This window comes from Trichoplusia ni, chromosome 15, assembly GCF_003590095.1.
Source record: "Trichoplusia ni isolate ovarian cell line Hi5 chromosome 15, tn1, whole genome shotgun sequence".
Lineage (NCBI taxonomy): Eukaryota > Metazoa > Arthropoda > Insecta > Lepidoptera > Noctuidae > Trichoplusia > Trichoplusia ni.
In genome coordinates this window covers 4,744,773-4,888,951 of record NC_039492.1, presented here as the reverse complement: position 1 = coordinate 4,888,951, position 144,179 = coordinate 4,744,773, and the positions used below count along the sequence as shown (strand labels likewise).

At 37.5% G+C, this 144,179-nt stretch overlaps 1 protein-coding gene and 2 long non-coding RNA genes across 3 annotated transcripts; 1 reads left to right on the top strand and 2 right to left on the bottom strand.

Moving 5' to 3' along the window:
• The first annotated feature begins 53,424 nt into the window (after nucleotides 1–53,424).
• LOC113501497 (LIM domain transcription factor LMO4) lies at nucleotides 53,425–139,465 on the top strand. The gene is made up of 5 exons (XM_026882671.1): nucleotides 53,425–54,024; nucleotides 84,234–84,598; nucleotides 108,113–108,271; nucleotides 108,574–108,754; nucleotides 137,316–139,465. Exons 2-4 carry the CDS (start codon nucleotides 84,306–84,308, stop codon nucleotides 108,707–108,709), a joined length of 588 nt encoding a protein of 195 aa, XP_026738472.1. The 5' UTR covers nucleotides 53,425–54,024; nucleotides 84,234–84,305; the 3' UTR covers nucleotides 108,710–108,754; nucleotides 137,316–139,465.
• On the bottom strand, nucleotides 68,763–71,194 carry LOC113501499. Its single transcript, XR_003401291.1, has 3 exons — nucleotides 71,057–71,194; nucleotides 70,718–70,819; nucleotides 68,763–69,143 (listed from the first exon to the last, which is right to left on the bottom strand). It is a non-coding gene; the product is annotated as an uncharacterized LOC113501499 (long non-coding RNA).
• Nucleotides 138,477–142,074, bottom strand: LOC113501501. The gene is made up of 2 exons (XR_003401292.1): nucleotides 141,837–142,074; nucleotides 138,477–138,659 (listed from the first exon to the last, which is right to left on the bottom strand). It is a non-coding gene; the product is annotated as an uncharacterized LOC113501501 (long non-coding RNA).
• Nucleotides 142,075–144,179: the final 2,105 nt, after the last annotated feature.

Here is a 144,179-nt window from a genome sequence, read left to right as displayed (position 1 = left end):
CCCTCGATTAGTCACCTTCTAACAATTTTATGTTCGTGTAACAACGGTTGCCTAACCGCCATCTTTGTTTTGTCAATATTGTTATAGTAGGAATGTGATTTGTGACAATTTAAACTGCCTAGCTATCACAGCCTGAGAGCAGACGGGCAAAACATTTTTTCCTTCGGGTGCGGAAGCCTAAAAAGGTATTTAAAGGTTAGGATAAAATATGCATATCTATGTTGTATGCACATGTATGGGAAAATGCTATTTTGCTTATTCCGTATATTACCTACTTAGTCAAGGACTGAAACTACAAAAGTCAATCATTTTTGTTTTGCTGTTAAGCCTTACACTATCCTTGCCAATTTAGCTTTTAATATGGACGGTTACGCGTCTAAGATCTCTTGCAGTCAAGATGTTTTTGTTCGCAAGCTTGTCAATTGTGAAAAGAGACAGTTTTTCTAAGTTGTTGAATGTTTTACGAGGCAAAATATAATTATATGAAGATGATGCCGAATTATATACGGCAAATTATATGTTGCCCGCGACTTCGTCCGCGTGGTAAGAAGATATAAGTGAGGAATTTTTGAACGGAAGCCGAAAGTGTCACTAATAAATGATTAAGAACATATCAAGATAGTGTTTGTCTGTCATCGTTGTTAAATAAATTGAAAAAAGTCGGTTTTGAACATGTGGTCGTGACATAAATATTGGACGTGATTGGCACGCGTAAAGCGAGGTTATAATATGTATGTGGGTAGCCCGATCAGACTGGTCGGATTATCCCGAGCGGTTTAGTTTGAATGCGGGACAATAGTTTGGGCTATCATCGGCAGTTTTGTATGAGGTTTCGCTAATCGCTCATGCAGCGGCCAATTTCGGCGTGAATGATCCGCCGGCGGGAGCTTTTGTGCCTTGTCCTCGATTCTAATTGAAACTATTTTGGACGCAGGACAATGCGGCATTGTCCGCGTGTCCGGCGGTGTTTGCCGCCTTTATTAATTCAGGTGGGCGTGGCGGGTTGTGGGCGGGGCCGAGGCGGGGCGTGGCGGCGGCCCGCCCAGCGCGCGCGGCTCGCCCGCTCGTGCCCGCTCGCGGCTCAGTCGGTCTGTCGACGCGACGTCTGACGCTCATCTTCGCGCGGTCGCCGGCATAACTTTTGAACGCTTACGAGCTTACGTCTTACGACAACACATGCTCCTTGCTGTTAACTTGTAAGTCTAGCATTGTCGTCGGTGTCGGTGTGGGTGTCGTCACCGGCGGAGTCCGGCGTCAGCTTCAAGACACAAGTGTCGTTGACAGGCGCCGCACGGCCCCACACGCACGCCAAGTAAGTTTCATGTAAAAACTAACTTGTGTAAAGTAATGGAACTTTTCTGTTCATGAATATTTATTCTTCGTTATACTCTGATACTTTTTTTGCCAATAATACCATAGACGAGGACTTTAAAAGCTAGTGAGATGTTTATTATGAAAGTTTTTAAAAGTGCGAAAACTGGCCAAACTTTTGTGAAAAACTTTTTTTTCGGACAAGTAGACGGTAGGTTAATGCATAATTTTATATGTTAAATGACTGAATAAATTATTCGTTTAATGCTGGGTTCATATCCTGGTATATGCCATATTCCTTCAGTGGCACGAAAATATATTTTATACCTACATAGAAATATTACCTGTTATTTAAATTAACAAATAAGAATTTAATAACGGCTTAGTGATCTCGTTTTTGCTCAAGGAAGTTTTTTGCAATATAATATGTATTTATTAATTTCTATTCAGTTGACGTCATTTAATTAATGCGACGAGTTTTAACGTTGTATTATAATTTCAAAAGCACATTAAACAATATAAAAAATAATTTACGAAGAAAATATAAAAGGGAAAAATGTTGGCAAAAACTTTTGAGATCCAAATATATAAATAAAAAATGTCCAAGCAATCCTGCATAATCATATTTTCAATACGTATCAGAGGCAATAAAACAAAATAAAAAAATAACAGTTCACTTCTTAACAATGTATTGTCTTATATAAAATATAAAAATATAAAAAGTTTATTATGATACTGGATCATAATAAACTTTTTGATAACGAATGAATTGATGAAGTTGCAGTTTCTAAATTTGATATTTATATCTAGTTTTAGGGTCGAACTTTCCTTTTTTATAACTAAAATATGCACCATTTTTTTAAAATCTAAAATAGTGATCTATTTAATTGATAGAAAATATATGTAACTTCTTCTGTCATTCGTAGTTAACGAATGACAAGAAATTAGCTCAATAAAATAACACTCCTTATCCGAAACTTATCCGATATAAAGGTTATTTTATTTTATTTAAAGAAATAACATTAACAAACAAAAAGTTTCAACTCAAAGAAGGCAAGATGAACCCAGCAATATACCAGAACCAGCATCCAACAACCCACAGAACATTAAATACGTTCACAAGTCAATCAGAAAAAGTCTCGTCACCAGAATAATCTGGTAACCAATTGAAATGGGAACGCATCAGTCGTCAGGCTAAAGCAGATACGACTCGCGAGTTTTTCCTGTCGCCGTATAAAAATTCCCGCCCGCCCAAACCGTGTTCCGTTTCCCCCGCCCCGCGATCCCGGGATCCCGGACTCCCGGAGTCCCGTAGTCCCGTGCCCGGCTCAAATCATCGCTGACAATGTCGATTCCGTTTTATTGGGCGGACGATCTTTTTATGGCTATTGGCATGAATCGTTTTTCCATTTCGATTGGGGTGCTTTGTCGTCCTTGCGGTTTCTTTGCGTTTTTCCGACTTTTTTTCCCGTATTCCGAACTGAGAAAGTGATTTTTTATGTGCTATTTGTTTTGGGATAGTGTCGGTTCGGAGTTTGGCTTTTAGCAGTATTAGAATAAACGGTTTCCGATAAATTGTGCGTTACGGTATGTACATCTTTGCTACTGTATTTGATTTGGTCTAAAGGTTAATTTCAAGTCTAAGGTATTTTTTTTGTTGAGACTACCAACGATTATGCTGGCTAAAAGTTTAATTACGAGAATCAGATTAATATAAATAAATAAATCAGTCTTAATAAACATTTAAATTGACGCTTGCAAGTCATTCCATCTCATACTGGATAATCGCATAAAAAAATTCACTCCCTTCTAAAATCAGTTTTGATAAAGACATAAGATTTAAATAATTATAGAGCATCTCGGATTGTTTAGATAGTAAAACACGTCATTTTTACAAGAGGCGACAAAAGGAAATCAATTATAACCAAAACACAAACTATTACAAAAATCTGTCTTTGAAACACGAAAAGAGCGCATTTTAAAAGCCGATTTTTAATACTTTAGATCTACATTTTCATCTATTCATTAATCAAAATATTGTCAAGCCTTAACATCTAAACTTTCTTGATTATTCATTTCTAGTAGTTTTTTTAACACCGGAACGTGAAAACCGCGAGAGACATAACATTTACCGATTCTTAAATAACAAAAAAAACCTTGAACGATTTAGGATGAAAAACAGTAAAATAAAAGAAAAATAAATGCTTGTTTAGTGACAAATTATAAAGCAAAAAAGTACTAACTTAAAGCCCACCTTTTAAGTATAGAATTACCTGTGCTAGCACGACTCGATTATAATAGACATATGAAAGTTGTGCACTGAATAATCATTTAAAGTAAATAAAAAGAAAACAATTAGACTTAAAAGTATTTTTAAAACATTGAACTTGAAATCAATTTATGTGTGCGTGTGTATAACTCTACATTTTTAAATATCATTAAGCTATCCGATTAGCCGACAACAGTTTCTCCAGACAATATATACATACATTAAAACATGTCTGTCTAGTTGTACATATAAATTTGGTTCGCCTTGTAAGTGAGCCCACGCGTTAAGCCAAGCACTTAGTCATTGTGGTAATAAGCTGAATAAGATATATATCGCTGTCTCTTTCTGGTCTTTGATCATTTTGAAATGCACTTTCGATGTCAGTGTATCAAAGTTGTCATAAATTATAATTAACTGATGTTTGGTAAAGTTATATTTCTAGGTACATAATATTTACTAGCATTCGTTATACATATTAAAGTAAGGGAACTTAATAAAAGAGTCAAATTGTTTTTAGGTAATACTAATAAAACGTATCCAATATAATTTTATGTGTTTTATAATATTAATAGATACATTCTGAATTCTTAGTTAATTATGTGTTCAATGTTTTATTTTAAGATGTATGCATATAAAACTGTAACAAAAGAGGACTTCAACGAGAAGATCAATTAAATACCTATTATTGAAAAAACTCAAAGGACACACTACTTTTCAGATAACCTCTGTGAATTTGATAATATTTCTAAGTCTAAACAACAAAGGAACTGAAAGTTCTTTTCTTTTCAAAAAAGCTCTTCATAGATTGTAGAAATAATTTTGCTTTTTTTGTAAATCTGTGTTTTTTACAGACATTTAACATGTACAAATAAACACAAATGTAGATAATATATCCACAAATCAATTAAATTTGATGATCAATCGACAATATTAAATACCACGCCTGCACAAACCTGACCAAAATGAAGCTCAAAAAATCCCCCTCAATATTCCAAAAAAACACAAACTCTAACAGACACTAAACATAGATGAATATCACAAAACGCGGATATTCGAAAACCAATAGCGTGTAATAAAAATGCATGTATTACAAATAAATTAAGATAACTAGCGGTTAGAACGATATCGCGATATAATGAGGCGACCGCGGCGACGCGATAACGACCCCGCACAAAACCGGCACGGATTAGGACGGCACGGTTTTACTGCGATCATACGTTGCGTTTAGTCGGCATGAACGTCAATGTATTGTAATTAATTCGTGTTTTGGTGATAGTGATAATAGTGATCGAGTGTTGTCATTATTGTGTCACCAATACACGCACAAAAAAGAGTAGGAGCTTCTACTGTTTTATTTTTCTGTATGTGTTTGAATTACTGATCAGAATATTTTTGAGTTTTTTTTTTGGATTTTTTTATAAATTAGATTTGTACAAAACTACAAAAATATCCTTTGAATTTTGTCAGAGACACAAGTCTTTTCTTTTTCCCACGGTATCCACATTGAATTTCTGAATTAAATGTCAAAATAACCTCAATCTTTCACAAAAACTTGTGTTAAAATCAACGTTCGACGTATCCTAACTGCATATTAGATATAAAGTTTCTATTAAGTATATGTTTACCAATTTAGTGGAGGAAGTGTCATGATCTCGCGACATCTATGCGAGGCAATAACTTTACTAAATTAGAGCTTAAAATGTCGCACTTATGACACGACTCGAACACGGAGCAAATGGAGTGCTTTAGTAAGACTGGAGACTTAAAAAGTTTCTAATACGGTGTCATATTTAAATTTATTTCGAATGATCTTTATGCAAAAGAAGCGCTAGGAACATTAACTTATTTTTGTTTTAATAAATAAATGTTCCTTTTCATAATTCATATCTTCTTGTGATTATAAAATGAGCTTGAACATAGTCTAGACTGAAAACAGTATTCAAAATATCATTTCAATACTAAATGATCAGTCAGTAATAATAAGATATTTACAGAAAATTAAGTTTAATTTAAAACTCTAGTCTTTTAAAGTAAAGTCAATTGTAACAATGCGTAATAACAGTTGCATTATTGTGTTACTCCAATAACTACATACTCCGTGTCCCGCGCCGCGGCCGGGTCGAGAATGTTACGAGATAAATATTTATGTGTTTACATGCAGTTAGCGCTGGATCGCTAGCGCTGATGGCTTCATAAATGATATTTCATTCGCTGGATAATCAAGTTAATCAGACTTGTTGATTTTTGTTTTTATTTGTAAATTTTAGAATGTGTTGGGCGCCATTACAATAGTGATGCGATTCTTAGCAGCGACATAAAAAAACCTGTATGTCAAATAAATTAATTTTAAAGATCCACTGCCATATATAATTAAAATGATCGAGGGTCATATTAAAATGTATGACAATCTAAATAACTGCTAAAAGCTAAATATATTTGGTAGTTAAAATAGTAAGATAAGACAAAGTTTTAAAATAACTTCACAAACTCCACTATACTGAACCTTGGACATCCAATTACAATCAGCATCAAACAACTATAGTTATAATGGATACAGTGTCAAAGGTATCAAATCTTCAGAGAGAACTCAATTTTAAGTAGAGATCGGATACCAGGTATCAGCACAATATCTCAGAGCAGTATAGTATCCGAATAACAAGCAAACGGAAAGGATTCCTCTCGCATTAAAAACAGATGAGGTTGAAAAAGCAGCCCGCAAATGATGCTAAATGGTCGTCGCAAATAAGCGGGTGGAACGCGCGGCCGAAACGCGCTTGAAACGCCCGACTGCACACACGAACTTTTGAATATTGTAGGCTTGAAGCCTGATGTAGGTAACTTTTGTGTTAGTATTTACTATATTACGGAAAATTATTACATTAAAAGTAAAAATGCGTTTATAAATCGAAAAACTTTTATTCCTGTTTGTATTTTTCATCCTAACTTAGCATTCAATTATTACCTACTTTACAAGCACTTCAGCCGCCAAATTCCAAATTATAAGCACGCAAAGAATACAAAACTGCTTAAACAACCCCATCACTATTAAGCCCACCACACATACAACTAAAGATTTAAAATTTAAATATCGCGCGAGGTAGCGTGTTAGCCGCGCGTCTGTGTCGCCCGCACGGCCGATTGGTTTAGTTAGCAGTGAGCGACGCGCCTCATTTACTTGCCGCGCCGCGCCGCGCCGTACCGCCCGACGACTTTGTTACCACTCTTTTCATTCCAACACCGTTCTAACTATCCGCTGAAGTGATAAATCGGTGTCATAAAACTTTATGAATGTTTTATGCACTTGATTTTATATTTTATGACTGATCTCGTCTCGATTTGCGTGTTTTTGTGATGTGTAATGAGGTTTTTGTTAATTTGTATGTACCTACTTGCTGTTGTTAGTGTCTTCTTAGGTTTAGATGTCGGTTATTTAGCCATATACAAACACACTCACATACTTTTGCAATTATAATATAATAATAGGATTTGAATGAAAAGAGTGGTGTCAAAGGCAGTGATTTAGGTCTTTAAATGAAGTTACAGCACGATTATGTTCTAACAACTGGAGAGAAAGAAAAAGAGAAGAAAATAATATGTTTATTAGACTATTCATCTAGATACTATCTTTGTTAATTAGTAACCTAATTAATTCTACAATATTCTACAAGATCTTGAGGTCTTTTAAAAAAGAAGAGAGGTTTGGTTTAAAAAAATGTTAGAAAGACAATCAACATCACTTTAGTTGAATTTATTTACTATTTAATGCTTCTTAGTTTAGTGTTTACCGGAAGAAAGAGCTCTTTTAAAACATTCTTGCCTAGGCAATGTTAAAGCTATGCCTTAACATTTTTTTAAAACTTTTCAAGCATTGAATCAATTGTATTTGTCTACCACAAATCATCTTCAAATAAAAACACAAACACACAAATACTAAGTCTAAAACTTAAATAATAACGCAAAAATTATGAATATCTAAACCCTTTGAAAACGGAGAAATGAAGGAAGAGAGAAAGGGCATCGGTTGAGCGGCCAACAGGTTGACGGCGGACTTTTAATGATCCCTTAATGATTGAGCCCCGGGCTACACGATGCGTGCCACCCTGATAACGTACACAGCCTTATAGAGTTATACTACGGTGTGTATACTGCCTTATGTGGCTTTATACCGCTTTACACTAAGTCATTTTACCTTTAGACAAGTTGGCTGAATGACACATGATATTATAGACATGTGACATGTCTCCAAGCGGTGACGGTTAATTGAATAGCTGAAAAGCATTGAACTGACAATAAAAATATGTATACGAAACATGATAAGCTGCAGCGCTTGTATGAAAGTCATTTTGGAAGTTCATTTTCGCTGGTAAAATAAAATATATGTATAAAAAATGGTTTTTCCCTGAAAATTTTGATGAGTTACTACAGATTATTAATGTTCCGTAGGTGACCAATTTGTAAAAACGGACCTATAATTATTTTTGACGTGTCCATAAGCGACAAACCTTAAAAAAATATTTTTTCATGCTCAATTTAGGTAGTGTATTGAGTGTAAGTGTGTTTTTCACACTTAGTATATTACAGTGTGTGACCAACTTTACACTATCAACTCAGTTTAATAGTCGAGATAGTTCAACTGTTATTGCTGTTTTAAGTAGCAAATTGATTTAAACTAAGTAGGGATTAGTCTTTGAGATAAATTACTTTGTAGGCGTTATATAAAGATAGTCCAGCTGAAGATTATATTCAAGAGTGTGTATTTTAAAACCTGTCTGATTAATTATGGGTTTGTAGTACCTAATTGTGATTGATGATAAAATAATAGTGACTAGTTATTAAAATAAAGTCTGATCGATTTAATGAATTTTAGATAGTATCGTTCATATTTCCTATGGCAGATTTGAAAACTGATAAGTCAGAAAAACTAGGGAACTAATTAAAATTGGGTTATTTTAGTATAGGGAAGTTTAAAAAAAATCTGGCAATACTTATAATAATATGTCGTTGACAATGCACTGCATTAACTTTCGTTTAAATACATATTTTTTGTGAAACGCACTGGCTTCACAAAAAAAAACTTAACAATACAAAACTATCATTTTCATCGTTTCATTCGTTTAGAAGGATATACACACAAAACTTTTGATCGTTGATAGTTTATTTCCTGAAGCAAATTAAACACGGTTGTGCACACTCACAACTAGCTATCAACAAACATGCAAGCTCTTCATAATTTAATTTACTTAATACTAGAATGTTCAGTATTGTCAATTGTAATGGTTTCAGAAGAAAAAAAAATTGAGAAAAACAAAAGAATCAGTCAGTTACTTAATTTTTTATAAATAAACATTAACTAGAATATTAAACCTTTATAGGATCATTGTTTTCTCCAATAAAGTGTTTGGTAACTTTCGCAGATATCTGAGAATATTCAAAACTTGTTTGTGTGACTAGAGATCATTATCTCAGTACCCGATGCATAAACTTTAAAAGATAAAGAGCAAAACCTCTTGCAATGTGTATTTTAATGTATACAACTTTATTATTGTTTATTTCAAGGTATCTAATATTGATAGTACCTATTTAATAAACCTTAGCAAAATATTCTTGTAAAATTGATACCTTTCGTTTTAGATGCAGAATTTATGAATCATATTTCTTTACAAAAATAACAATTTTTGGCTATGAATGCAGCAAAAGTATTAATATATCAGAAAAAAATAAATTTAAAAATTCTCCATGCAAAAATCCCGTTCCATTTTTAATAATGAGTTCGTTCAAAAATCTTTTTATTTAATTACGATCAATATTCAAAAATAGAACAAGAAGTCGGGTTCTCAAGTCTCAAGCGTGCTCAGTTATTTAAGCGTGTGCACTGAGTGCGGGTGTCAAAACAACGGTCGTTAAGCGCCATTAATGATTTCTTAATGATTGAGCCCACGGACCAGCCCAATAGTGTTCAGCCTGCTCTTTGCTTAGCTATAAAAGGAGGAACGTGGCTATTCTCCCGCATTCTTAAAGGAGATGTATTGATAGTCAGTTACTGTCAGTTTTTTTTTGAAAAAAAATGTGTCATTTTTGTTTCCAGTGTAAGTACACTGAAAATCTTTTACTTAAGTACATGTTTTCTATTTAAATTTGACGTTTGTCTTGATAATTCGTTAATAACATCGAGGAACTTTTGTAACATAGGGGTGGTAAAATACAGAGATTTATTTTGTTGCGTGTCCAAAATCGCGTAAATACTTAATTATTAAAATTGCGTTTTAAAATTTGAAAAAAAATATTCGTGCGATTCTTACATCTGTTGGAGTGCGGATGTACTATCGAATTACTTGGTGGGCGCTAGTACGTGCGGCGTGGCTGAGCCGGCGGCGGCCCATTAAAAATAATCGATGCTTGCGAAAATATCGAGAGCTTTCCACTAATGACATCGCGCGGGAAAACAAAGCGAACCGGGTCGACACAGCTGAGCGACTGGCGCGCCATCTAGCTCAGCTCGAGTCAAACGCGGCCTAAGGACGTGTGACGCCTCGACGAGTCATGGGAGTCTTGAGCCCGAGGTCTCGACTTACCCTCATGAGTGTGGACTCCTAAATTCTTAACACCCACTTGAAGACGTAAACAGCGAACGCGAGTGCTCGACATTTTTATTTGCCTTCCTAAGCAGACTGTTGATATACGAATATAAACACAAATAAGGCAAGATGTTTTGACAAACAACTGAAATAAATGGGTGAGTTTTACAATTTTAATGTGTTCAAAAATATGGGGCGATTTTACGAGTAGAATAATGTCTGTAACCGAAGTTTATTTCCCGAATTTGGTGTTTAATAGGTTAATTCACGTGGAAGATGTTTGTGGAGAGGCAGCGCGCGGCGGTGCTCGCGCGCGCTCCTCCCGCTCTTGTTTTTCTTACAAATGAAATTATTGCGAGTAAAATATTTTACTGTCTGTCAATTTGGCTGGTTCAGTTCGTCGAAATGTTCCACCAGATATTAAACAGAGGTTAAAATTTTATTTGCACGGAGTTATTGCTCGAATGGCGGGCGTCTCGCGCCGTGATGTTGTTGAATTCTCCTCGGTACATCGGTCTCGTTCGTGGGCCATTATTGCTTGATGTAAGACAATGCCTACAAATAAAATAAAATACTCACTCTTATTTATTGCTTCGCGGAATATCGAGAGGACTTTGTTCGCTAGAAGTGTCTTGATGTAATGGATACCTTGGTCATAAGAAAACAACAACAATATCACATATCACCGTGCCTTGAATAATATCTCTATTTACTTTCAACTATGGCTTTGTTGTGTCCACGATTGTTGTTGCAGTTTCCTTTGTTTTTCAAACTTACGTTCGTAAATATCTATCGATGGCTGATCTTAAATTAGTACGTCATTTTCGTCAGTTATTAGAAAGACACTTATTTTGTTTTTGATTAAATAAATAAGTACTTACAGAAGAAGAATCTACTAAATTAAAAACAAAAACATAAAACTTTTTTAACATACACATATATTACTTAACAACAATCACATAATAAATGTACCTTAGAATTGACGAAAGCCACTTGCAGGTGGCGCGCGCGCTTCATATCTCTCCTAGCTCTCGGTACATCACGGCGCGTATTGAATGAGTCTGTGATACGATACAAATGCAGTTTGGCCGCCACAAAGCCGTTGTAATTGGTGCATTGTAGGGCCGCGGCCGCGGGCTACCATCGTTAGCCTTTCTTTCGTTCACTCGGTTTTGTCCGGGCCCCGCGCTTGCTAATTAACTATGAAATTAATTGACGCGGCAAAGTTTCCGAGTGAAACTTGAATTAATTGGCACGTCCGACTTCAGCCTAATTAGGAGCCTGAGGCTTTTCAGTATCGTGCTCGTTGATGCCGTGAAAAACACACAAAAGTGTTGTGTAGTTTGGATGTGCGCGAGTTCCCCGCTCGAATCAAAATTTGCTCTCCGCGATGTTAATTGCGTGTGGTGAATGTGTGCGATTTTTTATTTTCTGCTTAGTTTTATATCTACTTATAGTAGATTGAAAGCGAACTTTAATGAGTACATCTTTTATGGTTTCAAGTGTGCTTGTTAAATTATTCCTGATACTAGGTATAGTCTTTCGATTCAAAAATCGCGAATTTATGAGTTCTTTTCTTTTAGCCAATAAATATAGAATTGGCTGTGCTATCTCGGCAACTACACGCTTGAAAGTGATGCTGCACACACTTCTTAGTATTCTAATAAAAACTTTGTAAACCAGCACTGTGTCAGGAATAAACAATCACACACACAAACCGCACAACATAGACGAATATCTGCCGGCCACACTGCCTATTTGACCCGAGCGGAAATCAAACCCGCATCCCTTGGCGTCGCGCCAATCAATCCGTCTCCTATTGCACATTGATTTAAAAAAAGTTCCGTTATAACACTGAGTCTACATTACAAACACATCTCACAACAAAGCATTTGTTTTGGTTCCCTTAAATCAAATACTAACAATAGCTATAATTTACTACGCTTATTTCGAATTCCCACTGTTGTCTATCATTATTTATTTGTAAGTGCACAATATAAACACAGGTCGTTCGCAAGGGCCGGCCGGCGGAGGAAAGCCTGTCCCGGGGCTAAGGTACCACCATAATTAACATACATTATGAATTATCGAAAATGACCGAGTCGATAGCCCTAATTACACGTTGCCGCGCGGCGTTGTACCCAACCCGACAAGTAATGAATAGCTTTGTATTTTATTAATACGTGCCGACCTTTATTAGATATCTTTGTTGGATGAATCATATTTTATAGGCCCTATTACGTGTTAATTGGGTTTATGTGGATACGTTTTGTTTTTGTGCCTCTCATTTTCAAATTTAAATTAGGATTTGTAATATAAATGGGCGTTGAGAATTAATTAGTGTTTTTTTTTTGGTATAATTGTGTCTATTAGAAAGATAATTAAATCTTTTTTTACGTTTTTTTTTATTAATTAATTCGTTATTATAAACACGTTAAGAGCCTTTGGATTCGATTTATAAAAGCCGTTTTCAATTATGTAAACCTTTTTATTAATGACACAAATTAAAGAGCTTTCCAATTTCAAATGCATTCAAATATTAAATATACTATAATAAAACATACCTAATCGTGTTAATTTCAATTGAGCGAATAAATATTTCAAAAAGCGAATACTTCGAACGGATGGTTCGAGACGTTTCGATCTTTTTAAATTTGCAAGTATTTTTCACAGATGTTATCAATACGAATTTATATTTCCGCTCCGTTTTACCGAAGTGTGAGGGACTAAGCCCGTTCGCGTTGGCGCGATTCGCTTCAAGCCGGTCGCACAAACTGAATGATACGATACATTCAGCCTTCATGCGACAGGTACGAGGTAAGCCTCGATTTCCCAAATGTACTGTGAATCTGTGATACGAGATACAAACCATCGGTATGTCTTGACGTTACGATATCGTTGCGTAATCTCTGTGAGGTGTGAATGTGAACTTACGCTCACTAATGTGGGGTCGGTTTTTAGCATGTTCGTTGGGTTTCAAGCTTTCGATATCAAGCTGTTATACGAAAAGAAAGTTTAGAAATTATTACGAATCCAGTATACTGTTTACGTTATAAGTCGTAATTCAATTAAAGTTACAAAAGTAGAGCTTTTAATAATACATCTGAGCTTTTGTTTAGCACTGCGTTTCAAAAGATGTTTCAAGCTACCAAATAAGCTTCTTCTAAAAAAACTCTTTTCTTGTAGTAGGTAACATACACTAAGGTAAACATAAATCATGTTTAAGAAACATAACAGAACTTAAATAAGAAAAATTGAGGCGACAATTAAAATAACTCAGACAAAACAAAACTAAGCAAAACGACTCAGCCGTCCTCAACAATATTTTAACGAATGTAAAAAAATACATATTTTCCACCAATCTAAGTAACGGTCATTACCACAAGTGGTCGCGAGACTTACCGAGTGACCGCTAATGACCGACCGAAGCGATTGCGGAATCGCCTCGTTACCGACGCCATTGTCGCCTCCGTCGGTAAAACAGTTGTTTTCTTCTTCATTCGAATTCATCGCGTCTTACGTGACCGTGACGTCACCGGCTCTAAGCGATTAACGAACGAATGAATGAACGAACGTTTACAGAGAGTGTGTAATCGAAATTTTAAGGCACTTCCCGTACAATGTTTGTTTGTTTTACGAGTTCTGATTGGAAATAAGGAAGTTGTTAATAAACTGTTCTTTAGTGCTAAATGTTAGGTAATTCATCACATCCTTTCCGCTTTATTTCATAAGCTAGAATAATAAGAAATTGTGTAATTCCGTTTACTGATCGTTTTTCGTAAGGAAGTCTAATTTAATGGTTAAAGCCGAGTAATTTCTTAAGGCTTTCTCATAACAGCAACATGGTCAGCACGGCGTACCTACTTCTTTACTCTATCCTTCACTTTCCCACTGTTGGAGAACCTGGCAGACCTCTTCCAATGCGAATGCCATACACTACTACACTAATACCTACCTACGATTTTTCATAACCTCATTACTTATTTCCAGCCTAAAACAAAAAAAAACTCAATTAAAACTCCTACCTCAACTGAGCAACAACAAAACGCAACGGTAAACATTCATACCATTAATTTAAAAGCCAGCAACTAAAACGAATCACAAATTAATATCAAAACATTAGCACTTAATTCACGTCCGCTCTATTCTTTAACAAGCGAATTAATTAATAATTAATATTATTCATGATGTGTTTGCACGTACGCCCGCGACTATGCTTATAAACTAATTTATGCACTATGATCGAGCCGGCAAGCTGATTGCTTTTCTTTCCAACTTGTTAACTTTGCTTCATATACAGTTTTACTGGCGTTTATTTTGATACTGTGTAAGTAACTTGGTTTACAGTTCATAGTTATACACAATAAAGTATAGCTTGATCATCTTCGATAGTAGATGAAATGATGATCTTATGAAAAAGATTTGGAACGGATAAATTGAATAACTTAAAATTATAATATGAACTCTTTAGTCCAGACCCAGATCGGTTATCTATACCGTCCTGCTAAGTACAAAAATCCGCTTATAGTGGTATCTCTTCGTCTTTGCTAACAAACCTATCGGTTCAACTCGGTACAAATCATTTGCCCTTTACCGCGTTACGACAAGTCCTAAAAGTTACTGAATGTTGTCGTTATAAATATTGAAAGTGCATTGTGGAGTTGATGAAGTTCAAATTGTTTTTCTTGTGTAGCAAGAACCTATTGATTACGAATAAGAGTGTAGGGTTTTTATAGACGAAAACTGTATATTTAGTCTCAAGTCTTCAATCAAAGAAAGTAGTTCGTTATAAATCGCAGAAGTGAGATTCTGTCGAATATCGAAGTCTGATCGAGAATCGAGAAAGGTATTCGAAAAGTCTTTCTGTTATAGCTTTGTTACTCACTTACCTTATACAAGACGTTTGTAAAAAAAGAAGTTCTGTTGACATTCTACTCACCCATGAAAGTTTAAGAGTGTGTAGAACGGTAGTGGTATTCGAACCACAATCCAAGTTGTCATCAAGCCGTGCACGTGTACTTGTGAAGTTTGAGTCTCCGTTATCTAGTTCAGCCGTAAGCACCTAGTAAATATTGATGGGCAAACTTGAGCGTACAAGTTTAACCCGTACTTGACCGATTTCCATTATTTATTTATTCATTGTACGCTAAATGAAGTATAATGCTTAAACACACCGACGCGCGCCCCATTTGAATTCCTCAACGTGTTTTAACATTTCATAAAGCTCGGACATTTCTCCGCATAAGTGCTCACTAAATAACGCTTAAAACACATTGACAACACGGCAATTTGTTAGCCGTAACAACAATAACACAACAATCGTATAACAATAAGCCATTAGACAAGTTGTGGAAATTTTCCGGTTATTTCCGATTCACACCGATTGTTACGGCCGAGTCGGCCATTCGAAGGGCCATAACTCGGCCCGAGACCGCTTCGAGTGGGGTCTATGGCCAACGACCACGGAATCGTATATTTATGGTATATTTGTGGTATATTTACGGCCTATATAATGCAAGAGATTTATTGGGTGCGGCGTAATTAGCACGCGTTTAGATTTATAATCTGAATGTGTAGAGCCCGTTGAGGCCACTTTTTAATGGCACGCTTGCGCTAATGAGCCATTCTGACTTGCTGTAGCTTTAATGATACGGATAGCGTTTACTATGAATGCACGGGAACTGGTCTGTTCGGTTGCTTTGTTAGTATGAATTCTTTGGAAGATAATAGATGTGCATCGTGGACCTTTGTCTTGGTTGCTAAGTAAAATCGATGTTTATCTGTCATAAATTAGTATAAATAAGTCGGTGCGGGCGAGTGCGCCGGCGCCGCGAGCGCGCGTAAATCACGCACAACCGCTTATTAAGTTGTTAGGGGCGGCCAGGCCGGGCCCACGCGTGCCCGCTCTCGCGCACTCAGTACACGCCCTTATGTTTGCGCTAGCCCACAACCTTGTATCTCCGGTTTTTTGCTATCAACCTGTTTCTACCATATACATGCTGGTGAATATACAAAAAAGTAAATTGTTGGTAATTATCTGGACAGTTATTTATTCGACCTACATAATAATATGTTCATAGCTTGATGTCCAATGCGCCATCGAGACACAAGAATTCCCATTCAGACTTGGTATTGTTGATACCAACCGTTCAAGTACCCTTGCCGGAAGAAAAGTTAGTACTTACCGCAGCTTCTGTTTTACATACAGTCGATCTACAATCAATATACACGCTCACAAGAAACACGACAGCTAAATCAAACACCAGTGCATTCTAAGCCTTAAAAACACAAACAACGCCACAACATTGTTTACAAACATTTAAAACTAAAACTACGCTTCCCATACATTGTCACCGCTCTCGACAGCCCTAGACATTAAGTTTGGCCTTAAGTGTCCACAGTATTGTGCAAGAGCAATATCTGTGAAAGTTGTGTGCCTTTGTAGATGCAGACAACAATGAGCCATTTCGAATTAGCCATCGATTTATCTGCCAATGGTTTTCACGACCATGAGTACGCCCACCGTAACGGGATGTGGTTGTCAAACTTTTTGCAAAAGAGATTTTATTTTTGTTTACTCTGCACAGGTAAGTTTAACGTTACTCAGAAGTAAGTTTCGTTCTTTTCTCTCATTTTGAGGATGTAGGCACTATTTCAAAATTATATACAGCTTTAAAAGAAAAATATATGCAAATTATACGCGTGTCTACATGTTTAATTATGAAAGCATTTTGTATCTATATAATTCTCTAAATATTTTGTAATATAAATATCAAAAACATAAAATTAATATTTGGAAAAGTATGTTGTTTTTCTGTATTAATTCTCTACTTGAAAAAATGCTTTCATTATTACAACAATATAACAACAAATAAATAAATATGAATCTGAATCTTTATTTCAATCTATTGTAATGCTACGGAAATCTAGATATCTAGAATACCGCTATAGTTTGAGAATCACTGGCATAGGATATCAATAGGCTTCGCAAAAAGGCTATGACGAATTCTGTTATTAATACTCACCTCTTGTTTTATATTCCTGGAACCTTTGAAGTTCAGATTGAAGACATGATGGCAAATTAATTAAAATTGTTTATGAGTGATTGAAACGATGCAAAAGTTGTTCGCGATTAAGTTGTATAGAAATTGTGGAGCTTATAAATACATAAGTACCTAATACCGATGCCAAATTATTTTTGGTTATAAGTCCCTTTTTTATTTTCTTAATTCTGTAGGGATGTTGCTAGGAAGAAATATCAATTGGATTGACAAAGTTTAAATAAATACATATTACAGATAACTTACTTTTAACCGACACAGAACAAATTATAGTGCTCAGCACACAAACATTTGTCCTGGATGGGAATAGAACCCACTACCTCCATCCACTACGTAAAGCAGGAAGGGCCACTAACCACCAAAACAACTGGCCAGACCATTGAAGGCTCTCTGTGGACAGCCATTCACAATGTTTAAAGCTTTCATTCATTAAACATTCTTTACAGATCTATTGATAAGTAACAAATGACATTAATTTTCAACACAGAAACACGTTCATTATATAATTAATAATTATACTTAATGATTGATGGATGGATCACGATAATTTTATCAACACTTACGTTGACATTGATAAAAATCTTAAGACGGCTAGCATTTTCTTGATAAAACTTTAGAAGTAATTTCGTACAATATACATGCTGTTAACATTTTTACTGTAATGTAACATAAAATGGATGGCTTCAATTAATACAGTTAATTATCTTATTAGGGTTCCTTACCTCTACAGGGAATAATAAACCCTCTGAAAGTAACTACGTCTGTTTAAGTTTGACAGTTTATAAAAAAAAAAACAGTCAAGATTAAGAGAATTGATTTCTGCATCCTGCTGATTTATTGAAGCTGATTTGAGTTTAATGCCCAAAAGTAAAAAAATACCCTTAACAAATTAAATTTATCTTTTTAAATAAAACTTATAGGTAAAATTTACACTGGTTTTTTTGTAGCGAAAATTGAGAACTTTACATAAACTACGGTGGGCCTAATAAAACGAAAAATCTGATTTTCACACTACCCCGTATTAGTAATTTAGGGTTAAAACAACCTACAATTCACCATCTATACACGTAAGGGGTAAGTACAAGCAGGTCACGTCGAATTGGCATGTCTTAACAACTTAATGATTGCACAGTGATTTACCGAGTCAAACAGCCTTCATTACGGCATATTCCCGATATCTTCAAAGATAAACTTCATTCTATAAATAAGAGTGCGTCGATACACTGGTTACTGTCAGCAGATGCCACGGTAATGATGAAGAATAAATTTAACGTGTACTGATAACATCTAAAGAAGTTGATTTCAAAACGTTGGGTATTAAAATTACTAGTGTCTTGGTACAGGGGCCTATCGCTAATTGTTCAAGGAGATTGCAGTTGTTGAAATGAGATGCCGCTCCACTTAAAGTGATGGGCCTTCTTATTTTAAAGTATTTTTTTTATATTAGAGGCTATTTTTTACTGGTCTTTGACGGCTATGTTTGTTTTAGTCGCATTCATCCTCTTTTTGTGAAGTTTATGGAGTAAAGTAGAGAGACCGACATTTTAGAAGGTCTTAATAAAACAACATTTAAGTATTAGAGGCCAATTATGAGCCGACAACTCGAAAAATCGCAATCGATAAACAAAATTAAAAAATTGGCTGTAAAACGAATTTCACCTGCTGTGTAACTTCAAAAAACATATTTTTAATAACATCAAAACGTATGTAAAAGTAATTTCAAGCAATCGTAACCGCTAATAAAATAGTAATAAAACTTACGAACAACTTCCTGCCCCAATTACATATCTTTACCGGGCCGTGGGTAGAAAAACATGTTAAAACATAATTTACTGCATGTTAGATCATATATTTCAGTTATCAGTGTTTCGGAGATAATGTTTGATAGGGCGTGTGCACACTGGGCGCGAGTTCGCCGCGACCGCGAGCGATACGCCAGATAATACTTGTTACGACTTACGAATGCGTGAGAATCGCTCCAGCCTCATTTCTCAGGGTGAGATGAAAAAACGTACATGTTTGTTATAAGTAAGGCATCATTTTCGTTGTACCCTGACTTTACATGCTTTTTTTTTATGATTGTGGAAGCTTTTATTGCATACATATTTTTTTAAAATTCATGTGACCTTGCCTTTGTAATAAAGGCTGAATACACACTGAACGTACACCGTAAGCTGTAAAAAAATCTTTCCCATTTTTCCTTAAATGGCGTCACGCAAACATTTCTCAACTCTTTTATAATTATAACAAAATATCCAATTAAACAAAATCACAAAGTGTCACATTAAAATTAATGACAGTTAACACGACACGTTTCTTTACACGCATTCGTACTCAAACAGACGTCGTTTAAAAGACACGGCATATGACGTCATTAGAATAATAAGCGTCATTACTTGATTACACAGCCGCGTCATTACCTTCAGACTGTGACGTCATTAACCGGTTTTTTTGCAATTTGTCGGGAAACATTAATTAAAACACTCCCTCGGTGTTTGAGACAGTCCCGTGCGCTTAATACACAGCGCATGCGGTACATAGTGATATGAAATAATACTTTTTGAATGTAACACGTTCTTTTTTAGGGTCCCTTAAAACGAAACTCAATGGCTCTTATGTGGGTCCGTTTATCACCATGCTGCATATCATGAATAATCATCGGTAGATCACAGGTGTTAAGCTATTTTGTAGGGAACCATCAGAGTCGCGAATCCGACTCGTATTTGTAATTTCGGTCATTGTTTTCGCCATGTCATGTCTTTTCAAAATGAGATACTTCATAGTTCCTAATTTAATTTAATTACATTCATTTACTCTATTACCAAAACTAATACTATTAATAAGCAAATCCCTAAGTAAGCCCTTCGCCAATAGAGCTCAGAAATCACGAAGGAAAGTTATCAAAACGTGTAGTCGCTAAACAAAACGTTAGGTTATGTCATAATAACTCCACGTTGGTGAATTTTAATAAGGCAAAAAGTTTGTTTGTAGTAATATTTGTTTGTCGGCTCATTTCGGCGCTCACGTCGCGGGGAGGGCAGCCCGCGATGTGCCGCCTGCTTTGCACGTCGTCATTTCCTCGAAAGTAATTCAAATGGAATCGTGTGCGCCGTTATTAAATATTTCATAACTTACCTCGCCCCCCGGGCCCGACTGTGTCTCACAACCCCCCCTTAACCCCTCCCCGGCGACCGCATATTAAAGTCATAAAAAAGGGTTGTTTGATCTATCCCCTAAAACAATTTACATATCTCGGCTCAGGCCGCCGCTAAATTATTTAATTAAGAGAGGCATAAGTTTTTATTATTTTAATATGTCGGGTATAAAATTGTGTTAATGGAACAATGCCGCCATTGTGGACTGAATTTTAACCCTCGAAAGCGGGGAGATTACGAGCATCGACGTAAATATACGAAATACTGAAAGTGTTCTAATTTAGTTTCTCAAATAAATTAATGGTTTGTGTAATTAAATGGTTTAATGGTAATCTCTCTTGATCTTGAGTTGTCTCTTTTAGAGCTGTAATTTGAAATTAGAAGCGGTACGACTGGTGTCCAATTTCCTCTGGCCTTATTAAGACGAGATAAAATTCTACTAAACATATCGAACGAGGTGGTCGAGTGGAGGTGCTTACAAAATAAAACCGCTGTTTATTTACGTAGAGCAGCGAACAACAGTAAATGCGGGGTATTACGAGCGTACTTCGCTAGGGCATTGCTAAACGAAGGCATGCGAAATTAGTGTCGCATTACTTGACCGGTGAGCAATAAACATTAGGCAGAATAAAAAGACGCGGTATGCGGGCACGCGACGCGGGCGCAACCCCGCCCCGCGACCCCCGCGCCCCCGCCGCCCTCTGTCGCCCGGTATGTTAAGCAGTGGTAATGAAAACTGCGTTGGATACACGATTACTCGCGTCCTCCGATCTTGCTGGGAATTCTACACCCTGTGTGCAGTACGTGCTAATGAAACAGGTGCAACCGTTGGTTGGCTTTGAAATCGGTTGGTATTGTTCTTTTCTATTGAATTTTTCTTTTTGATTATTTTATTATTGCAGTAATAGATAACAACTAGTTTATCATTCACAAAATTGTTTTTTCGTAAATTAGAAAATAACTTTTTTTTTTAACCCTAGATCACTAACCATTCGTCAAAATTACGACGCTCACTTCACGCATTCAATGTTTCAATAAGTTCCCGCCCCTTCCCGCTGCTGCCGTTCTTTTTACCTTCCTAAGTCGCATCGCCAGTATCCCGCAATCATTCATTGCGGATGATTTTTTTATAGATTTGGAGATATTGCGGAATCGTCGTAAAAATTACGAAAGGTTAGTGGCAGCGTAGTGCTTTTTTTCAAGTCATATTTCTTTTTTCTGTTGATAATTTTAATCTTTTATTATAGATATATAATTATTTACGTATTTTATGAACTATATTGTAGTATTTTATCATTTACACCTATCGGTGTCAATATATTGATCTTATTATAAGAACTGATACTGTAGATCAGAATATGTGCTCGGTTATGAGTGTACCAGTCGTAAGACCAACTAATGGTCATTATTCTCGTTTTCTGATAGTCTTAACTTGTCTATTGTGAATATTTATGTTGTCCACGTGTCTAATTCGATCAGAAATGGGAAAACCTTTTAAAAAAAGAAGATCTTTTGCATCAGAAATGGCAGACGAACCAATGAAGCCTGGTTGCATAAAAGATCAGATCAAACCGTAACTTTACCCCGTATTTTGAAGCAAATTATAGCGGAGATCCTAACGATTGATACTGATACAAAGCCAGGTCTTAGTCTGGAGCCTAAATAAATAAAAACTTATAGCAACTTCCCTGCAAAAAAACGCCGGATGGCCATCAACTTCTGTAACAGCTGCAAAAAAGCGATTTGTAGGGAACATTTTGTTTCAATGTGTAACGATTGCACTAATTAATATATTCTAATTACAGTTCATGTTATTTAATTGAAATAGCGCTAAAAATGGTCAATAAGGTCATTTTAGGTTATTACTAAAGTTCTTTCTTATAAATATTTATGTTTTAATTTGTCGTAAAATTTACGAATGGTTAGTGACTACGTTACTCTAAATTAAGGTTAGTGAGCTAGGGTTAAGTATTCATTCTTTAAAGTTGGATGATAAACAAATAGTTATTGTATTTTATAAAACATTCGCAATCTATAACAGCTTTACGCCATAAAAATCCTACCAACATCATTACCACCGTAACTAGTTTTCCCAAACAAATTAAATTGATCATAATGCTTTGACAAAGCTTCAATAACCACAAAATCAAAATGAGTGACATTCGATTAATTTATTTATGATACCGTCATGATCACGTCTTTACCGCGACATCCAATTAAACGTTTGACGTAACTGTGGTAAAATACCGAAACGCGTCGCGTTTTACCCTGGTCCACTCGATTTTACCGCACGTTACCGCAGCGAGCGGTCTGTACCGAGGTAGCACGGGGAGAACTGACCACCCCAGGTTAATGAGAGCATTTTTACGTTCTCTCGCAATGAGGAATGCAAATTTGGTGGCGGTTACTCGCCATTGTTTTAACACCGTCGCTTAACGCCACCCTTGGACTTTTATACCTTAAATACGTTAACCCCCAAATGACGGAGACTTTACTGCTAATCCTTTGTTTTTGTTTACCGGACGATGTGTAGTAAATGTAGTAATATAAATATGTGGGTTTACGGCAGTGTTGGGTAGCTAGGTTCGTTCTAACACATCTTTAAAATTTTAAGACTATAAATTATTTTGTTTTCAGCTCATACATTTCATAGGTTTAACTTTCTTTCTGTCCACAAGAAACGCAAGAAAGTCGAATAAAACATCAGTTACGAGACGTATTAAGACACATAATATAAGCTTCTTGAAGATCAACTTACGAATACGACCTTAGCACAGAAGGTATGATAATCGTTGTGAAAAAGAGATGCCTTCCTACACTATAAAGTGCACCATCTCACTTCTACCCCAGTCTTGTCTTAAGATTTGCTAAGATAGGCTCCAGATTGCAAAAAAGGTTCCTACTCAGTAACGAACCTTATTCCATAAATTATTTAGCCTACTTACTAGTACTGATTTTTACTCTTGTATTGATAAATAAGCATTAAATTACTGAACATTGCTTTAAAAAGCCCGCATTAAATTGGAAATTAATTAGTGATTCGATGTGATTGATTTGATTTGCTGAATGGAGTTTTATATCCCGGTTAATCGGGCCAATGTGGATTGAATAAATATTTTTATTCAATCGTTAATAATTTTTAAATGGCTTAATTACTGCTTATGCAACGCTGTGCACTTATCATCATGAAAAACTGAGTATTAATTAAGTGGTTGTTTACTTTTATGATCATAAGCCTCATTTTTTTCATTACCTTATAATATTTTAATTTAAAGGCAAAACTGATGAAGTGTCGAAAGAGTAAGCGCAATAATGACCGAAAACCGAAATGTCACTTTATTTTAAGAGCCATTTAATACTTAAACTTGTGTTATAAAAGGCTAAAATATATATATTTTTAGCAATATTGACAGTTAAGTTGCATTCCACGAGTGTGGAGCCCCTGGTTATTGTTGAGATACCCGTTCGATCCAAGTATGACAAAACAAGACAACAACAAGATCCAAAAATATTTTTTTTTCAGTTCGTACTCTTGCTCAAAGGATGCAAATAATTAAGTTATAAAATTTAATGATTCCAAAAAAGAAATTCTGACTGACTGAAACTACTACTATACTGACCATGAATTTCCAGTAGCGCCCCTAAATGTATAGTTACTGCTGTATATATATTCTGATATCTATTAAATAAATAGACTTCTGATATTCCCATTTTCAAATATACATAGGTACATACATGAGAGAGTTCTGTAAGCTCAGGTCCTAATTAACTAAAACCAAGAGTTACCGCCAGTTACAATCACTAGTTCAATTTAATAGATTAATCTACAACAGCGCCGGTAACTAACATTCGAGCGCCATTATTGTTCGTGTTCACGTTTCAAATTTAAAAGTCCAGTAATGAAAATCGAAATATTTTTTGCCCAACAAATAACTGTGATCGAAACGTGAAAAATGAGAGGGAACACAAAGGTGACGAGGTTTGCGCTTTCACGCAAATTATTTTATTGTAATCAATCAGTGTATTGCGATGGTCGCCCGTCGCCGCTCCCGGCCGGCAGTCACCAGTCGGCAGGCGCGATGGCACAAACCGACCAAATTGCGAAGCTGCCAACGAACCATGTTTTCATTTGGATTTTTCTCAACAACGAATATTGTAAATGGGAACGTGCAATTTATTTCATTCACTCGCTAGTGATTGCTTATGATGTGATTGTTAACTGCATTTTGCTCTCAATATTTTTCAATTCATATTTATATGCGTAACTGGCAACGGTGTGGGACCGGAAACGTACAATTTTTTTTTATATTTACAATTCAAAATAAACGGTAAGACGATTAACGTAAATATTCACCTCTGTTTGCGCTCGCGTCCACTTTTAGTGGCAGTTTTTACTGTACTTTTTGTCGCAAAGAGAGATTTGACTTTGGAATGACATCTAATAGAGTTGTATGGTAGTGACGTAAATGTAGAATGATTATTTGTTTGGGTGACGAAACACTAATCAACACTTCTCTATTAAGCATTTAAAACCTTCACCTCATCTTATTACGAAGATATTTACTTACCTTCCTACTAATGTCATTAATCTTCAATTAACAAGTTCAGAAATCAACCCAACAGTCCCTAACTGGTTTAGTTCTAACATTCTTCAAAACACGCAGTTAGGCTAACTTTTTTGGTTCGACTAGTAGAGTTGGGAACTGCCTGGAGGCAGGTTCAATTACGGGGCGCGCTGCGCAGCCAATAATTGGCAGCAGGGCCCGCGACAAAGCGCCCACAATGGGCCCTGATTAATTTCCGAACTACACCCGAATTCTAACAAGCAAACACGCGACGAAGCCTCCGTGGAACCGGTACGGGAAAATTACTTCGCCGCTGTTGTGCCATGCACTAGACCAGACTACTCTCATTGTCTCCGCTCTGCATCAAAGGGTTTTGTTGGAGCACTCTGATTGTTATTGGCGTCTGATGTTTTGTTATTTCTTGATTAGAGATATATGTATTAATACACATGCAGTATGTATACTAAATCCATTAAGTTCATACATAATGGCATCCTTACAAGTCAGTACTAAGAATTACCTCCAAACTGCAGCGTATAACTTAAGCCTTAGGCAAAACAAGTATTTCATCGCTATTAATATTTACTAAAAAGGTTTTGTACTGGACAATAGGCCCTTTGAACCTAGGTAAGCTCAATTCATTGATTGAAAATGTTTTTCCCGTCTAAGAAACTGGAAATATGCAACACAACTGTAAAACTGTACACATTCCTTTACAAATGGAAAGTGTAAGCAACCCTATCAACGTTTTTGTTTCTAAACTCAAAAAAACTGTTAAGTGAAGGACACTCAGTTTTCTTAGCAGCCTCATTATCTAGATCCCAAGCGATGCTAAGCTGAGGAGATAACAGACAAAGCATCAGTTTCTCTTAGTACTGTTAATTGAATCTCTATCAGATGGTGTCCGAGTGAAAGCGGCTCTGGTCAGGAAATTAAACGTCATATGGTGACTTTCTTCCCGGGACAATGCGCTGCTAATAACGATACTTGTCTTATCCCGGGTGTAGTTGTCAGCTTTAATGAATCTTTAATTAGGTCGAGTTTTATATAGGCTGTTACTTCTATATCTTCATAAGTAAGGAGTTTCAGTTTGAAAATATTTTTAAGGATTTCCTGTAAGGTAAAAATGTATGGTGTATGTGTCCGTCCATCTGACACCGGTCTGTTTGTGTGTTTGTGTCACATGAACCGCGACTGTTGAATTTTCACCAATGATGAAAATATTCCTGCTAAAACCACACGTAATAAAAACAATGGTTGACTCAATATGGTATGACTTTAGCAGTCATAAATTAAATGGGTTATATCTCTTTCTGTACTCAACCCTCCTGGTCGCACATTCGATATTTTATCTACCGTTGAGGTATCGCGGAGTAGTTAGGTTATTTTAGGTAGGTAATTAAAAAAACATATCAGCGCGTAGTTTCTTCCTGAAAATTGTCCATTTTCGTTATGAAGAATTTTCCCAAAACTCTAATAAGAAATTCCCTTTTCCCATTGACGCTTTTGGCCACTTTTTCTTATTCCTTTATTTAATCACCAACTCTAGATTCTAATTATGCATCTACCAATTGAAGTCTGAAATGCAATCCCCAACAGGATCACTTTACCAAACTAATTATTAATTAAATTAAACGCTAAACAGTTCCCAAAAAGCCAGGCAGACTCCACACTGTAGCTAAAGCTAGCAACTAATCTAGGCTTCGACGCACGCAGGGAATCTGAGTTCCAGGAAATTAAACGACGACATACTGTGGACGAGTTGTCTATGGCTGCTCAATTACCTTGCTTACTCTATGCCCCACTACTTGATTTACCTTCTAGTAATAACGGCCTTTGAAACTTGAACACCGCCTTGTATATGGATAAATTTAATTTCATCGTACAGGTAGAACTACCTAAAAATCTATTCCATGTTTTTCATTGAAATTAATACCTTCCTAGGTGACCGTTATTCGTAAAATATAGACCAGAACGCACAAAAACAAGAGCTTAACTCATACCACGTAAAAACAGAACTGTTACCATAATAATGTGCACAAACAGCTTAAATCACCACCTATTAGCCAGTATAACAGTCAATTCCTGCGTCTTAATTATTCCTTAATTAAGGCTCCATTTACTTCAAAAGGATTGAAACAGAGAACAGAGGTGCTCACTCAAAATCCGCCAGTAAATAGAGGCGTCGTATTTTGAATGACGTGAGGACGGCTGCGTCGCAGGGCCGCACTGTCCAACCGTTTAATTTCCTGCTGACGCCGCCAACTGATTGTGCAAGTCGGGCCGTTGTCGAGAAGAACTGCTGCAACTGTAAGCTAATGTTTTTGAAGTTAGTTTACAGGAGCTGCGAACAAAACGCATTCGCGTCGCAATTAGGTCAGCGGATTTATACTTAACAACTTTTGCTTTGTTTTACCAATTTAATGGTAACAGCAAGTACATGTGTAGGGCTGGAGGAAATAGGCAATTAAGCATCCGAAAATAGTGCAGTTAGCGTGCGTGGTATCTGCGCGCATCTAGCGCGTGCTGGCGCGGCGTGGCGCGGCGGCGTGCGCTGCGCGACGTGCCGGCGTGCCCGCGCGCCAATTAGACGCCCGTCGCACCACCGGCTAATGGCCCATTAACACTCGCTTTACACCGCGCGGCCATCGCTCACCTCCATCTATTCGCCTGTTAGTGCACCGCCAATCCTGCGCGCACCTACCCCGCCTCCCACGCCATTATCTGTGTACGGCGACAGAGGGGAAGCTCGCTTAATTGACAGGAGTCTGCTGTCATAAATAAACGTTCAAATGTTCCACTTTATAGGTAGTGCGGTGTAGTGCAGCTAATGTGCAATCGAATTTATTTATGGCACGAATTCCTCAAATTTATGGCGCTTTTGTGACGGTGGTGGTCAGTGCGGCGGCGCGGGCGGCGGCGATTAGTATAACATCACGATCTCTGACTACATCAAACAAAGGTTCCACAGTCGCGGCCCTGGCGGCGGCGGTCGCGGCCCTGTTTAATTATGTTGAACTTTGGGTTGACATTAGCGCGGTACATCGCGGGCCGTGTGATGACTGCCACTAACGAGAGATCGTTTCGAATTAAACGAGTAATAGAAACTCGGTAGCGTTAGGTCGGGCGTGTTCCAGCACGCGAGGTGCGATGCCCCGTGATCGGGCGAACGTTTCGCGTTAATTAATTGGGTATTTTCACACGTCAGCGGCTAGATCTCTCCAAATAGATCGGCGCGCGCGGCCCTTAATTAGCTATATCTGCGCGACCGATCGGCTGCGCCCGCGCACTCCGCCACGCCAATTTGGCGCTAGTCTCTGCTTCGGAATAGCTAGAGATAAGGCAACTAGAATGCTCAGTAATAACCTCATTATGAAATATACGACCCTCTGCTGTTTGTTAGATAACGCGACGAGTTTGTGTATCTTACGTGGCGGTGCGGCGGCGGCGGTGCTGTGCCGACGTTATTTATGACCAAGCGGTTTGTGCAATTACTAAAATAAACAATACAACCCGCGACCATTAAATGGATTTAATTATATATTGTTAAGTTAATCTATATTTCTGATGACTTGTATACAAGCACAGATAAAACATGGGTCGTTAGACCTTGTCTCGACTTTACCTGTTTTGATTGCAATTTATCATGCGGATATTCCTTATTTAATTTTAAACCATGATTTCAAAAAACTATGGTAAGTGTTTCTTTCAACTCCTATATCGACAATAGAGCTTTACCAATAGATTCATGACATCTTCCGTTACTTGACACACTTAAGATTCAACTTGTACTAGTTAATTGTAAAGAAAACACTATTCTTCACAATAGCGATATGACACGCATTTAGAATAATTACTGTCGCTATTAATCAGTCCGGTATTCTTAGCTACAATATCGCGTACAATGCCTCGCAATAGAGCCGATCATAGTCCGCTCACCGCAGCGCGTCTGTCTGTCTGTACGTTCGCACGTGTCGAACCTATTCTTCCCTACTGATTGACGGCCGCCAGGAAACAATTACCTTTTTGTCGGCCAAGCGATACACGGCTAATTACAATAAGTGATCATTGATTTTTTTAATTACGCCGCCCATTCAGGCGTCTATCATCGCGGCTAATGTTGCCAGTCAGTGCATTTAATAACGCTCGCCGCCACTACGGAATGCTCGTAGTTTCGCTCTCGCGGAATTTCTATTATAAACTCCTTCTACTTTAATCTATTTTTTAAATTAAACCCTCCAGGAACCCGCGACTCGCAGCCGATTTTATTTAATCATCCGCGCAAATTGCAATATGAACATTGTTAACAGATGGCTCGGAAGGTAGCTACTATTAAGCTCGAATTTTAAAGTCTCGTGTAAAGAAAATCATTATACAATGCGAAGACGGCGTGTAACCTGTTTGGTACGCATTGCATTCCGTTCATAACCGCGAGATGTGTGCTGCCCGGCCCGGCCCGGCCCGGCCCGGTACCGCACGCGGCGCTTGCATCGCCCGCTCCGTGAGAAACGAATGTTCCCGGCCTCTAATTACGTTTTATGCGATATCGCCATTTAATTAGCAACATGTTTCCCATTCCGAAACATTAATTAATATTTTCATCAGAGTTCTTCGCATTTAACTGTGCTTTTATTAGTCTCTCGAGATTTTAATAAAGATTCCCGACCACCCTCGTTCGAGTGTTATTGTTTAAAAAGTCTTATTATGAAATTTTTATTGCTGTGTCGTCGAGAGCGATTATTTATTTCATTGTCGACGGCTTTTCGATCGAATGCCTTAAATGAGTTCTTTTAAGTAAAAGGAGCCATCGAATAAGAAAGTTTTTGCGTCGTCTTGAAACGGCGACAAGTGGTTGACATTATAACAACGCTGCTCACATTGGTCATTTTTTGCAACAATAAAAATATCACCACGAACGTTTCTTGACAGCTACACAAGAAGTTAACATCTCGATAAGTTGGCGTCCGCGAGTGAATTCGCCCGATAAGGGGTACAATTAATTCAATGGTTGGCGAGTAATTGTAGCAACAGATTAATAACCGATCCACGTAGCAGGGGACAAATTGCGGCAGCTGACCGCCCGGCCGAGCGCCGCGGCCCGCTCCTAATGACACGGCGGTGTGGCTCGAGCCCTGTGACGTCTCTCTCCGGCCGACATGACACCGCGACACTCCGCTCCACACCGCTCCACTCCGCATCATTCCCGACTTCATATTAATGACAACTAATTTATTCAACGTCTCGCTATTCAACTATATTTGCATTATTATTTGCATAATTGTAATCGATGAAATTCCTATTATTTCACGATGTTTAAGGTCCGAGAGCGTGAGAACAGCCCTCGGAGGGAACTAATTACACCGAATGTGGCTTGGGTCTTCGGTTAATTAGAGACGGAGTGGTTCAACCCTCTTAATTAATACTTGTGCCTAGAAGGCCCTCATGCTTACCTCGACTGTTTTGTTTGAATTGTTAATTCGTGATAAAACATCAGTGGGTATTGTGTTAACATTATAATTAAATGTTGAAAAAGCACTACATAGTAGAACTCTCCTTTCTACCCTTACACCCTTTTACAAAGGAAATTGGAGTTAATTGTACAATTGGATTAAATACACATTTACATACTTATAGAAATATAATCGAAATGAAAACAGGTTAAGAATTGTTTTTTGGAAATTATCCGGTAGTTATTCGGGCAAGTTCATTAAATACAAGGCATTGTTACATTGAACGAAATGGACGAGAATATATTGCTGAAATTTCAATAATATTATAACATGAAAATAAATCTTAAAAAATTAACTACTGATTGAGATATGAAGTTCGCTTTGTTTTGATGAAGTTACTTTTACGTTAAATCTAAAGTATAAAAAAGATATCACGAAGTGAAACGCATCATATGTGACTTTATTTATAAGAAGCCTATAAACAATGCCTACTCTAACGACCAAAAAGGTGTATGATTTATGGTAACAATAAAATCTGTCAATAAAAAACTATAAACATTTACCTTAAAGCTATTATTTAGGAAACAACAATAAAACTGATGAAATGATTTATTAGAATTATCCAAATAGTTGAATATCATATATCTGATCGGATAGTAAAACAGATAAAAAAAGGAATTTATAAGAACGAAAACTTGGCTCTTATTCTAACGCCTCGTATAGACGATACTTAGTATCTGAACTGGTCAAGTACGAGACGGACACGCGACACTAACGGTTCCGTACAAACCGTATGTAAGCTTACAAAATCAAAAAGTTAGTCACCCATAAATTAGGACCATAGGAACATTTCTGAAACCGGTTTAAAACGAAAAAAAAAACAATATTCCTGTGCCTTTTTTTCAAGCAGCTCGTTTAGTGACATACCTACACCCTGTAGACAGACGGACGGACAAACTGCAGAGCTTTAGCAATAGACTTTCGTCTTCACCATTTAGTTACAGGACCCTAAAAACCTCCTAGTCTCAATTTATTAGTACGGAAGTGCATTAAAGCGTTTAAAATCATGAATATCTTGAGCCTTAAGCCACTTGAGCTAGTAACACCTGACAGAATAGGTGTCTGCGTAGGAGTGCCTCGGTATCGAGGCTTTTTTGTAACAAAACACACTTTTATTTATGTAACGTCTTTATTTGTCGAATGAATTGAGACATCCTTCGGTCTTATTTAAATTGTGGATAAAATGTATTGAATGTATGCGTTTTATGTATTACTGCGTGAGGTAGGTTTATTTTTAAAGTACAGGTATTTATTTATGTAGAGTTTTGTGTTACTTTAAGTTTACGTCAAAGATGTCTTTTGATTTTTTTTCTATTCTAGTTCTTTTTTTAACATTGCACATTGGTTGAGATGATGAGGTTGCGTGACTGATTGTAGTTAAAGTTTGTTCAAATATTACTTAAATATACGGAAATAACATGCTTTATATTAAAAAAAAAATAGTTAATTTGGTGTGAAACACAAGGAAATATGTAATATGTTGTTATAGATTCCTGGGTTTGTTAGTGCCATGGGGTAAAATTATTTTAATTTTTTTGGTGCTTTAGCCAGAAATGCAATAAAAATATCAAAGATTATTACAAAAAGCTCACAATAATTAATGATCAAAAATATAAGCTGAAAATAACACAGAACTACAGTTTCCTAGCTTCTCAAATACTTTTTTATAATTACACTTTTGAATTACTATACCGATTCGAATACAATTTCACAACGATTATAAGTTTACGATAGCGTAGAAAAATGCGGAGTGCTATAATGAATATTACATTAAACAGCTAATTTATGGACAACTACAAATGAATAAAGAGCACGCTGTTGTTGTACACGACTCGGGATTCCAGCGCATACAGTTTATTAATAACATATTATCATTAAACAGGTGTAAGTGTAGTTTTTCTCACTTTTAAACTATTTTTTAAGAAATGTAGAGTCCTAAAATGCCACCTACTTTTGTCGGCTGTTAATATTCCCATTTGAGTTGTTAAAGACAAATAATAGCCGCAGTGTACGGTGCAGTATGTCCTGCATTCGAGCTGGTTTCCAATCACCTCACGTGCAAATAAGGCTGCAATAGAAACTATATAAACTCAATTTACGACGTGTCAGTGTAAAGTCGTAAATGTGAAATTGTTCTCGGCTGTGGATAATGGTGTATTTAATGTATTTGTGACTGGATGTGCCGTATTACCTAACCGTTGTCGCTTATGTATACGTCGCCCGACGACACGGCTCTTCGATTAACATAAAATTGAGTGGAACAGTCGCGACCCCGCGTGGGCGCGTGCTCTAGCGCATCTACCATACCTTATACTGGGATCTCGCCCCCTCTAAACCTCCAACAAGCCGTTTATACAAAACAAACTAACACAGCAAACAATCCTATTACCACACCACGGTAATCACTAAAATATTTCGTGACCACTAAACCGCATTTAGTCAGTTAGTCATCATAAACCAGCTGATGTTGCAACTACGTTGGTCGAAAAATAATTAGCAGTTAGTCGACCTCGCGGGCCAACTGCGAAGGAAAACCGCACGCGCTGACATTGACCCGGCGTGCGGCAGGCGCGGCCCGGTCCGACGCCGCGCCGGCAGCCCGGCCCGGCCCGCGCACCTCACCGACACTGCTTTTTTGCGTTTATGAAATATTATCTATATTTACGGGACGTAATTGAGTTGAACAAAAAATTCAAGATGTTGAACACGCCACCTTAGTACGACTTTCATCCGGTCGGCCACACAAACCGATCATTACCACTTACGGGATCAATAATTCATATCCAATTAGCTGATTACCGCAGGATGTACACGTAATATGTACATATTTATTATATCGTGCACGTTACATGATTGCGTTTTCAATTAATTTATCTACTCATTTAAATAGTGGTTTACAATGTAGTACGATACCGGCTGACATGTTTGATGCCGAGTGCCGATGCGACGCACTGATAACATTCCGGTTCAGGTATCGAACACGAAATTCTTGGCGTGGTCAAAGCCGAGCCATGCTTGAGGTACACAACGATTCGATCTAGACGTATGTTTGAATGCGAGGAATTTATGGAGCATTGATTGAAGCTCACCATCCATCGCTCTCTATGTGCAAATCTAGTGTTTAAGGGCGGGCGAGGACGCGCAATGTTCTGCATACCGGGCGATGAGAGGTCTCGTCATCTGCCGATAGGATCGTGACAGAGAATTCGTCGGTCGGCTGGCGGCGGAATGCGAGCGGTAATTGATTTGTCCTGTGTAATCGACGACGCCCGGGATTGACAGGAGTCGAGACGTCACGCTAGCCGGAGGGCGGAGGTAGAGCCGCAGTCGCACGCTACATTCTAACCGAAGACCTTTACCGAAACCGTGGATACTGTCACCTGCTTCTACCTTCTTGATTTAGTAACAACTTCAAGTGTTTGAATATATTCATATTCAAAATGATTATTGTACACACATTTTTGCTAAATCTGTGATCAAAGGTTGAACACGTTTTTGGTATTTCCCGCTCAAGTAACAAAGGCAACGCTAAAATAGAAAGTTAATAGCACGTGGCCACAATGCGTTGCTATTGTGAATCCAAACTGAACAAGTATAACTAAAAATTTATAGTATATTCATGGAGTTTACGGCTTCCACTAAATATGTTTAAAATTCTTTAAGATTTCGCCAAGACATTGAATGGTCTACTGTAAAACGTAGAAACAGTCGCGCGCAATTCGTCGCACGCGATCCTCAAACTGGTCCGTTCAGTAACAGCGCGAAGCCAAATAAAATTAATATTCATAGCCGTTGTATTTATTGGCTTTCAATTAGTATAATCTTAATGGAGCATTAACATACGCGCGGGCGACGCGTCGGAGCATTACCATAGCCGTCGGCGGGTTGCCACACTCCACTCGTACCTGTGATTTTTGGACACCTTCGGTTTTTACCATTTTTATTGACAATAATTATGTCATTAATTATTTTGAGATGGTTTGGACACAAATTCGACCAAGACCTTGTTGTAAACAACGGAAAAAGATAAAAACTTTTGCATAATGTAGAGACGCTTATTCACAGATCATTACTTCTAATGTATCCTGTCCGTAGCTGCCGCGTGCAAGACTAATAGATGACTTAAAAAGGCAACAAATGTTACGGGTTGTCCCAGTTAACCTCAGCCGTTTCGAAAAACTACATAAATGGGCAACCGAGTCTGCTAAGCTGGCAACACCGGTCGCGGAAGGCTCGCTGCCGATGACCTCCGGCGACCGGTTCCCGCGCTCCCTCCGCGCCGCCCGCGCACCCCCACCCCTCGCGCGAGACGTTTCATTACGTTATTATTATATTAAATGCTATAATACACATTGTAGGCATTAGTCCGGCGAGACGTCGTCCTAAGAAAGGGTAATGTATGGCCGCGGAGCCGCGGTCCGGTCCATTCGGTTTTATTTGAAACGCTCACGGATTAGCGCGGTGATCTTTATGACCGTTCTCAATGGCGAATTGTTCTATAGCAAGAAATTTCAAAGTCATTATACTTGTTTCTTAGTATTTCGTACTGTTGCTAAGTTTAGTGTTGTATTCATCACGTTTTGACCGTAAAAACTACTTGTGGACGTAAAGTACAGATATTCATTGAACAAACTTGGGGGGTAGACATACTGAAAAGATTTTCAATTTATTTTTTTACCTAAAATTACACTTTAAAATACAACTCAACAACTCTTTCCTTTTTTTCCTACAAAAGTAAACAATTAAAAAAGTCATGCTTAACACATCTATGCATAGATTAATAAGTTAAAACATGAAACTATTGACACAGACAAACCGTTGCATTTCCTGACCACTTAAAAGACAAGTGAAAGTGCGTCTAATATAATAATCATTCCGGTACATTCGTAGTTTCGGAAGCCACCTGTGCACACACTCAAGGTTAATTATATTGAATTAGTCAACACATGTACATACATACATATAATTGTTATGTGTAAACCACTCCAAGGCATCGCGGTTCTTACACCGCGCCATCGCAACTCGATTTGGCATTAAACCGATTCTTTCGCACTCTTCAACCATGTTTCGTTTTTCGGCAATTAAGATTATAATGTAATATAAGATGCGTTTCATTGTTAAGGTTATCCGCTGTAGTTATAAGTACCGTGATTAAATTTTTAATTAAATTTTCGGTTTTGTTGTTTTTATTTCACTGTAAATAAAAACTGAAATATAATGTCTTTAAAAACATATTCAAATGATTATTTCTAAGAAATTTTGTCTAAAACTTATGTTGTAAGATGTTTTTTCTAACTAATCAGTCCGTTGCGTGAAGAATTCCACTTCGACACAGTTCCCCACAATTTCTTTGACGAACTCTACAATTCGTCAACAACGTCGAGTGGTTGTTACGTTTTATTGAGCCCGACTTACCGAGACACAAGCCGGGACTTATCTCTGATCTAAATTAATCTTATTATTAAAATACAAATGATTTCCACGTAGTATATGTGACAGAGGAGCGATCTAATTATAGAGTTGACCAGTTCTGTGGGAGGAGAGCGGACCTCGGCGGAATAAGGCACGCTACAAAGTATCGCGTTACATCGCGCGGTGCACTTGATCATGCCGTTGTCCGCACTCTTTTATTTATATGCTTTATGTTCATCCTTTATTTTTATTGGGACCGCTTTGAGCGGCGACCGCACCGGCCGCGCCGACCGCACCGCTTAGCGCTCGCCGCGGGTCCCACACCACCGAATTAGTCTTACTAGAATGCACCACATCCACGACAAACCACATATAAAATCAATATTTACTAACTACAACCGTCTCGTGTGGTGGACTTTAAAATTGTTTTAGTAGTCTCCAGACCGCCATTAGACGTTTCAACCGCATAACTTTCATTAACGTCTCCTAAAGCCGATAGGTTATGACGCATCCTTTTAAGCCAGGTCTAAGTCGATGTTTAAAACTTATTAGAGCAGTCGTTAAAGTGAGTGCCGTGGAGGAGCATAAATCGAGTTGGCACGTCAAAATATCAGTGGTAATAGAGCGGGTGGAGTGCGTGCGCCGCGCCGAGGCCGTGCCCCGGCCGACCAATTTATTCGTCGGGACGTCAGATTTCGAGGGCCTCGTTACGACTAAGCCTCCAATTAGACTTATCCCTAATTAAGAGATGCCAATAAATTACCCTCCATCACGGGCTAACGAAGACGCGCCGCACTAATAACGCTAATTGATTTTGAGTAATGAGCTCGAGTTTTGATGGAGCTGATTGGGGGGCGCGAGGGGCGCCATCGATCGCTCCGCTCCGCTGATATGCGATGCCTGAGACTGCGCTTCTCAAACACTTTACTTGTACTTTCTTACTCTTGTAATTGAAGCTTACATAATTAACATACTATTTCATTAGAATTTTCAGAATGTTTAGTCTTCGAAAGTTAATTTAATTAATTGTTATCAGCGGAAGTGTACGCTAGTAAGTCTGTATCAACGGCTGAATAAACTGCGTTTTAGTTTTAATTGAATTCCATTGCTGTTGTGAAAGCTCACGTTTAATTACCGAGGGAGGCTAAGCAAGACCATGTTCTGATAAATTGCATTTTAAACGTAAATACCGCAATTGTTTTTTTTCTGCCGGAAAACATTACCTTTTCAAATATTCGTGAATTAAAATAGTTTTTCTTGTTTCCAGGAAGTTTCACTTGAATAACAATCTTGTTGTATTTACATTTGTTTTTGGCTGTGAATTGTAAAGACCTCGTCGGTCTATCTGTAATCCTAATTAGTTGTTGCTTTTTTGTTCATTTCATATGGCATTGCTATTAGTACCGGCATAGTTTAATAGTAGGAATAACCTTTGATAGAGCCAATGATAACAATATCCTTAAATTCTTTGATATTAATTAATAACATTTACATAGGTAGGTATTTAGTACCACTTTAGGATAAAGAAAATTGACATAGTACTTTTGCTTAAAAAAAAACAACACCCGCCAATTAGTTTAATCCTTGTCGCGGAGTTTTCACAAATATTTAAAAAGCCACTTGCAAAAGACACTAAGACTCAGATCTAGCATGGTTCACAGATACTTGTCTTACGCGGGGCTCGAACCCGCGACACATCGCGGACAATAGGTTTCGCGTGACCTTTACATCTCTGCTATCCATGCAAAAATATAAAACAATAATAAATATTTTTAATTTTTGTCTTTATCAAAACAATAAAAATTGTATCGGTAAAGTAAACTCCTCAAAAGTCATATTATTCCTGTTACTTTTTTACGTTAAGTAAAAATACGTGTTCGATACTTTTTTATTAATCATTCTGAGATATTGACAATACAGTCAACTGCTCTATAAAGCCTTCGTATTAAACATAGTGCTTTAAGTCCTAAGAATTAAATGTGTGTTGGACACCTGTTGGTAACTTCTTATTTTTTCCAACTCACTTTTCTTCTTTGTTTGTTTGTTTGTCGTTCCGGTTAGATTTTTACAACTCAGTTTTGAGGCACTTCCCGATAAGGTAGCAGGCTGAAATTTTCAGGGTAGCTTGCAACCCGATGACAATGTAATTTACAACTACAAAAAAGGCTGTACTGATTTTGATAAAATTTGATTGACTCTTTTTTATATACACTTTTCTTATTTATTTAATGGTACGGAACCTCGACTCAAAAAGAGTACTCACACTTGCCCAGTTTTTTCAACGGTATAATATCAACAAAGTAAAGTCTATTTTGAATTGACAGCTGTATTGGAGTTCCATTTATCTTTACATGACACTTACCTAGTTGTTTCAGAAAGGTGCGCACGCGTCGCTTTGACAAATTAATCGCTTACTGCAAACAAAAGTGGTTGAATAAATTCCTCTTAGCTGTGAAAAAATTACAAAATAATGATTCTTCTAGTCTTACTATTTTAAAAAAAGTCAGAACTAAACGTGTCCTTAATTTATCTGTATAGTGATAAGATGATTAATATCGCTACCAAAGAATTTAGCATAAAACAAATATTAATTAGTTCCCATCATCTATATAAGGCCCCGTACGCAAATGAATAATTCAACGACTTCTAGACACCTTTAGAATCACTTTCAAAAAACAACATAGAACTAATTTGACACGACTTTAATTATGGTCTAATGAAACAAATGTCGAAACGATTGAATATACATAAAAGTTTTAGCGGTAACTAAAATATTATGTGTGTGACTGCGTCTGTATGTTTGTCACTCCATTACGTTCAAACGGTCTGACCAATTTCGATAAAACTTAGTATAGAGGTAACTCAAACCTTAAATTAACATATTATAAGCTACTATTTTCCGATGACTCAGAAATCACGCTCAATAATACTAGTTTCAGTCTAAGTTACTTATAATTCCTTAGTTTAATAACATACTTTTTTACCTTATTAAACGCAAGTATAACACACACAGCCATAGCATAATTATGACTTGCCGACAGTAAATAATTGTTTCGAGCTTTACCTTATATAGCTGGTTGATGAAGTTGTAAAGCGTGCGCCTGCGCAACGTGACTCGCGACTATCTGCAGATGCTATCTGGAAACATCGGACGGTATCACAATCTCATTATTCCACACAATCCGATTAGCCGTGTCTTGTGTTGCGTTAAACTCGTAATTTCGTTTAATAAAGCTTTGAATACTTTCTGATTTCGTCTGTTATCTGTTTCATCCGGTTGTTTGTGTGATTTGAACGATTTTGTTCCTGTTATAAAATCACTAGCTGTTGCCCGCGACTTCGTCCCCGTGGGTAGAAGATATAAGTTATGATTTATACCTGCCCTGTTCTTTCACATTTTCCATTGTATCTTCGCTCCTATTAGTCGCAGCGTGATGGTTTATAGCCTAAAGCCTTCCTCGATGAATGGTCTATTCAACACAAAAAGAATTTTTCAATTTGAACCAGTAGATTCTGAGATTAGCGCGTTCAAACAAACAAACAAACAAACTCTTCAGCTTTATATATTAGTACTAGCTGTTGCCCGCGACTTCGTCCACGTGGTTAGAATTTTTTCCACATTTTCCATTGTATCTTCGCTCCTATGAGTCGCAACGTGATGTTATATAGCCTATAGCCTTCCTTGATATATGGTCTATTTAACACAAAAAGAATTTTTCAAATCGAACCAGTAGTTCCTGAGATTAGCGCGTTCAAACAAACAAACAAACAAACTCTTCAGCTTTATATATTAGTATAGATAGATATATGTATATAGATATCGTTCAACTGGATCCTATATTATGTTTTTGAAAGGACCTGGAGTATATTTCTCGGAATAACAACAGACTTACTGATATTTAGTTAAATTTACAAATAAAAGAAGCTCTTTGTCCGACAATAGTAGATTAATATAAATTGCAACTTATTCAGTATAAAGAAGAAATTTAATAAAATAAGAATTTAAAGGAACCGACAAATTTGCGACTTTTAAAAAACTAAATAAATTCTTACTTTAAAATTCTTAGCAGACTGCCCGTTGCAAGTCTAGAAAAGCGGTTTAAAATAAAACTTACAATTTGAAAGACAAATTCAAAATTCCCAACCCCAGTCTTTCAAGAAATAAAGGGAAATATATTTTGAATTCTTAACTTAATATTTAAGAATTGCTTAATACCGTATTGTCGGGAAACAGTTTGTTTTCCAAGCGACCAATTTTCTGCACCTGTACTTACTACGTATCAAGCAATAGCGATCTGACAGCAAAAATTGCATAATTATTGCGATCAAATATCTAACTTTGCATGTCTTCTTTTTGCTTTAGGTACCTATGTATCAGTTGTTATAGCAACAATTTTGTACTTTTTGTTATTGCTTGGTCCTTGCCACATACATGATACTAAAGCCCCCAGTTCAAATAAAAGACAGTAGGCTTTTTACACTTCACCACAGCTTAACTTAGTTTTTGTTCAAGTGAGTGTGTACTTAGGTTTTTACTGTGTGTTGTTAAGTATAGTAAAACATCAGGCTTTCGCGATGCTCTTGCTATTTGCGAACCATTGTTGACGAGAGAATCGTGTTGCTCTTTCTCTTTTTCAACTGGAAGCTCTCGATTTATTTACAAACAAAGGATAGTATAAAAGTGTTTATGTTATGTAGCTTTATGTTAACAATAAGTGAATTTGCCAAAATTCCAAGAACTCCATTCATAATTTTTCTAGAGTGCGTGAATTTTGAGTGACAGTCAAGAACTGGTACTCTTTTCGATTGTGTTAGAATATATTATGTTTATCGAATTCTAGAAAAAAAAAATTGTAGCAAGAATATGAGAACTGTTACGCATATCATCATGATTATGGGGCATTGACTATTATCAATTTAATGAGTAGCGGTGATTTTCCGTATCATGTATACAATGTAAGTCACTTGCACAATAAGCTTAGAACCCATAGAAATCTAAATAATTTAGAACCACATACAGCTATTTCCTTCACTTTTATTCATCCTAAATTCACAACTAACTAACATAAATACTACAAAGACTATGAAGGCAATATCTAAAAACAAATAACTAGCCCAGAGCTTCAACTTAAAAATTCCATTGAAATTGCTCGCAACTCTATCTTACATTTTAAGTAAGTATTAAAACGGCTTCAAGGGATCAGAATGCAGTTCATTAGTTCACAAACTGACAAGCAATGAGGTTTTATAGCTAGCCCTGGGGCGATAGGCATTAGGTGAGGCAACAACGTCTTTTGATGCTAACGTGGGCTGCTGAGCATTGACCAGATGGTGTAGGCCTCTCTCGTCGAACTGTTTAGTGATTAGTTTTTTACTTGTTATAAAATATATTATTAAGTGTGCCTGCATACAAGCAAAGGCTTTTTCTCTATATTCGTATATTTTATATTAGTTTGTGTATTGTCTTCTCTCATAGTTAACTTATAAAGAGTCTCCCGCATCCAGGTGTTTAATTCTTGTGTCGCAGGAGTTTTCGAAAACTTTCAAATCATACACAAACGCTGGTCCTGCGCGAGAATCGAACCCGGAACCAGTTGCGCACGTTACCACTCGGGCTATCCGTTCAGTCAATTTCAGTAAAGTCAGATTCTTATCAGAGCTGCCAATTATTCGAAAGTTCATTTTGGTATTTTCTATTGTCAGTTTTGATATTAACCTCTTTGGAATTTGGATTTCATGATTCATTATCCTGTAATTTCATTCCTGATGTCTCAGGTCTAAGTACCAAAAGCATTCCAGTTTACATTTACCTTGAGCCTACAATTACCATTAGACAAACTCGGCTATTATATTTATTCTATTCATATTCCTTTTTCAGTAAAATAATGAACATGTCACTGCCGTCCCTGACAAATATCGGTGTCATATCATCTGCTACGTTCCAATAAATCTCTTTTCGAGGTATTTAAAATCTTACAAGTCATAAGTTAGCTGTGACAGGTGGCCCATTGGATGAATACGGCGTAAAATTCATACAAGTACTTGGCTATAACTGTTAGAAGCTCGAGTATTTTGGTGTCAACTAAACTGCACTACTCGCTAATGGAATTTCGAAGCTAAGTAAAAGTGTTAAAGATTATTTTCGAGTGAAGCGAAGCCAGAGTCTGAGTGTACCGGGTGATGAGCGAGCAAAGCTTCAATCTTTGACATTAAGTAATGAAGTTTTACTCACGCCACTTAGAAGACCATTACTTGTTATAATGAGCTGTGTTAGATAAGAGTAATGTTTTTAATTGGTACTGGTTAGCGGTCACTTCGGATGCACCGAGCTGGGCCAACCACGTAAAGGAAAGATTACATCAAAAATGTTCATTTTTATTGACTCGATCAAGAGATTTGAAGTGAAGTGTGTTGCTTTAAAATTATTAACGAATTTAAGCAGTTTGGTTTTGAGATATTCTTAATGGATCCATTAAATTGCATGTTTTAGTTTATGATTATTAAGTTCGTGTAAGATTTATTTAACTTGATATTAATTCATAATCGTACATTCTTTAATTGACTAAATTGCGTATAGCAACAAGAACTTCCTACGCGAATGTTACGAACGAGACTGAAAATAAAACACTTTTTCATCGAAGAAAATCTACATAAAAATCGAAATACCATAACAAAACAAGCTCTATCTAATAATAATATAATTATTTAAGGGTAAACAAGAACACGTAGAATGAACTTTCGCGCACAAGGTGAACTCGTTGTGATTAATTAGCTAGGTGGCTAATTAGCGAGCACAAGTCAACTCATTAGCAACCGTAATTGAAACAAGCAAGCCTTGGATTTTTCCGAGAAAAATCTCCGGTTAATTTTGTCTATACATTATGTGGCCATGTTTTAGTTCAAAGAGAGACATTTGATATTGTTTGTTAATTATTTTTTTCTGAGTTTTCACTTTCGGTAATTTGTTTTCGACCAGTTTATTTTTTTATTTTAGATAATTATCTCAGTAATAACTTAGCTTGTTTTTCAAGCCAAACTTGAAGGTTATAAATTAAGTTTTAGTTTTAGCTATACATGGTCTTGCTTTATACAAGATTATTAATGTTTTTTTTTTGTTTTATCAAAATTCGAATGAACCGTGTAAATTAAAAAGAAATGAGATAAAGGTCTTATCAGAATAGGACTTTATGACTTAAACTATGCCTTGCATATCTTTTTTTATTGTGTGACAAGCGTTTGCGTTCTGTTTTATTTTAGTACTTATTTAGTTCTCCCCTAAGCACTGCTTATTATGAATCAATACCCGATAGACACACCTATAAGCAAAAGTCTCCCAGTAACAAAACTAACAGAAAATGATACTCATTAAAACATAGGCAAATAAAAAATCTCATTGAAAATATAAAAGTATGGTCAGCCCATCTTAACATTAACTATTCCGTAGCTAATTTAATGAACCTGCATTTTTGCACACTTTTTACTTCAATTCCCATTTCGCCCGTTGTTTAATTAAAAAGGTAATAATTAAAACTATATTAACTTGGTATTTATTTCATTTCGAGTTTATTTACCGGTGTTTTTATGAAAGATTGTTGAAGTGTGAACGAATGAACGTTATTCATGGAGTTTATATGATTACTGCCGATAAATATGATCATAAAATCGTCTGTGATCATAACCTCTTACTTTAGAACCCTATCATGTTTCTATTTTATTATTTTCCTCATAATAGATCTAAAACCACTGACAATCTGTAAAGGAAAATAGTGAGGAAATTGTTTACGCAATGGAATCTGTAATGTCCAATGTGGAAATGAGTCAGCGCGGTGTTGAATTCTGTTCCTTCTCTTTTTGGGCCTTACCCAGCAGTCAGTAGGACAATCAATAGGTAATTATTATTACTATTTTTACCCATAATTAAAAACGCTGAAATTAGAAAAATGTAGTACACAATCAGTCTGAGTGTCCAAACGCCGTTTACAATTGTCTAGTAAAAGTTGTACTACTAGTAAATATGGGTGTCAAATATAATGTAAAAACAACAGCAGTGGCACCGTAAATACAAAGGTTACTCAACGCAACGCCTGATCATACACGAGAAAGAAAATCATGCAAAACAAATAAAGAATTATTTATATTTTACCTCTTTTTGGCTAGGTGGTTGAATCGTCATGGACACCCACCTCCTTGGGGGAAGCAGACTCTTACTGACTAAACCTTAACCACCAGTCCACCATGCAACGTCTCCCGATTCTAGTCGGTGCGTAGCAATTTAATCCATCACACACTAGTCCACTGTCAATGAATGCAGATTTTCAAAACTATTGTTTAAAATTTTAAATCACTATACATGATATTTGTTTGCATTCTCACCATATTTCATATTTGCGCTGCCTAAACTTTATTCAGCCTTGAATTATCCGAACTAACATTTTAGTTCACAAATAATGCGGTAGGTGGCGCTTCCTGCCACGTGTTATTTTTACGGAGGCCCAAATATCTTTAACCTATCCTTAAAGCGAAATACGTGAAGACATTTTATAATCATTTAAGAAACTAAATGATTAAATTATGTTTATTAATAAAATAATTGTCAGCTCTACAAACTCTACACTTTTCCTGAACCTACTAAGTTCCGATGTAATTTATTTTTCTATCAAAAGCTTGTCATATGTATCACTATGTGAGTCTTACTTTTCATAGTATTACACAAATCGTTTGTATAACAGCTAAACCTGTTGAGCAAAAAAATATCGCAGATCTAAAAAGTGGCAGAACGTCAAAACATCGTTGTTAAAAAATTACTATTATCATAAGCCCTAAAAAATGCTTGTGTTTTTAGAGAATTATAAGCTATTTCTCGATTTCATACATATTTATTGACTATAATATCATCCACATTACAACCTTGCTCCATAACAGTAAGTGATGCTTCCATAATAAATCATTCACGAATAACTGTACCCTAAGCATAAACAAACAGAATTATTACGGTGCCAGAAAAGGACAAAATAATTACGTTATATCACTCACTCACACAGCGCCACGCTCTAATACCCTAAGCAGATAGTGTTTCAAGTAAATTATATCAAGAAAACATAAATAAATGAAACGGATAACTAAGTTACTGGTTTTAAATCACATTATTCTCCACACTGAACTCAATTTGAAAGATTGGCCCGAGCACCAAAGTGCAATAGGGTGATGGTATAAAGGCGAGATTGCATACCTGTGCCGCGACCTAGGGGTGGCACACACCGCGCCGCGACTATCGATACTTTAAAACGTATCATTATTATTTAATAGCGCAGTCATTTTGCCGTGCGTCATTTATTTTATTCGCTATCTTTACGATCTTTCTTTATTAGCTACTTCATTGCATATTTATACTAAACATGCATCCAACTGCGTTTTGTTTGCCAGCCTGCTACTGCGATGTCATCATTTATTAACAATTACATACTCAAGCCAACATTCATGCAAATGCAACAATCTATTTGGTTAAGAAACTCTATTTAATATATTGTTATATGAAAATAATGCAAAGTTGCATGTAAACGTCGAGTGTAAATACGAGTGACATTCAGAAGCACCTGTTGTTTCGCTAACAACCATATAATTACAAACTTTTTATTGCTTTCCATATGTTATACTTCGTTGTAAATATTATTGACAAACGAGTACCCATATTTGCGCTATGAATGACAAGCGGACAAGTTAAATTAATACGGCTAAACAACGTTCGGATCAGAATCGGTTCGGAATCAATTTAGCGTGCCGTTTGCCCACTTATCGAGCATTGTTGGACTGAGATACTCGCTTTGTGACGTTTCCCATCCCTACGGGCGCCCAGCGGGGGGTGTTCGATGATTGATGGCTGGCCGGCTGCACGCCGAGTACGAGCGAGAGAGAGATATCAGCGAGGCGTCGGACCTCTCGCTCGGATGCACAGCGGGCTGGCCTCGTAATTGAATGGCAATTACCTGGGCTGTAAATATGACACAAGCGCGTAATTGTAGGAGTGGAACGAGTGAGGCCCGAGACCGCAGTGTGAATGCTGCCTTTGAGATGAAATATTGAAATCACGTGCGTGTGTCTCCGCGCACTCGACTACTGCACATTTAATTGGTGCATGACACGTTTAATTTTCATTAACTTTTTTTTTAGGTTGGCCTAAACAAAGGGATGTCGTTTTGCTGTGAAGGTTTTTAACTAAAAAGTATCATGTTTAAAGTCTTTGTTTACGTAACGTAGGTAGTTTTAAAACAGTTCATATTTTTGAGGATACTTGACTCCGGGTCACGGGCCGGATCCCACTCGAAAAAATGGTAACATATTATAACAGTATATTTATTATAACGAGATTTTTTTTCTGTCTCTCCTACATTTGTCAAAGTTAAGTAACACATGAAATTACTCGATAGAGGATATGATGTGTTATTTATGGAAAATATAATGAAATGGATAACCAATTAAAAATAGAGCATATTATTTTCAAATCCGGCTGTTAATTAACTCCACAGAAATTAATATCGGAGAATAGAATTTCAAATGTATATGTAATTCGAATTTATGAATAAATTTCATCTGGGCATTTAATTAATCATAATTAATTAACACATTAGATTAAACAGCACAATTTAATAATCACTTCATTAGCTGGTTTTAACTCGAGATGATCTGTTGTGAAGGGATTCTAAAAATATGTTTCATAATTTAAACTTTTTATTGACGGTTTTAATCTGAATAAAGATTGGTCTCTTTACAAAATTATGTTTTGTTATCCAAACACCTAAATAAGGTAAGAGAGTCGCCTGACTCAAGTAGTCGTTGACCTCATTTCTAACATTGTAAATCATTGTCGATTGATCCTTATTACGTCATCACGCGCTGAGTAACTTAGCTGAATCAAAGCCAACTCGAAGTGAAAGGCTAAGCAATACATACCTAACTAATTAAATACTCGTTCTCAGCTGCAACCGAGAACATATTAAAGGAATAATATTAACAACATATACGGAACAACTAGTACTGAAGTCATTAAAATATGGAAAGTAACTATTTATTTTTAGCTGTTAATTAAATTTTTAATTTACATACAAATAGTGGCACATGTCGGAGAGGCAACTGTTACACCGTTGCGCCGGCGGCACCCTCGCCGCTGCCGCCACCTGTCCCACGCACTGGGGTGCTCAGATATTTGCAGTACGCCGCACCACACACACTTCATGCCAGCTAATTAACCACCCCACGCTGCACCGAGCACACGCTCACACCACAATCATACCTACACCGACAGCTTACTCTACATTTTTCAATACCTTTAATGGCTAAATAGCCACTTTATTCCATGCTCACATGGGCTCGCCTATGCACATTAAAAATATTTCTAGAACATTGATTCAATTAAAATTCAACACAGCTAGCTAAGTCCACGCGTGCCATACCTACATGACAAAACGCCAGGAGTCAGGTTTTAATTGGCGTGGTGTCGAGTTCGTAGCGAGAAGTGTGGGGGGGGGGGAGCGCAGGCCGCGGGAGGATCGCCTCTCGGCCGACACTCAGTTTTTCTCTCACCCTCTACAAAAGCAACAGGTGGTTCGATGAACTGCCGAAATTTCCGAAACCGAGAATCTATTATGTCACACTGGCCCGAAGAAATATGACAAAGTACCCGTCGATACTTTGTCAGAGTTATCACGTAATAGGTGTTAATCAGAGCCACTCCAATATCAATCGTTCATTAAACCGAGCCTCTGACAATCGTTCATTTAGAACGTTCTCACGCCTCATTAAAGTCTTTTTCGTGATTCGGCGACCGCGTCTACCGTTTCCCGGAGCACAATGAGCGAGTGATTCGGCGGCGAATAACGAGGGCATTTTGTCGGCCGCCTCTCACGTCCGACGCCTTCCGACGCTCAATGAAAGTTTACCTGCAGCCGTAACGAGCGATTTGTCCCCTGGCCCCGGCCCCCGCGCCCCGGGCCCAAATCAAAGCCCATTCACATCTGCATGCCGACACAATGCTGGCAATTAGGCCGCGCCTGGCCCTACAATCGAACGTAATGCGCTCTCGTTCGATGACGCCACGGAGCCTCGTCCTTGGTCTTCAAATCCCGAAAGTGCCTTTGTAACGTGTTGTTCTACGAATTAGTCATAATTATTTGGTCTGTTGATAAGCGGGAGATGTTTTATCAGGTTGTCACAATTAGACATGGTCACAGCTTATCTCACGTATTTACAAACGAAGTTCTTTAATTTCGGAGAGTACTTAAAACCAGTTGTTGAACGTCTTAGAATTGCTTTCTGCATAGTAATTAAGGTTACAAAGCATTAGACAGCAGCTGACCATTAGCTCTTTTTAAAACTTTGATCCCCGTCTGGCCGCCAAGGTGAGGGTCAACCGTTTTGTGCGTTCCTGTCAGCGCTTCTTTTGTGAAGGCAATTTGCCTGGCAGAGGTCAACTGCACGCCGTAAATCTCCGCACCTGCCCAGACTTGCCAACTCTCTTTGATTTAAGTTGAAGCCCCTCAATGCGTAAACTTGTAAGTTGTAATCATGTTCGTTTCTCGTAGAGGAGCGACATTTATCGTGGTTCTAGGGTTTGGCTAGTTATACACGTGTTAACAAATATGTAGTACAATAGAAAGAAATGGTGTAACTGAAACGCGTGCTTCGTTGGAATTTGGCAGGCGGCCCACTTGGACGCAGATTTACGAAAACTACATTCCTTCGTTCACATGAATTTGTGCCGTACACTGCCATAAAGGCATTAAAGCCGCCATTTATACATTACTAAAAAAAAACTACTTTCTTGGTTTCAAAAGATGTTTTCTGTTTCATCTGTTTTCCTATAGGTGTTTAGGTACATCATTTACAAAATAAAATGTGTGGCAAAAAGGATTCCCTGAAATTCGAAATTCAAACATATTTAATACTCAAATAGTTATTGAAAAAAAGCAAAGGGCCTAGGTTTACTAAAACTGTGCATTTTGTAGCTGGCAACACTAGTTCGACATTTATTGCCCTCATAACAGAACTGCTTACTTCAAAAGATATTAATACCACTAACTTTATTACAGCTAGCACGAATATGATATTTAAGTTTGTATCCACGATTAAAACTGTTGAATTAATCAAAGTTGTACAATAACATTTCGATGTATAAATAATACGGCTACCAAGATTAGAAAAATCTGGATAAGGCTAACTGAATATTTTACTACATACATAATATTAATGCATAAGGTGTAATGGTGATGAGTGATATATGTATTTCCTCCTATTAGACGCGAAAGTCTGGAGTCTGGACACAAGTATAAGTCTTATGCTTTCTCGAAAACAGGCATAAGTTTCATTAGTTTGAGCTATCGTCTCTTCAATTACAACTGGGTAAGACGTAACTCCCTTTTATTAAAAAACTCCCGATTTAACTCACACGCAAAATCATCTTTTCAATCACTTAAGAACTCCTGATTAAGTTATGTTAAATCGCCTGCTCCTTTTCCTGAGTCCCCACTCAAATGTATTTGCAGACATTCGGTTATTTTTCCCTAATTTCACCAATCTAAATTTTTGAACGGCTAAAACGAGTTTCATTAAACATGTCTTAGAACACACGCACATAAATCACCTTTAGTACAAAACAAATTATATTTGAAATATCTCCATTCGGGAGCTATGATGCAGACACAGACTCGTCAACTTATAAAACCAATCAGCTATTTGCGTCAGGGGTACAAAAAAGTACAAAACCAAACTGAAGTACCTTGTGTTAGAAGCTAAAAGTAAGCAAAACGCAAACTCAAAATTGAAAATCTAAAACAAAAAATGTTCAAGTAACTCTAATACAAAAAAAAAACAAACAGTGTGGAGTCTTGATTTATGTACAGGCACAAATCACATGTCCGTATATTTGTTGACTGTGCCTGCGAACCTCTTGACAAGTGTGTGTAACTGTTACTTTGCACCTAAACGTGCGTACGCGCATGCCACGGACGAATACTTACGGAATTCCAAACTTAATACGATAGCCGTTTACTTAGCTGGAGAATGTTTTAAATTAGTATTGTAGAGAAGTTTTATTTGCAGTTTTTTTTTTGCCTTGTATGTGCTATTGTATTTTTATGGTAGGTACATTTGCTGCAGAGTACCCATAGAAAAGGGCAGCGGACTTAGCGGAAGCAGCTAAAAGCGGGAACAGGACAATAATCATAACGAAGGAATTGTTGCTCCACGAGTAAGCTCACTTGGACCTAGACAAATTCTATAGGCAGGTGTAGAGGTCGAGGAGTCTAGAGACAGTCCCCCGTGTAGTCTCCACAATGATCCAATAATTAACACTTGACAATCGCACAAATGTCGTGTGGGTGACGACTGCGGCACACGGGGGCTCGTGCCCGACGTCATTAAGGAGCATTCACGCCACCCGACAATATTCTTCATTTGCGTACCGGCCGTCATTTGGCGCATTGTGACCGCCGCGCATCGCCCGCCCTCGGCTGCAGCGGTGCAGTGTGCTACCGCCTTAATTGTACCCTTGTCTCGTTGTTACCCGTTTTAGAGAAGTGAATATGTTAAACTAATCTTGAAATAAGATGTCTCAATTTGTGCCCCTTGTTCCTTGTAGTTTATTGCTTGTTACCTGCTAACTTTGAAAGTCATCCTTTTCGTGCAGTTATATTCAAAACTCTCCAATCTTAGCAGTCTTCAGCCTCAACAGAAAATAGTTCCGTTTAAATTAAAAAATAATTTATTCCAGTTTTTGAATAAAATATTTTTGGAATTTAAATAACTCTATCACTCTTTTTGGTTCATTTACCTTATACAGTTCCTCATTCTCCCACCCTCCACCGCTTTCAAAGTGTTCAAGCTGTAGAGAAGACACAGCGCAACAAACTTCACAGCACAGCATGAGAGCATATTTAAATTTAAAACAAATACCACACCAGTATGAGTATTTTTTTAAGTAACCATCCCAAACTAACTAAAAACACCACATAAACATTACAGTAACATCTTCAGCTAATCGCAAAAGTGCACTCAATAACAGACTTTACCTTTTGGAGCACAATTCAAAAGCACTTTCCGGATTGACGAGTATCACACATTATCGTGATTGGATGAGACGGCGGCCCGCAGACAGTGGGGGAAACTTAAATACATTAGTATGTCTATTTAATGACGGAGCTTTGAGACCACATAATATTACTAAGTAAAAGAAGTTGTGAGAGTAGTCTGAGTGAGACGGAGAAGTTGCAAATATACTCTTGGTTGTTTGATGCGAATGCTTTGATAAATTGATTGGGTTGTTTATTCAAGGTTGTGTTGAAAGGAACGATATGTTCTTAAATTGATATTGTATTCTTTTCGTCATTTTTATTTAATATTACTAATTTTTTTATTGGAGCTGTGTAACTTTAGCCAATTAAGTTTATTACTAGTGAAAAAAAATAATTTAAATTATATCCTTCTTACATTCCATACTTTGACATCAAAAGATAGTTTTTATGCAGGTGTTTATAAGACACAAATGTCAATACATTTCAAATTAAATAAGTTCCAGATATGCATATTAGATGACGTGTGAGTGTGGTGTACACACACACATCGACGTGTATTAAATACAACTTTCACGGTAACTATATTTACATAACTATTCTAATTGCAGCAGCTGGCGATAGTTATTACAATATTAGATGCCCACAATATTATAAAACATATTGCTACTCAATTAAATTAGTCAGGAATAATAGTCGTTGAATTAAATTCCCGTGGATTTAAGCGGTCTCACCTCTATTAATTAAGAAGTATAATATCGGTAACACATTCACCTGTCTGATACTATCCTTAAACTAATTTTCAACTTTATTGTGTTCTATTAAAGTGTATATTGTATTGATTAGATTGAATGTAATAGAACAACGAACAGGTTGTGTAACGGTGCATTTGTTTTCGTAATAAAAGCATCGATATCTCTGATGTGAGTCACCCATTACCACATTATGTTCATCTAGACATAATGCCCATGATTAATCAGGCCCATTAACTTTAAACAAAGATTAATTTCAAAGCGTTCCAGCCTGGTAAGAGATTTCCTTTAACCACGAAAACTGGGGACATAAGACACTATGGTTATACTTCATAGAATCAAAAGAGTTAATAAAATAATTGCTATATTATTTTAAAGTTAATGACGTTAGTTAAATATAGTCCTATAAAAGAAATAATATCTTACGAAACAAATGTGATTCAGTATACGTTTCTTAGAAATTAAATAAACTGAAGTTAACTACAGCTCGAGTAGTAATTTAGGAGTTAATTAAAGAACACCCACGTTTAACCGACCCAAGAAACAACGCAAAAAAAGTTAATTAAAATGGTATTTTTGTGTTATAAAGTACCTTTTATTACCTAAAAGCAAAACCACTTTTTATTTTGTTTTATAAGATTAGCATCTTACATAGTAAGAGTATCAGATACTTCGAGGTTATACTGGCTAGGGCTGTGTACCCTGCGCCTGCGCATCGGTTGATCGATCGGGCTAAACCGAATTAGCCCGATAATGCCCCATCCGTAAAATGATTGAATTAACCAGAAATCGAGACCGACCTCTTTCTTGTAGCCCGACGGCGAATGTGTTATGAGTTTCCTGTCGTAAGACATTGTATTTTTTTTTAATCTATCTTCCTTTCGCCCAAAAAAAACCTTAAATATTGTTTGAATAGTTAAAAAACCTTTCAATTTAAATATAAAAAATATTGTGCGTACTCTGAAGATTACAGAATAGAAGAAAATATGTTTTAACATTTTTTAAACCCTGTTTTTATTTTTTTGTCTTTTCGTCTAAATGTTAGCCTAAGATCGTGCAGTTATCTAGAGCAAAAACTTAGACTCAACACTTCAAAATCTAAACATAGATACTCCTTATAACAATATTGATATCTCGAACAAGTTCGGATAATAACGAGAGTATGAAAGAAGTAACATTTTCAAAAATACCACATCCAAATTCCACGTGAATCTTCAAAGCTCCCAAACGGTTTGAATGAAGGCAAGGAGCCGCATCACTTATTTTCCGTGCCTTAGTTTCGCAGACCGGCCCGTGGGAACGACAAATGAACTTAACGGATTGAGTTCAATAGTCGACGTCTAATCGACTTTACTTCACCTAATTGGTTAACTAGTCGATCAAGTATTAAAACAGTTGAATGAAAAAAATCATCAGTCACTGCTCCATTTTTTTTCTAAATTATTTAATCAATGTACGTATCTTTCCTTGCATTCCTGTATGCAGTAAGCAGTAAAGGGAATCGGTCGGGTGATTAATATTCACCAAAATGCATAAAGTGTCCTCGGCGGAGCAAACGACAGGCCCGACTCAATCTATACCAAAGTTACCGTGTACCGTACAACCGTCACTCGCTCGTGAACATCTGACGACGTCAAATAACTCACTCACAATTTATTTTACTTCTGTATGTAAATGCACCAATTAGCGGGTCTTACGTATCTCTGTAGGTAATACTCATTATTTCAAGTCGGGATTTTTTCTGCAAGCGTAAAGCAGTCGCGGCCGCTGTAATTAACCATGAACGGGACGGGTCCTTCAGCGTTTGCTTATTAACGTCTAATCTTTGTTGGCGCCCGTCGATCTTAATTAATTCAATTAAAGTATTAAGGAGTAGGTGAAGGTTGCGGTCCTCTCACTGAAATTTAAAAACTTTACGTCGCCGTCGTAACGACTCACCGAGTATAGAAGGGGGAGGCGAATTAATCAAATAATACCGCGGAGGTGCGGGGCCGGGCGCCTGCCCCCGCCCCGGGCCTCGCGCGACCGCGTGGCTCAGTCGCGACCGGAACGCCGCACGGGGAAGTGTCGTCGATCCCCACAAACATAACTACTTTTTTCGAAGTTCTCTGTTCAGTTTTGTTTTAAAGTTTTACAAGGAAGTTTTTATGTGACCAGTCTTTTATCCTGTCGAACTTAAAGGTTAAGAGACTGCGCTCAGCGGTGTAGTTTCTTGAGTTCGTACGTTTATTGTGTTTTTTTGTTATTGTTAAGTTTTTTGTTTGGTGCATCGTGCCGGTGCGGAGACCGGCGGGTCCCTTCGAGGCACCAAGCCTGGACGCGCGGCCTACAGACCAAGGAGGACAAAGCCTTTAGGTAACTATCGGAAAGAACTTGTGGTGGGCCTGTAACGATCCGACGCTCTAAGCGTCGAACTGCAATGCAGCATGTTTGTAAACAGACTGCATCAACTAATAAACTATGACACGTCGGGTACATTATAACAATAGCTCAGCTGCTGGATGTAGCAACAATATAAAGTGGCTGGAGGTGCCCGAGCAGGCTGACAGCCGGCTGCACGGCGCGCCGGCCTGATAACTTCAAACTTGCCGGGGTCGGGCCACGTGTGTTACAACTAATTGCTTCAAATGTCAGTGATGGACTAGTCTGTTAACATAAATAGTAAACAGATAAATTAGTAAATAAATATTTAAAGTGAAATTATTGAATGTAGTTTATTATAACGGAAACAATTTAACTAATTACAATCAACTGCTTCCACCGCGCTTTTTCATTAAATACTTAGATCGTCGGTTCAATTAAATTCAAGGCGATTGCATTAGATAAAACGGATAATGAACTTCGAATAAGGATGTGATTTGAAAAATAATTAATGTTTGCGAAACGAAAGAACGTGTCCGTATGAATAAATTAATTAAAAGTTATAAATAGCCGAATAAGACATCATAATAGATTACCCCGTACAACAGTATCTCCAAAATCATTAATTAATAAGCATCTCGTGAGCACAACACTAATTATTTTACCGTCAGGTGAAACTCAATTACTAAGAGATAATTAAACCATCAAGGATTTATTTACTTTGAACATCAATTTTCTTTAAAATAAACCTACTTTTAATTAAAGCTTTAACGAAAAACAAATAGAGAAGAGGAGAGGCGTACAACCCTTGCGTACGAGCGGGTCCGGGCTCGTCACCGGCCGCCTCGCGCGCCGCCCGCCATTGTTATTGAGGAGTTAGGCCTATTCGGACCTGCGGACCTCCACCTCGCACGTTCAGCTACGAACTAAATGAAACATGTTATTGCCCTTTGTTTGGGATGTTACACAAACACTGAGCAACGATTTGAACAAATTGTTCAGTAGAAATGATGACTTAAGGAGTATTTTCTTGAACCATACAAATTATTTCATCAAATCATTCGTAATAAGACGGGTTAAAATTAATTTAAAACATGTCTAAGCAATATTATGCGGACCACTTCATTTCATCGCCGGTTTAATTAAAAACGAGTGCCCGCTCCCCTCCCTCGTTTTCGGGTTGGTGTGCCCCCTGCGCCCGCGTGGGCGTCTCGCTCCGCTTATATTTAGATAATTGTACAATCATCTAAATTAATGAGTCCTCTCGTCCGGCCCTGGCCTCTATTGTATTATGTTTGCGCTGGCCACAGAACGGATACACGGTGACAATTTTAATTTAAAAATTCTAATTAATCCATTATTCATTTTGTACTTGACTCGAGATTCTAAATATATTTCGAGTTTAATTTTCAAGTTACAATAAACAATTAAACATTTAATTGGATTATAAATAAATATTCTTCCTAAATTATAATAAAATACTTTAAGTTTTATCACAGACATAAATTACTTTACGGTTTAATGTAATATCCGATAATGGGTTTAATTGGTTCCCGATCCGACATGATTAAAATTTATTTGTTAGTAGCGCGGTAGAAGAGCACAATCTCCGTGGGTGTTCATAACTCGCAGTTGACGACAGTGATAGAGCTCAATGCAATTAAAAGTTTCACTACGTGCGTGGACCAGGCGCCGCGCGAATCTACCTTAATTTATGCTAGCGATAAGCCCAAGTTATGAGAGCCAATTAATTACTTACTTATTTTAACCATGATTCTAATTTAGATAAAATAAGAGATTGAGAAATTGATATTTTTTAATGATCCAAATGGATTGTTGGATCAAAAGAAAAATGTACAAGCACATTAATTTGATGACTCTGAATTAAAAACAAATCCATATTTCGTGCATCATTGGTCTGTAAACGGAGAGCTTATTGATGGACAAATGAAATTAGCGACGCATCCATCATCGGCTGCCCTCGCAAAATTAAATGCATCAAGCAACAGAAGGATGCATGGAGCGGGCCGGACACCCCGGAAGGCCCCGAGCGATCAGCCTAATGAACCCGCACCACCCCGCGCCCTGATTTATTAACGAATTAAACGCATTCTGCTGCACCCTCATAAAAACAAGGGACAAACAAAATATAATTAAAGAAAAATTACTCTTCAATTCAAATTAAATTGTTTAATTGGAGCGAACCAATCCTTCGTAATAAAAGCTCGCATTAGAACAGGCACCCGTAGCAAGATTTAATTACACGCTGTATCACCAATCTGAAACTTTGGGAATGCTAAAACGTCCAAAAGAGATAATGATAATTTTACCTCGAGTAAAACATTACCGAGCAGAACATAACCAGTTCCGCTTGGCTAACTCTCTACCTACACATTAGTTCCTTACATTTAAAGAGCAACTAAACAACTCGCTTACTATGCAAATAAACCCTGCATATAGCATGCCAGAGCTACGTAAATTTTATTATTCCCAAGTTCCATTTTCTTAAACAATAATGGGATATTTCAAATGAGTCAACTATAAATAATATCATTTGTGTGAATTATTCTAGAAGTGTTATTTCGGCTGTGATACATTCCGAATGAATACTAATATATTTAACACTCGAGCCAGACGCTATTCTAAAACGTGGGGTGCGACAGGTGTACGTTCCCATGTTTCTCTTATAAAAGCCTTTTATTTAGAGGAGGATATTCCAACGCCACAAATGAGAGTCGATTGTTGAACTAAGAGGATTACTAAGTATCAATGACGTCAATATTTAATATCAGTTTTTTTTATTTTAATTTGAGCCGTAGAGATTATGACTTCCAAATTCTTGTGAGGTTATGGTCAAGCAGGATGGAATTCGGTATTGAATAAATTGAGACAGCTTGTAGCAGTCATATTATTGTTGCATCTATTATTCAGTGAACACGGCGTAAGGGACGATGCCTCCAGACCTTAAATAATTAAACACGCGTTACAGACACGCCGCCCTAAACCCATCCCCGATCGTCTACAGCGTGTCTTGATGGTTGAATCATTGCCTGCTCGACAACTTCATCGGGTTCGCAACTCTTTTTATCTACGCATCAAACTAAGATCGCACGTATTTCAAAGGCCAACTATGTTTGTGTGTGTGTGGCAACATTTATCTTGAGTTATAGCTAGGCCGCGAAGTAAATCTCAGACAAACTATTTAAGGCTTGAATTGGAATTCTCATTGAGGCAGTAGGCTCACAGAGGAACACCTGCTATGATATCGCGCATGCCCTCTCCCCAGTCCGTAAGTCCACATTGACTAAACCGGTTTCGATTACAGGTTATATAGCTACCTACTTATCCGTTTGGCGGAAACGAACCTCTCACGTAGGTTGTTGTGCATATTCTTAATACAATGTACAATTACATTATTTTTTTTGTTTTTAGATCACTCCGAACAAGCACCTCATAATGACACGCAAACTTTTTATCGTGTGATTCCTCGTGTTGTGTATAATTTGCGCTAACTATAACAACACGTAGTTAAAACAACACGTCTTTTGTTGATGTATCCAACTATGGACTACTTATGTCATTAGAAATTTTTCTAGTTATATTTACAGAGCGATTACCAATATTACCCACGTTCCGGGAAGAAGCTATTCAACTCCCATAGAAAAATAAACAAAGTCAACCAAAGTTTATTTGTTTTGTAGGTAAGAGGGTCTTGGCCATGAAATAATGATGTTTGAACAATTTAGGAACAAGCGTTTAACCTCTATCATAATAACGAGACGCGCATTCTTTGAATTAAAGAATTTTAATATAGCTCAGACGGTGAAGTAAAACGGCAAGGATTCACCAGGAACTGAATTGTTAAGGTAAAAAAAGATATAAAAACATCGTTCAGAATTTCTTCGTGATTCAAACTACAAGCATGATGAATCAGTCTTAATCAAAAACTCTTCATTTTAGTATTATTCCAAGCTTTCTGGGTTATTTAATCTAAATAAGTGCACTTTCCACTACCGTAATGGTAGCTTTCAATGTCAATGATTGAAAGCTTAAATTGAATTGTGAACGAGGGCAAGGGACAGTTGTTATTCAGCCTTTAACGAAGTGAGACGGATGATCTCCTTAATTTCTCTCTGCGTGCGGCCACTCAACTTATGCCAGTCATCCTATTTGATTGTTGAGGGTATTTCGAGTTGTAATTGGTACTAATTATTGTTTTGAGGGCACTCTGTTAGATGGACTGTTGTAAAATTCATGTGGGTTTATCGCGATAGATGATTTATTGATTAATGGTATTAGAGGTTTTTAATGTTTATTACGACATTAATCGACTTTTAAGTCTAGATTTCCGCAATGAAACTGTTCTTTATTGGTTATTTGATGATTTAGAATAATTTAATGCTCGTCTTGATTTAGCAAACGTCTTTGAATGGTCTATAATATTGGTACATTATTACAATGATGGTAAAACGGGTTTCATTAAAATGAAGTTTTTTATTTCTCTACCCGAACTGCCTTAAAACAAGTAAGACATTATATGAAGGGGAAACCTTAAAACATCAAACAAATTGCATCAATTGAATTCTAAAACGATTCCCACAAATAATAAATGCAACTAAATAAAACTGGGAGTTGAAATTAATAGCTATCCTTAGCTAATAATGGCAATAAGCGTAGTAAAGACTGGGCCCATATTTCACGGGTTGCCATGGCAACGCGCGCCAAACATGACCAACGACGAGATATGGAGGCAGTTACGTTTCGATATCTGGTTTGCATCTACATACGATTCAATAATAAGAATATAATAACTAATAAGTGTTATAAAGCTGTTAGCTGTAGAATGCTTCAGAAAATAAATTTAAATAATCTACAGAAAATGTAATGTTTTTAATTGCTTTCCAAAACCTATGGTTGATTTTGGTTCACCTCGTTGGTTATCGGTCATCAAATCAGTTTGATCCACTGAAGGTGAAGTTATAAATGTGTAAAATCATTTTGTATCTAATTCTAAACCCTGGAAACTCTTATTTTTAAACTGCTAATTTTAATCTGCTTCCACAATATTATGTTACACATAGTAGAATTTCACTGCAATGAAGTTTATAATTAAAACTCAAACTAGAATAAAACTATCATGATTAAAACACAAAGACCTTCGGGGGAAGAATAATACTCAAATGTATATACAGATACGTATATTAAAGACGTGTAACGTTGATAATATCTTCCACTCTTGGTTTTTTACATGAATCATCTCAGAGCAAGCTATGTTATCAAAATCATAGGTTGACTTTAGAACAATTTGTTGCTTCATTATCGGGGCGTCCGGAGCGCTAACAGCAACTAAGTAGATAACAATCAGCTGAAGGCTTGTTCGAGACACGAAATTAATTAAAACAAGTTTGTTCGCGGATCCTATGCAGGGCGAACAAAGCCATGCTGAGTCACTAGGTAATTACACCACGGCAGACGCCAGCGAGGCGCCTAAAATCTAACATTATCTTGTGTCTCATTACTGAAAGCCTCTGACGATACCACGCAACATTATCACAACGACTAAATAACGATTATCTTACAACTATCGCTAACACAACATCCTAAAATTAGATAAATGAATTATTCGCTCATTTGCAAGTCACGTCAAATTTTAATTGAAAATTGAATCACTCTAAGACATCGCTCCCAAAGGGTTTAAAAAATGTCCTTTCATTGGCTGTTTGAACTCACCAATATTCTTTCTGAGGCTTTTCCTCTCTGATGAATATTGTGGTGATCGCGCTTTGTCATCGGGAATTTTAATTATATTCTATGATTAATTATGTGTAACGAGTAAAGGCGGGGTGTGGCTCGTGATAGCTGATTGATGAGGATCCAAGAAGTTCAGTTTTGCGGAGCTCCTTGCCGCCGCATTGTCTCGTGTTTAATTGTTACTTTAAACGCTATATTTTGTTTCATTGTTCCTCGCATAGTGGGCGCTGTAATTTGATTTATTTGGCACACTGAGTCATTGTTGTTATTAATTTTATAATGTTAAAGACAATGCTGGTGTTTACGTCGTGCTGAGTTGTACTGAATCATCATAAACTAATTAGTTTGTAATTGATACGTCTATTAATGTTGTGAGCTGCATACACTAATTGTCTAGTAGCATGAGTCTTCTAAGACTGTATCTTTGTTGTTATAAAGGGTATATCCCGATGTTTCTTGTTTCCTTCCTTATAACTGTGAAGTGGTCGTGGCAACAGGCAAGAAGCACGTTACCTAGAAGGCATGGCTTATCTCTGCCTTTTAACACAATGCGCCATCTGTTAGTAAGGCGACGACTGACGATATCCGTGACCTAATGACAGGGGTACCTGAGCTTTTATCACAAATCCTTTAACAGTAAACAATATTTCTTTAAAACATTCATAATACAATAATAATACTACGAAATTAATAAATTTTGGGTTTCATTACGTTACAAAATTAAGGCACCCTGTAGATTGTGAAGATAACGTTGGATCGTAAATGATGAATTAAACTTCAAGTGGATTATAAAAGAGTAATTACTGATAAGGAACATGCTGACTAAGAGGAAAACCAAACTGACGTTGAACAAGCAAATTATAATGAGTGTTGACGGAGAGTTTCACGATAATAGTAAATACTCGTTTACGTAATATCGAGTGAATAGATCAGTCCACTCCGAATGTAAATAGATTATACTGAGTGCTCCCAGCGGCATATATTATTAAACAAGCGATTACCCTCTAAATTTAGATCTGCATAGATACCGAACGATCCGGGAATCGCTAGTACGTGCGTCCTGCAAATCCGACAGTTTTGACAAATTATGCGCATTCATTTGCACTACCATAAATTCCTAGCAAATTGTCATCGTACACAACAATCCAAATACGTTTAACGAGGCATGCGACTCACATTGGACGACCTTTGACTAAAAAAAAATGTTTATGAACAATTTCAGACATTTTTCTTTGGAGATTAATGGCAAGCGTGTAATATGCACACAAACGTTTGTAATTAAAACTGTGTTTACGTCATAATTCTCAGCTCGCTTCCCACGTCGTGCCGTTTTCTGTAGTTTATCTAATCTGCTCAGGGCGGGTTATTTGCACTCTGATAATACTGCGAATGGCCCTTAACGGATCGGCATTTTGCAACAGTGTTCCACTTTACAATAATTTCGTTCGAGACATGCTTTTCGCTTCAAACTTTATCTGTCGGTAATAAAATTAAACGTATTGCTTTTTTGGATTATCTAAATCTAAATGCAATATAAACATTTTTGGCGGGAGGGGAGCCGACGCGCCGGGCTCCGGGGGGCGCCATCCAAATTGGCAACGGTTCACGAGGGTTCTTCCCATACGTTAAATACGCAATTTGGTGCTCTATACAATCAGTCAAATGAGCTTGTCGATGCAATCAATTACCTCCGGTTTTTTTATTTGGGGAGGAAATCGATTGGTTCACTAGGTCACTGTTTACTACCGATACAACAATACTGTAGTTATCCATTCATTTTTCAAATATCTCTGATATTATTAAAAGTTATCCTAAATAAACAGTGACATGCATCTTTGCAGCAAATACCCTAATTGTGAAGCTACTCAGCACATTTTTTCAAACGGGATTGATTCCCTTCATTAAGACTGGTGTTCTCCGTCCTTTTTTTTCTTTTTGCCATCACAGCATTATATTAAGTAAATGGCCTATTAATTAAAGGATATAGCGAGACAAAAAACAGTCTACTCTCTTAACACACATTTTATACTGCACATTATAAAACCGGGCGCAAAATTAGCATCGTTAAAGGCTTTCATGTTGCGTTCCACATTTTTCAAATCGTTCGCAAACATTCATTATGTAGCTACTATAATGTTTAGCTTGTAATTCCAAAAAGCATTAAGTATTATGCAAAAACTGACGTATTCACGAGTACAATTACCTGTGACTCTTCGCGCCGTGAAATGCGTTTCCGTGGCGGCGTTATCAGCTGCAATCTTCTTCACTCTCTTCTATTGTATGCGAAACTTCCACAATCGCGGTGATATCGTTAAACCTAAACAATGTTAACGATATAGATCTCTAAGTAATTATCACGGTGCTTTGATTAAAGAAGGTGCAAGCCACCCGGCGAACCAAGACGGACATGTTCAAGAAATGACCGCCAACGAAACACTTGAGATCACTTAAAAATTCATTATTTTTTCGACGAGTTCGTTGATCTGCGGAATTAAACCGTAATTATAGACACGTAAGATTTTCTTTTGAATGCAACGGAATTCCTCTCGGTCTTGAGTAACTAGTGCTTGGCTCTTAGATATTATAACCCCTTCGTGTTTCAAATATAGAATTATCATTAAACCGCCGGTTCCGGTTTTTATACTTGCGTATGACGCAATGACACGAACATGACAACCGGTCTCACGGATTGCTTGTGACGAGTATTAGGTTAGAGGTCAGAAAGTAGCATTATTGCTGTAAATGTACGATCTAAAGTAAAGTAGTATCTTAAGAGTACAGCATAGTTTTTTTATTATATATTTGTTTGACAAGATGTCGTAAGTTAAGTTTTCCATAAGTGATAGATATAATCGATCATCTAAATTATTAAAGATTCGATGAATGTAAAATAGGATGCTTGATGTTTTCCAAAAATACCCAATTATATACCCAATGATTAAAATCATGTCTAAGATAATCAACATCCACATGAAGTTTTTAAACAAGTACGCGTGAGCGCAAAAGTATAAAAGTGTATGCCTAAATTATTCTCACAAGATGATATTTTTAAAGCAAAATTAATGCTAGAATTAAATGGTAAAGCAAGTTGAACTTGTTAAAGTATTGCGAAACGTGTGAAGTTATAACGAGGTTGATCCAGAACCTTTGCGATACTTAATAGTTCACTTATTAAAGAATCTAACATTCTAGTGATGTATGAACTAATAGGGTAGATGGCAATTTCTTTTTAATGTCCGCAAGAGCGTTAAGAAACATGTTGAAGACTTATTTTCTCATTTTTTGTGTCGAGAAAGTTTCTTCCATACATTGATTTTGATCGTCGTATCACTACACGATTTGTTTACAAAGTTATGACGTCATAAGCCGCACTTTAATTTGCTAATTATGAGTTAGCTTTCCTTACAAATATTTAGAAAAAAAACAGGAAATAGTTTTTTTTATATATCTTACGAACGAATTATTTTTTTATTATAATACTCAGGCCATTTAATTACATAAGTAGTTATACCCAACTTATAAGGATAAATAATACAGACAAGGTTTGCGCTTTAATCATGATTCATGGTATAAAATTATGTTTTAAACAAAGAGTTGAAGGGTACGCGTAAATCCTTCTTTTGTGTTATAAAATTAAACTTTTTAATTTATTCAAATATACCTACCTACCTTTTTTATTGTTTGATGCAAATGCCTGTATTATGGAAATAATGAGATAAATACATTATTTTAAGGGGAAGTGCGCTCGTTGTGAATAAAAGAGGCATCAAGATATACAAAAATGTTTTTGGGACGAGTTCATTAAATACAAAAATATTTATCGATATTTTTACATACTATAAAAAAAACCAACGTGTTTCAAAGTTAAAAATATAAAAGTTTAAACTGAAAATTATTGTTTTTTTTAGCCCAACAGTATTAAGGTGCCCCAGTCATCATTGTTTCATGGCTTATGACCTCTTTGTCACTCTGACACCGCTCATCAGGCTGAACAATAGCGAGTTGCGCGTGCGCATTCGAACGCTTCGCTACCTGTTTATGAATTATTTAAACGTTTACAACCTCCATGTACGCTGTTGACCCTAACTCTACAAATTCAAATTGTTTTTTTTATTTCTTTTTTTTATAATAATGAAATTACTTAATTTATTATCGACTTAATGATCTGCGAAGAGTAGAAACAGTCGTTGCGTGTGAGAATTATATCTACGATCATACTGATAAAAAAGGCAAGAACTTATTTTTATTGTTATTTTGTTTCCTACAAAAGATATGCTGTGAGTTAGTGCTTGTAAAGCAGGAGAGGAAGAAAAAACAGTTTGAACCCTAAATTCTGAAAAATTAAGTCGAATTTAATAAAACATATTCCTCAAAAATAAACTGTCTTACTTTCTATAAAAATAACTTTAGTTTATTTAAAAGTATTCAATATTTATTTTGTACAGTGTACCTGACTACAAACACGACGTACAGTCGGAGACAACAATCGCTCCGCGAACATGCAATTTATTTATCGATGTCATCCAAAACATTACATAGTTAATGGACCCGATTTCGAAATAAAACGAAAACACGGAAAGTGCATCAAATAAAATTATTCTCCCAAGAAATAATCATAATGTAACGTGAAATATTTTATTGTACTTTTATATGGCAACATTCAAAAAGAATATCACCTTTAAAAGAAAAACCTAGTTTCTTAAAGGTTACGCATATACATTATTTGATAAATAAAGTTTTTTAACATATATACGAAAGTACCACGCATTAAAGCGATGTCATTCTTATTCATTATTGCTTATACCGTTACGGCATTTTATGTCGAAATAAAAAATACCACGTGGAAGACGCTTTGACACCGACTCAATTTTTCAACCGGAAAACATATTTATGTTTCTATTTAAGCGGCAATTTATAGCGGCCGTACGTAAATATAAATATACCTACACTTGTATTTAAATAAACAAATTCTATGAATTATCATTTTTACAATAATAATAGTTTTCGGGCGTCGCGAAGTCTGCAGGGGAAACAGATGGGGTCGGGGGACCCCTGGCGAGCTCGTTAACTGCACATACATAGATAAATTTATTTTTATCTGCCAATTTACCCCAATCTCGTCTATTGTAGATACGCGATGACAGTTATCGCTTAGTGACAAAACGTTAATTCACTCTCAATGAGAAACTAAAGATTTTATCTGCATTATGTTGGGCTGTTCAATTTTATGTGTAAAGTATTTATTTTGCATTAAATGGAGGTTTTATTTGCACTCGATAGTACTTTTTTATTAGGACAGGTGAACACCAAAACACGTAGACAAGCCTTATCCGTTAATAGCCATATCTCATATCAGTATACATTTAAATTTTGACTCAGTCACTAACGGAATTTACGCGCCAAACTTGATAAAGAAAGCACAACCACGTATTATCAGCTGGAATCACCCGCACCTGATTACAACTCCACCTGGGCAGGTTTTTATCAGTTTTTTTCCAAGTCCGCTAGCCCGTGATGGACCATCCACGTAATCTTAGAAGCGAGATTAATGACACGTTACCGCTTATAAATAACATATTTAGCGTCTATTTGAATTAAAAGAATCTAAAAGACTGTCGTTAATGTGAATTCTTTAGACAGTACTTTAGCATTCAGTAAAAGCTTTCACGTTAAAAATTATCCTGGTCCGTTCACCTCAATGGTCCAGTGGATTCCTGCGTCGTTCAATAAAATGCTTTAAGTGTGAAATCTTGTTTTTGTTTCGTAATTTTTCACGATAAAAAGGCGGTCAAGTGCGAGCCCGACGCGTGATAAATGATCCGACACATTCTAGGCGCACTATTTACCAGTTTAACAAATTGTTTAAATGAGTATTTTTATGTGTGTTTAAAGAATTCATGTTGTGTAATTCGCAGCTGACAATTCTCTTCAGACCTCGTTTTACATTAATGTTGCTTAACTGCGATAAATAATTCGGATTTCTTATTTACTTTAATGGCTTTTAATTACAAATTTTAGCTTAGAAAATTATATTTTTTAACAAATGTCAATCATTACACATGTAAATCACCTAATATGGGTTAACTTAGGTACATTCTAAAACTAAAAACAAGTTATGACTAAAGAAACTTTAACAAACGGGCCGTGACATCACAACACAGTCAACGCTCCGAGACAATCCCGTAAGCGTTCCGTTTTCCCAATTTCATTAGGGAACACTAAAAATAATTCGGTGTCGTCGGCGGTGCGTCGCCCGTCCATGGGCCGTGTCTCCGGCCGCGCAACAAAAGCGTTATCTTATCATTACCACCCCATCCCCGCCGATAAATTACCATAACTCTCATTTACATGCACCTACGTACCGACGAGCATTGTTTACGACCCACAGATGACGGATTTTCTTCCGCTTTCGCCTAAAACTCGGATTCGCAAATTTCGTGTTATTGTGTTTGTTTCCTATACCTACGTATATTTTTATACGGGATTACGAATGTTACTCTGATATAACGTGCATAACGAGACTATAAATATATAAAGCACGTCTCCAATCGAATTCCATTCTCACTTCTTTGGTATGATGCCGAAATATTTTCACAGCGTCGAATGAAATAATGTTTGTGGCGGTTCTATTTAGGTAAATACATTATAAGGCGAAGACAGTTACTAACGGACGAGATTTTCAACTATGCCAAACACTCTTCGTTACACTAAAAGCTATTTTATTGTCTCTAATCAATTATATCTTTATATCGCGCCAAGAATTCTTGTTCCATTAATTCGTTGGGTGGAACGAGTTACATTCTCCTATTATATAGCTGTTTCCAGGCCGTAATAATGTCTGTAATACTGCTTAATGTTTTAATGCGCTCTCAAATTTGGGGAGCACTGATAAAATAGGCAGCAAGTCTTATATTACTCACTTACAGAGTAGTTATCCGAAAGAGCTTTTAAATCATTCACAAAACACTAATGGACGTGGGGTAGGGGCGCGGGGTGCGAGCGAGGGAACCCCGAGCAGATGTAGTCCCTGGCGAGCAATGAAATGGAGATATAACAATATAAAGGTGTGCGTTTGAATTGCCGTGAATTGCAATTCGACGGAGTACGAGACGACTGCGCTCACTACATCCCGACATCTAATCGAATTCCCAGCTTTACAACACATTTCATTTGCAAAACAAACATTCAAGTAAATAAATAAAACTGACTAAGTTAATTTCCTTGACACGTTTCCCAACGAAATCCAGAGCCCTTTAATTACATTACTTCAGTCCGCCCTTGTTCCACTTACCAATTTTCCAGTTATTTACACTTAAAGAAACCTCGCTAATAATAATAGAATTGTTTCCACATACACCACACAGCGGTTATGAGGTAGACTGAGCTGTGGATATTGGCTCAAAAAGTAATATTCGCTGTTTCCGTACTGTACACAGTGCAGGTACTGTTGGAATAATAAATGTCGAGGGGTCTGCAAGGGGAGACTGAGTGCCATTATTATCGGCGGCAATTTAATTAGATCCCCTGCGTTATTACCACTGATTCGTTTTATAATGCCCGTCTAATATCCATGCAGCGGCCGACACTGCGCCCGACTTGTTTGTTGTACAACAATTTCGCCCAGTGAAAGGATTAACTTAGTTGTGAATACTTGTGAACAAATTATTATGTTTCGTAGTTTACTTCACCAAAAACGATTGATCAACTGTTTGCTAACGTTTTATATTTACTTTACACAATAGAGTAGATAAGTGGTAATTTACATGGCTCGCAGCATCACCCACAATATATTTTAGATTAAACTAAAATTTAGTTTAAAAACCATAAAATTACTTTTCGAGCGACGGAATTTTATCACCCGATGCAATCACCCGCGCCGATAGGCTTCCGGCTCATCGATATTCGTAACGAATCGTCGAAATTCAATAATTATCCCGAACACGACTTCATTCACCAAAAAACATCATAAAAAGGTGTGAATGAAAAGAGGAAGGCAGCGGTTGGTTTTTTGGGGCGAGCGGCCAGCCGGCCAATCGTAGCCGGTGCTTGGCGGTATGAGTCCACGTTGTGGTTCCAAGTCGTGTAGTAGATAAGATTAAAAGTGGGTAAGCGGTAATCAGTGCGCGACCAAACTGGTTGAATGGAGTCCGATCGGCGTTCATTCATGAAGCTGGGATGCCATCACGCGAGGGACACCGTCGCCTCCGAGCCGGATAACTTCGCATACTATCACTTTACACCAAATCATTTCGATCATACATTCACACATGCTTCAGTAATTACCAGCTACGTGTAAATTATGCCGCTCAGCGGCTCGCATTACCTTGTCTTAACAATCGATTTCATTCGAAAGGAATTAAGAGCGCGGCTTAAATGGAATAATCCCAATTAACAGTGGCATCGGGGCCCGATATGTCAGCTGCTCGCGTCGACTTCCTCATTACGTTCACATTGTGTACCTTACAGGTGGCAATAATTACCGTAATCTTACCATTTAATTGGACACATGGTGCCTGCATTGACGGTAAACAGGAGACTGGATGTGGGTCATATATCCTCACATTTTACAAAGATATGATGTGAGATTATAAAGTTTATTTCATACGGCTTTGATCTATATAAACAGGTCGAATCAAAGTGTAGGAAATGTGTTAGTAGTATTTTTATTAGCGGTCTTAAATTTATAGTTTGTTGTAGATGCGCCCACGCGTCCGCTCCCTCAATAAAATGGTCACTGGTTGGTCGGACCACAGTGAAACAAATATAAAGACGTTTATTCAGAGATCAGTTAAAGTAACTCGTGGACCAATCTTGTTTGTTTGTTTAAACGAAACATTGATCATCTGTTAACGATGGATATTTTACTAGCTATTAAAACGTGTAGAAGAATTTTCAGAATAAGAAATGACATCGAATGTGTTCGTGGTCTCTTTGAAGTGTATTATGATTTACTGTGAAGGTTTTTAAGACATCAATGAAGGGATAAACTGAATAAATGGGAAATATTTCAATAAAGATGTTAACATTTTGCCGACAAGAATGTCTCCTAGTCACGTAGAAGAATGAAAAGATACAAAAATAAGTTTATTTTTCGAATAATTTATTCGTAGAGATATTAAAACTTTATGCGATTTACATTATTTACTGTTAAATGGCGTTATGTTCGTAAAATTCCTAATGTTTGTTTATAGTAAAATGTAAAAAAAATACACCACGTGCACGTGTTTGATTGCAACCTTGATCTGTTATTAATTTAACGCTTATTTCCACCTCGTCCTCATCTTTGCCCGATGGCGATGACTCATGCTCACGCGCAGATCAATTTTGATTCACTCTTTCAACTATGCAGTGTTATTGGGTACCTGAGGATCCATAGAGATAAGTTGATTATCCTAAACTAATAATAGCATTTTTTGTTTCAGGTAATACGAGTTCTGGTGTACATTGTATTTATAGACGTCGAGGTAACCATGAGGTTTAATTAAGGCTTAATTAGGTACCTACACGTAGCAATGAATGCTAAAAAAAAATTCAAAAGAAAAATGATAAGGCCAGCACGATTTTATTTAGTCAGTTGTATCAATTGTAAGTCTACGTAATGTCTTAACGTGAGTTTAATGTTATGACAAACATTCCCGTGTCCCGATCCCGTGGCGGACGGAGATCGCGGCGGGAGGCGCGGGCTGCGGGGCCCGGAGCGGGGGGGGGGGGGCACGGCCGGAATGCGGTCTACCTGCGCGGGACCACCGCTAATCAATTTAGCTTTTATTATCGTACCAATAACGCTTCATTACAACTTCTAGATTTATGTTCACGTTGTTTGCTTTGCTCTCCAACGTTTTTGTGACCGGAACATGTTCACGTGGCACGCTTACACTAGATACTTTGGAAACTTGCCTAGGACATTTTTTATGAGCGACTTACGTTGGTAATGTTCTGTCGCGCTCGTTAAAGCGACAAGTAAAAGAGAAAATCATACGCATGGGAACGGCCCGGTCTGGTACAGACACGAGAGCTTTATTCTAATGCCAATGACACACGCGACAAATAAAATCTAACATTTAGTATCTAGTTTGACAGTCATACGAAAAATTCAAATGTTTGGGTATGGGAGTATGACAATGGGGCCGGGACCACCTGGCAACTGCCTGTCAGCCGTCCGTCAGTGGGTTCTGGGGTCGCCGCTTATTATCCCGTCTTACTATATAATAAAACTTTTAATGTGCTCGTCAAAGCGGCGTTGAAGCGTACACGTACGGGGAATGTGTTACTTGCAACGTTGACGTTCACAATCCAGTTTTTACAATTTAAACTTTTACTTGGTGACTTTTGAATAGATAGCTTTCGAGGAGTTTGGTTTGTGCTGTAACCTTTATGGTGGCTTACGGTATAGAAGAAGTTTATCGACCAAACGGGAAGTATGGAGTACGAAAACCAATCTTAAGGCTTTGGATTAAAGAAGTTTTCAATAAAAATCTTTTAAAAGATGTACGACCAGGACAATTTAAGGAGGTCATCTTATCCTCCCTAAGTGATTCTTAGATATGTAGCATGAAATATAATCATGCCATAAATACGCACTTGCTGCATTAGAGAAGAATCAGAATAATTGTCTACCGCAGCCATAGTACCATCTGCTCATTCGTCTACATCCATATGGTTACTAGATAAAGTTCTCGTAGGCTGCAAACTCGTTTCCAAGAATGCCAGTATTTTAATATTTTAATTGCCTTCACCATAATCGCTACCCACGAAACAATGACGAGACATCGATGATTAAAAAGAACTTTCGTCAGATTACCCAACGTTATCGCCAGTATTGGCTCAGCAAACATTTGCGCTCGTTCACCAAGCTGTTATGCTGAAGCTTGCAGACACCCACGCATGCATGCATTCCATGTAAGAACATCTACATGTGTATTGGTTATTTACTTACATATCAGACAATACTGGCTGACAATTTCGTCCCGATTCTTGATGGCAATTATCAGAAAATAGCTGGATGTATGGTAGAATACAGTTTACTCCAGGGTTTTCACTGGAAAGTAATTTATGAATAAAAATTTATGAAAAAAAGAACTATGCTCTTTTTTAAACTTGTCTCATTAATGGTAACGTTATTAATATGCAGTCCAAAATTATGTTTCCAAAACTACGTCAATTCATATATATTTTCATCTGATCTGATCTGGTCTTGCCTTTGCGGCCAAAAGCAACATATTTAAAATAAAAATAAGCATCTAATAGACTTCATCCATGCATTTCATTTACTTACCCAAGGAATGTAAAGGATTCAATTTGTAATCCAAGTCGGTTAAAACTAGAAACAACCGTTTTAGCTGATTTGATCATTATTATTAACTTCATGTTAAAGGCCCCCGACATGATGAAACAAGTTTTATTCAATTTTAACCTTCTGACTAAATCGTTTTAAGTAGCTGGTTTGAAAAGTTGGCAAAAATGAACGCTATTGAAGCTACATTCAATATGATTGAAGCTGTTTCGTGACCATTTGGTTCTGGACTGCGTAGTTGATTTGAAGGCTCTTCAAATGATTCCAACAAACGTTTTAGGCAAACATGTTTGATCGTCTCGGTGGGCCTTAAGTTTCTCGGAGGCCGTGCAGTTGCAGACCGCCCGTCGCTTTCCAACCACTATTCCAAGATTCATGTCAGTCAATGTCACTCGTCATCCGTACATAGAACAGAAACCGAGTCATTGTGCATTCGTGCGTTAGCTAAAAACTTTTTGGATTTATAAGAAAAAATAACATACTTTTTAAAACAAAAAAAGGTTTTGGGATCTTAGTTTTTTTCGCATCTAATTAATAGAATTTTGTAGAATCGTCTGAAAAATTCAGACGATTCTATAAAAAATTGGTTGGGTACATAGTTTTTTTGGAAATTGTCTGAACAAGTCTTTAATTAAGGATTTTTAACAAGTTGTCTGAGATTATTCTGATTATTCTGTTCTATTGTTTGAAAAATAAATACACGTGTAGCAATCATTGTAAAAAACGAACATTGTAGCTGAACTAACTAAACACCGTCTAATTTTAATTAGTTAGTAAACAAAAATATTCGGTAGACACACGGCATTCGCCTTGGGCTCACGATAATTACACAGTAATGAACGAAGATCTCGATTAACAAGGCTTTTGACCATTTGTTTTGAAAAACTAAGGCAATTTCTCAAAATTCAGCTCGTTAAATTAATATCAAAGGCCCGTCTCTTGTAATGCGGTAATGATGATGATGTTGTATTTCACAGTTAGGTTTTTTGCAAAGCTATTTTCATTTACAAAATTACTATATAAATCTTACGGGTACATTAACCAATTCGCATATTAATGCACTGGTGAGCATAGGTAGGTAGGTACACTTGGTACCATTAGGAGTTTCAAAGCACCGTACAGTTTCTCTCTTGCCTGTCCTGAACTATCCAACCAATATTTAAACATGTGATAGTGAGTGATATCTTTCGTACACTGGGCAAGCGTAATGACCAATCCTCTTACGTTCTCTTTGAAAAGAGGCCTTTGGCCTGCAGTGGGACCGTTACGGGCTGGTGTATCATTATATTGATTTATAATTGCAACGTTCTAATTCTTATGTACCGTAATATCTTGCTACGATTTTTATTAAGCTCTATTAATATTTGAACAGCAGTAATCATTCATATGGTGATTTCTATTACTCTGGGTTTGATATCGTGACTTACAACAAACTCCGAATGACTCGATTATAATGAGGCCGCAATGGCCGGACTATTAACAACATCAATTGAGTCATTTGTTAAAGCGGTCCGCACAAAGAAGGCTCGATGTCAGCTAATTAGTAGTATTATTTGATTGAAATTAGCTACATTTATTATAATTGAACCTTTTATAATACCATCGATAGCTCCGAGCTACGATTGATCAAAGAATATAATTAATCGCCGTATATTAATAAACAACGAATAACATTGGCTCTTGGTTTCCACCAAGGAGTATGGTACTTCTCAAACAGTTCGAAGATTTAATACGTGTAGGTAATTAGTGCTAATGAGTTGACCTATGATATCATCCCTACTAATATTATAAATGCTAAAGTAACTCTGTCTGTCTGTTACGCTTTCACGTCAAACCACTGAACTGATTTTAATGAAATTTGGTACAAAGATAGAGTTGACCTTGAGAAAGAACATAGGATAGTTTTTATCCCGGACTTTTGAAGAGTTCTCTTGGAAACGCGATATAACCGTTCATAAAGGCTTCAGTCTTTTCTGAATCGGAGCTCCACCAATGCGAGTACTTAACGTGCGTACTTTTTAGGCCGAATATTGATTTGGTCCCGAAAGTCCCTGAAGTAGATTCATATTGAACGATGTATCAAAGCAACATGTATCTACACTACAGGCATATATTGCAATTATGAAAACTGGAACCAAACCCGTCCACTAATAACAGTGATTACTTTAATAGACCCTCGATTGCTCAATAAAGGAAATCTATAGACTGCGGGGGGTAAACTAGCCGTACGTGAGATAAAAAGTAAATCAGAATAAATAGAATCCTGTTATAGAATTAAGTTGCGGTTGACAACGAATGCGCGGCTAACGGTAACTCATCATTTAACCGCTCAGCTTAACAGTTATGGCACAAAAAGTATGCAGAAACAAAATGTATGGTAAAAACCGTTTTTTAAACTGGAGAAATTGGGGACGTTGGAAATGAAAAGGTGAGAGAAATTGCTTCTGCGTTTTGATTTAATAGTTTGGGAGTTGTAGCGTCGTGTCGTCTGTCATGGAAATATAAGATTTTTATACTGTAGTAATTATTTTATTAAGTCTACTAGACAGGAAAGAATGGTTCTCCAAAAGACTAATAACCAATCAAAGCTCTTAAAATTAGGTTTGACAGGTTTTTATATATTTTTTGGACTTTAAATGCGATTTTCAAAATTTCAATATGATATTGAAGACCTCATGAACTATAGCCAGCTAGACAGTTAGAATTTGCAGAAATGATGCTGGCATAACAACAAATCATTAAATTAGAGGTTAAACAGCGGTTCGTACGGTCATAAATATGATTGATTACCAATTTGATTTCCTTCAGCTCATTTGCTATGGACCCGTAGTGTCGCTAGTCCAAATCGCACTTCACCGGTTTTTAAATAGCGTTCATAACCGAAATCTAATTATAGCAAATAAAACTCACCTTTTATTTGCACGCACCAACATAATAATAATTAAACATAATATCGAAATGGAAATGCAACGTATCTGATAGAAAGTAACTAGTCTAGTTGAAGTAAAAGCGATAAATTAACATGGCATCGTAGTTATCTCGCTCGGTGCGCCGGCCTGCGCGGGCGCACGTTCGATGCGCGATGAGCTATAAAACGGTGTGAAAGTGACCGAATAACGACGTTATCCGTACCGTGTAGGACACTATAATAAAATTATATAAACCTATCTATTATAGCGATTGTCTACTTTAAATGTAATGAAAATAAATATAAGGGATCTTTTTGTTTGTATTCTTTGGAATTTAGACTTCTTCATTTTTGTACAGAGAATGATTTTTCAAAGTTTGATATAAAAAGGTACCTACATTTTGAGTCTCAATACTTAAGATAGATCAGGTTATAAACAGTTTAATTGCTTCAAATTCAGCCATCACTTAGTTTATAATAGCCTTAGAACTGTCCTAGGCCACGACTAATGTACCATAAATTATGACATTTATACGCTTAGGATGTAGATATTTTAATGTGATGTAAAACTTCGACTAATTATATTAATTAGGGATGTAATTAAAGAGCTTAAAGCTATTTGATTTTTCAAATACAAGCCAATTTAAAATCAAACAGCTTATTAAAATTATTTATTACGGTATAATCCTAATTTTACCGACCATTTTTTTCAGTCAATGTATTTTCCTTTGCTACTGTAATGACAAAAAAGAAAAAATCTAAGTTACTGTCATATTTTTGGTAATATCATGATGCAAGACCAAATATTTTTTTCAAATTAATAGCCTATTTCCACATAACCCTCACAATCGCGAGTCTTATTCTCACTTGACCGGATTTTTATATTTATAAACGTCGTGGTGGTCACCTGTTGCCTCCCATGTAGCGAATTTCCTAGAGCTCAGCATTCATAGTAAACTAAACGAGAACTAACATTTTCCCAAGAGAATAATAATTTATTTATATGTCCAAGAGTTACAGCTTTCATCCAGTATCTTAAACTATAATTCGTAAAATACTAGTTATATACCATCAAACAGACCTACAATAAGACCCATTTATAAACATTATTACTCAGACAATTACTATAATCTCAATTCTAAAGATCTAACTATTTTACTGAAAATTAAAATTCTGTAAAACTATAATATTGAGATTGTAGGTTGTTAAGAAAATGGGCGATATTACCTGCAAATACACAAGATGGCTACTATTTTATCATAAAAGCTTGTATTTACAGCAGATTCAGTTTTATCGTTACACTAATTGTTCATTTACGATCGCCAGTTATAATTGTTATGCTAGTAGCATTTGTCTTGATATTTTTACTGCACTGATGTGCATTTGAAAAGAGAAAACACAGTAATAAAACAAGACTGCTTGGAATTTTATTGCCTTTTATATTCATACAAACAATTATAATTATTTATTAATAATTTTATATAAGCTCTTTGATGGTCGTTTCGTTATTGCAGTTTTGGAACCTGACTTGTGTGGGTGTGTGAGGGATCGTTTGGGGGTAAAATTGTATCTGGATATTCAGATAAAACTGTCTCTGAAAAAAAGTTTAAAAAAATATTATTAGATATTATATAATCAATTGGAGTCATTTACGAGAAGCAGTTAGATATTCAACTGTTATTTATGATACTGGAAGCTGACTCCATCACTTTTAAAATCGCTCAAATAGTGTCATTAGTATTATGAAGTCTGAATTTGTAAATAACTAAATATTTCGACGGGCGTGCAGATGTTAGGAATCACTTAAATATGAAACTGACACTTATTTCTTGGTTAGTCACGTGACCTGGTCTTTTCTATTACACTAACTTCAGGTATTCGATTAAGTTACAAACGAAAAGACACTTATCAAAGACAGGCAGATAAAGCATAAAAGTATTTATTACAAAACCTCTTATAGTTACAGAAGCGTTTAGTTTTACGGACTTTGTTTTAATATACATTTTAATCTCTCTAAACCAGTAGTTTGTAACAGATAAAATTTTAAAACGTTAATTGGAACATAAAATCTAAATCTACATATAGAACGGATATACAAAACTAAAATAAAACCCGGCACCGTCTTCGTAAAGTATCTACGGAATATGGAAGGTAAAACGGGGGGGGGGGGAGGTACCACAACTTTTAATTGTCAAACTGTTGCATTGTGGAAGCGAGATGGCATTCTTTATCGTGTAGCGCGCTGTCTCTTTCCTTTGCAGTTGCTTAACTTGTTTCCTAATGGTATAAAACCTCTTTATTATTCCAAAGCTCTTATTTAAAAAATTAGATAAACGGGGATACTTCTAATCGGCCAGTTGTGTTTTTTCTTTATTGTACACGACTGTCATAATGCTCATGCTAGGGAATCGATTGACTGTTTAAGACAGAAGAAGGAAGTCGGTAAAACAGTTGTATGCTTATCGATTTTACTTTTTATATTATTATTTTTTTGGTAATTTGTAATTCGCAATTTTTTTACAACAAAGTGCCTGAACAAAGTCGAAAGACTAAAACTTATTCGCTTAAACATTTTTTCTTTATCATTATTTAATTAATTAACAAAAGGTACGTAAATACATGTTTGTAAAACCAAAACATTTATAGCCGTGTAGGTATTTACGCATTGTTTATAACTTAATTACTAATTATGAAAACAATGGCTAATTAACTTTATACGAAGTAATGATTTCAACGTTGGCTGCATTTAATTCAATCTATTTGTATTTTGTAAGTGCGTTGTAAAATTGCTATTAAATTGCTCATATCAATTATGTAGATAGGTATTTTAAACATTTATTTAGTACAGAGAAACTTCTAAATAACGTAACAATGGACATATGTTCATTAACTAAATTTTAAACGAATTAATTACAGAAATATGTTGAATGGAAATGTAAAAGCCAAGTAAAAATAGCGTCTAAGAAGTACTTATAGTTTCTCAGCCTTGGTTTTTTGTATTTTACTAAATTTTTAAAAAATCATTCCAAGTAAAGCACTCGATCTGTCACCAGTCAAATCTTACTCAACTGCATTAGCTTCAAGATTTTTTCAAGTGGATTCTCGGGTGGCCATCACTAGACCAATTCTGTCAAAAAACTGGACCGTGAAACATGCGAAAAACATAAACATTAGTTTTTACAAGTCAAGGATTCAAATGGCGCCGTTGAGGAGAAGAATCCATTACTTTTTGAAGACTTAATACTCAATATGTTCATTGCATTCCACAATGTGAACTTAGTTGCTAGGGGAATATGGGTATACATTCGTTTTGATGACAATAAGTATGCTGACATCAAGTTCATTCACTACAAACAATGGATGTGTTGTAGAGTTATCAGTGTGACCATCAGATTATAATGACTTGGGATATTACACACCAACATAACATAAGCATAACGATGGATTATATATTTTTATAGTTAATACTCAAAAGGATGTTAAAGATGACTTTGCTTCAAGAGATCAGATAAATCCTAATTTATGTTTTCAAATCACTTGAAAGGGTCCGGTAAGTAACTCAAACGTTTAGAGATGACAGATAAGATTTATGGTTAAACTCCTGCTATTAATTTTGTGGTATGGATTTTAGAATAAGACAAACCAAACTAAAATGAAAGAGTGCCTTAGACAGCAGTAGTTTTCAAATGTGAAAAGAAATAAGAAAAAGATCGTATAACTATAGTAATCTGACGTCAGCCCGTTACGCTACGTTGATTACATTTACCTGAACATTTACCACATTTCGTTTAATGCTTGGTTACGATGCACACTATCTCAGCAATAAAACATCCTTGTCAAGATACCATGCCAAATAGAAGGCAGCAATCATTCATGTTGGTTGCAATAGCAACAAGTTCAAGTGCCCAGACCGGCCCGCGGCTGACATTTGTGGCAAAACGCTCTAAAATTACACACAGCTCACTTCTATCACGAATACTTAATATATTTGTTGGACGAGGCACAATTATGGTCAGTCCGCCGTGACGGACCGCTTCGTTCACGAAGTCGTGAACTTAACTATGCTTTTGGATGAGGTACTTCGAATATAAGTTAGCGATTTGTTATTTATAACTGGTTTTGTTTATGATAAGTAATAAAAGTCAATGCTTTCTAATACAAATGTTTAAAATGATGGCGAAATGAATTGATCGAAGTTGTTTTTGTTGTAAATATATTAGGGTGTTCTACAAGGCTACATCTTAGGTCCATTACTACTTACGTGGAGGAATTAAATGAATTCTTGACATCAAATTATAAGTATACCTATATTACTGAATTTGTTCCTTCCTATATCATCGGATATTCCAGTAGAGCCTTTAGCCTTAAGGTTATTCGCTAATGCTGATGGCTTTCACGCTTGCAGCACGCGGCAAACCTAACCGTCCATAAGACACAAAATCTACACGATTCTGCAATATTTAGGTTTACCTTGGAAATGTATATTAAGTTTATGAATTACACCGTCTATTTAAATGAAATAAGCACTTAAGATATGTAAACATGTCAAACATTGATAGGTAGGACTAAAAATTGGTATAGGTAGTGAGATGTATGATAATGATTGGATCTGTTTTATAATATTTCAGAAAGATGACGATTAAATGTCTCACATTGAGTTAGTCAGACCCCGAAGAAAAGTGTTAATAATTTGATTGCTAAATATATCCCCACAACTATTAATAACTGTAAACTCTAATCAAAACCGCAAATCGTCTGCCAGTGTCGATAAAGAAGCACGTAAACGTTTTCGAACTGATTTAATTGATGTTTTATCTAAGAAAATTCAAATGTTTAAAAGAAGTCAAATAAGTAGTCTGAAATATATCTATAGAGACGATCCAGAATCAATTCAAAGAAGGAAATCTCTTGGTAAAGGTAATGAACCAGATTTTTTTCACAAAATAAAATAAAGAATTTCATGACCAATTCATTTTGATATACTAATGCGAATTATTATAATATTATACATATTTTCAATAGCTTTCGATCCCAGAACGGAGCGCATGTGCGACCCCGATCCGCGAGTATTTGTGCCAGTTTGATGCTTGTGCATGTCATATTTCATTATTGTAATACACACCCACGGCCCAAGAGAAATTCTTAGCCACACCTTTCGCCATTCATCAAACCAAACTTTTAATAAGTGATATTGGTACTTATGTATAAAGGCATCGAAGGATATAACTTTCAATCCTAAATATTTCTAAACAAGAATGATCAGTACTATTTGCGTATGCTTTTTCACGTGATAATGGGCCATCCATATTTTTTATCCTAATTATACATGTGTAAGTAGCGGCCTTCTCTTGTTTTTCAAAACCAAAACTCTTATCAATTTAATTAATAATGTTGTTCAACAGATCCTGTATCAAAATTTGCCGTAATCTACCATCGTTAATTAAATTATCGCATGTAGATCATCTATTTGTTGGTTATCAGTGCGCAATTTATAAACGGTAGCTTTCAACATTACAGATTTCCTGCCAGATATCGACTGATAGTAGATCGTTATCAATTTTTACAAAATCGAAATTTCACATTTATATTTTCCCTATTAAATAAAATTCGATTAGATTTAATCGGACATCGATATCTGTGTTTGATTAGTGTTAGGATATAGTCCAGTTTATCAGCTAGGCTATATTCACAACACGAGTAAGCTATTAGCCGTAATATTTGGATGTGGTAGTTCTGTGTTATTCATAGCTCTGGCCGTCCTCGGTCCGCCGCCTCTAATTACGCCCGAGAGCGCTCGATCTGTCGAAGACAATGTCTACACTTGTACGGGCATTATTACGTGTTTTTCGTCACGACACCTGCTTTACGGCAATGACAAATCCTAAACCATTAGTGTACTACAAAACGTTGCTGTTAGCAATCTTCACGCGCGTGTGCATTTCGGTTCAAACGCTTCTGACTCGCTTGTAATACATGAGTCCCAATAGAATATCAATCGAACCATTTTAAGGAAACATGAATAGAATAATATTATTAAATTCGTTAAATATTGTTAACGCACGACTAATTAAAAACCAAGGACTATTAATACCCGTACAAGAGTACATGCCATAAATAATATTCATAATGATGTCCAATCTAATGTACAGTTTACCAAATATGTTTAATGTTATAACGAACCATTTGTTTTTCATCACACTTAGCTCGTAGCGGCTAATTAATATACACTAGTAACAAAGCAAGGACGAAGTGTTTCCAAATATGACTATTCATGCAAAACCCTGACACGAGTTGAGTGACAAGGCTGGCGATAATAATTACTTAAAACTATGTAACGTGACAGAAGTAATAACGAAATAGTTGAAAGTGTAGGAAAATATGAGGAAGATTATGATGTTAATGATGATTATGTGAAAACAAATGATGGCGCTGACAGCGCTAATAAAGGGGCTAAGTTTCACTTAGTAGGTTTTGGTTTTGTTGCTTGTGCGCTGAAGTAATGAATTTAAAACAAACTGGGATCGCAGTAGGTTGCTGATAGTAGCACGATGAAGGAGGAGGATAGAGGAGTATTCCGCAAAGGAACTACGATTGTCATTAATACATTTTTTAATTGCTAGCTTGAATAAATAAAACGAAATTTTTAACTTCACGATTGTTTGTCACATGTTTTGGCGCTTATCAGATGGTCTGTATACAATTCTGTACCACTAAAAGCCGTATTTTATTTGACGTTCACGTAATGACCATCATTTAGTATATAGCACACAATTTGTCGGATCTGATCCGTCGTGCGTCAATTACGTCGTTTACCACTCATGATTTCTATAAAATTATCTATGTGCTACGTGATTCTTTGGTAATTACCTATCATGAAACAACCATTTTAAAATACACAGATGTATGGAGAGGGAATGTACATCGATCAAACGGTTCTTGCGGCCGTTTTGAGGTCACGCCGGATGAATAATGCGCTGGGCACATTAACGGTCATTATATGCAAATAATATTACACACATTAGTCTCATACACCGTGCTTTACTAAAAGTAGGTTGATACCTACATATTGACGCCAATGATACTTCTTTAACCTAATTGGCTGTTTTATTCTTTAGCCCAATAATCAAAATGAAATTATCCGATACATCGACGAATAAATCAGTAATCGAACACAGCGCTGAAGTCAGTCACCTAATGAAGCATGACAATTAACTCCTGAAAAACTTGAATTCGCATCCGATTGGATAAAATTAATCAATGGTAGACCGGTGCCGTCAATGGAATGGATATTTTATGTTCCCGTGGGCGAAGAGTGGGCTCCAATTTGTCCGCAGTTTTTTAATTAGTATGGATGTGAGAGAAAACGAATTGGATTTATGCTTGCGACCGACGTGCGCTGTGATTATTTGCGTGGTGCAATATATAAAAAGAGCAGGAAAGATGCTAGTATTTTATAGGTGTATTAAAGCGCGGCTCATTAGCGCAGAATTATAGGGTGGTTTTTGTTTGCCAGTAGTTTTAAAAAATATTGTTAAAAATAATGTTTGCCTGGATTGGCTGTATATGGTTGTATTGTTGACCTTTGTGTATGCGACAGATTAAGACATGTGGCGTCGCGTGTCGCGGCCCCCGCATGGCTCGGTGGCGCTGCACGCGGGGTGCCGGTAGGGTCGGGCGCCTTCGGGCCGCTGCAGCGTCTTCCGCCCCGCTCCGCTCCCGGCTCTAATTAGGCTCACATTCTCATTCCGTTTTCGCGTTTAATTTCGCTGGCGGTTTCGCCTTAATTACATTATTCGCGGCGGGCGGGCGCCGGGCTGTTCTTGGGGAACCCAGCAGTTAAAACAAGTGACCGATACGTTTACTTACGTTAGCTTTGTGAGTTACATTACAGTTTTTGTGTACCGCATATCTAGTTATGTAGCACAATAAAATCATTCTCAACATAACTCTGTATTTGTTAAATGTTAAAGTGATTATGATTTATAGTCAGCACCTACAAGTTTAACGGCGAAGTGTTTGTCGTTTGAATATTTGATGGGACCTCGTTCGTTTCTGTCGAATCATCACGTTATTGCAGCTGACAAATGTTTAAAAGTAGACGGAGGAAAGCGCGGAAGCAAACATTCACTAACAAGATGACTTACACTTTCGCCGCCTTAAACATTTCGAAGCTCCAGTTCATCGCTGTAATTGAAAAAAAAAATCACTTAACAGGTAAATAGAGGGGTCCTGAGGAGGCTCATTGCCGGCTCGCTTTGTTGTCGGGCGGTTGCTAATAAGATTTTTAAACGGCAACAAAGTATCCAATCAATGGGGCTTGAATAATGAAAACGGCACCTGCTAAGTTCCCAGGCCACCCCCGCGAGCCTGAACACGCACCACGTTTGGGACGCGCATCAATCAAATTACTTTATACCTTAATCTGTACGACAATAAGACTCAATTCCGTCCCCAACAGGCACGGTGAAATACGAATAGACATGAGTTTGAGTAATTATGCACAATTGTATTCCGTGTCCCAAAAACAGGCATTATTTTTTATTTATGAGCACCGACATTAGGCTGTTTTGAAGTTATTCTTTATTGTTATTAAACATTGTCGTCTACAGGTGGAAACATCGATTTCAAACTAAGAGGTCTTAATACAACGAGAACATAACTTAATACATCGTAAAACTGAATAGCAATTAATCATTGAATTTTTCTCATCTTGAAAATCATTTCTAATTATTCATTATTTATGTTTGATTACAAACTAAAGAGATCAAATACTAATCTTATCTCTCCGTCATGCATCATTGAAAGTGACGATAATTATATCTCTCTTGTTAATCTAGAAGTCATGATATCTAATTCAATGTTTGCTCCAAAATTCAAAAATTTTGCTATCGAGATAATCAATCTTACAGTTAAGTAAATCGAGAGACTATTTACCTTTTATACTCGACATAAACATTATGGGCAGTAAAGAAAGAAGACAGCCGTAAAGATTCACACAGTAATTAGAAATATTTACACGCAATAACCGCGATTGAGAGCTAAACGCATTTGAAATTCCTAAGGCCTTGCAGAATGAACTAAACAAAGACATTAATACGGCCCTTGGATTGCGTAGTTCGGGCGCGATTTAACGAAGTGCGATAGGTGCGCACGCGACGCCGCTCATTAGGGCGCACGCAACGAGCAGGACCGCGGACCGCGGGACACGCCATACCTCGCCCTTATAGCCTTCATTAGACATGCCCGCCAACAAGTGTAATGACTTGCCACACGCTCTCGCAGACACCGGGCACACCGAGCCCCGTGATGCAACCACACGTCACGTTAACAACACCATTGCAGCAATCGTAATTGACGTGCACCACGCTAATTAATCACGATATGCTCGTTAGTACGTACTCATTCATTATAAAGTCATAGCTGTTTGCTCTTGATAAGGTAATTAATCACGCCCTACGATTCAGACGTAAGAAATAAATCTAAACACAGCTACAACCCTTTATCCTGTTGGACACAGAAATTAAGCAAATTACATTCAGCAAAAGCAAATCGTTCCAAAAGAAAGGGCTACTGAAATAATTGTCTACTTTACTCGCGGAGAAATAGAATTACAATCTAAATTAATTACGCTTTTAAAGCGTCCGTTATTCTTAATTAGTTTCTGCACCGCAGCGGAAGCTCCCGCGCCCGACTCGCGCTCTCTTAATGAAGGGTAGTTTCAAATCAGTGCGTTTGATCAACTCTGTGCAGTCTTAATTACGGCACCCGTTCCGCGCGGGACAATCCGGTTATTTATGACTACATAAGCTTGATTATTCTTTAATGAATACTTGTTTTAAAACGTTTAATTAAGTTTTATGGCGACAGGGCCGCTCAGACGGCACGGGCGTCCCGCCGCTCCGCCGGCCGCGAGCTAATTGGATCGGGTTGACGCACTCCCCGCGCCGCGACCCGCGCTAACCATCCCCCACCCCGCCGCCCGCGCCCTCACCCCGCTCCTAATTGTATGAAATTGCTAATTGGAAAATTTTATAAACGCGGCCGCCCGCAGGCCTACGCCCGAATCCAATCCAGCCTGACCATGAGCTGCCAAGAAAAATTACACAATGAGTCAACGTCTCAAAGAGGTCAAAGAAAATGTATTTACATACCCAAACATCACTATTTGCCATTTAGAGTTTGTATCTTTCAACATATGGATAACTTTAGAGTAACCTAGTTGTATAACGAGACTTATTTGTTTTTCAACAGGGCGTGTAGTTGTGGTGGTCGGTGCGAGCGGTTCCCGCTCCAACCGTCAAGCTGGCAGCGAGCGCGTTGAGCATGAACCCGCACTACCACGGGTACGCGGAGCTCAGCTCGCCACACCCGCCCTCGCCGGAGGCGGCCTTCGCGGCCAACGGGCACGACTACCCGCACAACAACAACAACCCCGCGCTCAAGGAATGCGCGGGCTGCAACGGCAAGATCGTGGAGAGGTTCCTGCTGCACGCGCTGGACCGGTACTGGCACCACGGCTGCCTCAAGTGCGCCTGCTGCGGCCAGGCGCTCGCCGACATGGGCCGCTCCTTCTACTTCAAAGGCGGGATGATATTATGCAAAAGCGATTACACAAGGTCAGCACCATTTGTATTTTTAATCAAATTATTTCCAACTTGTCTGTCTTCGCAGGACTAATTGGTACCTTATACGGCTCGGTATTCCAAGTGTTCGACTCGGCTTCGATCTTTCACATTGATCATCAATAAAAGGTTTAGTTTTTAGTCCGTCATCTGACGATGACAATAGCGTGTCTGTCAAACGCATCGCATCCAAAAAAGTATACCGAGAAAGCCGCAGGCGCATTGTTATGAAAATGCTTCCAACCGTCGTGTTTTCTACCTGGGAGAGGGCAAAAAGTAAACAGTTTTGCACACAACAAGCGAATGACGGTGTTTCGTGGACTAACTAAATTGGTCTCGTTAAAGAACGTTAAGGACTAATTTAAGATGTAGGCAACGAAGTTTTTATCTGAAAGGCCGCACTAATCAGGCTTTTGTGTGTCAGTGTTGCGCACCGCGACTGTTTAGGTAGCTGCCCAATGTTACGGCTGTGTCTACGATTATGGAAATTTAATGTCTCTTTGCGAACTAATGAATAACCATAGCAAGTCAGTGCTGCGACAATGTTGATAAATAGTCTGAGAGTTGGCAATACATTTCAGTACTTGTTACCAACGAATAAGACATATTTCATAATAATCTAGGCCGATAAATACTTTAAGTTGTATGAGCAATTATGTCCTACGATTTCCATTAAAGTTTTACTAAAGCCATAATCTTAATCGATGTGGAATAACGTACAATCAGTATTTATAATTGCAGTTAATGTTAATAATTGTAATCATTTACTTCGTTAAAATAACAACGTACCTATGTCGCTTTTTATGTGTCGATAATTACAGGGTTCATAACACGAGTACCTATCTATAGCTAACGTTTACTCGAAGTATGTTGAAATGTTCATTGCCCACTTGCTGAACACGAATAGCAATTAAGGTAATAAAACACACAAATATAAAAATCATGCAGCTTTTAAAGATCTTTTTAACAAAATTAAATATGTATGGAGGTCTCAACATAAAAAGTTTGTCTACCAATGTAAGTAAATATTTCATCATTATAGGAATACGCTAATCATGCATTTGAAAGTTCATAAATGTGTGTGATGGTGTTTTCACCATGCGAGGTGAGTACCGCGGCCGGGGCGCACACGGCGGTGCGGGCGCGGCCGGGCCCGCACGTGGACCGCAGCTGCCTGACCCTGCGCGTTAATTAGCTAAACGCATGCCATTCTACACAATTATTTTCCTCCTACACACTGTTTTAGACATGCCTCATTTTCGTTTGAGATTTTTTATATCTCAATCTTCTTTTGATCTTTTTAGACGTTTAGGATGTGGCTGCATATCTTGATCTCAGTAATTTGTCAGTCGCCGTCACTCTTCGTTATCACGGACCCCTATAATATCTCGTCGTGACATTTAGCCCCTCTATTTGACGTTCATATAAATTCGTTTTACACTGATTTCCCTTGTTTACTGGCGGTTGTGAGTCAAACTAGAGCGAAGAGTGGGCCGACCGCGGCGCGGGTCGTGCGTCGTAGATTCGATAAAGCTCGTCTCACAGTTGACAGAGACGGCGCGGCCTAACGAGCGGGGCGGGGGCAGGTGCGGGGCGCCGGAGGGGGATGAAGAAGTGCGGTTCCGTGCATGTCTCTGCTGATTGACCCGCGTCACTCGGCAAACAACAACTAACGAGTGGGCTCCGCGCCTCCAGGTACGGTAATTCGCTCGAATCGCTCCCGCGGCGGTCGCGCGCCGACTTTACTTACACGCCTTCACTGATTGAGACTCCTTAACAAAATTAACGCTCTCTCACGCAAACAACTGCCGCGTTTATCCGCCTCCTTTTGTCCCGATATGATGGATTGCGGTCTCGCTCCACAAAGACGCTGATGATGTTACGTGCTGCTGATTACTGTGTACGTACGAATTAGCCGACGAGGTGTTACGCCTCGTGTGTGCGATGAAACAGCGGCGGAAGCTTTACACAAACATTAAGCTGGCTTAATTCAAATTTTATTATGATTTATAGTTCGTCTTTCATTGTTCCAATGAAGACATTATGTTCCGTATGTGTCTAGTAGGCAATCGGCAGCATACCGGGCGGGCGTGTTGCGGTGCGGGCTACAGAATTCCTTGATTGTGTACAAATGAACTAAATTCAGCGGGGATTCCTCGACGTCAATCGGACCAAATTATTGGAGCCAGTCAGCAATCAGAAACCTGTCGTGCAGCGTACAGCTCCTACGAAAATCGTCTTTAGGTGGATCTCCTAGCTTTTATTGTATGTACAGATTTTCATTTGCTGCATTAAATGTCTTACTGTACAAGACAGTCGACAGACTTCCTCCTTGTGAGCTTATTTGGCTTGCTGATGCAAAAAAGATTCTTTAAACAATGATTTGTGTTCTGCAACCCCATTTGTTTTTCTGTCAACGACGATGAAAGTAAAAACGCACATATTACGTACAATGTTTACGCATTTCAATGTAATAGCCTAGTAACCCACGGCATAACTGACCTACATGGCGTTACCGCGTTGTAAGAAGTCTTCCCCCGGCGTGTGTACGTGCCAGAGAGGCACGTCCACGCTGAAGCAGGTTCGTTAGCCGTGCGGGCGCCGTCAATCAAGGCAATTGGTGCTCAATCGGCAATCAGCCGCCCCGCGCGCCTAACGAGACCCCTCTAAAATACCAACTTCTTACCCATTCTAACACTTTCGTTAACTAACATGCTTGATGCTTCTACAGTTATTCGCAAAGCACTGTGATGGGATTTGTTGTGTTTAAATTTTTGTTGGAAATTTTAATGAACGTCTTTGTGTCTTGTGGTCAGTCTTAATGATATTATTGACGAAGTTGCTGGGCTTTGCTTTCTTTATTAAGTATCTTATATTCAATCGGCGCCGGTACGGACCAAATCTTTGAATATTTAAGAGGAGTTTAATGAAAAAGCGCAGAACTTTGCCAACCTATTAGAATTTAAGTTCATAAGTAATATCTGCGAAATAACTAAAAATGCAGACTCAAGCCATCTTAAATCGATTCGAATACCAAAAATCGAGTCATCGACCAGTCAGTGTTCCCTCGCTCCCATCATTATCAGTCGTCTCAGTACTCCTCATTTAAACCCAAAGGGAACACAACATTTCACAGCGATAGCATCAGCGAATATATTTATTGCATCACGTCGAAATGTATATTTATTAAAACGCGTGTCCAGGGCGGGCGGGCCGTCCAATTTGGGCACTCGTTAAGTCGCAAAAGACGCGCGGTTTAATTGCAACCGTTCGCCTCTAATGAGGCCCTGTGTCCCGAACTCGGCCGTTTCTCGCGTAAATTTACATTGTACGCAAAGTGACGTCGCCAAAGCCCGATACGCGATGCCAAACGCTGATACCGGCGTTAATTAAAAAACGCGTTTCTATTAATTATTAAGTCATTATGCCGGATAGTGGGTGTCGAGCCGGTAATTGGTTGTGTTAGATCGAGAGGAGATTAGGTCGGGGAAGGAAGATGTTTCGCAATTAAACTTTTAAAGAAATACGAACTAAATTGTGCTTAATTACGATCTTTAATTACACCTTCTTTCCGCGACTCCGTTTGCAAATATCCTTGCAAGTTAGCCGTCTGTTCATAATGTTACGTCAAACAAACCTAATGAAATATCAACAAGGTTATATTCCGTTCTGGAACACTATTCCTTAGTCTCCGAACTTCTTGCAAGAGAAGTGCCCGAAGCCACAGTTGATCTATTTAAAAGGCAGAGCCGGGTGGACGCGATTGGATTAGGACGTCGGCGCATGTCCCGATTAATTTCGTTTGTCTCTTTGTCCGTGCGTCCGTACGTCCGACGTCTCCGGACCTCTAAATAGAAACTAAAGAGCGTCCAGCGAACGATCTTTGCCTACAATTCGATTACCAATATTCATCTCGGCGTTCTACGATATTGCATCTCAAAATTGAGTTGTTGGTGGAGTTTGTGTACTGTCGTATGTTACAGCTTGCCTTTGTTCCAAAAACTTCTTGAAGCCTAGCTAATTAATTTAAATACGATTCTTTATTAGCAGTTGGGTAAAGCAAATTTAGATATCAATTATTCCGTGCAAAAAAATACATGAATAATTAATCCGGAACACTTAATTGGAATAACAATATCACAAACAAACACTTCCTTGACATAGGAATCTTGCATTATACACTACCTATTTTTAATTACAACATAATGTCTTGTCCTTTAGTCATCGTGGTCGTAATTATAAAGGACGTTGTACAAAAGCAGTTAGATCGTCCTGTCGGCCCATTTAGTCAGACGGGACAGTCGGGTGCATAGTCAACGACGGCCGTAACTCGTACAGTCGGCTGCATTTAGTCAGGATCAATTTAGCACTCGATTCTGGTGGCGACGGCAATATGTTTGTATCTGCGACTGGGATACCTATCTGTAAATCACTGGCCAGTTGGCCGTTATGAGATATACGAGCTATTGTGTGTTGAGTAATAGGGCAGTTCGATTTTTAAACATAATTTAATTATATTGTTTGATTATTTTTCCTTTTTCTATTAATGGAAGCACCCATTTTTAAATTTTAGGGAGTGTCAGTGCAACTTTAGATAGTTAGACTTTTTTTCCAAAGTTTTTTTTATTGTATTTCTATGGTTTTCTATAATCCATTTAGTGTTTTTTTTTTTTTGTTATGACATGACAAAAGATTTAGACAAGCCCGTTCTCAGCCTTTGAAAACCGGCAATCTAATAACGATTAAAATGTATATTATGATGAATAAATACCACTGCTTAAAATAATTAAATGATTCCGGTTCCCACATTTTATTTTTAATTTAGTAATTAATTTGAATACCAATCATAATGAATATTTATTAAATGTCTGTGGGTGCCTATAAAATTGTAAAATACTATTTTATTGACTTTTTAATACCAATTATTGCCAAATGTGAGCAAGTGGGTAATTATTTACATTAATTATGAGAGCAGTAACGTAATTATAAACACTGATTGGTAATGATGTGTGATTTCGATTTCGGCTCTGATCATGGAAATGATCTAAAGGAAAAATGTAATATGAATAAAAAAATATATTGTTTTTCACTAGTCCAGCAAAGGGCCAGAATATTTTTTTACAATTGAATTCTAAAAAAGTAAGTCAACCCTTTTACTGAGTTTTAATAATATTGTTGGTATGATTCAATTCGATACTTTGGCAACACTGGCTTTCTTTTTCTTTTTTGATATTTTCTCTGTACCGCTGTATTTTGTGATTTTTTTGGATCTTCAAAGCTTAGCCACAACAAAAATTGCTCATCTATTTAAAATTTATTAACTTGGTTTAATTAAATCCATAATCATACAAGCATCTATATTTTACAATACCTACCAAGATTTTCTTGTCTTCCACTTTCCATACAATAACTCACCCCACACAGTACATCCAGCAGGTTTACACAACACCAAAGTTAACTAAACTAATTGAACGAATTTTTTAAAAGAATTCACTCAGTCTTCTATTGTAACACGTGACTACAAAACCGATCTGTCAACTTAAATTTTCAACAACGTTGAACTATGTACAAATAGATACTTCGCAACTATACTCTAATGGATTTAAATTTAAATAAATTAACATACTCGATAAATAAGATTCATTGCATAAGTCGTATAACTGGTAGAATTAATTGTTACAAAGAAATCATTAATATTTCGTCACGTATTGTTTTGCTGTGACTGTTTTTAGTGCGTAGAAAATGTGTGTGTTTATTAGGTTTATTGGTAAACACGAAATTGAGCTTTATCTGAATTAAAAATGGCGTAACTTATCTGACATTGTTACGTCGCAAAGTGAACTTGACAGAGTGAGATATAGTAGTTTTTCTCTGTATAAACCGATTTTGTTGATTCTTTTTTTAAACAGCTTCTATTTCAAGTCGGTTGATTGATTTTTTTCTTAAAAATATGTGTGTTATTAATTGCCCTCCCATTACAGGGTGTTTCTTAAGACAATTCTTATTATCAATACATCCGTTTAAAGGAATTACAATTTAGGTACTATCAAATATTAACTGATATGTTTTAGTTATCAAACAATGTACATATACATATATGCAATAGGAAAAGTGAGACTAATATTTGCCTAACGTAATCACGAAGGCTGGACGAGTTCAAATTAATATTGCAGTTTCCGGTCAAATAATATTTTTTCACGAACACAGATGTTCATAGTTCAAATTCCATCAGTTCGTTACTTTTAATTTTTAACGATTTGGTGTTGTTTCGTTTTTACAATTTTGCGTATTTTTCTATAGATAACAATGTTAGGTACAAGATGAAAAAGATTTGAATAGTTTTTTTTTTTTCGTTTCAGAAGTTGTTAGATACTATTACAATTTGATTTAAATTAGCTACGTTTTCTTTTCTTTAGTAAATCCATTAAAGAAGCCGAGAAATAAAGATGCTTCTAAGTAACACCGAATTCTATAAGACAGAGGACGTCATGAACATTTCCCCAATTAAAAACAGCACCTAAGCCAACCTATCTAAGCTTCATAATCCTTTCACATAATAATTACACCGCACAAACTAACCACCAAATAACGAACCCTTGGCAAACCTGTCAACATACAGCAACTGTAGTGAATATAGCGATATTTGTCGTCATCAATTTGCCCGTCGTTGAGCGTCATCCAACATGTTTGCAAAGCGTCGTCCACAAGTCGTGTACTACAGAAAGCCACGAGAAATCCACTAGATGAACCAATCTTGTACATGTTCGGCCAGTGTTACATTAAATTGATACTGTGTGTTCTTAATTGGACGGTCTTGTCTTGCAGTCTTACAAGAGTTTTGATGCAAGGAATTTCTTGCGTCATTTTTTATCGTTTATAAATTCGCTTAAAAATAACAGCCTGTATTTAATTTTTGTTCGAATTCTATATTTTTTTGTGTTGCATTTGAGTTGAGCTTTTCAAATAAATATAGATAGATTTGTTGAATAGAAAATGTTCAATATGAACTCCTACCGAGAAATAATTTGGCTGAATTAATATCTCATACTTAGAAATCCTTTTCACTGTAATTAATTCTAACCGAAATATATTCACAAAGAACTTATTATAGGATCTGGCTTTGAAACGACCTATCTTGCTTGTGCTATACCAAACGGATGCAATACATATTCCAGCTTACCAATATTGGAAATCCTTTTGCTGTAGTGCACTTAATTAATACAGAACCCTATCAAGGTATTCAATATGTGGAAACACCGTCACACATCATAAACTGTATAGCTACACGTTACACGTGTCAGTGTGTGCTTCGGCCCCGGAATAGAGCTGGACCTTAATTAACATTGCTTTTTAAGAACGGAGGTTGTATAGAATTGAATGTTTCAGAATATTATTGTTGACAAAAACTTAAAAAAGTAACTCCATTGTTTATAAAAAAAAAATGGAATGTTGCAAATATTCAAAATTTGAAAAAAAAAGGCGATTTATAAACAGCCGGTTTTAAAGTTCGATATTTAAATGCACGCGAAGGATATGCCAACTTGAAATCCCACGCAAATTGCAGGATTTAAGCAAAATAGGTCAGTCGTAGGCGTCAGCGTCGATTAAACAATAAGTGCAATTGTGCATAGTGACAACTTGTTACTGGCTGTTTACAATGCAATCGTTCCATTTTTAAACATTATCTTTGTTTTGAGTAGTTTTAAAAGGATTGATCGGTAATTATTTCCTAATGTAAATTATTTTATGTTGTAATTTTCAAGATGCTTTTTGGACTCCAATTTTCTTTTGTTAATTTTAAATAAAATCAGTTTTCTCATAAATATGGATTGTAATTGTTATGAATGACTACCCAAGTTTCTTTAAAAAAATGTATGAAAAAACATTACATCAACGTTTATTGAAATAACTAAGTTGTTCTATAAACGTAATTAATGTTAACATTCTCTCAGTATGGAACTGCGTTGAGCGTACAGTGGTTGTACCATTCATCTCTATAACAGCCTTAAGGTATGCCGTCCTGGCCACTAGAAATTATAATGTTGTATCAATGGCTCATTCACTACCTCATTCAACGCCCTATATGGAATTGAATTTGCAATGGAACAGTTAAGACAATTCTATAACGTTGATTATCATATTTCTACTGGCCAACACATTTCATGTTCATTTGCATTAGCCTTGTTGAGGTAGTAAATGTACAGTCGGCGTCATAGGCAATAATGTATTAAGTAGAGCGAGTGTCGCAGTGATAGTAGTGCCGGGGTCCGCTCGCTCAGCTGTGTGCGGGGGGGGGGGCTGCAGGGTGCGGGGTGGCTCGATGTGATGTTAATTAATAACGTCTGTCTCACGAGCGCTAACGACGCCGTCACGACTACATTATTTAGCCACCTGATTAGTTCGCAGGAGGCACCTCGCCCGCAGCTCTAATTAGCGAACCACTCCCCAGCAGGACTCGGTTAAATTTGATTTGTTACTGCACTATCACTAATTGGAAGTAGTTTGTAATTGATGATCCCAACATTGATGCCGTCTACGTGTCCTGCCGGGCCACGTACGATACTATTGTAAATAGCCAACGTTTGCTTCCACCGACGATCGACTAATGAAATATTAAAATGGAACTGTGCGCTCGATATCACTCAATGTAGGCATGTCAACAGAACCGTACCAGTTTTATTTCTATTCTATTATTAAAGCGTTTAATTTAGGGCAACAGTTTTACACACAAAACGATCAAAACGCAATCTCTCCGGCCGAATAGGAAACCTATTCGAAATTGATATGGGTGGAGCGCACGGGCGCATTGCCGCGTCGCGTCGCGCCCATGCAGCCTCGTAAACGATACCCGCCCGGACGAAAAAGGCTCAACGCGGCCCGCGCCCGCCACTGCATCTTACACTCTATCCCGACCACGAAAAGTCCATAGTGCAGAGTGCGCGCACGCTGAACGAGACGTGTGACATAGACGGACGAATTTCGTTAATAAATAAACGCAGTGCCCGGCGTCCGGCTGGCCGTCAAAAAATAGTAAAAAATGCTCCCGGTGAAAATTTGGCGCAAGTATGACAGCGGAAGCCGGCGTGACGTACACAAATCATTATTCGATAGCCACCACTGTCAAAGGAATTTTTAATAATGTTTACTGGCCGAGATTCGGTTAGAGCCGGACTCCCACTTGTTACGATTGCCGCTGTGACAGTTCATATTCAGTCAAAACACATTGTTTGGATTTGTCGAACAGAACAGATTTTTATTGTCAGCTGTCAGAGCTTTTTGAGTATTCCGTGTGTTTTACTGAGCCTCATCCGCACAGCGAGCAAACTAACCAATTACGTTTATCGTCGGATATAAATTAAATTATCGTCACATAAATTTTAATTAAATTATATACCGGGAATAAGCGGGAGCTTGTGATGACGATCAAATCGTATCAATTAAGGGGAAGCACTCAGTAAACTCGGTGCGAGTGTCGGTAGCGACGTTAGCTAGTTATAGGTCCCGCTTCTGATCTTAATTAACCTCATGTGTTAACCTCGCCATAACTATGAGAAGCGTGCTCTCTGCACTAACTTACTACGACTTACTTATTAATAACAGGAGGTATGCTCGCACCGATATGTAAATTTATGCTTAACTTTATTGAAGATGCCTTAATTATGTACCGGAGCGGCTGTAATTTAATAGTAAAGCGCTTAATGTTACCACTATTATCTCTCGGTTATTACGCCACTTCTTTTATTGTGTGCCCTAAATTCTTTTCTTGAACGCCAGTAGCACGTCGTATAATTACAAAAATTACGTAATCATTAACTAATTTACAAAAATTAAAAGTTTAACGACCTAATTTGTTTTGTGGCGTAACTTTATTATGATTCACGACTGGATCATAAAATTGTATGCTCGTTTGGGTTTGTACCCTATCTGTGTTCGTTTTGTAACTTGGTATTCAAAGTTATGATAGACAAAACTTACGTAAAATGTACTTCTCCACGTTTACGATAAGACAGTGTGTAACAGGCAGGACGAAGTCATTGCCGTCGCCCTTGAGAGTTGTCTTGCGTCACGTGCAGCACTATAATAGTTCATAAAACACATGTACGCTACTGGTCCTTAGCGCAACCGATACGCCTCGGTCACTAACGCGTCTATTTCCAAACTTTCTAATACCTAGTTCATCAACAAATTCATTATGTCGTAAACCGGCGTGCGCGAGACCGAAATATCGCGGGGCTCGTAAAACCGCTCGTAAAGACGTTTGTTTACTAATTCGAGTGGGGCAGGTGGGGCGAGACCGCAGCACGCGAGGGATGCTGCTAATAATAATAGTGCGCCACTAACGCGATACAAATAAAATATGTATAAAGGGACGAAGCGAACACGTCCGTCGACTCGTCGCAGTGATAGTGTAAAGTCGGGTCGTTAATAAGTAGCGGACGAAGTCGTCGCGAGCCTCCAAATTGCCTCCTCCGCAGGTCGCAACTTTTAATGAGGCGAAATTCCCGTCGATTCGCCGTCTACGTCGCCTTAACGCAACCTGTTCGTTAGCGCAAAAACGGGCCACGCTAACACGCGATTAGAATACACCCCCGCGCCGCCAGCCCGGGGCACACCGGACGCAAACACTAGCGAAACCATTATAATTTAATTAAATTACAATTATAATTAAAAACACCTGCACTTTGTAGAGGTCGTTCTTGTTGCCTTTGTTTCGGGGTTAAACGGTTAATGGTAGTGCAGATTGTAAGATAATGTTTTGCTTTTCGACTAATTAGAAATAAATTATATTTGCTGGTGGTTAACGGTAGGTAAATTAGATTCCTTTCGTTTTAATTAAGTGTATATAATGCACTTTAATGCTTAATTAACTAAAGAGCATCTTGATAAGCGTTGTTTTTATATGAACCTTTTTATAACTGGGATTCATTGTATCTATCTAATGAATACGGTTGTTTTAACAAACTTCAATTTCAACACAACCTCCTTTTCTCATGATTACAATGGCACTCTTACTGAATTTACGAGCAGACGAAGTGGCCAGTCGGCTGCAAAACCGCAGTGTGCCCAAATCCTAAGCCGAAAAGATGGTCCCTCATTTGTGGCGGGCTTTCTCTGTTGTTGTCACATTAGCGAATAACTGCGGCCGACTTTGTCGATACGTTAATGATGTCGGCGGGACGTCTATTACGAGGAAAAAACGTCGCTTTTGTGCCGCATCCGACAGACACGGTGCCGGAGAGCCGGAGAGCCGGGCAGCCGGCTCGCTTACACTTTATAATAACATTGACATTACTGAAAAGGGTTTTTAATTTTATTTCAAGTGATTTTTGGTATTTGATTTTCTATTCTACTGCAGTTGTCATTTATGATTTCATGAAGTGTTGTTTAAAAAGTTTTGACAATATAGATTTTTATCATAAGATTATGGTGAAAATACATCAATCTTTAAGAAAACCGACAATAAAACTTACGTGCGTTTACGGAGTCGTCTTCGGAATATTTTTGCTTCAAGTGTGTATATGACTTAATGCACAGTCCTGCAAAGAGGTTAGTGTGTTACAGGAGCATTGAAAGATGTTACTTTCATCTTCTTTCTAGCCGCCCAAGAAAACACCAGTCTTATCTAACAAATGAATGGTGTTTTACAAACCTGTACTAGAATGTTTGTTGAATTAACATACTTAGTCGTTTTCATAATAGTCAATCTACAGATTCATTACCTATTACGATTAGAATAGCAGAAAGTAGAGGCTTATAACCAGAACTGCGACAAGATAGGTCGTAAGATAATACTTAAAAATAAAATTAAAAAAGAACTATTTTTTCGATTTTAAAAAAGAAACACAAAATTTATAGTTTATTCAGTAATGGCGTTTATCTCTATGTAAATTTGGAGGTTCAACATGAGGCTATATTCAATAAATATTTACTCCTAATATTTCGTAATTATTATTACTAACAGCCAGCCTGTTCGCTACAGCTGCACATGCGATTTAATTATTACGCAACCCTTTCGCTAGAAACGTTACAGAGCACAGGAAAATCCATAATTACAGTTTGTCTATGCGTAGCAGGTATAATTTAATTAATGTCAAGAAATAAACAGGATAACATATTTTCAATAATTCCGCTACCTATCAAATCGTAAATAAAAAGTATTAAAAAAGAGGAAAACAATTTTAAAATAAAATTAAATATTAATTAAATTCAGAACCTCAGAAGAGAATTATTTAATTTACTAAAATAAAAACAAATCACAGATAAAAGCCATAAAATAGATAAAAAAAATCGAAATCCCTTTCAAGTTCGAAAATAGAATCGATGTAATATTTCGTTAGCGAACTGGCCATAAAGAAATGTAACATAATTTTCCCGCCTTAAAATTGGGTCGTTATTTATAAAATTAGTGACACTACTAACACTAACACCAACAAAATCATTTGTTAGTAGTTTATTTCACTTAATATAATTCTAAGTGCTGTGTAAAACGATTTGAATAATTCTATGTTTTCTAATGAATTTTAATATGTAGTTAGCATAACTCTAATAGAGATGCCACGGAAAGGTGTAACTATGTAGGAATTCTATTTATGTTGTCTATAATGCAAATTAAACATAATTTATGGGATAATTGGTAAAGGAAGGAGAAATAATGTAGGCACTTGTACGGTATTTTAAATATTCAAAACATACACCTTTAACGGATAAATTAATGATTGTTTTTTTTTTAAACGCGTCTCCTAATTAGATACGTTTTGTATGAATTTATTTATGTCGTAAGCATTTTTTGTATGAAAATTGTAGATTCAATTTGCATTTAAGCAAGCCGTTGCATTTTATTAGACGGATATGAAGCTTCAATGTATAAAAAATATAAGTAAATTCACATGTACTTATACGTATCGGTAAACGTTATTTTATATTCGTTTTCTATAATCAGTTTATTTTATAAATACACAAAAAAATATGATCTTCCTCAGAGGTCAGTAACAAATACATTTGTAATACTCTATTAACGACAATAGCCGTTGTAATTTTCTAAAACAATTGAAGGTCGAACTTCCAACGACTCACAAATAACAATTAACTCTATCCTTAACACCATAAGGTGCACATTTGTATTTTGACAGTACCACAAGGAGACTGAGTTCATGTTTATTCATAGGCCCGGATTGTGTGGCTTGTAATCTACAACAAAATCTACTTGCCAGCAAGAAACTCATTTTTCAACTTCATAAATTATCGGCCGATATCCGAGGCTATTTCCCACCGACGTTACCTACCGTAATGAGGTTGTAAACAACACTGTCTAATTAAACTCCTTAATCGCAAAACTCAAACGGTAACCGCTTTTAAAACAAAACCTCGCAATTTTCAGAGCGACCACCGCGTAAATAGCCTTCGTTATATCGGAGCGGCGATCGCGGCTCATTACCTTCGCCCCCACTCCCTAATTAGACACCCTTCCTTCGTGCACCCCCCCCCCCTCCTCCCCTCCGCGCCGCTAGCCGACCTGCACCCCCTCCTTTCTGTCCGGATTGTTTTCTAATAATTCCTTTATTTTCGTGCAGGTTAAACTCCTAATTACCCTTTACGTTACAAATTGTTTGCGATGGCGAATCAAGATCGAGTGAAATATGAGTACGTGCCTCCATAATGTTGTGAGGGAACTTTGAAGTTCCACGTTTACTTGCCGCCGTACTTTGTAACATTCGTTTCTTTGAATCATCATTGCGCCAGGATACGCTTTTTCGTCTCAACACTTTTTGTTCATTAATTATTTAATTAACTTTTATTTTTATGTGTGAATAAAAAACTTTTGAGTTAATCATTCATTGTCTCATAACTTTTTATTACTTTGACTCGGGCCAGGTGTGAGGAAAAAATAAATAACGTCGATATATTCGTTTGGAATCATAACCGAAACATGATTTAATAGCTCTCCAATTAATCGATTCGCTACGGAAGAAATTCAAATTGGCTCTCATTTCCTGCGGCCACCACGAGAGGGCGCACGCACGGAGCACCTGTGCGCTGCATCCGGCCGGGCCAATTACTGGGCCTTTTACCCTAAATAAAGCTCCCTAACGACCGTTACTGGACACCGGTTAAAATTTGCGTCGAGATTCATTAATATCGCATGTAAATTGTGAATGTCATGTGTTGCGTGTAATGCGAAAGCGCAACTTAATTATCGCTCTAACTTGCCTCATGTTTTGGCATCGCGGTTGTGGTTTAGCCGCCTATTTTATGGGCCTCCGATCAGCATCGCACTGTTTGCACAACACTCAGTCACTGAGCTCTCATCTAGGAATCGATCAAGATACGATATGTTAAGTACTAGCCTACTAATCTTATTCATAGATTGGCAATTTTCTAATTACAAAGTTCCAGAGAAACAGAAATGTTGATTAGTTTAAATATAATATGCTTCCGTGTTACAAAAAATGACCGACGTTTTTAATAACGTGTAGCAATTTAGTATAAACTTTACGGCTTTTTAATTTCATTTATTTAATTGGCTGCTGCAGCTAGAATAAACACAGTTATAATATTAATAACAGATGGTTAACTGGCTGTTGAACAGTTGGTTCTTAATAATATTTATACGTCTTACTAGATAAACATTAACACATTCTTCGAACATCCTTAAAAGAATCTCGTAAGCAGTAATAGTGAATATAATTGAAAGAAGAATAGATTTGCTACTAGGAGTCATTTTCACCGAAATGTCATTCACAACTCTTAGCTCCTGTACTTAACAACAAGGATTTCTAAAACATATTTATGCTTTTGTAGGTAGCAGAGATATTTTAGAAATCCTTGTTTCCTTAGAAGGCAGTGTGTCGCTAGATCTGGATGCCCTTAATTTACGTTACAAGTTCGCGCGTCGCAAAGCATATAACGATGAAAGATGAAGTGCAAACCTTCGTAGTTGTCTTCGCTCGCTGCCATCCATCTCAGCCGACTCTTGTTCTAACTAACAAGCCCCGCTAACCACTCAATTTTCAACCGAAACACAATAGCAGCAAAGCTATGAATCGCTTAACCCCATGCCGAACATGGACAACGATTAGATACATGCGATTTCATACACTGATAGTTAAAGCCTTATTATCTTATATAGAGAGGTCGTTTCGGCGGTTTCGCTTCTATAAATGTCCCAAGATGCGTGATAAGATCTGCGCAAGCGTCTCCGATCGCCACCTATTTATTTATTTGATCAGGTTGAGCGACAGACAATGTGCCATTGTATGTCCTGATTTATTGCCCCGCGCTCATCTATAATGGAGTCCACTCTTATTTTATTAGCAAGTATCTGCACTTGTCTCATAAATTAATTGCTCACAAAATTGATTATGATCAATTTGACATAATTCCCAATCGACTTTGATAAATTTGTTTGCATAAAATGTAAATAATATTTGGTTAGGCGGCCATTATAAAAATCTATTCGTGTTAAGTCGGATCGATTCCGACTCCGAACTATTAACGGAACAAAATTGATTCGACTATTAAATTTTTGTTGCTTACAAATGGGTTGATTAAAACAGGTATTATGGGCACGGGAATTGAGTCAATAACCAATTAATTATGGTAACAACCTATTTTGTATATGAATTCCGCGTTTGGGACACAATATTTGCATAATGTCTTTTCTATTGATAGACAAATAGACACGTTATCGTATATCTCAATCCCAAGCTTTCCACGCAACGCGTTTTACAATCATATTTATTTTGATGGCACCACCGAACTGGTGTTATGTTATTTTTATTCAAATTTCGTAGCTTAACTGTCGAATTTTGAGCATTAAGTCATCAATTTAATATAAATCAAATATTGATTAGTGATCACATAAAGTAAACCTAATTTGACTTTAACAGCCTTGTTTTATAAGCTCTAAAATCTACGTGGTGACTACTAATGTTACCATATACCAAGATGTGCCTATAAAAATATTTTATATAAGGTTTTTTCACTGAACACTATTTGTAGTTTCGTAATAAAAACGCGTAAAAAATCCTTAAACAAATGCAGTACGCATATAACTGTGTAAATTTGTGGCCATATTCGCTCCTCGTTTTGCATTTAAATTAAAACTATTCACTATATTAGCATAGAAATGGGTTCGATGGCTAATCGTTGCGGTGTCAAAAATGTTTAATTAAAAAGATTGATGCTTACCGGCGGAGTGGAACACCAGAAGTACAGTGGAGTTGCAAACTTATCTAATTAGTTCGGGGGGAGGGGGTGGCGCCCCGTCCCCCGCGGCCCCCCGCCCGCCCGCCGGGTGCGGGAGCGCCACGGCAATTAGCGGTGATAGTCGATTAGCTCATCGTACGAGTGCGGCTTTTGACAAATGTTAACACTTATTAATTATTATTATTTATGCGTGACACCCATAATTGGGATAATTAATACTTTACATCAATCCGCGTAGTTTAACGTTGTACACATTTTGACTACGAATGTTTTAAATGATATTTTTAATTAGAGTTTCTCTCGCTGCGGAATTGAGATAATTGCATGGAGCTAGACAAAATTAAGGGCATGAAACACGTCTTAATTGCGGAATAAACTGTTATTACCTAATAATTATTAAGCTGCACAACTGTATTCACTGTACGAGAATAAAATAAATTAAATTAATTGCGGCAACTCGTCGCTTAGACAATAAAACTTTAATTATTCAGAACTATGTCTGTCAACTCGTTAATGAATTTTGTTAAAATTTTTCGCTTATTTGCTGCATGCTGATCCTTCCTCTTCACATTTTTTTTATTAAGAGTCATCCTAAGTTCCTTATTCAAACCAAAAATTCGGATACGTATCATATTAATACATTTAACTAAGTAGTTTTATAACATTCATTTCCTTAAATTTTATTGTACAAAATTGTTCTAATTAAGAAAAAATATAGTGAGAATTTAATAGAACAAGGTTATAGCGATATAAGCTACTTTGGAAGATTGATTAGTGAAAGTTTAGTAATAAAATGAGGGGCCGTAATACCGAGATAATTAATTCTTAGCGCAAGTTAATTGATATTGGTATTAACAGTAATTAGAAAAGTTTGCTATAGCGTTTTTGTTATTCACTTATTTACAGGCTACAGCGCTACATTTAATACAGCCTTTAGGAAACGGCTTTAAATATGAACCGTTATTAATCGTTCACAAAAACTGGTAGAACTCATTAGCGAAATTTAATTGTTTCGCTTTAATTGCGGGATAGTGTTGGACAACGATCACTCGGACAATAAGGAGCTATACTAATGACTGCATGTGGCTCCTCTCTCATTTAATAATACATGTTGTGCAAGACCGGGCCGGGACGCGTCGCGCTTATAATTACGTGGTGATTACACGCGCGGAGGTGGCCAGCAATCAACGGACTACGCCCCTAACACTTGTTAGGTTTTTCCACTCTAGTTGTAGTAATAGTTTCGCTAAGCGACGGCCACTGGAGTAGAACAAGGCGTTTAATTAAAGGACGCTCACCTCACGGCCGCCGTTGTCGGCCGGCTCATCGCATGCGCCTTAATTAGTTCAGACCGCCCCCTAACAGGCTTATTTTGTTTTTCTCGGATAATTTTTAATTAAACGCTTGATTAAAATGAAAGTTTGCGTAAGTAGCAAGCGAGGAACAATCGAGCCAGAGTTTAGGATAATGAATTGATGGTGTTACTTTGCTCGCTTGCCGCTCGCTAGGGACTTAATTAAAAATCGCCGATAGAATGTGTAGAGGGGAGTTTGAAACGAGTTTATGGAACTTGGTCCGGAGGCTCTGTTGTTTTACTATGTCAATTTGAATACGAGATTGCCTCACGGTTAACGAACGTTACGCAAAACAAAATATCCCTGGAAACATATAGAAAAGAAAAGTCTGCCTACCGAAATATTTATACCGCCAAAATGTCACATTATTGTGAAATTTATTATCAAATACATCGCACTTATCAAATCGATATTACTGGTTGACAGAAATGTGACTTTATTCTTTTTAATTTGAATCCTTCTAATTTTAAAATCCAAAACCGTTATTCGGCAATCGAATACCAAGCACTATTCAAAACTAGCTGTTATTCTTTTCTAAATAAAAAATCAGTGCTATTCGTTTATGGAACACTAGTTTAAAAAACTAGCAATTAAGTCAACGATCCGTCATGGTAGATCCGTAGTACTAAGCAGGCAGACACCATGTTCTGTCATTAAGCTCAATCGTATGCGACTGGTTCGGAATAATAAACATGATATTCATTAAAGCGATCCGATTTGTCAAACCGCTTGATTCATCCGCGTACGAGCCCTAGACGGCGCGACCGCGAATGTCAATAGGGTTAGCACTTCGTTTAACTCTTCAAATTTCATTGTAACTTTTGCTTGCTTTTTTTTTCAATAGCAGTCCGATATATGTTTTGAATGTTTTTTTTAGCAAATAAAAACATTGTTTGTCATTTGATCTAATTAAAATTGTGTTGTGTAAAAAATATTAAAGGTTAATCGGTCGTACTCCGTACACTGCTCCACTTATTAAAGGATTGTTCGTTTTATTTATAAAATTAAATTTTAAACTAAGAATCTTAAAATAAACATTTTTTTATGTATTTCGATTATTAATTCATATCTACTAAATTGGTGATAAAATGTTAAAATTGAAATAAATTATGTTGACAGCTATTAATGTTAATTTACGATTTAACAGGTTCCCGTGCTTTTTAAGAATAAATTTATATTTATAGGTTGACATTTGTAATTTAGTGTGTTTTTATTAATTTGTCATTACAGACCGATTTATAACACTTATTATTTCTGCTCATTCTAGACAACCAGTAAAAACCACAAACAACAGCACGAAACAAAATCCTGCGTCTTTTCTCAAAACCTTTCCTTATCAGCCTTACTGAATATTCAAAACAATTAAAACCAAGATACAAAATCTTACATTAATTAGTCAACTAGCAATACCGTAGTCGGTACATTTTATAACGGGTTATTGCGAGTGGCAGCCCTACAGCGAGCATGTGTCATTAGCAAATTCTTGGCTTGTCGTCGCCACGCGCCGCTAACGAGACTCTCTAACGACGTGTTAACTTGATACACAGACGATGGTGAGTCCCGCCTTCACTGCATTGTGATAAGCACATCACTATCGAACAACCGAACAATCAAATTTGGAACAATATTCGAGATGTTCGATTTAAATTAGGAAATCGATGACCTTGACTCGATTTGAAGTTAATAACGTTTGTGCTTGCGCTATTTATGTTTATTTTGTTTTGTTTAATGTTAAGAACAGCTTAATATGTGAATGTGTTATTCTAATATTTTGTCTGTCAATTGTCATAATAACGCAATAACGCATTTTAAAAGTGTTATGTAAGTAATATATGATTCGTTGCTTTAAAATGAATAAGACCCAAAAGTAATCAATGTATGTATTCGAAATGACAGGTTAATTTGTGAATTGCATCGCAATCCGCAGATCAGACATTGCTCGAGGCATTCTTACTAACTTTCACATATCTACAATTAGTAAAAATTGAAAGTATTGCAACTTTGCTAGTAATTATAAGACTCGTTATTCCTGCTTTCTATTTACAATTATCACACATCAACAGTTGTAATAGTCATTTCAAATTATTAGAATGCATGAAGCACTCTACTCTTATGTGTTGTCCCAATATTTCAAAACACAGAATTTAACATCAAATTTGAATAAGGATCACTATTTGATTCCGTTATACAGACTTAAATCACAGGCCATCAAGAAATTATTCGAAAAAAGAATCCTTGTAAGCTGTTCGAACTGCAAAACGGAGGTGATACTTTTTTTACGGCAAAGCGGTTTTATCCTCTTTGATACTCATAATGGCGTCGATTAAAGATTTCTAGGGTCCTTTCCTTAAGTCTAATAGCAAACACGTTGAAGCAACAAGTTATCCCGGCCCGGACGCATCTCGGCTCTATTGAGAGCATTCGTCTCGGGGACCCAATCGCACCCCCCCCCCCTCCCGTGTAGCCCCCAGCCCTCTCTCGCGCCGCCACAGCCTCCCCGTTCATTCTTACATAGTACTACTAATATTCATTCAATCTCAAACGTAGAATGACAGCTGATAGAGTGCTTATACTTTTTGCTACCAACTTGAAACTTTTCGGAACACCATGTCTTTCGAATTTCAATTTATTTAAGGGGAATATATGGGTGATGACTTCGTTAAATATTTATAAAAGAATATTAAATTATTAAACGTATGCCTGATGTTCAGCACGTTGCTGTGTCTGATTAAGTATTTACAAATATATTCTCTAATTCAAAACATAGTCGAGCTACCAACCAAGATGCATTGTCTCCTACTAAAACTAGAAATCTATTGAATAAGGATATCAAAGAGGTAAAATTGAAGGAAGGAAAGCTGTCCCACAGAATTAAATCTGTACTAATTAAGCATGTTCTGTGGCAGAGAGTTATGTCCATACACCGAAGTTATCGCGGCGGTATCTGCGTGAGCACTTGACTTGTGAGTTCTAGGAAGAGCAGTGATAATGACGTGTTTCTTTGGTCCTCCTGTCCTCGCCTACGTTATATTTAGAGGCGATAACTGCGCGTCGCTCACGTGCCCCACACCCCTCCGCTCTAATGATCTCGTCGAGAGGTTTTAAATTATGTTCCTTACAACAATCCGAAGTCGACACGTACACAACCGTGAGACTCAAGACGCTCCCTTAATGAATAAAATAACATGTCAAGATACAGTCTACATCTTAAATTAATGAGGATTCACGGCGACGTATTCAATTTTACAAGTAACGAAGGCAAATAAACTTCGAGTAGGCACCGCACCGGGCCCTGAGCCACGCGCCAAACTTTACCATTTATTAAACTCATGTTAAACACACACTCGTTAATTAATATCGCTATGAAAGGAAACCTAAAAGTTGTCGATTAGAAATTCTTCACAAGTTCGACTACATTAAATAAAATTACGAATCACGATGAAAGGTATTGAACTAAGCGGGTCTTTTATCAGTTTCGAAATTTTGTAAATCCAAACTAAACTTGTTAAAGTAACACGGTCGAATAAATAAAACAACTTCACGTGTGTTAATGTCCTCGCTTTAATTAAGTCCGTTCCGAGAATTGATGCGCGATGTACAACGTTCAAAAGATTCTTAAGGAAATATTAAACATATTAATTTTCTTAATTAATTATAATGTACGGCTGTATTGGCCTTGGGAGTATAAGCTAATCATAACATAGTAACAAGTATATCTTTTTAATTTAAATTGACTCATAAAAAGCAGTGGATTTATTGGAGGTATTCATAGAGTTCGACCCACTTAGGTCGGTGTAAGATTTATTGGTCTGTCACCGTCGGGTCGGGCTTATGTGACCGGGGCCTAGTGTAGGCACGCGTGTCCGCGGCTGGCGGCCGGTGTTTTCCGTATTTTTCGTGAGCATAATCCCCGCATCTTCCCGCGCGCCGCTCCGCGCGGCCAACACAAATAGATCCGTACATGTTTGTCTTGGCTCGGTTTAATTAATTTTACCTTCATACGCCGATACTGTTTGTCGGGCGCTCCTTAATTGAAAACGCTCTTACCGGAGTAAATGAAACGAAATCCTATTTGCTCCGAGTGATTGAAGCGAATTTATCTTTTAAGACTTTCAAATTTATCTTTAACCCGTTACCGATGTTCGGCGTTGTATCATTTCAAAACGAATAACGCTAAGAAGAGCAGGTAATTAAATTTTGATTGCTTTCGGCCGGATTGTTATTGCGATTTATTAATATTCAGGGCGGTTGTAAATAATACGGGCTCGCCAGCGACGCTAATAGCGATTGCAATAATGACTCATTAAGTATTAAATGCGGCTATTAAACTGCCACAGTCGCAGCGGCCTCGCAGTGGGACCTAACTTTTTTGGAGGATACATGTCATTAACTTAAACAGTTTCTCGTTGTGATTTACAAGATTGCATTATGCGAAGAATGCAAACGAATTAACCATAACGATTGCTGTTTCAAAGAGTTTCTTAATTAAAACTAAAGTTTGTGATACAATGTTGTTAAAGTTAGCTTGGAGGAAGACAAAAAGAAGTATGACTGTTTTTATGGAAAATGAAGTAAAACTAATCATACTGGCACCATATAGGCGAAAGTTCACTGTAAATGTATCAATTTTGTATGAATAAACTCGTTTCCCACATTAAAACAAATTGTCTTTCAAGCCCATCAAATGAAAATATGGCGACCAAAAGCGTGGCCATTAATTTTTATCGCGAATTATAAACGTAACGATGACACTCGTCAAAGGAGTTATAAACATTATCTTATCAGTTATGTGTGTTCACACGTTTTATTGGTAATAAACCATTCAAAATGGCCGCTTTAAGCCTTATTAATTATACGATAAATCACTTGGGAACGAGTGATTGATTTTACAATATGGCGGGAAAATAGAAGAAAATAGTTTTTATGGCGGATGGATGTTGATTGATAAATTGTTATATTAAGTAGGATTTGTAGCTGTGTGGTCCTTTGAGTCTTGGAAAAAATTTCCGAATCTTTAAAATCACTACGACTGGCTTATTGGTCTAGTGGTTAGTGGCCCTGACTGCTAAACTTAAGGTCGTGGGTTCGAATCCAACCTAGGACAAAAGTTTGTGTGATGAGCACGACCATTTATTCCGTTGCAACTTATCTAAATTATGAATGTTTTTAACAAAATATAAGTATATTTATCGATTATCTAATGAGAATAATACAAGTTTTTTTCATTTGAGACTAGATGGCGTTGTATGCAAACTGTGTAATTTATAACTTTCAGTAAAAATCTACACAGTTACAACTAAATTTTGTATGTCCACGACTGCCCAGACGTCTGGCATGGAGCAATAATTTTATAAATAGCCTTAATAATTTAATGTAAAGTTTATAACTGTACAAATCATGTATATCAAGTGATTTATAGTGAACGTCGTTACTTTATTATCCATTTATCAGTGCCTAACGAGCAATAATCGCGGTATTTTACAGATTGGAGCTTGCTTGTTAAAATTGTTAACTCAAAGTCCTGCTTGAATGTCGATCATTTTATTTTAATCTTCAATTTCAAGTAGAAGCAAATCCTTTTAAGTACTACTTCATTAGAGAATATTTAAATTGTTTTTAGTCTAGTTAGTATTTGATTAAGTTTGCGAAGATCTTGTTTGTAATATTTTAAGTTTAACTCTGCTCTGATATCGCCCTTTTTAATTTGTTCTATATCTAGACTATGATCAATTTACTATTATCTGAACAAGATCTTTTAATTAACTACTATGATTACATAATTACTATTTCCTTTTTTTAAATATTGTTCTTTTAGTACCATAAGAAACCGTACAGATCAGAGTCATTTTCCAAGCCCTGAAGTTTATCAAATTCAAAACTTAAATTGCCCATTCCTGACTTCCTTAAAAAGGTCTCCTAATAAACTTGTCTTTCTCGATTGTTCCAGAATGTTCGGTTCAGGCGGCGCGTGCGCAGCGTGCGGGCAGGCGATCCCGGCGAGCGAGTTCGTGATGAGGACGAACGCGCCGCAGCAGCCCCTCCACGTGTTCCACATAAAGTGCTTTGCGTGCTCCAAGTGTGGCTCACACCTCATGCAGGGCGATAGGTAACTATTGATTCACCAACCATCATCATTATCTTTTCAATTAAATCATTCAAAAAGTCATTTATTTTGAAAGGTAAAATTACATTGCACATCACCCAATTTGGCCCACCCCTCACCGCTTCCTAAGGGCTTCTAAGACTGCAGCAGTGTTTTATAAGGAGCTCTATCTGACTTTCTCTGATATAAAAATCTATTGTTATCAGATAGGCGTCATAAAAATGAGCAGCATAGCAGCATAGTACCAGGGTTTTAAAATTAGCTCAATATCTGACATCTTCTGATATAAAATCCTTTGTTGCCAGGTATTACATGCTCGCGGGCTCACTAGTCTGCGAGCAGGACTGGCAGAAGCTCATGAAGAGCGCGAACGCGACGGGAGCGCCGGGCGCGCCCATGCGCAAGAACAAAGTGGGCCGCCCGCGTCGCTCGCGAGAATGAGCACCAGCCGCGCCTGCGCAGCACTCGCACAGGGACTATGAGGAGGTAGGCATACTGATATTATAGGTACTCTGATAAAGGAATACGAAAATGGTTAATAAGACTCCTTGCTAATGGACTAAGTGCAAAGCCAATGACAGCAGCCATGATGTTTGATATTGGGGTCTAGTAGACCGGCTAGCGAATCCCATAGCACTTGCACTGGGACAGTGAGGAGGTAGGCATACTGGTAACACAAGTTAATCATATGATAGCAGTACATGCTAAGTTAAGCTAAAGTTTCTTTCAAAAAATGGGTAGTAAGACTTCCCGCTTCCCGACCATAACGTTTGATATTGAGATCCTGTAGAGGGGCGAGTGGATTTGCTTCAACCTTAAATGTCATCAGCTATATCGAGGAATAAGTAATCTAAAAAGTGGACTACGTCGTGTCAGCTCGCAACCCCTTCAAAAAATATTGCTGTCCATTGTACATGCACTTAATATGGTCTTAGTTAAAGCAACTCAAACTTAATTCAATGGCGATATGTAGAGAATTTGAAAACTGGTAGAATTTGGTAAAGGCAGATACACAAGATACGATGTAGCTGATAGCCGGTACTTTACTTGTTGCGGTTCAGGTTTAGTCAGTAAAAGTCTGACACTACCCATTTCCCGACCATACCCCGAGGGAGTGGGTGTCCATGAATATGCCCCCGCCTAAAAAAAAAAAAAAAGGTCCTTTACTTGTTAAACACCAAAACAAGTATACTCTCAATACAGAATTTTAATAAAAAATAATTTGTTTACTCATCGAATTCGTATTCAAATATTACTTAGCAATTTCTTGAGTGTATTTACTTATCATTATTTCTATTAATTACGTGCGTAGGCAAACTCTTAACGTACACGTGTAACATATTATAAAGATCTTGAAATTAATCAATTAAATTCAGAAAGATGGTTACGAAAATAATAAACATAACGCAGCGAAAATTTTCGATCTTAATTCGAATTGAAAAAAATCGATCAATAACAATCAAGCACCGAATAATTCCATTCTTTATTCGAATTTAAAAATTATCGACGAATTAAAAAAAGCTTACGTCGAACCGATTAAAGAACAATTCAAAAATTCGTATCAAAATCGATTACCCGAATCGATAATGCCGCGCCTTACATTCTTTAATATACCATACCTTCGAAGGTTTAACTCGTGGGCGGGTTCACGCTTGACCTTTTACCATTAACACTTACACGTCGTGACTAGCGTGAACATTAATTAAGGTATTTCCTAACGTTAATTAATTGTGTTAATTATTGTCTACCGGGGGGCGGGCGTTTGATTGACGCCAACCATGAATTGCCAATTGAGTGGGGCGTTCAGCAATTGGTATTTCCATTTTGATGACGTAATTGGGAGTTGTGTTTATTTAAAGGTTATAACTTATTCTTGTGATAAAGTTTATTAAACCAGCTAAAAGTTATTATTCAAATATAAAAAAAAGATACTCTGACTTACTCGTATTACGTCGCTAAAACCTAATTTCTGTCTGATTTTTACAGTGACGTTGCATATAAAACCAATTTTTTTTTTACTTACGCACCGAAGTAAATTACTTTCTTTAGACACTGTTTTATCGCTAACTAGACCATATTTCAAAGAGCCTACTTACAATTTCCGAAGATAAAAAAAACAATTGCCGGTAAAGTTCGATACGCAGTCGGTTGTCGTTGTCTATAATTACCGCTCGGTCTAGTTTCTGACGCGCGCTGATAAAAGTAACAACACTAACAAAGAGGCACGTCCGTTAACGAAACAAGTGTTACCAAGGAGGTGATATACTTTGAGTATAGGCCTCATTTGTTACCAATGACAGGTGTTTGAAAATGGAACGTAGCCATTTAAACTTTTAAAAAGTGTAACTGAATGTTATAGAAACTCTTTGCACGAAATCAGAGAATTTTTATTATTTATTTTTATTCTTAAGCAACGGCCAACTAAATATTAATTCTCATTTACATTGCTATTACTATACTTTTTATTTTTATTCTTAACACATTTCTTCAAAAGTGACGATTGCAACAAACGAAAATACAAAATCACATCCAAAAGTATCGATCGTTAACAACCAAGCATACAACCAATATCTATATTTTTTTCCAACAAAACCATCAGCTCTCAGACATGTTAAAAATTCACGAATCATAAGCGTAACAGAGGGATGGAGGGAAAGCTTCGTCGGAAACCATTTGCACTCACGACGGCCACTCACTGCGCACGGATTAGGTTGTCCGGTAATAATTACTGAAATACACGTATTTTGATGGAAATGTATTGTGTTGTGCTTAATGCGTTCGACGAATATGTTTTAGGTAGTAAGTATATTGGAGAATAGTTTATTTGCCTATTATGATTTGGAATTATTTTATTGGTGTTACGTAAAATACTTTATAGAGGTTTGGGCGTTCTAGAATTTAAAAAAGTTTGAAAACCAGCATTGTAACAATTTTTTGTAAAGTATTTCAAAAATCTGTTCACTCGCGATAATTCTTCTTAAAACAGCTCTGCATAGCAGTAAGACTGGCTGTTTTAAAAAACTCAAATAGAAACCTTAAAATCTAAAAAAAACACTTCACCGTTCCTTCTTAATTTAAAAGTATTAGAATAATTCCAGCGGGCTTTACAGACGTGTTACACTTAAAAGCAATATCAGCGTTACAAAACATTATTGAAAAACGCATTAATTAATTATATCTATTAGACATGCGAAGAGAAGTGGCGAAGAAATACCATTAAATACAATTAAACTGTTCAATGAACACCACACGGCTTTGTTTATGTGATGGAGTCATTCGTATGGAACACTTTGGAGTTCGGACCACGTTTTATGAACTTGCGGTGTATGCGGAGAAAAGAGGGTGAAATTCCTTGATATAGGGAAAAGAAAATCATTTTTAGTAAGCATTGCAACTTGATTGAATATTTTAGGTAAGTCTCTAAAGTTAAATTTGAAATTTAAATTGTAATAATCCTAACAATTATCAACGCAAATTTTAAGTTCTATTCGAATTCTAATCACAGCTCAAGTCGCTTAATCTGTCTCTCTTCATGGTCTTTACAACAAAGCATGTGAATTCCGCTCCATTGCCTCAAATGTTAATGATATTTATTAGCGCTTTAAAGCAAATTCCTAATTGCAGTAGTTGTCGGACAAGAGGATAGTTCGCACAGTTAATTATCCCGTGGAGCGCAGCGTCGTCCGGCGGCCGCGGGCGCCGGCTTGTCTCGCCGCCGACTTGCTTACGGCGCTCACACAAAATGCACCGCTAACCAATTCCAAAGTTTAAACACTACCAAACTTATTTCGGCAACTCATAAAACTATTGTCCAGCCTTGTTAATGAACTAACCAGTCCCGGCCACTGAATAGAACGAACTACACCGCACCGCCTTTAATATACTCGCACACACATGACTATTTATCTACCAAACCCATCTACATTTTTAATATCGAATCCCCAATATCGCTACCGGCGAAAAAGCTCCATTATAAAAATGCGCAAATAAAGTGATCAATTTTAAACAACAAATTGAATTAATTTCATTGAAAAGCGCGTCTCTATTACACCGCCACCCTTTAATAAAACTACCCAGTTAATAACAAAGGCCGTAGTTGTTATTACTTTGTGCGGACGTGGTCAAAGGCGTGATGTTAATTGGAAAACACCTGAAAATGACAGCGCCTTTATGGTCGGTATGTTTGGCGTAAAAATCAAGTCGGGGCGGAACAGCCGGTGGCTCAAAGACTTGACCGTTCACCCGGCGGCTTTGTAACACGATTACGCCGACTTGTCGAAAGTTAATTAAATAACGTTTTTCCAAATTACCTGGCGGGCTCGACATCAAAGTGGGCTCGCACTCGCTCCGGGAATCTTTCCACAAAGGGCTGGCTGCGGGCGAGTCCGGCCCTCTGATCTCGGGCCTCTAATGTAGTGCACCGGACAGGTGAGACTCAGATCTTCAACCTTTTGTCGATGCTCTGTTTACGCTGACAGCCTTTGAGAATAAACAATTCACTTTCGACAATTAAACTCTTGGACGTTTTGATTGATGAGTAATATCTATTGTCTATCTAATTCAATCGGCCTCAAAGCGGTGGCGGCACGCGAGCTAAGGGGTCGTTTGCACTGCGCGCCGCGACACGCCACCTCCGTGCCGTGTGTGCCTTCTGTAGCGAGCCACATTGTTGACGCATGTTTATAAATATTAACCAATTACGTAGTACTAGCCGAGTATTTAGTTATCTATCTAGGTCATTATTTGTTCGGTTGTAGATAGTAAGAATATGGTAACTTTTATGGTAATTTGTATAATGTTATTTTATTTTTTTGTGTCAAAAATCATTACACATTATCCTTTTCTTCCTTTCATTTACTTGGAAAAGGGTAAACGGTAAAAACTTAACTCAAAGCTAGTCCGTAATGGCCGCAGTTATTTGGATAATCGTGGACAATTTACTCCTTTAATTCTTAAAGTAAAACGCAGTCTAGGCAGTCTTCATTTTTTACCGGCGGTGGTTTGATCGAATGCCCTTCGTGAGAGCCGTGCCGGGCATCGAACCCGCTACTGTTGCGTGCCGAGGCCGATCAGCTGCTCTCACCTCTAATCACTCCCACACTAATTACTCGTTTCAACTGACGCTGTAAAAACAAACAATTTAGATCGATACTCGTGTTATGTGTGTAATTATTTCTGCAGTTAAAATATTAGCGCGTTGCTTAAGCGAGTTCTTATAAGGATAATGTGGATTTAATTGTTTTAACGAAACAATGTTATAAAACTGTAAATGCTTGATCTATTTACAATTATTTTTTTACTGTTTTAACAATCAAGCGTATCCCAAATTTGACTGCTATTACTAATTGCATTTTCGATTATCAACTTGTGCTTATAATCTCACCTACTAAGTAATTTTACCGATCTGTAATCATGCGTACAAGTGTTTATCGCCGAACTTTACCGTAAGGCTCATTAACTAATAACCATAATGTAAAAATACGTCGACACCAACCGTTATCCGCCTTATAAACAACGAATAACATGATAAATGGGCAATGTTATAATACACCGTCTTATCTTTGTGCAAAACATCAAAAATTTATGAAAAAAATTTGCTCAACATTTTTATGAAATGTTACTTTCACTTTAGGTATGGACCTAACCTAAATAAAAACATAACCGTAATTACTCGCAAGGCAATCCGCTTCAAACAAAGTATGTCAAGAAATTAGTATTTAATTTATTCATTGGGCCCGGGTTCGTGTCTAGTTTAGTTATTACGGAGGTAGTTAAGGCGTCAGAAGGTTTAGAAATTAATCACGTCGTGACGCTAAGGCTTGGCGCACACTCCCCTTGCTCTGTGATCACGAAAAATCATACGGTCAGTCGTGTGAAACTGCTCTGGGCGCAGGTTACCGACACGACCGGTATCACGAACCGTACCGGCCGGCAGACGTGATACAGCGACCCGAGCGAGTAGAGTACCGGCCCACTGTGTGAGCTCGCCCTACGAAAGCGCGTGCTCGAACACTCCGTACACCAACAAGAAATTAATACACCATTATCGAAATTAAATCTAAGTTTCTTTGCATGAACAGACAAAGCTCAACAAAAGCGAACTTGTACTTATTTATCTTGATAGTTATTAAAACTAAAGGCTAACAACTAACAATTGTTTCACTTTGCATTACGAAGAACAAGTACTATACCGTAGTACATTAGAATAAAATATAAAGAAAAAGAAAACTTTAATTAACGCAAGTCGTTCACATGTGGAGACAATTTACGTCTCTGGTTCTAATTTAAAATTAATACCGTCGCGCTGGTGGAAAATTTGAAAAGTTTGAACGACGTCGCCGGGCCTTCGCTCCGCCGATTGCATTTTTATACGAGTAAGACAACCTCTTAGCTTATTAGGGAAGCCAGTTATTAGAGGTCCGTGGGATCTCTCTGCGGACGCGCTGCGTGGCCTCGAAACCACTTCGCTCCACTTAATTAGTTAAATGGATACCTTGTTATTTCTTTTCTCTATTTTTACAGACGTTACGTGTACAATAAATCCCCATTCCCTTCTCCGAGTCCACAATCTGGGCGACTATTCAAATCCGCTAAATTGAAACAGAGCTTTCTGGCATTTAATTTGAGTTGGGGAGGTACAATTTAGGGCAGAGCGGTGATGCACTTATGCACCGGCACATTTCCCACAGCCCGGTGCTCCGGATCCGCATCCGCACGCGACAAAGGACATCCGGCCACAATAGTTCCATTAAAATAATGCAAGTAAATGAGGATTTGCGGAGACGAGTCCGCCGAAGCCGGCGTCGTCCGCTCTGCTCACAATGAGCCCGCGCGGCCGCTCGCCGGCGCTCGCACTGCGCGCCTGCCGGCTGCGACGACGCTTAAAACACTATACGCGAACATGTTTCATTAGCTAAGTGGGAGGCTTTTGGTGGCTGAATCTCTGTAATGCAGCTAGCTAGACTAGACGTAGCGTCGCTTTTACTTAAACGCCGTAATTAAAACGTCCCCACCCCGCTAAGGGCGCAGTTTTAAACTCGGTTCAACTAGTTTCGAGTGGCCAATTTAGTTTTAGTGTTACTCCGTGTTTGAGATACAAATTTTAAGTTCATATATCAAAAGCGTCATAGTAACGTTTGTGGTGAAGTTTTAGTTTAAATTGCAACATTTGCGATTAGTTGATGCTTAGGTTGCATACATTTATTATTTGTTAGTTTGCTTAGAATTTGTCTACCTTCAAACACAAACAAAAAAGGTTCTAGTTTTAAACTGGTCGTTATTTGGAGGAAGGAAATGAAAGTTCGTCCAGAGTACGACATTTGATCGTGACCGCGTACCATGTCAGCATACAGGTGTGAGCATGTCCCATCACATGTCCTAGACGAGTCACGGATGTTTTGACGTGCCTCACTAACTGATCCATTTGTCGATGTCTGAAGCGAGTACGAATGTCAAATGAATGAACGGATGACACATGTGGGTTGGCATTGACATAAAGACGTAAAGCCAATACAAGCAGCGTGTAATACGAGCAGACACTTTGCTGTCGACTACGTAGTGCAAAGACTTCATTAACTATTATTGATGTCAGCGCAGGTCACAGTGTACGGAGGAGCACGCAACCCGCAAATGACGCGACGGTCGTCCGAGCCGCTCCGCGCCCGCGCCGCTCTATCGCGTGACACCGCCTCGGAATCATGACACAAAAACATTTAAAACTCAAACAAGCTTAATATGCATTTTTAATATCTTCATTACTTGTTTCTAACTACTTCCCGGTCTATCATCTATCTAAATCATCAACCACTTAACAACTTTCCGAACAAATCACATTATTCTACCCTTTTTTCCATTGGAGTACGAAACCCCGTGCACCTGGCGTTGCATGTTTGCGTAGGGGCTTTGCGGCGCGCGTTTAATAACTTTATTGATAGCTAACGAGTAAAATTGATCGGCATTAACGATCTTAATCGAATCGCGGCTGGCATCGATTCATTGCGTGTCGATGCCCCGATCTCGAGTTAATTTAATTGAAACTGAGTTGAGTAATTAATTAGAGGCGAATGAGAGCTCTCAGCCGGATGAAGCGAACCCCCGCACTGCTGTTTACAGCCGCTCATACATATTGAGTGAGTGACGACGGCGACAACACGTCTTAACACAGATTACACATACACATCACTTTATATTTTTGTTTGTAATAAAACACGAGTGAAATGTCATTCTCGTGACATTCCAGTTTTATAACAGACGTTATATTTACACGTGAATACTAATAAGCTCATTACGACGAACACAGTTCTAAAATGTTACAAGCATCAGGATTCTTCGTTGCATTTTATTATTCATAATTCATATTACTAAAAAGCACATCAAAATAAATAAAATAAAACCTCGCTACATGTCTAACAGTCAACAAAAAACAAATTGACTGATATTTCAAAAAGCAGTTCAGCATGTTTTAGTCTGGACGTTGATAAGACGGCCAGCGAAGATGCACTAACAAATCCTAAAACGAGGATATTTAAGTAATTGGCTCGACAGCGCGTCTGTGCGCACATTGTTACATACCAACAGATACACCCGATTGATTTAGCTGAGAGCATAGCGACGTAGGTTAATAGCGTTTAATCCCGCTAAAACGCTACACGATCCGTCATAATGAATATTTATCCTCGACAGAAGTCGGCGCATACTTTTATGACGAATACATATTTTAGTAGCCGACGTAATTCCACTGATTACTTTCTTTAATTTTTGTGAAAACGTTATGCAGCCAGTATCTACCTAAGTGTATTAAAGCTTCGGGAAGAGCACACATTAAATGAATGAAAATTTAAACAAAATACTTTTTGCTGATCTTAATTTTGTATTACTTGACGTGTTCGAAATTCGAATGGCTTGCTTATGGAACTTTTTTGTCTAATCCAATTATACTTTTAATAGGATTATTATTCAACCTCCTTTCTGATCTCATAACACTTGTGGCTCCTCTCAACTATCAACGATGTTTTATTCTCGTCTTTACTACTGTATAGTTACTGCGAAACTTTTAATTGGCCTTATTATACTAATTTAATGTACACGCCGTGACTTTTTCTAGGAAATAGAAATGAAATGGTTTTTAAGAATAACTTCAGGCAGATAAATTAGAGCAACAAATACAAACTTGTTTACGTTGTTATCAAAACTCTCTGGTAGCGGGAATTTATTGGGAATCTCATACTTTAATTAGTTCCAAGATTATTGGTAATAAGTCTACAAATCTTTAACTTAGATATAAGGAAGACCGATAGTGTATATTAGAGTATAAAGAAACTGTCTGTTTATTATGTTTTCCTTGAATTGAGTTTCTTCCGTAATGAAGGTCGGAAACAGTTTGTCAAAACAATAAATTCTCAGGAATTTATTTTCCTACGCTTACCTTGTTAGTAGCCTACTGGAATTAAATGTTTGTCTTACATCGATAAAACACTTATTAAGAAACATAATTAAAGAAATTCTATGAACACCGACAAATTTATGTGTGTCATTTTGCTAAGTTGATTAAATATTTATTTGATTTCATTAGACATTTAAATAAAATCAAGGTGAATTCAAACTATAGATAGGTAATACAAAGACCATTATTATAATATAAATAATTAAATTTTTAATTATAATTATTACGTTGGGCAAGTCATTATTTTGATCAACACAACATTGCCTTATAATTGAAGTTGGAACAAGATGTTCTACCCGATGCGGTCGTTATTCTCGCACTTAATTTTATAATTAATAAAACTACATGCCTTCGTATAGCCTACACAACACATTAGCTTTAATTTTATTATAACTCTTATGATAAAAACACCACTTTATGGGGCAACCGTGTTTAAATGTGGAATATAATTATGGTTATTATATTTTTCGAAATTAAGTAGATAACATTTAGTTTTAAGGGGAGTTGAGACAATGCATCTGCTGTTTTTAAGCATCGTAAAAAAACAAATGAATTTAAATTCTTTATCTTTTTTTAAGCTGCTTATTATGCCAGTATTGTAAAAATTGGTCCTTTGATAACTGTTTTTAGCATATAGGTTCTAATAAAGCTTTTTTTTATAACATCCGCATGTGAACAGGTGTGTGGTATCTATACTAATATAATAAAGATGTGTTTCCGCGTTTGTTTGTTCAGAGCAAACTATGGCTATATTCACGCTAATATGTGCGTAATTGAGAACCGAGCTTAGACACAATATTTACAGTAATTTGCTCCTTAAAAGAATAGAATCGATTTTTATAAGTTAAATATAATAGTTTTAAGCAAAAAGTTTTATCTACTGTTTTAAAACATAAACTAACCTCTTTTTTGTAATTAATATTACGAAGACCGAGCTTTACAATAAAGATTTACTTACTTACTTACTTACTTGAATTGACTTCTTAGTGAATGCCGCTCAAATGTGCGTACAAGCACTTACTATAGTTACGAGCCTGTTACGCTGTAACTAGAACAGCATCACGCTCATTTAAACGCGACTTCCAAGAATTCCCCATAACAAACACCCCTTAGTCTCATACATTTCGAAATAAAAATTTGTTTCACTTTTGTAAACAGCAATAAGCAGTACGTCGTTTTTATATTTAATGTGCCCTCGTCCATTAGTCATATGAAACATGTGCCAATACAAATTATATGGAGGTTTATGAATGACAGACTGGTGCGGGGGTGTCGCGGGGCGGGGGGAGGGGGGGGGCTCCGAGGAGGGAACACTAATGGATTACATTCGCGCGAGTGAATTAGGATATTGTCGTGCGATCTGTTCCGGTGCACTCCTTTATGATGCCACCATTCATACACACATGCAAACACGTACACACGTTATACATACTGATGATTGCAGATTAAATATTGATACAGCAATACAATTAACGCTCCTACGTGGACCTCGCTTGTTAGACCCGCGGGTCAAATGAGAATGGGACTGTATTTGATTATGCATCACATCAAGATTACTAAATTTGGTTATTGGATTTGGAATCACAATTAACTTAATTACTTCTTTCTCCATGGCATAAGACACGTCGTTTGGCATTTTAATGAATGTTTGCAAATTCCTCAGACTTGCTTTGCTGTCTGGCCTTTGATCAATCATACACACAAGTTTGAGTGTACACCTAGTATAAGCCGTGACAGGGCTAATGATGAGTTATTAAAAATTAATAAAAATGTATTGATAAAATCCCATAAAGTACCAGTCCGTAAGATAAAGTTGAATACTACAAATCTTACGTATAACATGTTCATTGTAGTAACGTGTCTATCTCTAAAACTGACTTCTTGCCATCAAGCCGTCAGTCCGGGCCGTCAGTCCAAGCTGTCATGCCGCTCCAGTGACGGCAGACACGACAGTCGTCACGGACAGTTCAAAGTGAACTGACAACTGATCTGTCCTTAGGATATCGGCCGAAATAATTGGGTTGCGTACAACACAGACACCTGTGAAAGTTTGCTTTTTCGTGGGATAGGCTACGGCTGGTAGGTCATGATTGAGAAGCAACTGCAGACGTCATATTTTATATTATAAATGCGAAATTTTGTGTGTATGGATGTTTGTTCCTCTTTAAACTTAGTACACAGATATTTTATAACCAGGATTAACACATAGGATTGTTTTTATCCCGGTTTTTTTTCGTTCTGGTTTTAGTTTACGATACTCGCTTGTAGTAAGAAACATAAAATAAACTTAAATAAAGCTAATAATATTTTTTTGAACTTACTTGAGCTTTCAAAAAACTATGCTAAAAGATTCCACCATGTAAGTGAAAATACTGCAATAATCCCCATCGTGTATTTCAATGACAACGCAACTAATATTACAGTAACAAAGCCGTTCGAAACGCGAAGCAGCGCTCACAGAAAGCACGTTGATAATGAATCCAGGATTACCTAGAATCACTGACTACGTACTCGGATGTTAACAATCCACTTCCCTCGATTAACCGTGGCGTTAAAAATTTACTTTTCCACAACACCCGTGCGTACGATCCACTGAAAATAAACTGACGTAAAATTACATTTATCGGGCAATGATCACAATCTGCCATTTCATTTAATCGAGTGCGATCCAAACCTGCGATCCTGTCGGCGAAGGTTTCACTTTTAAATGCACTTTTAACGTCAGATTTTAGTATAATTACGAGCTGAATAGCGATGCGATAGGATTAGCGGGTAACACGGCAGCTGAGCTCGATACATTTAAGACATTAACGTGTGTCACTTTGATAACGCAATTTGAAGTTTTTTTTTTATTTAAATCTTGAGATTAAAAATTGCATTCAAAAATACTCGCTTAAAGCGCTTAAATGCGTAATGTTTTCTTTACTCATGGTAAAAGGCCAAAGCCACCTTTATTAGTTGTCATTGTAACTATTTAATAGTTACTTTCAGTTAAGCAGTACCACGTATCCAGTTTTCATTTGTATAGCGAAAAGAGAAGAAAGATGTCTGAGCACGTGACGTGGAAACTCAGCCAGAATGTTGGCAGTGCCAAACTGTAGCCTTCTCGGTACAAGGGTTTCAACTTATCAATTACACCGTTCGCTACTTACCGCGCGGAAAGGGCAAATTGATTTAATGTAACCAGAGTGCTTTGACGAATATTATTAACGTCTTTTTCACCCCTCCATTGTGGAGGCGGTAACGCGAGCTTTGTTCTTTCGCGCGGTTTTGTATAACATCGAATCACACTTATCTAAATCACGGGAACGGGTTGGGATATGGAAGGACCGTGTATTCGTTATCGGCGGTGAGCAACAACTGTACAAATTATGACAGACATTCAATTAGCTGGCGACATCGACAGCCTCACTTATCTCGACAATTATTTATAAAAAAAATTCACGGACACTTAAATGCAATTAGGTGGTATGTGTCAAGCGTTTAATTATGTTATTAAGTTGTCAGTGCTGCGACCTTACATGTTGGTTTTCTTTGCACTTATTCTGAGAACTGGCATTCATTGCTAACTAAGATTTCATGAAATGCAAGGTGAAATAGTTATATTTTTGTAAATCTATTGGATTAGCGTCGCCAGCCGCTAGGGCGCACGTTAATAAATACGTCGTGTACAAGTCCTCTCATTAGAGCGCTATAACTCCTCATTAGTGGGCATGCTAATTAATGTGACGTTTACGAGTACCGACGGTCGTAACTCAGTCCGCGGACGCTCGCCCCGCGGCCCGTTCCCGATACGTCAATTCTTATTTCCTGTAAAAAATATTGCACATTTCTTCTCTCATAAGCATTGGTAATTGGTTTAATAGCTTCTAAAATTTTAAGGGCGGATATTCCCTGTTATAAATATATTTTCAGTTTTCTAATTGGGAAGTTGATTTATATTATGAGTATTACTTGTTATTTATGAAAAATCTCTTGAAATGAAGGCATCAACTCCCGTGCGATACGAATGGTAGACCAAATGGCTTTTTACCTTAGTGGTAAGAAGCACGCACCGTGCCCTTTACCGGAGTTGTGTTCCATCGGCTGTCGACATCACCTGAATCAAATGTTCCGGCTACGTGCGCCGCCGCAGCCTGCTGCACAAACTACCGACTACCTTAGAAAACACCCGCCATTGTATGTTAAACATAAACTTTTAAATTCTCATTTTAATTAAGTACCGTACTTTGCGATAAAAATATTATTAACTTCACCTTTTAATTTTAAAATAAGAACCTACTCAGTTTATACGGAAAATAGTAGAAATATACAAAAGGCATCGCACTGGCAATTGTTTTTTAATGCCCGATAACAATCTAGGTAGCTACGTGGAACCGTAGGACTTGCATCGCTGCATTAAAACGGCCAACACTTTGCATAATTTGTCACTAAACACATGCACCGTAAACCGTACATTCAGTAATAAGTAGAATGAGATTAAAATCGTTAATTCTAACTTTTATAATGTCAACTCGTGCATTAAGCTGCATCGCCGCGAGGTTCACTAGCCGACGTGGCTTGCGTCCAGGTTTATTAGCATCGAAGCAGTATTATGAGCGCGAGGCGGTCATATCACGGCTCCATCGGGATCACCGCTGTAATTAAAGCTTTGGGGCGAAAGTTGAACGTGAAGATTGTAATCGCGAGCATAATTTTAAATCAAATTAACACTTCAACTTTAAACCGAGGTCATTAATGCCATTAAAGCGAAACAATATGGAGTCGTGACCGCACCGGCCGATATCTAAATAATAAATAAATAGACGAGCGGCTATCGTAGCATCGCATCTCTGCGTTAATGTTCGACGCCGGAGTTTTATAATTAACAATAAATTCGGTACGTTTTTTGTGGCACCGCGCCGAGGCCGCTGCCGAGGGCTCGCTGCAACATCCATTTTTCGTGCCCTCGATTCGATATCGATCTTAATAACCCATGCGCCATAATGCGACTATAGGGTGGTCCTATTGCCTATTTGCAAACTGGTATTAACATTGCATTCGATAGGTCTCCGCAAAATAGAATACTCGGAAGTACCTAATTAGTCCGTACAACCGAGCGTTTGATAAACAGGAAAACTTTTCCCAGAATATAAGAATGTGATACAGGTTCTGAACAGTCTCTAAGGAGCAGTTCCACCTCTTTTGGTCTTGCTGAAATAGAATATCTCAAGAGCTGACTGTGGAGGTTATACTAATATACTTGTCATCGACAGTATTTTAGTTGCCAACCAATCTCACAAGTGGCTGAACCATCTTGTACTGCACACAATGCGAAGTAATCCTTCTCCGGAGAAGCTATTACAAGGTCGTAATTCCTTGAAATTCTCTCAAAAACACCAAAAATACTGCAGGGGCTGAGCACTCGAGTCCCGGCTCCGTTATCTCGTTATCCTAATGAAGTCTACGCTAATGACGAGTAGGTAAATAATAGGGCGGCTAATGGGGGCTTTATCATTCTCGAGTGCGCTCCAGGTAAGGGCCAATTAGAGAGGCCGACATCGGTCCATATTGTTCAGCGCAGAGCTCGCTTCGATTACGATTATTTCCTAACGACTCAACACTGATAAATTGGACAAACTATTGCGAAATGACGTCCGCGGTTTGCGGCACCGACTTTAATTTCCTGTTAAATTGTCGTATTTCACGTGTACCATAAAGTGGCTTATTAGGTACCAAATGTAATTGCATTGCTTTGTAATTGATAGGGTGGTTCGGTCAGACCGCCCGGACATGTTTCATTTCGCTAATGAAAGAATTCCTGCCACAATGTAATTAGTTTGTATTATTGTAACGGTGCGTTATTACGGTCGTGTCCTTTGTATTATTCAATTTATACACGGTAATTAATTGTTCTGTTAATAAATGTTCGATGAAGGGTTGCCTGCCCGCCCTATGCATAGTAAAACTTATTTATAATTCATCCTTCGAGCATAATACTTGTTGTAATTTAAACTGTGCAAACTCAAGCAAAACTTCATTACAAAATCATCTACCAAAAAAACATACCCACCAAAAGACCCACATTGCTTAAATTCCTTTAAGCTTTCAAAAACGGCAATCAAATCAACATCAAAAAATTATCACTCCGAAGTCAACCGAAAAGAAAATGGAACGTTTAAAAACGTTGTCTGTAAACAATTCTTGAAATGTCCGGTACAATATCGGATCCCGCAATTATCCGACGGTGGGCGGGCTAATTATCGCATCAAGTCGACCGAGGGGAGTCCCGATACTCCGGGAGTACTACGGGATTCCGGACACGGGGAATATTTCCCCATCGAGGTTTTTGTGCGACTTCAATCACCTGTTAGGTGGATACGATGTGGTACGTCTGGATATTTGTGTGAATTGAAATGCGGTATTCAATCCAACAGTTTTTACTGATCTTTAAAAATATTGTAAGAAATTTAACAATATACTGTAAATATTCTTATTATATTTTTCGTTCATACGATCAATAAACACAATTTATATTCATTTGCATTTACCAAAAATACACAATCATTTCTGAACAATACACTCAATTACGATCAGACAAAGCAAATAAAGCATGTTAATCATTCCGCAAGTTGAGCGCAGCACTATGACTGCACTGTTAAACTTAAACAACAAGAAATGAGGGCTCCGGAGAGCTATTGAGACTCTCGATGGGAGAACTCCTCGATACAATGAGGCAATTCCTTGTACTAACAATCCTGGTGCGGACTCCAGGAAGCTTTACATTTTGTTCGGTCTCTTGCTCACATCGCACTTATTTTATGAAACACTTTTATTAGTAAGTAGATCGGGGATCGTGTAAAGTGCGGGTGGACAGAATTGTGTAGTGGTATAAAGCGCTCGGGCTGGAGGCAGGCGTCTTCAATCCCCGGGCCGCTGTGAAACTTCCCGCCGCTGTTTTTTATTGCGCAGAATTTAAATGCATTTTTGATGTTACGAGATGACACGCGGCGGACGTCCGCCCCGCCCGCGTCTCACCCCGCGCCCTATAATTTCCCAACTTGAAACTTCACTACGGTATTAAGCCTTGATTGCTTGAAGAAACTTGGAACATTTTGCCGTATTCTTCGGGCTCCCAGTAGATGCTGCGGCGCTAGCGCAGACGTTTATTACTAACAGTGATTTGAATTAATTCGGAATTATTTCGAGGGAAATTTCATACAATTTGAATTTCAGTAACGGGTCGGTATAATTTTAATAGTGGGTATCCACTACATTCGTATTCCATTACGCGACACATTAACGAAACGATCAATTAATTTGGCATCGCACCTCCAATATAGCGATCAAAAGGGATACCATGTATTTGGATTCTCTATTACGGTTTTCAATTAAGTAGTTGGGGTTTAGTTTCGACCACATCAGAAGCGGTACACGACAATACGTTTAGCGCGCAGGCCGCGGGCCGCACGGCACCTGCCCCGCGGATTGACTTCCTCTGCCGTAGTTTTTAGCGCTTACTAAAAGGATTGCCGTGTTCGCACTGATACTTGAAATCGGAAGAAACTTTGGTCCGTTCTGGTTTTAAAAATACTTTTTGGTTACGCTATAGAGTTGGATATTGAATACATTTATTTAATAATTTGGCGAGGTTGCGTTTAGGTTGTATTAGGTTACGTGTGTAGCGTCTCAGGGTCGCCGGCGAGACGTCCGAGCTTCCCGTGGGCGCATTAATTAGCGGGACAAGAGCGGTTGTGGAGGGGGAGCTCATAAAAGTTTACCATTTAATTAGAAGGAGTTCCCACCCGCCCCTTACCTTTTGTCGTAATGCTGTGAGTATAAGGGCAACTTAGAGATTCTCATTAGTCATGTATTAAGTTTCGAACAGTCGACGACTTGCAAGAGTGGATTTTTAAAAGGGGTGACCAGGAATAGACTCAACTTATTGAGCTAATGAACTTAGAACGTCTAAAATATTTATTCCCCTTGTATTTTTTTCTTTGTGTTACATTATTATCAACTGTACATATTGTCATGTAAATACACATAGAAAAACGAGTAAGTTACTATTACGAATAGCGATAAAAAATATATTTTTGGACATTCTTTTTATCGCATAGGAAACCTTTAAAGGTAAACCGAATAATTAAATCAAACAAGATAATCATCTTGTAAATAACCTATTTTTAATTTACAACTTATAAAATAACACGTCTATAAACTCGCTAATTAATGATAAAAAATAATTAAAATAATGACGAAGGTAGAACTGGAATACGAATAAGTTTTTAATACATGAAACGCAGTTTTATTACTTACTCAAGTGCTATTTAATTAGCTTAACATTATTTTTGTTTCAGCTTAAACTTTCCGTATTAAAAATCTTAACTTTTAATATGCTCTACTCAAAAGTGACAAGCTATTCAAAATATATTATGTTGAAAAAAATAAAATGTCAGTAACATCACTTCTGCTGATATTAACAATCTTAATTTAAAGAGTATGTTTATTTTCATCTAAAAGTTAGAAATTGACATATTTATTAAAATCTCAAATAAAAAAAATATATAAAATAAAATATCACCAAAACAGTTTAAAAGGGTCCCATTAAATCATACACGAGAATAACCGTCGGCGGTCTATTACCAGATTCGAGTCAAATTTAGTGTCTGCTGTAACAAAGGGCCTGTCGTAGGTGGCTGCGGTACAGCCCGCGTCTCCAATTAGGCTAATGCACACCGCCCGACCTGCATTCATACTCGAAATCCTCCACGCCAAGCTGCAGCTAATTTTCGCTTAAACGTTACATTGTATACAGTTGAGCGGGCCGAACGCTGCGGCTGGAACGCTAATAATCTTCTCTTGTGTTTCGTTGAACGATGTAAACGGGAGGCGGTGGATTAATTACTATATTACATTAGTCTATTAAACTGGTACAAAAATTTACCCTCTTAACAACTAACAAAACTTTTGTGTTTTATTTACTGTTTGATACTTTTATTAGATAAACAAATAGTTTATTAATAGCAGTATTTTCTTTTATTAATTTTGTAAAAAATACCTATTAGGATATAAAGTAGCGTTTAAAAGTTTGAAAGCGCGTTTTTAAAGCTATTCTTATTTTCCCCCGCCCGCCTGTCCCGGCCTCGCTTCGGCATGCATCGCGACTCATTACTCCACTAATGGAGGCCGTAATGAACCAATCTAACAGATTGCTCTCGAATCTTCAGCCAACACCACTGATTTGAAAGCCCTGCCCTGAGAAGCTGCTATCTTTTAAATTAACTCGTCTTACTTTAATATCAATGTAATTAAAATCAAGTCTTGGCTTACTCAAACCCACTTCGTTCCTCAAATAAGCCAATGATCTCAACGCTATTTTAGCACCTAATTAAATTTGTTTGACGGTTCGACACGCGAGTACTAATCGCCAAGGTTAACTCGCGATTTCCGACCAACTTGTTCACAACTCCAATTTGTAGCTCCGTTTGTGCGACTCTGGAAGTTATATTAAAAGGTCCACAGTAATTTTCTTGACAAACACAATGAATAATGAATGGCGCAATATAAAATTCGGATTGAGGAGGGCGCCTCGTCATGTGTCCCAGCCGACATGTTTGTCTCTCTTAATTCTGTGTGTTTTTGCTAATTGAGTCCCGCTTCGGCATGACCTGAGCACCGTGCACCGCGGGAGCTCGTCATCTCTCGCTTCGTTAATCTATTATTCAGCCAGGAACACTAATTAAAACGTAAACGCGTACTCTTTATGCGAGAGACTCTCGCACGACACTTGGCCCTTTCTCTTGGTTTACAGGGTGCGAATTCAATCAACTCCAAATTCAACATAAGGCGCAAGATTTATGATCGACACAAATCGAATTCGCTAACAAACAATATCGTATTCGAACGCGGTACGTGGGATACGATACGAGTATATCAATATTGCAGGCGCTATTAATACGTCCGTCTCATGAGCGGGCGGGGTAGCCCCAACCCCCCCGCCGCCGCCCCACTCCCCTTAGTCGCCGCTCTTAATTGAATGAGGAGCGGGAATTGTTTCCCAAAATGAAACAATTAATTGTGCAACGGCTATTCCGCCTTACATGGATAATACGTTCGTTTATGGCCTCCTAACGCGGCTGCACGGCGTCCTTTATTGGACCGACTCTAGGAATTTGTGTTCATTGGTGCTCGTATCCAAAATTTAATCGAGAATTTATAAGGACATCTCTTTGTTGTCCCGAGAACGGGAGTTTTTGCAGCTGCCCCAGTCGGGATTGCATTGTGCAATGTTTAAAAAGACGTCGGTTTTAACGTAACCCCTAAGTATTTGCTCCCACTATGCGGGTTCTACATTATGCGCCCGTTCCTCAACTTACGATGGCGAGAACGAGCCTTTTAGTTTGGAGCGAGACGTTTTAAATTTTCATGGTCAGGTCATGGAGCACGTGTAATGTGCTTATCCCGCGTGGAAATTCAGTGGAACACGCTAACATGTGGCGCATTCAACTCGAAGACGCGTCGTAAACCGCCTTTACGCCTCTCGCCGAAACCTCCTCAAAACTTTTCATATTCTCCGGTCATAAAACAAGCCAAAAAATACGACCGAAGAAAAACATTGTAAATAGTAGCGGGTTATCGACGCCCGTAGCCATACTCAACTCCAAATTAGTTTTTAAAACATAGTTTTAACTATGGTTGTTGCACTGAGAATTAGAGTTTTTTTCCGGTTTAATACCTCGAGAAATGCTGTTCAGGTTCGCAAGAATAAATTACCTTTTCAACTAGAGCGCACGTAGTAAAACGGAGTCTGGTATTAATAGGCAGGCACCACTAATCACCAAAACATACAGCTGGCTCTATCAGTGCGCACACATACAAGCGTATCTTAACACGCACTCACACAGGTGTCGCAAGCTCGCAGACGGGGTGGCGGTGTATGCCACTACGAGGGGCACACATTCAATTTGCTATTTATCCGGGAATGGATCTAAGTCATTACTTAGCTGAGCGAGAGAGATGAGAACGGGATGCACTGAAAATTACACGCCGAGCCAGTGTTCACAGCTAGTGCTGGGAACTATGCGTGCCTTCATTTACTACACAATATGTACCCATCGCATTTGCCAAATGTGCATTGCCTGTACTCAGCTAAATTCTATATGTCCAATGAAAAACATTAATTTAATTTTCGAATAGATACACCAACGATAAATGGTAATTTTATTGCAAAGTATAAATCCACTCTAGCGCATGCATCAATCAGCATAGTATTACTACTACTAATTAAAAAAAAACTTTTTTCCTCATTCAATCAACAGTCAGCTAAAGACCATTTTCCTAAATTTTTCAAAAACATGATTTTTAATAAAGAAACTTTTCAAATCGTTAAAAAGCCCAAGTAGGCCAGTTCCAGAATCTTGCAGTCGTAATTTCCTCGCCAGCTAATTTCACATTAGACAAAGTTTTCCAAGAGTAGGACCGCGATCCGGTCAGGGCGGCGTTGGGCGCCCTCAATCACAGGAAGTGCGCCATCTCATTGCGGAAGTGGTTTCTCTTGTCGTCTCTCTCGCACGGCCTCGGCTGTTTTGTGTTTTGTAAACTCGTGCCGTTAATGGACAGGCTCCGCTGCTTGATATGCCGCGATCGAATGCATTTCGCTTGATGAAAAACTGCTGCGATTTTTGCGTTTTCTGACAGCACGTGAGCTTACGATTTGTTGTGAATACATATTGGTTAGTGAAGCTCGACTAATGGACTGGACCTAATGAAAGTTTTTGTTCCTAGTTCCAATATACTGAATGGATGAATTAATAAATGTCACCATTTTGACGAAGTTGAGGATGATACGAGTATATTCCACCTTCCTTCACCATAACGAAGAATTGGGGTAAGCTGTTAGCAATGACCAAAACAAGCACAACTAACTAATACATAAATATATTCAAAAAGGAGTTCCGGTCAAAATATTCAATCAATAGAGAAAATATAGAAACAGTTCTTACAAAAATATCAAGTGGTCAAACTTCGTACTGCACGAAAATACTTAAATTGAATTATGTAGCCACCCAGCTGTTACAAGCAATATTATAACAACATTAAACCGATGTAAACACGTAACATTCAGCAAGCAGACATGTAAAATAATAACATTAATTAACAATTAATTATATACACAAGTGTAATATCAGACGGCCTTCGATACCTGCACGTGTTGAGCAACAAAGAAGATATTTGAATGTATTGTAGTTATTGTCTTAATGCAAATTCGATAGCTGTGTTGACAGCCGAACAATGGCGGTGTAATTTTTATGACACGATGGTAAACAGGCATTGGCAATAAATTCATTATGACTTTGTTAATTTTATTTTGTGGCTGTGACGGTGACTTTTTTTTGGAAATTATTGTGTTTATATATAAATTTATGTCGTTTACTTTTTGTATGTTTGTGTGTTGGTCTTATACGAAGTATAAAAAGCTTTCTCGTAACTACGCATTTTTATTTCATTTAAAAAGTAATAATGTTTAGTAATTATATGATTTTTTGACAGATTCATAACCAGGATTCATAGTTAAAAAAACTTCTAAATGAAAAAATATAGAAATGGGAATGCTAGGAAACTTGTAACTTAATATTAAATTGAACGTAAAAGCTGTTGAAGATATAAAATATATTTTAAAGCTATACACCTCCGTGGCGTGCACTGATAAGGGCGCCCGATTAAAATGAATCACAACGGTGCTGCTAATTGGGCTGGCCTGGCGGCTCATCCAATTAGCCCGGACTTAGAAACCCGTGCCCGCAGGCCGCCGGGACCGGCGCACCCCCGCTCTAATCTACCCTGTCTGTTCCACTAATATGAACCGTCACAACCGTGTACACACTGCCTTACTTGCGGGAAACAACTGCAACTACTAAATAGACAATATTACCACTGCCATAATTCACACTAACTATATTGTTGGACCACTTTCGCCTCAGGCCCTGTTTTGACGTCTTCTTCATAATTTTTGATTTTATTTTCTATATTCCTTCTCTAAGCGTGAGTGCCCAACAATTTATGTGTATATTTCGGAATGTTGATGAAAACTCAGTTGTTTAGGCGAGGCGCGGTAACGACTCCTTTCAAGACTTCGCGACGCCTTTAATGACATCGAAGTCGGTGAGGCCGGGTTCGCGTGCGCAGTTCTTGTTATTTCTTTATTACAAAGGAGTGCCTCATTAATTTGGCAGCCCCTCAGGGTTGAGAGAGTCGCGAACCCTTGACCTCGTTCGCGAGAGCCCGCGACACTGAACCGTTCCCAAATTGAAAAGCTTACGCACCTAGCGATACATAATTAACGATCCTCATTACTCGGTAACAGACACCGCGCTCGCGCCCGGCCCCGCGCCCGGCACCGCGCGCTCGCTAGCCGCCCGCCGCGCGTCTCAACTCGCGGACTTTTCGCAAGGATTGTGCACAGCAGCCATTCTCACTAAGGAAAGCGACATAAAAGTCAAACTTAGATCATTCCAGTTCCAGACATAATTCCTTGACTCATCGTTCCAGCTAGACAGTTTCTATTATCCTTAATAGCATCCGTAAGAGTTTTAAAATGGCTCAGATAGTAAAACTTATTCTCAGGAAGTGTTCGCAGGCCGCGCGGAGCATAGTATCGGAGGAAGTTCGATATTGAATCGCGTTTTATTGGATAAATTGGATGGCAAAGCAGGGTAGCGGAAAAATCCTAATTTGTCGTGTATAATAGCAATAGGAGCTAGCGTGAAGCTGAGAGGCGCGGAGTCGCGTGAAGGCGAGGTAATTCGAAGGAGGGACCGGAGACCGCATGTAAAGAGGCTAATGAACGCAGGCTCGGCGGCCGCCGGCGGGGCAACGTGTCCGCGGACTCGTGCATTTTTAATGGCGCACGCTAGCACACTCACTATTAATATTTACCGAACACGTCAAGAGGGTGCACTTTACCTTTTAGTTAACTAGCGTCCGGCCGTTCATTAAATTTTCACGCGCGTCAGTTTCGGGCGAATTTTCCGCGGCGCTGACCGGCCGGCGCTGCCGATAACGAGGCGGACCACGCTCGTTACAGCCGGCGAGCCGCTCCCCGCGCCCCGCCAGCGCGCCGCCCGCGCGCCGCTCACAACCCGGCCAAATTTTATTAATAATAAACTGTAACTGAAACGCGGCTTTGAAGTAAGAGAGCGACTCGAACGCTCGTTATCGGGAATTATGCGAAATCCTTTGACGTATACACTTATTTCTTTAAAGTTTACGTAAGAATCTACTACGTTATTGTAACTTTACGAGTCCTTAGTAATATATCCAGTATAAGTCAAATTTCACTTTGAACGTAAAACTTATCGCAAAATTGATTTCATAAGTCTCTGTAGTAAGGGTTACCGATACTTGTGAATAATTATGTAACTAAATGTGATGGGATTATTAATGATGTCAGTTGCTTGAGTCGCAATGTGTAGGGTCATCAAATAAGATGATGTTGTCATTGTTGGCCGGTGCAACAAGACAGGCGTTGACGGCAGATGAGCGCTTATCGCAGGAGACGGCTTGATGATTAATGATCGGCCATCGAGCCGCTCCGGTGCCGGGAGCCGGCGACACCGCGCTACGACGTAGCCTCCTACCAAGCTCTACGAATCACGAGTCTATAAAAAATAAAGTCTAATTGAATATGATGGAATAAACATGAAAGCTGTATACATTTAATGATATTAATAAATCAATTGGCTGTTAAATTATATTAACATAGCCATCTAATTACACAAAAATAAAGTTTACAAGCGAAAATAATCTAAGTACGCAATCGGTGTAATATCGCAGCATTTAACCCATTATCGGTAGGGCAACACTTGTGGTATAGTGTGCGCCCAACCTGTGCGTGCTTGGCGTGCATGAATAAGCAATGAGCGCGGGCGCACGCCACGCGACAAACTGCCGCGGCGCACGCGACGCCCGCCCTACAACCGCCCGCCCTAATTTATAGCCGCCCGCCCAGCCAACACTATCACTCTTATATCTTACCTCGCCATATCTTCAGCGAGCGTCTTCTGTTTATGGCACTCACGTATTAAGCTAAATTACGAATGATACGGGTAACATTTTGGTTTGACTGTCTGTTTTAATCTACATACGTTTATTGAGACCTCAGCTCGTTACGTCACATCGCGTGTTCGTATGGCACTTAGATTGAATCAAACATGTGTCAAGTATACTTAATGGCATAAATAAATAACGTTGTTAAATTATCTGAAAATTTAATAGAAACGTTTTTATTTAATTTACACCAGTTTCCTGATACAATTGCTAAAATAAGTAAATCGTAAATATTACAAGAAGAAATTCATGTTTGAGACGTTTTTGATTTTTTGACCGCGAACTTCACATCATCCATTATTGCCGCGAAAACTTTATAAAGAACATCCTCTGCGGAGTCCATAGGTTTTCCAAAGTTCTGGCGCGATGCAATTATTTTTAAGTTGAAAACTTGACGCTTTCACATTAACCATTATTATTAATTACTTGGTCATTGTTGCTGGTACGTCTAGCCTGAACAATAGTGGGGCTAACGTAATCAAATCTTAACGTAGGAGGATGATTCAAAACAAAGCACGGCCGGACCGCCGCACGTGCTTCACAATAATCAACACGTGCAAGACAAAGGCTTACTTCATAAACCTTCGAGCGGCTTTCAATTCCCGTCAGCGCTGCAATATCGTCAAACGTCGGCGTCGGCCAACTGTTTGCCGACCGCTCGAAGCGCTGCCGCCTACAACTATTAAATTATTTAGGCCCAGTCTTGCATTGTCTCGCGAAAGTCGGTCTGGCGGGCCCCGATTGTCGTCCGATCGGGCCGAACCCACCGCCAATATAAACAGTCGTTAGTGTTGTTACAATCGAATAGGAATGTCCCGAATGTGCGAGTATCGCTCGCTAGGAATCGTTTTGTATTGAGTTAGTGCCCGCACGCGTCCCGGTGTGTTTGCTCTAGTAGTTAATGGAATGCCGATGGGCCATTGTGAGCGTGGAGGCGTTTTCTATTCAATAGCCGATATTAAATTGAACGCACATATGTACGCACAAGTTCCTTAACGGTATGCCTGTAATAACCAAAATTTGTGGTGGAAGCGGTCCTATTGTCTACGTAATAGAATATCCACTGTGCTTAAACGTATGTAGTGGGTAGCGAAATTAATGCAAATGTATTGTAATTCTGCTTGTTCTGTGATAGATAATTTTGTTGGCTCTAATTAAAATTTGTTAATTAATTCTGAGTTTAACTTTATTGCTTATCGATTCTGCATAATTTTGTGTGCTTTGAAATTTCCTTGAAATGTTCAGTTATTATCAAAATTTGTTCGACAATGGCTGTCAAATCGACCTTGTCAGAGCCTTGATTGAAACGGTATTATGCAGTTCATTATGGCTAAAGGCCTCTAATTCTGTACACACTACGCAAGCAAACAAATAATTACTAAAATCAAATTAGGAACTAGATTAACATATTGACACCGCGTATATAAAGTTTCTCATACCTTTAAATAAAAACAGATAAAAATCTAAGTATTTATAACATATCTCAAGAGAAATGCTAAATCAATTGGTCCCCATACCAACTGGCATCCGAAAATAACGTTCTCCTAATAAAACGGTTCCCTTGAACAATATCGTATATCGGTGATTACGATGCAGCCGGCGAGGTCACGCGACCCCGTGACCCACCGTGTCCCTGACCTTAGGGTAGCAGACACGAGACTATTTTTGTACTTGTACATTTTTCTCGTAGTTCGGTAAATTCATTTGTGTGACAGTTTAAAGGTTTTTCACAGTAATTGCAATTGCGATTTTAAATATACGATATTGAAAATATAGTTTTGCTTGAAACATGTATGCTTGGAATAATAGAGTAGGGATAATTATATATTGGGACATTCAAATTTGAACAAGTTATCCAGAATAATCTATACTAATATATAAAGCTGAAGAGTTTGTTTGTTTGAACGAGCTAATCTCTGGAACCACTGGTTCAAATTGAAAAAAACTTTTTGTGTTGAATAGATCATTAATTGTGGAGGGTTTCAGGCGACTAATAGGGGCGAAGATACAATGGAAAATGTGGAAAACCAGGGAAAATTATTCATCTTCGAGGGCTTCCGTTAAAAAATTCCTAACTTTTATCTTCTAACCACGCGGACGAAGTCGCGGGCAACAGCTAGTAAATAATAAATAAAAATATATTTTTTAAAACAGCACAGAAATTATACAGAAGATATGACATGAAAAGGCAAAAATTTTATTTTGCATGCCTATCCTCTAAGCTTTTTAAAATGATCTAACTTTAATAATTGTTTGTATTACAATATCGATTACCGTGCACCAGGGGTTGCGAACTGGCCCGCCACTGACCCCGACTTGCATCCCCTGCCTGATGAGGTCAGGTCAGCTGGGTCCATAACACTCGATAGCAATCTATTTGCTGTTATATGTATACGTATTTGGGTAATTACGTAATGTTACATAAGATATTTTTTATTAATTAAAATTTTAACTTCATGGTTTAAAAATCTTTTCACATAGAACAGTTAAGCGAAATTATGACCATAACAACCGAAAAATCTAAAATAACCTTGAATACATTTCTCTGTTCTCTCCCAGTAAAATTAAAATATGAAGGACTTAATTAACTCACAGTAAAAGATACAAATATGTGTGTTTGAGACCAATATCAGCCTTAAACATATTTTAACGACATGAAACTAATTTAAACGAACATATAATGAAACCTAATAGCTCCTCAGTTCACTACAAGGGCGACAAGAGTCACCACAGTACCGCTACATCGCCTCACAAATATTATGCATGTTTAATTAACGCCATTCCTAATTCATAATCCGACAGTGATAAATTAGACAGCTCCGTCCGCCCGTAATTAGGTACGCAATTATCGCGGCCCGTTTGAATTCATTAATGCTGAAAGTACCAACGGTAGGTGAACGTGATTTATTAGTCACCTCGCAGTCTTGATAGTAATTAATATCGCGTTACAATCGCCCCCTATCACCGCACACCGCACAGGTATCCCATACCGATTTTTAACACGAACGAGCGCGCCGCGTCAAAAAATTAATCAGCTCCGCAAGATCCTCATATTGTTTCCCTCGTTCTATTATTAGGCAATAAGCGTGTTTTCCGCGGCCACCGGGCGCACGTAATTGGAAACCCTATACGGCTATTTAATTTACCTAGCCGCCTGAGCCGCACCACCTGGCTCGATGGCGAAACAATTGCCGAGCGCCTAATTATATTTTAATCGCAACATGCCCCCCGCGCTGCTTGGCCCGCCAGCGCCCGCACGCGGGGGGTTCACAACACCACTAATTCATTTGTGCGGCGGGCCTCGGCCAGCGAGCTGCGAGCGCCTCAGTCCCTGTTTATTCTCATAGGAGAGTTTAGGTCTCCTAAAGCAATACCGACGCTTAAACATATTAACCAAAGCGTTTACGTGAAGGGTTTAATTATGCACTTTACGTTCTTGGGTACAATGGCGTCAAGTTAATTAAGTTCTGCTTGTTTAAAGACTTGACGTGAGTAGATTGTTGCTTTTGAATAAATTTAATTTATGCATGAAAATTCGTCATTTTTGAACGCTCGCTTCATTGTGGATGTTTGGAGGCACTACACAATAACTTACGCGAAGTTGATCAAGTGCAATAAATATTAAAGTTACAATATTGTTAGAACACTCCGTATACGCGAGCAGCTGTTGCCTTCAACTATGCCAATTGTGTGGAGGCTTTTGTGCGCGGTATTAACTATGAATCTATTATAACAATACATCCGTATCAGCCGCCGCACAAATCAATTCACTATTCATTAATATTGCGAGTACATAATGGTACACCATAATGATATTGATCAAATTACTTGTGACACATGTTATTGATACAAGTTGTTAGAACAACAGCAGTGGCCGATCGGCGATCGGACGCCTCGTGCATTGTGTAGGTAATCAATTTCGCCGCGATATGTGTGAAAAATGGAGGCGAACGGCGGCCTGCACCGGCGCGGCGGCGGCGTGATATATAGCCACTAAATGCTTTACTTACAATTACTTTAAGATATATTGGCAGACGTGGGAAACTAAATACAACATTTATATCAATGAAAAAGGCTATTTCAGCTATTCCGGCAATAAAATAACAAGAAAGTACTTACAAAGATATTGCCCGTTTCGAGAAATAATCAATTTTTGAGTAATAATTTCAAACTCGCCGGTGAAGTTTGAAGGCATCATATTGGACGTGTGATGCAATTTAGTGGTGAACTGCTCCTGCGCCCAATCTGCATTAGCATGAAAGCCTCCTTCCTCCTTGAAGCAGAGCGGGGGAGCGGCCCGCGGCGATGCTGCGCATTGGCCATTAGCGTGATTGCAGAACACCCCCTCCATCCACGAATTCTTTAGGCCTCTCATCTCATAATACTACATATTTCATTATTTATGTATGTCCTGTTCATACTCCAATCTCTCTCGGAGATTACTTGCGCAATCAACGTAATTTAGCTCAAGGTTATGTTGTGAAAGCATGTTTTAAATTGGGATTGTAATTGTTTCAGATGATGGCGTGTTCGTACCTGAGCGCGGCGGGTCGCGCCCCGGAGCCGCCGGGCGCGGCTTGCTGGACGCCACCGGCGATGTGTCCGCAGGGCCTGGAGGGGCCCTCGACCATGCCGCCGCCGCCGTACGCGCGCCCCTACAACCTGCTCAGCCTGCCGCCGGCGCCGGGCCCCTCACAAGAGCCGGCCCTGGACCTGACGAAGCCCTCATCATCCCTCAAGCCACATCTCCCGCCGAACGACGAGGAGACAGAGTGACAGTGTTGTGCCACAGACAATCTATTGGACTTGCGATTTGAACAAAATGACTACTGACTACACACAAGTCCGTCAGTATGAATTTGTTTTACGTCGATGAACTGTTAAGTTATACGTTAGTACCTATTACATATTTAATTTCGGTTGTGAAAATGGCAATTTATATAACTTTAACTTGCTATATATGTAAATTTCCATTAAATTACTGATACTTAAGAGTTGAACAGAACGAGATGTGTTAAACACAAGCGAGTTGTTTCTATTTTAAATTAAAGTGATAATGAACTGTGGAAGAGAAAAGATCAAGCATATCTTAATGTTAAAACTTATTGTTTTCAAAGCACGTTTATTAATTTTTACTTTTTATTTATATGAATTTGGTCCATCGAACAAAATGAATTTAAGCTGCGCAATTTTGTGAATACTGTTTTAGTAATTTGCGCAGTGTGATTCAATCGAACCAACAAAGAAACATTTTACAGCATTTTATTTTTAATATTAGATCGAACAATACGTGTACCTATTGTACAAGGATTATGTAATAAATAATCAATACTAGTTATGCAAGAATATCATCGTAAATATTGATTGGATGAGGTAACTTCCAGCAATATTATCTCCAAACGCAGATCTTCCAATGAATTTGTTACTCAGTTTTAGCTTATTGTCTAACGGAGGTTTCGTTAGCCAACCATCTTGCATCATTATTAACAGCCATAACAAATATCTGCTTATCGAAACATTGTCGAATCTTGCCAGAGATTGTACTTTTTACTTTAATTTTAAGTACCGCTAGAGATGTCTGCAAATTTGCTCCACGTTTTATATCAAATGCAATTAAATTTTCCTAACTTGATATTGTTATTAAACATTTGATTTAGTTATCGATAAACAACACTGGTCTTGTAGAACTGTATGATTTATTGCCTCTACAATCGATTATCACAATCGTTCGTTAAAATCAAGCAAATTTGTAGTCAGCTCGGTCATATTGCAACAACTGTGTTTCTTAGGCACGCACCCTGTGATTTGCAACCTTGCTGTGTACATAGTTCTCTCGTCTTTTGTTATTTCATTGTAAACGAGCTGTAAATCAAATGACTCGTTATTATACGTTTTTTATTGTAAATATTAGTATAAACATTATAGTTATAAGTAGACACATCTTGTACCTAAAAAGTTTGGGCGCAAAACTTCGTAGCAATAATTTTGATGCCAACATCTTTGAAGTTTTAAATTCAAGTTACTAACGGTCTCTGTATATATTGATCTACGTTTTACCAGTTGTTCGATTTTAAATGTATACAGTAAATGTATATACGTAACCTTAAACGCTAACATTCCTTTATATGTGAATCTGTAAGTAAATCGTTGCATCTATCAATTCCATATAAATATCTGATCAATAGTGTACGCTCGGTGTTACGTCGAAGTAGTGTATTCTTTATATCAATGGCATTAGTCAATTTGTGGTTTATAAATTATTTTAATTCGAATTCATTAGATCTTTAATGAAACTGTATGTGCTTAGATGTATTACTGACATTGAAGATATGATGACCGGCATACAATATAATGTTAGCGTTTAGTGAATCTTGCCATCACGATATGTTTAATTTACGGAAAACACCACAGACTTGGGGTGAGTGACTGCTGCTAGAGAAATAACAACATCAAGGGTTGACCGAAGTGCTAAATTGTTAAAATGGCTGTTTTAAGGCCTTTGTATTATAGAGTATTAAAAGGTCACCCTATAACGTATAGTCACACCCAAAGCCTGTGGCGGTTTGTTAGAGCGACAGTTATGGTGTTACCAGTACACAAAGAAAGAACATAAATACCTAGCCTAAGAGAGCCGGTGACAGGAGGAGAAAATAAAATTTTGTAAATTATTTACTTTGTTTCAATTTTTCATAAACCCTAATAATAGTAATGCACACATCCACACCAACACATCCTAGGTACACTTTAAATTTTAAAGGATGTTCTTTTTTTAATTATTGAAAAAAAAAACACTCAAATAACTTGCAATGCCTTGCTTATGATGAAGTAAAAACCTGAAAACTAGGTAAAAGAGGGATACAAATTCAGATAAAAAATCAAATCGCAAAAGGCTTTGATGATCGCGTCATTGATGAAAATAAGTCCTATTAACGTCCTATTTAACTATAAAATTCGTAACCAAAAATAAATAGAACATTTTCTTTAGTCCATCTGTCAGATCCTTATCTTTGTATCTTTCTTAAATTATTGAAACAATTTTTTGTTGTTTTAAAAGAACTGCACATATTTTTAAAAGTAAATTAGTCAATTTAATACCTGTACCACGTTCTTAATTTACTTATCAACAATACTAAAACAGTTAGTACACAATTCATCCTCTACATTAATAAAATACAAGCAGTTACAAGTAAATATCTTCAAAAACATTACACACTACAAACCTAGTTCTCACGCCCGTCGGAATGTGGTACGGGGGCTGTGCTGAACCCCATTCCCACGACCCCATGGAATGGACACTAACGATCTATGTTGTATGTTGGGGAAAATTGGGATATATATATATCTATACTAACATAAAAAGCTGAAGAGTTTGTTTGTTTGAACGCGCTAATCTCAGGAACTACTGGTTCAAATTGAAAAAATCTTTTTTTGTTGAATAGACCATTCATTGAGGAAGGTTTTAGGCTATATACCATCACGCAGCGACTAATAGGAGCGAAGATACAACGAAAAATGTGGAAAAACAGGGCAGGTATAAAATACCATAACTTATATCTTCTAACCACTCGGACGAAGTCGCGGACAACAGCTAGTTATATTATCTATATGTAGACGAAACTTTTTGAAGGGAGAAATTGGATTTTGCTACATACAGAATTATAAGTAGGTAAGTAAGAGCTAGTTAAGTAATAAGATATCAATTTTTAATTGAAGATTTGTTTCATTGGATACGAAAATAAATACTAGACTATGTAAATTTATCTACAATTGTGTTTACGACTCACCTACTTACCTGCAGACTAGTTTTTATTTAATAACTCGTGCATTAAAGTATTGCATCCTTGTGTCGCGGAGGAGTCATATACTTTCAAGTCACATGCACAAAGACACCCAGACTCAGAACAAGCATTCGTAGATCACGCAAATGATTGTCCTACGCGCGGACCGAGCCCGCGACACGTCGTATTAAGGCGTTTTGGCGTGGTAACCTCAACCCCTCGGCTATCCGAGCAGTCAAACTACAGATAATTAATCTAATAGTAGTAAGTGACAAAATATTAATCGTGAGTCAGTCTCAAGTCTCAAGTTTTAATAAGATAAAAAATATGTGTATGTAAGCTACTGAATTGAATTGAAAGCTCTCAAAAGAACCATCAAAACATGCGTCCAACTAAAACGAAGTGACAAACAACAAAAGGTAACGAAAAATAAGCAAAAAGGATGAATATTCCCTTAAAATTATATTTAATTTTATTTAAATTAACTTCAAGTCAGACATTCGAAAAAATAAAGCAGGCACAAGGAGTAACGTTCACTTCGTTGGATTAAAAATCAAGAAAACATCTGGACGGAATGTTTAACATTGCAAATTGAACGATTATGTAAACAAGCTACTCTGAAGCCTTTTTTGACGATGTCATGACAAAATAAGGACGAGATGCTTAATTAGAATTCAACAATATTTCGATTTTATCTTTGTTTGAGGGGAAGAAAAAATGAATTAATGCAGCCTTGTGGAAACAATTCGGTGTTTTCCGTATATGAATTAGGATAACACTTTGTAACAGAACTGGAAAATGAACTTAACTTTTCTGTAAGGTATTTAAACGATTATAACCCTGGTAATTAATTAATTAAATGTTTATTAATCTTTATAAGAGAATGACCAAGATCACGAAAGAAAAATCGCTTTACACCAAGAATCAGGTGGACGAGAAAGGCAAGAGAGAGAGAATAGAAAATAAAAAAGGGATATAAAACGAGAGAGTGGGTAATTGAAGGATGATGATGATGCAAAATAACATAAATGCATTAAAAAGGTAACTGGTTCTTATAGCTTCTCTTAAGTTAGAAATCAATATTAAATATTCGAATTAATATAGACTTTTTTAATATTTCACGGGGACGAGCCATAATTTTACTAATAACAACTGTATTCCTATTAAACTACATAATCTGTTACGATGTAAACCATATAATAAACTATTACCATAATTGTCTACTTAATTAAGACAAGCAAAAGAAAACAACTTCATTTACCTTATTCAGACTACTTAATACGAAATGCAAAAACAATGACATACATTCCCACGTTTAACAAAATAATTCCCACTGGCAATGCCAACTAATTTGTGAAGTGAAGAAAACCATAAAATAAATTAACGAACGTAAAAGGATGTTAAGAAATTACAAATCTCATTCCACTGAGTTGTTTAACATTTAACAATAAAACATGGCGCGTCTTCCCAAAGACAACGAAACAACTAATTTCAATGAATTCCATTTTTGAATTTTGAATATGTTCTTTTTTATTTTTGATGTTATTCTTTTCGGCCATTATGTGATAAATCTGTGGACGCGTTCACGTTACATTGAGTTGCGTTCAATGATTCCACATGAAGCTCACCGAACTGCGTTTGAATCAGGCTGTAATCTGAGCCGAACCTCTATATCATATCGGCCGTATTTGGCGCCCGTACCATGTTTCATAGTTATGTCAATTGATGGGCTTTTTAGAAGTAATCGATGACTGTCGATCGTTTTGACGTTATTCTTTTCTTATTACTATTTTAATTCGCGTTTATGCAATAGATAGGTTTTTTTTTGAACAAGCACTGTTTTAATGGGTGTAATATTTTGGCTTCTTAAGTAATGAAAATAAGTAAAAAAAAATTATACATTTAATATGAAAGTACTAAAAAAAAAAGGACTTAAGTAAAAAAATACAGATAAAAATTAAAACTTAATATATATATTTTTAATAACGCGGCCTATTCTTATAAAAATGCCAATATCGTACAAAGTCAAAAGTATTTTTAACGTGATATAAAATCGAGAACTAATATTAAGTCCCGCAATGGAGTGCACAGAGGAAAGCGCCTCACGCCTGCTGGGCACGAGTTTGGTCTGACAATTGGATTATCTTGTTGTGCCGGCAAGTATTTCACAACAGAAAAATATTATCGAAATAACTTCCGCCTGATAGTTCATTTTAAATAAGCTTTCTTTTTCTATAAACGGAAGCAGGGAATGGTAATAAAAATTGTTGTGAGTTAAGATATTTTTATTCGATCAATATTTTAAATTTAATTTGCGTAGGAGTCTTTTTCCAATTTAAAAAGTAGCCCGGGATACTAAACTCCTTGGTGTAACTTTTAAAGGTTCCTGAATACAAATGTGGGTATAAAAATACTTTGAAAATAACGACGCAAAACATTTAAATATGACATACATTCATATAAAAATAAGCCTAAACAATATTTCCTCATTTGTATTGTTAGCTATTATTTAACTCGGTAATTAATAACTTGACCTATAAGCAAACAAATGACTTTCCTTTACAAAAAAAAAACTCAGTGCAAATACAGTGGAAATTTTGATTTAATTTTCAATACATCTCATTAACAGACATCCGAGGCGGTGAGCCCAGGGGTTTTGTCACAATTTATCCGCCGGCAGGACCAATTACGCAGCCAGGCTTCCTTCCTGATAGACGCACCATCAAATATGTACCTCGGCCTTTTGCGAGAAATGGCGAAAAATACCGAGAGGTCTGAGTGACGTGCGGACACGAGTATGAATGAATGATGGGCGGCATACACGGGAGACTAATCAATAGACTCGCCTGCAGGCTACCCTGCAATATTCACGTTAGTAATGGCCGACCACCACTCGCCAGCGAGACTGTGGCCCACGAAACACGCGGCGGGACACACGTTTGTGTTTCAGGTTCAAGTTATTAAGTTTTACAACAACGTTGAATCACCTTTTTAACTTGTATATTGCTTGTAGTCGATATGAAATTACGTTTTGGTTGACACAAAGAATAAAAACGTGTCAGTAAGTTATCAATAATGCAGTTTATAGCCATACATCACACGTTTCATGACAATTTGAACAGAAAGCATGTTCATCAAATTGATAATTTACAATGCTATCCTCAAGGAAATTATAATAAAAATGAATACCTAATATAAATGTACCTGAACACAATAACAGCTCTAATTATAATTTTCTTCATCAGCGGACGTTGGGTTGCGGGAAACCTTTTGCGAACGATTCCTATGAACATCCGGTGTCCGATTAGGCGATCCCGAGATCAATTTTAACCACCACATTACACCAGAAAATATATTATATTAGTACTAAGTATAGATAGACTTACAGTGTTCGCAGTTACCTAAAGCAAAGAATTGTATTATTGGCATTGGTTTAATTTTCAATTTTTTAAGGAAGGTACCAATAATTACTCTGTGATTTACCTATGTTGTATTTGTTAAAAGTGCACGTCAGTGAAAATAATGAATTAAAAAAAAATTGGCATAGTTTCATTGAACCTACAAATGCGAGCATCTTTTAGGTAACAAATTTAACTTTTTCAAT

Excerpts from the sequence above, each read along its gene's own strand:
- LOC113501497 (XM_026882671.1), top strand. The coding sequence starts at position 84,306 with ATGAACCCGCACTACCACGGGTACGCGGAGCTCAGCTCGCCACACCCG. Across the intron at positions 84,599-108,112 it reads TGCAAAAGCGATTACACAAG|AATGTTCGGTTCAGGCGGCG; the intron begins GTCAGCACCATT and ends CGATTGTTCCAG. Across the intron at positions 108,272-108,573 it reads CACCTCATGCAGGGCGATAG|GTATTACATGCTCGCGGGCT; the intron begins GTAACTATTGAT and ends CTTTGTTGCCAG.